The sequence below is a fragment of the Gopherus flavomarginatus genome, chromosome 11 (genome assembly GCF_025201925.1).
Source record: "Gopherus flavomarginatus isolate rGopFla2 chromosome 11, rGopFla2.mat.asm, whole genome shotgun sequence".
NCBI lineage: Eukaryota > Metazoa > Chordata > Testudines > Testudinidae > Gopherus > Gopherus flavomarginatus.
The window spans coordinates 21,084,432-21,202,654 of NC_066627.1; the positions used below are offsets into that span (position 1 = coordinate 21,084,432).

Sequence of the window (118,223 nt, forward strand, 5' to 3'; positions counted from 1 at the left end):
GGACTGTCTTCCTCTGGCCCAATTAATAGGTAAATGTTTAGAGGAGTCAAGTCAGCAGGAGGGATTGCAGGAGCCCTTCCTTGGAATCTCTCTCTCACCTACTGATGTTGTTCCACTTTCATTAAATACAATTTGGGCCAGAGATAATGAGCGCTCGTGCCCTCACCTGAGAGGAGACCCCTGTTCAAACCCGTTCTCTCAGTAGGCAGAGGGGGTCTGGACTACAACCCAGGGCAGTGTCCTAGCCACTGGACTAGGGGTTGTAAGGGCGGCTCCCCCTGCTCTTTTGCATGGAGTTAAGTGGCCTCTGAATACCCACCTGTGTTCCCTGCAGGGCTCAATCCTGGAGAGGTAAATGTCATCTTCCTCCATTTCATAGATCACAGCCAGAGACAGGCACTTGCCTGCAGCCCTGGCTCCGGAGCCTCTCTCTCTGAGGAGTGGGGTTTTTAATACATCCCTCATCATGGTCCCCCGCTGGGTAGCTTAGACATGCTGACTGTGTAAGTCACATGCTAAGGTGCCTCTCTCTCCCCATGAGTTGCACAGGGAGCCTAGTGCTACTCCAGATTTTCTAGGCACTGAAAAGTTAGGCTCAGCATCACAATTCCTAAGTCCCTTTGTGGATCAAGGCTCAGCTGCCTCTTATACGACGCTGTCTTGTATGCTCACCTCATCTTGCTAGTTCTGGAGTTCTTCAGAGGCCAGGTGGGACTTTCCCTTGGTGTCTGGCCATCCTGACAGAAGGGCAGATGTGAGCACTTGTAAATCCTGTATCGGTTTGTCCTCAGATTCTGTCTAGCGATGCTTTGAAATTGGCATATAACACTGGCTTAGTTGCTAAGAACACAGGAACGGCCATACTGGATCAGACCAATGGTCCACCTAGCCCAGTATCCTGCCATGGCCAGTGCCAAATGGTTCAGAGGGAATGAACAGAACAGGTGATCACTGAGTGTTGCTTTCTATCAGGCTGAGGATCTCATATTCACGTCCAGTTGCTATTTTTTCAAGCCGCAGGGCAGATCTGGATAAGCACCCAGCTATGTACATCTCAGTCCCTTTCTTGCAATGTGCATCTAAGCTGCAGTTTCAGCAGCATGTGCTTAAAGGCATATTGGGGCCTCTAGCAGTGACTTTTAAAAACTGCTCTCTAGCAGCTTATGGTCACCTTCTACTTGAATGGTTTCTCATCCTGGAACATCTAGTAACAAACAATATAGACCGTACTTACAAGCTGGGGGACTATATACTAGGTAATGAGCTGAACAGGAGCTCCCAATGCAATCCTGTGGCCATAGGGGCCCTTGTTACAGGGGGCGTTGGGGGTGAGATTCTGTCCTTGTGATGGCACCAGCCCCCTCCTCAGTGAATCTTCTGGGCCAGACACGACTTAGCCCTGAGCCTTTGAAGAACCCATTTTTGCCCTTGAAATGCTCAGACTTGATAGGATTTTTTAAGGGCAGGAGGGGTCAGTTTGATCATCTGCTCTGACCTCCTGTGGAACACAGGCCAGAGACCTGCCCCACGGATTCATGCGGCCAGTCCAGAACGTCTGGCTGAGCCAGAGCTGAGCTTGCAGCAAGAACCCTCTGATTTGGATTTAACCTGATGGAGAATTTACCCCGTTCCTGGGCAATCTGTTCCAATGACTGATTATCCTCACTGCACAAGCGGCATCATATTTCCAGTTTCAATTTTGCTGACTGCAACTTCCAGCTGGTGGATCTCATTGTGCCTTTGTATGCTAGATGGAAGAAATTTCAAGTACCGGAGAGCGTCTTCCTCCACTAGGCAGTTGGTACAGCACCACCTCGCCTTCTCCTCCACATCAGAACAAGTGCCAGGACTCCTTTAGGCCTTGTCTTCAGTAAGGAAATGGTATGTTGTTAACCCACCTTAGCACACACAGAGTTACTCACAGAGGCCATGTCTACACCACAAAACTAAGTCAAACTAAGTTACGTTGACGTACAGCCCACACAGTAATTAATTGTTTTTGCACGTTCAGACTACACTCCTTGTGTCAGTGGTGCGTGTCCTCACTAGCAGTGTTACCACTGATGTAGAGCACAGTGCATTGTGGGTAGCTACCCCTCTGTGCAACTCATCACCTTCTAGCGCAAGGTGTTTTGGGAGGGGTTTGCACTGCCTCCTGGGGGAAACGAGTCCCACAGGGTGAGTGGGAACATGGGTTAAGCATTCCATGAGGCAGTTTTCTCCATCCCATCATTCCATGGGCATTCTGTTACATTTCACGCCTCTTTTCAAAAGCCCCATAAACCTGTGCACTGCTTTGCTGTACTGTGATGTGTTATGAATACAACATGCCTGAACCTGAAGTGTTTCCAGAGCTGCAAGACAGAATATGATGACACCCTGCAGGCTGCCTTGCCGTACACCATGGAAAGAAACAACTCAAGGGTGTTGTTGGCATTCACAGAGCAGCTGCACGCAGTGGACCGCTGTTTCCGGACCCAAGAAACAAGCAGACCGGTGGGATCGCACTATTATGCAGGTGTGGGATGCCAGCAGTGGTGGCAGAAGTTTTGGATGCACAAAGCCACATTCATGGAACTGTGTGCAAAGCTCGCCCTGGCCCTCCAGCGCAGCACCACCAAATGAGAGCTGCACTCACGGTGGAAAAGTGAGTGGTGATCGCTGCGTGGACGCTGGCAACATCAATTGCTACCGATCAGTCGGGAATCAGATGGCTCTTCAGCCTCCTCTTGAAAGCCTCCAATGAAGGAGCTTCCACAACCTCCCAAGGCCTCTGTTCCATTGTCCTCCTGTTCTTACAGATACAAAGTTTTTCCTGATTTTTTTTCGTAAATCTGCTGTGCTGTAGTTTGAACCCATTGCCTCTTGTCCTTCCCTCTGTGGCAAGAAAGAACAACTTTTCTCCATCTTTTTTTATGGCAGCCTTTCAAGTATTTGAAGACCACTATCATATCCCCCTTAATCTCCTCTTTTCCAAACTAAACATGCCCAGTTCCTTCAGCCTTTGTTCATATGGCTTCATTTCATCCTTTTGATCATCTTTATCACTTGCCTCTGGATCCTTTCCACTTTCCCTACATCCTTTCTATATAGTGGACACAATACTCCAGCTGAGGCCTAACCAGTGCCGAGTAGGGTGGTACTATCACCTCCAGTGACTTGCATCCCAAAATTGCATTTGCTTTTTTTGCATTGTTGAGGCTGTGATCCGCTAGAACTCCCAGATCCCTCTCAGCAGTGCTGCTACCCAGCCAGTTATCTCCCATTCTCATGGGTGGCGTGTATAAGAGGTTAGGCCTCCCCAGAAAGAGGCTGGCCATGCAGAGGTCAAGAAATGCTAGATGCGGCCCAGAACTGGCCCGCTGCCTTTGGAGTGCCGCTGCCAGAAGGTCCCTAGAAGTGGGGGGCCACCTCAACAGCAGCAAGGAGCCCTTCAACAACAGGCTTAGCAGGTGCAGAATGACAGCTGAGCTCAACGTGCCTTTGGCTGTTTGAAAGGCTGCTTGTGATGTCTACTCACGAGATTAGACCTCAGAGAAGAAAATATCCCCATGGTCATAGCTACCTGCTGGGTGCTTCATAATATCTGTGATGCAAAGTGGGAGAAGTTTCCGCAGGGGTGGAGGTGAAAAGTCTCTCTGCTGATTTAGAGCAGCCAGATACCAGGGCTATAAGAAGAGCTCAGCGGGGAGCTATATGGCTCAGTGGGGCTTCAAGGATCATTTTAACAATGAGCCACAATGATGTGTGTTGCTGTAGTGTGCTGTGCCTGGCATTGCTTTTTGCCCCAATATGAACCTTGTAATGAGTGCTCTGGGTGTGGTAACAGAACAGTGCAAATCATAGAATCATAGACTTTAAGGTCAGAATGGACCATTATGATCATCTAGTCTGACCTCCTGCACAACACAGGCCACAGAATCTCACCCACCCACTCCTGTATCAAACCTGTGTCTGAGCCATTTCAGTCCTCAAATCATGGTTTAAAGACTTCAAGATGTAGAGAATCTTCCAGCAAATGACCCGTGCCCCATACTGCAGAGGAAGGCAAAAAACCCTCAGGGCCTCTGCCAATCTGCCCTGGAGGAAAATTCCTTCCCGACCCCAAATATGGCGATCAGCTAAACCCTGAGCATGTGGGCAAGACTCACCAGCCAGACACCCAGGAAAGAACTCTCTGTAGAAAGAATTCTCAGATCCCACCCTATCTAACATCCCATCACAAGCCATTGGGCATATTTATCGCTAATAGTCAAAGACCAATTAATTGCCAAAATTAGGCTCTCTCACTATATCATCTCCTCCATAAACTTATCAAGCTTAGTCTTGAAGCCAGATATGTCTTTGCCCCCACTGCTCCCCTTGGAAGGCTATTCCAGAACTTCACTCCTCTGATGGTGTGACGTTATTGATATAATCTGGGACCATACACATGGTCGCAACCAAGGTCCTGTAGTGGCACCAAATCTTATGTAAAGGGGGTCATATAAGGTATCTAAGACCAGGTTATGGGTTGCTGGTTATGATTATGGTGTCTATATGTATGTATCATTTTGTAGTTGAAGTTATAGGTATTGGCTCTGTACTATCTGTATTTCAAATTTGTGCTATGTTTCTGGTGGTGTTAGCTCTGCCTAGCCTGCTTGATGGCCCATTAAGGACCATCAGCTACACAATTGACCCATGGAGAGAAGGCAGATACGCCTTGTAACTCAGCAAAGTATGCAAGGACTTGCCCAGGTGACTCAAGACTTCATTTTGCTGTAAAGCCTATAAAAGGCTGATGCCTCATCTCCATCTTGTCTTCAGTCCTGCTTCTTCCCTCTGGAGGAACTTTGCTACAAACTGAAGCTCTGAACAAAGGACTGAATGACCCATCCCTGCGGGGGATGTTCTCCAGAGACTTGATCTAAACCTGCAGTTTACTTCATCACTGCTACAAACCTGAACTTAGAACTTTGCCGTTACTGTATGTAATTGATTCCATTTAACCAATCCTAGCTCTCATCTCTACCTTTTTCCATTTATGAATAAACCTTTAGATTTTAGATTCTAAAGGATTGGCAACAGCGTGATTTGTGGGTAAGATCTGATGTGTATAATGACCTGGGTTTGAGGCTTGATTCTTTGGAATCGAGAGAACCGTTTTCTTTTATTGGGGTGTTGGTTTTCATAACCATTCATCCCCAGGACGAGTGGGACTGGTGGTGATACTGGGAGACTGGAGTGTCTAAGGAAATTACGTGTGTGACTTGTGATTAGCCAGTGGGGTGAAAACGAAGTCCTTTTTGTCTGGCTGGTTTGGTTTGCCTTAGAGGTGGAAAAGCCCCAGCCTAGGGCTGTATTTGCCCTGTTTAAGCAATTGGTCCTGAACTGGCACTCTCAGTTGGGTCCCGCCAGAACTGCATTTTCACAGATGGTTAAATACCTTCGTCTAATTTCAAGTTTAAACTTCCTGATGGCCAGTTTATGTTCATTTGTTCTTGCGCCCACATTGGTACTGAGCTTAAATAATTCCTCTCCCTCCCTGATATTTATCCCTCTGATATATTTAGAGAGAGCAATCATATCTCCCCTCAGCCTTCTTTTGGTTAGGCTAAACAAGCCAAGCTAAATGCATCTATTGCTGTTATCTGTGAACATCAGCCCCAGCCACCACATGCAGTGGACTAAAAGATGAATTAAGTTTCCATAAACAGACTTTTATTCCAAACCCAGGCAAACAGACATTTAAAACTGAACAAAACCTTATAAATACAGGGAAAGTACCTTTGCAAGGGAAAGAATAGTCATTTCCACTTCACAAACACATACACCACCGTCTCTCTCACAGGTCAGAATGTGTGGCTGTGATTGCGTGTACTATCCCGCCGGCTGGAGTGGTAGGGGTAGTGCTGCTGCCCCAAAGATATGTGGAATGTGGGGGGGAGTTTAGGGAGATCCCATAATGCAGTTCTCTATGGGCTGCAGGAGGAGGCAAGCACAGATCTGTTCAGCCTGAGGTTCAATCAGAGACCACAGCATGTCTGTTTGCTCCCTGAGCAGCACTGTCATCTCATGCTGCCTGTTTCTCCTGACCTCGCTATCCCTCTGCATTCTGTCCTTGAGTGTGACCCTTCAACCCCTGTGCTCAGAATCTGAAGCACCAGAGGCTTGCAGGACCTTCTGGTACATTTCTTTCTGTACTCAATTTTAGTTTGTTGTGTGGTTATGATTAACTAACATATTATATCATAGATCATCATTGTATGTTAAACAGGGTTAAACTGTAGGATTTACTTCTGCTGGGGAGGGTGGCTGGCGGGGCTGGCATGCTCCCTACCTGGCTTCGTGTGGCTCTCCAGAAGCAGCGACATGTCTCTCGGCTCCTAGGCGGAGGTGCAGCCAGGGGGCCTCTGTGCACTGCCCTCACCCTGAGCACCCGCTCTGCAGCTCCCATTGGCCAGGAACCATTAACAAAGGGAGCTGCAAGGGCGCTGCCTACGGGCAGAGGCAGCACGCAGAGCTGCCATGCTGACTTAGCCGTACTAGGCCTTGGAACTAAGAGATGCTGACATAAGCAAGTGACCGAAGACTAACCCGATGCCCTAAGATTATGGGAAAAGATGTACCAATGGGTGAAACTGCGAAAAATTAAAAGTAAAAGTAATTTTTTGCTTACATTTCCTTATCCTCTTCGTTCTCCTCTGTATCTGGCCAAGCTGCTCCACTAGTGTGGAGGGAGAGACCCTCAAGGCCACATTTGCATCTGCTAAAGAAACAATGGACAGAGATATTATTGTGAGTGCATTCACTCCCCTTGAGCTACACAAGTTACAAGTGCAACATTCTCACTTCTTGGGATTCACAGAGCACAGCGGCAGTCCCAGCCATGGTGAGTACGGCACAGGGGAGAGGGGTCGTTCTGCTACAGACTCTGTCCACATGCTGCTAGTCTGTGTGCTGCAATGGTGCCTGCTGAAGTAACTGCTGACTGCATTGGGAAAGTGTCCTACTGCTGTGGTAGAAGGCAGGCAGCCCTCCCCAGAAACCTTTGGCAGAGGATTGCAGACTAGCTGCAGCAAAGTTTCCTTGAGCTCTCTATGGAGTATTCACGGGGCGTCCTGGTGCACATAAACAAACTGTTCCACAGGGCCCCCTCTGCCTAGCTGTACAGAGAATGAGAAGCAGACAGCCACTCTACCTCCACTGTTTATTTCACAACCTCCTATCCTGATTTAAAAAATTGTACCTGAACGCATGTCCCTACAATACTGAAGCAAACTGCATACTTACCAGAGGTCCCCTCCCCTGCATCAGGCTCCCCAGTGCTGGACTACTGGGAGTGGCTCTTCTGCTCAGGAGTCAAGAAGAGGTCCTGGCTTGCTGCTCTACTGGACATTCTCCAGTCGCCTGTCCTCCATACTCTTCTGGGTTCACTTCAGTGGCCTGTGACTCCAGCTCCCCCAAAGTATCCACAAGGGCAGTGGGGGTGGGGTCACTGCCGAGGAAGGCGTGCAGCTCCTTGAAGAAGCGGCACATCAGCAGCTCCGCACCAGAGCGACTGTTTGGCTCCCTTCCCTTCTGGTACACCTGTCACAACTCCTTGATTTTCACACGGCACTGCTACATGTCCCTGTTGTAACCCTTCTCCTCCATGCCCCAAGCGATCTGGCCATAGATATTGAAGTTCCTATGGCTGGATTGGAGCTGTGCCTGCACAGCTTCCTCCCGCCACAGACCCAGGAGATCCACCACCTCCTGTGTACTCTGGGCAGGAGCACGTTTACTGCATGGAGCTGGCATGGTCAGCTGGGCAGTTACTATGTGAGCTCTCCTTGCCAACCAAACAGGAAATGGAATTTCAATAATTCGTGGGGCTTTAAAAGGGCAGGAGAGGAGAGACATGTTCCTGTGTACCTGGTCACCGGGCAGCAGAGTTCAAAACGGTGACCAGATGGGTCACAGTGAGGCATTGTGGGACACCTCCTGGAGGCCACTGAATTTGACATAAGTAACACTTCACTGCCACTGTGTCGACCTAATTACATTGAATTAAGTGCTATGCCTCTCACTGAGGTGGAGTTATTAGGTCAGTGTAGCGGGTGACTTATATCCAGGGGTGGCTCTAGACATTTCACCACCCCAAGCACGGCGTCATGCCATGGGGGGCCCTCTGCTGCTTGCCAGTCCCGCGGCTCCAGTGACCTCTCACAGGCATGCCTGCAGAGGGTCCACTGGTCCCGTGGCTTTGGTGGAGCTGCGGGACCAGCGGAACCTCCGCAGGCACACCTGCGGGAGGTCCACAGGAGCCGTGGGACCAGCGGACCCTCTGCAGGCATGCCGCCAAAGGCTGGCTGCCTGCCTGCCGCCCTCCTGGTGACCGGCAGAGCGCCCCCGGCAGCATGCTGCCCCAAGCACGCGCTTGGCGTGCTGGGGCCTGGAGCCACCCCTGCTTATATCAGTGTAGACACTTACAGAATTGTAGTGTAGACACTTACAGAATGAGGTCTACCTAACTCTGTAGTGTGGACCAGGCCTGAGGATTAGAGACCTTGCTGCACAGTGGCCAAGAGGAACCACAGTGGGAAGGGTCCAGCTGCATTGCTTTGCTGAGCAGGAGCATTCAGGTGCCCCCAATGGCCACAGCTGTACAGGGCTTCCAAACGTGGGGCTCCAGGCTGTCAGGGCCAGAGAACAGCAGGTGCTTTCTGAGACAGAGGCTCAGCTCAGTTCCACTGCAGGCTAGAAACATGCTGTGCCGCTGCATTCCAGCCACTCCCAGGGTCAGCTGTGGGGCACACAGGAGGAGGCCAAATGCATCATCTCCTCCAAACAAGAGTTCATAGCATAACTAGCTGCATTTTAGGTACTTCCTGAGTCAAAGAATGTGAGGCCAGTGTCACAGGACAGGGCTGTCTGGGGAGCAGAATTCAATCCTTAAATGAGAGAAACTAGAACATGCTGTGCAAAGCCCGGCTGGCAAGATCAGATAAACCAGCCTGACTGAAAACCCAGTCTTGGCTCTCACTAACACCGTCTTGTCCTTCACTCGCCGTTAGGGTGACCAGACGCCCCGTTTTTAACAGGACAGTTTGGTATTTAAAGCTTCTTCCAGGTATCCTGACTTGCTGTTATATAAGGGCAAACTGTCCCGTATTTCCTGGGATCGCAGCACAGAGCCAGCAGTGGGGGCAGCCAGCGGCCATGCCCTGCCCCCCTTTGCTCTCCCCAGTGCCTACCCACACCAGAATCTCCCCTGCTGCCTCCTCCAGCAGCAGCAGCATTGCCAGGGATGGGCAGCGAGAGCGTGCCCAGGAGCACTCTGGGCTCCACCACCCCCCAGCTCCTGCTCCTGCCCCACCATCCCACACCTCCCAGGCAGCAGTGCCACGCCATTGTCAGCTCCTGCCTTGCTTGGGTGAGAAGCCAGGGCAGGGTGTGTCCCCCCTCTTCCTGTGCCCCCTGCCCAGAGCCTGGGGCAGCCTGCAGGGAAGGGGGTCCCTACTCACTTCCTCATTTCACCTCACTGCCAACCCTTCCCCTGCATGTGGGACCCCAGTGGGGCACAGAGTGACATGGGGGGGGGAGCAGCAACACCAGCCCTGCCCTGGAGGGAAGGTTAGGGAGAGCAGCTCAGGCTGGCTGGCCCGTCCTGTGAGCAGGGGGACGAGGGGGCCTTGGGCAGCCCTGCACACGGGCATGCAGCTGTGAGGGGGGTCAGACCACCACCCTGCAGGCAGGCATGCAGCAGGGCTTGGAAGACCAGCCCTGCGCGCAGGGGCAGCTCGGACCAGCCCATGCCTGGGGGAGGAGAGGGCTGTGGGGGGGTTGTGGGCAGGTGATGGGGCTCAGATGGGGGATGGGTGTCACAGGCAGGCAGTGTATCTCGGGCCAGCCCTGGTCACCAGTGGGGAGGGAAGACCTCAGGCTGGGCAGGGAGGGCTTGGGCCAGCCACACATGTGGGGGGGGAAGCCCGGGAGTGTCCCATTTTCCTTTGGGGAAAATATGGTCACACCCTACTCGCCGTCCCTTGGGAGTCTGGCATTAGGGAAAGGCAGCTATCCACACTCAGTCACCTTGCCCTTCGCTCACTTGTGTTTGCAGCTTTCACGCTTTGCTCCCCAGCTGGACAAGTAGATTCTCCTCTGGATTCCTTCTCATCTCCCTTCCACATTATCTGGCATGGCTGGGCCTGTCTTCTTTTCCAGAGCAGGAAAGCCCACTCCAATGGTTAAACAGCTACAGCAGTAGTTTAGCTATCAGTGAGAGATGTAGACAGGCAACACAACCTTTAGGTCTTAATTCAGTGAAAGGGAGGGACGGAGTGTGTGTGTTTTGCACGCCAAGGCAGGAGACCCTTTCCATGTATAATTGCCAAGTTATTTAACCAGAGTAGAATACGCCACCTTGGAACTCTGATATGCTGTCTGCTAGACCTTTGAAGCCACTGGAGAACTTTGAGATCCATATAATTAATTACCTAAACATTCTAAAGCTCACTGGGATCCTCAATCACTGTCCAGGTCCAAACAGAAGTGCAAAATAGTATAGTAATATTGCATTCCTTCCTTTGGTACCTTTGCCAGTAGCAAGCATTATAATTAACCATTTCCTTGCAAAGCTTCCCTAGCTCCTCATGTTTCAGGCACTCGGAACTTTGCAAACATTCACCTTTTGGAGTGAAACTTTCTGTGGCTGATCTCTGCCCAAAGATTAATTATTTTGGGGAAGTCTCGAAGAAAGAAGGGATCCATCCGCCCTCCTGAGTTATGGGAAAGGAGGCACATTCATCCAACTGTAAACACATTCAAACTCCTTTAACCTGTTTACAGCAAAAGTGTCTGAACTTTGCAAGCTGGCATGTAGCCAGGCCTCAGTGAGGAATGTGCACTTTCCTAAGCTTGAATAAACTACCTTTCATTTAGCTGCTGAGAACATTTCAAAGCGAGCTACTGAGGATGCTCAGTAAATGGCTTTGGGAGTTACGCCCTACACATATGCCCGCCTGTTTAAGCTTGCAGGTGTGTTCAGAGAATCCGTGGTTTCACGCTTGCTTTCTGAATAGCCTGTTTTCCTTAATCAGAAATTAAATGCAATTAAAAGTAACAGGATGAAGGTTTTACACTAAAAGCTGAAATATTTGCATGTCCCAACTTATTGCAATTTTGGCAATAGTATTTGTAGTACTTTCTAGTCCTGTTTCCTTGTTCAGTGTGTAGCTCAACTTATTAAAGACTACACTGTAAAACATGCACAATGCGTCCTGTATCCAGGCAGCCTTGTGTTAATGTAGCTAGTGTTTTTCACACACAACTCTTGGAGAGTTAATTCAGTAGAGTTTCTCTGGAGTCAAACATGTTTCCTCATGGTCCTGAAGTTCTCAGCTCAAGCAAACATGATGCTGAGTCTTGGCACGACTGAATTCTGTAAGCTGTTGTCTGGACTTCCTAATTTTGGGGCACCACAGTCCATCCTCTGGCTTGTAAGTATTAGCTCATCTCACTTGTTCTTCAGACTGCAGGTAGAAGCATGAGCTGAAGTTTGGCATAAATTCCATGTTCCAACCAATGCTTTTACTAGCCCTTTTGTTTGGGGTGGGCAAGGTGTGCTGAAGTTTTCTGGCTGTCAGTTGCTGTTAAAGTCAGTAGCCAAGAGCAGCATTCATGGAGCCCTCATGATATTTATATATTAAAGCGAAGATTAGCCGGCACGTTCAGCAGAGTGAAGGCACCAGGCAATTTGAATGATTTTGTTCTTTTAGATCCCAGCTGGCTAAGTAAAGCCCTCTGAGAACACAAGACTTTTTAAACTGTAAAATCCTTTTGGCTGTGTGAGATTCTTGGTATTTGCCTTAAGTACCATGAACCAGAAAATTATATAATAAAATAATAATTGGAGATATACCTATCTCCTAGAACTGGAAGGGACCCCTGCAGGGTCATTGAGTCCAGCCCCTTCCCTTCACTAGCAGGACCAAGTACTGATTTTTGCCCCAGATCCCTAAATGGCCCCCTCAAGGACTGAACTCACAACCCTGGGCTCAGCAGGCCAATGCTCAAACCACTGAGCTATCCCTACCCCCAATTCTAACTACTGCTGCTGAGATAAGTGTGTGGAAGTTACTTTGAGCAAATTGAGGTTATCAACTTCCAGTGTGATCAACCAATTGATTATTGAGCAGGGCTTGCCAGTTTCCTTCCACCAACTCCTACAGTGCAGGAAAGTTGGGCGGTATAGATCAGCTGGTGGAACAAAAACATTCCAAAAAGCTCATCTGGTTTGCTCCCCTGGGAGGAAACTATCCTTTGCTCATGAAACTTGAGCAGATTAACAGGTGCTTCAGAGCAGAGGCTGACAGACTTTCCAGTCATGACTAATGCTTTGCCTGAATGGGTGAAGGATTAACTAAGGGTTTGTCTACACTGCAAAGCGTTAAAGTTGGTTTCATAACAAGCTGTTGCTCCTACCCCTCCTCCATTCACATACAAAACCCTCACACACAAGTTTGGTGGTGCTTTCAACCTGGGCTAGCTGGGGTATGGGTAAGAGCCTGGGTGCCACTTTCACTTGGGCTGGTAACCCACCGCATTTGCGGTGATGACACAGGCTAACTCACTTCAGTGCTGTAGTCCTCCAATGCCTTCCCACAATTCCCCTTGTGTGCAGAGGACAGATGAGTTCTCCCACAGTTTGCTGGAGGGAAATCAGAGCAGCTCATTCTACTACAGTGCAAAGAACCATGGGATATGCCCTCTGAAGTCCTAGTCATGCAAAGCACTAGTGAAGACACAGTACCTCTGAGTTCTGTAGCGTGGCTGATCATGGGTGCTTACTTGGGTGCAGATCACATGAGCTAACTCTGCAGTGGAGGCGTAAAGCTTTCCCACTAAAGGTAATAACTGAAAAGGCACCGGCAGAATGAGAAGCAGCACAGAAAGGAACAGGAAATAAGAGCCCACATACAATTATAAAGAAAAGCAGACTCTTTATTTGGAAAACTGAAGGTGGTGAATGTTTGCTGAGCATCAACAAGGCAAAGTTATTTTATTGCCCTTTTGAACTAAACTCTCATCTCTGTTATCTCCAAACATACCCATGGGATTATTCCCATCTTGTAACAGCAAATAAAGCAGGAACATTACTTCCTGGAAATGCAGCCTCCTTCCCTTCTGTGACAGGCACACAGGACTGTCAGAGTTACAGTGCCATCTACTACGAGACAAGTGACCTGGGAAATCCCACCCTCCTGGGCACATCTGTTCTCTACACTTACCTGCTCTCTCTGCTTGTAGTTGTGGAAGCTCTCACTGGAGGGAAAGAGGGACTGACTGAGGCCTATATATAGAATCATAGAACTGGAAGGGACCTCGAGAGGTCGTCCAGTCCCCACCACACAAGCTTTGAGTGAAGGCACCATTGAAGCAATTGTTGTAAATAGATAACCTTATAAAATTACTTCTGCAAAATCTGGTAACTGAAGTTTAAAAAATATATTTGCTTTATGAAGAAAACATAATAGAAAATCACATGGCACTCTACAAAGGCACAACAAAAATTACCTGAGCCATCCAGGCAGCAGGGGGACTTTGATGCAAATCAATATGTGAGGGTTTCTATCAAGTTGACTTGGGAATAGAATAGAAACCCTCTGTCCAGCAATGCATTATCAAAGACATATATTGGCAAACATGATAGCAATTAACTCATATTCCAATAAACTCAGCATGGAAAAATGCTACTTGGTTGTCAGTTTTCTGCAGTTCCATACACCATGTGGGCTTTGAAATCTAGTCATAAGTCAGGATTGTAGTAACTACTGAAGTAACTGATTCATACGTATAAATTCTCAGAATTTGGGAGGCCAGGTTTGCTGTTTTTATTGCCTCTACTTATAATTACATCTACAGCTACATAATACATAACTCCAATCAGGGCTGGCTCTAGGCACCAGGGTTCCAAGCATGTGCTTGGGGAGGCCCTTTTCAAGTGGCAGCATTCCAGCTTTTTTTTTTTTTTTTTTTTGCTGCTTCGGCAGCGGCACTCCACGCCCTCCCCGCTCCTTTTTTTTTTTTTGCGCTTGGGGAGGCAAAAAACCTGGAGTCAGCCCTGACTCCAATTCTTCCACGTAAGAACTGCCAGTAGCTACATTTTTTCTGTGTAGCATCTCTGTAAAGAATGTTTCATTTCTAACATTCAGCAGAAACTAGAGATACATGGTGTGTAAATCAGGGAACTGAGAGTGATCCATTTCGGAGGTGCTGAGCAATAAATGATGTGCGACAGAATCTGAATACGACTGATACATAAGCAGAGATGCTCTTCCTGTTTCTTTGGAGATGTGCACGGCAGCTACCCTCTCCTCTACTCTTGCTTTGCTCCAGGTAGCTTCACAGGAGCCCAGCCCTGCATCTTGTAATAGGACACCAGCTGCTTCGGAACTTCAGCCAGGACTGTCTGGGAAAGAGCCTCCCGAGGAGCCTGCAGGAGACACCAGTGTGAGCAAACCAATGTGACAGTACATAATAAAGGGCCACGTTATCCATCAATTCCCCTCAGACAAGGAAAGACTCAAAGCGATGTCTCTATAGCTTCAGCTCTCGTCCAATAGGGATTATAGGGAATTCTGAGCAATCAGTACAGCACTCTCACTGAAATACATTAAAACACAGTAGAGAGACCAGGTGGGTGAGGTGATGTCTTTTATTGGACCAACTTCTGTTGGTCAGAGAGAAGGTTTGAGTTTACACAGAGCTCTTCCTCAGGTCTGGGAAACGTGCTCAGAGTGCCACAGCTAAATACAAGGTGGAACAGATTGTTTAGCACAAATAATTAACACATATTTCAAGGAACCATTCAACGTGAAGTGGCCCTTGAAATCAACATTGATCCAAGCTTTGACCCACTAAAACCTCAGGTAAGAGTCACTGCACAGGTGGCTCTCAGAACCCACGGCAGAACTTCCCTGTAAATACTGACAGTTTGCTGATGTGTTTGAAAAGAAAAACACAAATATCCTCTCCTGCCCAACAGATCTGCAGCCAGAAGTGCCGTTTCCATTTTGGTGAATCTATGCTAGGTTTTATCAGATTATCTCTAACAGAATCTAACAGGTTCATTCATAAATCACCAATACCGGCTGGAGCACCAATTGTCTTAATTAAGAGAAAGATGGCAGCCTCCAGTTCAGTGCGGATTACCAAGCCTGGAATCAAATCACCATCAGGAATCGATACCTGCTACTCCTAAATTCCTATTGATTGGCCTCCCCCTGCTCCCACCCTGAAGCTTGATACTAATCAACAGAAAAGAGAAACCATGAAACTTGAAACAACATCAGGGAGGGCTTCCACGGGCCCTGGTTGGAAAAACACCAGGAACTCTGATTGGTCAGAGCAGGGCATCCTATTTAAATCTAAAGAGAGGCACAGGAAGTTGTCTGAACAACTGGGCTTTACCTGGCTGCCACACTGGACCCTGCAGACTTATCTGACTCCTGACTCCTGCTTCCTTGCCTTGTTTCTGATCCTTGCCCTCAGTCTCCAACTCCAGCTCCAACCCTTGACTTGACTTCTGATTTTGCCTCCGGCTCTGACCCTTGGCTTGCCTCCCAACTCCAACTCCTGCTCCAATTGCTAGACCCAGCCTTCTACATCCCAGCCCTGACATTGAGGCCTCTTCTATACAAAAAAGTTTTTCTGTATAACCTAAGTTGTGAATTAACTGAACACCACTGTACCAGCAGTCTGTCCTCCCCACAAATGTGGCCACTCTTATTCAGTAGAAAAGTGCCCTTTTCAGTTTAGCATAAACCTTTTCCCAGGCAACAGAAGTTAACCTGAAAAGAGAGACTCTAGGTTTTTAAACTAAATTATATGGAGAACCTCATATTCCCTACTGTGCAGCCAAAGAAATAGCTTATTGCAGACAACAGCAATTCTATGAATCTGAAGAAATTTGGACCCCTTTCTAGATATATTTAGATAAAAAATATTGAGATGCTATAAGAATGCCAGACCTCCATTCCATCTAACCCCTTCACTTCCTCCTCCTGGTGCCTCTTTCCCTCCTTTGCAATATTCATGTATGTTTATTTTACCCCTCACCCTAACATGTTATGCCTATGTGGTATTATCTGGTTTTGCACCTTTGACAAGTTGTAAAGCTGCAAAATTTTATTGCAGACCTTATAAAACAGGAGGTATTTGGACCCACACAAGCTGTAAGTTGTTCACCTTTTTGCACTTTTAATTGCCTGTTTCTTTCTGAAAATCAGTAAGAAATTAATCACAAAAGCAGCAGCCACTCTTACACCACAACAGGAGAGTCCAAACAGGGTGTCATACCAATAGAACTACATGGGTACAACTGGTAAAAATCCCTGTGGGGGCAAGGCCCAAGAGGAGCCAGCCTTCCCAGTAACTGATGGGCTAATCCAGAGGTGGAGGGTGCTCAAAGAACAACAGGCCACGCTACATCAAACAGGGATCTTCCCGAGAGCGGTTTTGGTTTATTATTTGTATTCTTGTACAAGGAGCCAAGGAGCTCCAGCCACAGACCAGGCCCTGCTATGCTCGACTTGGAACTACTCCCTGGGGGTGGCCATCAGACACAGCCCCAGGAGATCTTCTCACAGTACTTTGGGACAGCTCAGCTTCTCACTGTTTCTATGCTCTTTGAAAAACGCTTTGCTATCCATGTTAAAATTAAAACGTCATTGAGAACGCCATTCTGGACAAACTCCATATAGTACAAGTTTAATTTCAACCCAAAACTTGGGGAAAAGGTGAGGCTGAATGACAACCTACAGGCAAATCAATGTGCTCCCATGAATTGTTCAGAGTGCAATCCACCAGGAACCAGGCAGGCAGGGCTAAGGTTGTAACATGCTCCGCCCTGCTGGATGCCTCCCTCCTGTGCCACTAAGGTTATGGAGGCAGAGGTCAGGCCTAGTGAGGTGACAGCAATTTAACTCACATTCCAGAGGAGATACTGCGCTCAGTCTTCTGATCTCCTGGATGCTGAGAACATAGCAGAGGCAACATACTAAGCCCCTGGTTGAATGGAAGTACCTCCACTTAGTCTCTTGTTCCTCAACTCAACAAGCTGGGAGTGCTCAGCTTCTGATGGGCAGGAAACATCTCTCAGTTCTCTTCAGGAACAGTTTCCAGAGCAATTTTGGGCCACACTTCCTCGCAGACAGCTCACTGGCTTCATACACTAATTATATGGTTAACAGATTCTCTACAAAAACACTCCTCTCTCAGATCAAACCTGTGACAATTGTATACAACAGGATCAGGATTAACAGGCTGGGTTTTTTCCTCACGTTAAAATAAAAGATAACTTACATTGAGGAACTGTCTGAAAGGCACAAACTGGACAATGTCTCGTACAGCTGGCTCCCCTGTCAAGGACTTTAATACGCCGTTGTCCCCATCGAGGAATTCCATGGCTTTGAAATCAGCATTGCCAACTCCAACGATAATAACAGACATTGGCAGTTTGGAGGCATTAACAATAGCTTGCCTGGTTTGATCCAGATCAGTGATCTCACCATCTGTGATGATCAGTAGTACAAAGTATTGCTGCAAAACATTAAATCAGGCAACAAGCGAGTTTAATATCAAACCGAATGCAAAAGAAGCCTGCCTTAGCCACTGCTCCTTTGAGGAAGGGAAAGCAGATGGTGTTGTGGATAAGGCACAAGACTGCTCCCAGTTTTGTCACACAATATATATGTGACCCCTGGCTAGTCATTTCTCCCTCTGCAACTCAGATTTTCATAATCTGGATCTAGTTTTAAAGGGGGCAGGGGGATTGAGAGGTTTAGTTCAATTAAGTTTGTAAAGAATTTTAAGATCTTTGGACAGAAAACAGTAGGGAACAACAAAGTACCATTGAAGCAAGCACAGTGGCTGCAGAACCTGCTATTTGATGCTGTTTTCCTTGCTGGTGGTATTGTTACAAAGGATAAAGAAATTAACTTTAAGGTGACTTTACACCCAAGAGAGTACCAGAGTGTGCCAGAGCCGGTCCCCTACGGATACCACTGAGGGGAAAACTTCCAGCCCTGGTGCATGTGGCGAGCGCACACACCAACAATAGAATAATGGACGTGAGCAAGCACTCTAAGAACAAGTAATTTTATCAGGCAACATAAGGCTTTTGTGTTGGTGAGACTTGGTTTTCAAATTGAATAAATGAAACCCTACAAGTTAATGGTCTGATTTTTAAACAAGCTAGGCATACAAATGCAGTGTGTGTGCAACTGTGAGCTGGATTCACATATACAGTAATGTAATTAGCCACTGACATGCACAATTACAAATTGGTGCACACAATCATGCTAACCGAGCAACCCTGCTCATCATCATGGAAGGACACTTGGACATGTCCTTGGTGGTTACACCAGTCTCTTCTCTGTTTGGGAAAGTATAAGAGCATTGGTCTCAAGTTGCAGTGGGTGAGGTCTAGGTTGGATATTAGGAAAAACTACTTCAGTAGGAGGGTGGTGAAGCACTGGAATGGGTTACCTAAGGAGGTGGTGGAATCTCCATCCTTAGAAGTTTTTAAGGCCGAGCTTGACAAAGCCCTGGCTGGGATAATTTACTTGGGGTTGGTCCTGCTTTGACCTCCTGAGGTCTCTTCCTACCCTAATCTTCTATGATTCTATGAAAGTGGTGCACTCGAAGGGGTTGAAAAATTTTAAGGGCCTCCTTACTGCCTCATTTTGTGCATCCCGTGCTGACCTGCATCCCCTCCAGAGAAGATTACTCAATTACTTCAATTCACTGGAACTGCACCAAGAAGGGAGGTAGTTCACACTGACCCCTTGTGACAGGGTGTATAAAGCCAGTAGTAGGAGTAGGGTTAAGGAACAACTCTGGGCGCAGACAACCGCACCCAGCCTCACCTGCAGAGCATGCGCCAGGTGGAAGTGGGGCCTAAAAGGCATCCAGGTAGCTCAGAAGGGAGCTGACCAGGCAGGGAGAAGGACCTGATTCTGGAGCTACTGAGGAAGAACATGGAAACTGCACCTCTGCAAAGAGAGGAACAAATCCACTAGACCCCAGACTGATTTAAGGCACTGTTTGTTCTACATTACCTTGGTTACAGACTGAAAACGCTTGACCTATAGAGTGAAGGGGTAGGAAGTGACCCAGGTAGGGCTGTGTTAAGGTGCTCCTGGGTACCTGATCTTGGTTACCCTCACAAGGCCTGGGCCAGAGTCCAGTGGAGTGGGAAGGCCTGGGCTCCCCTACCGCCCTCTAACAACTAGATGTCACCTCCATGAAGCGCCTACCATTGCACCCCACCCTATTCAGCAGTAAGCACAGAGCCAGTGTTTCACCAAGACATTACCAGGTGGAGTAAAGGTCACCTGGCCACCACAGGCTGAGTGAAATACCAAAGATCTGAGCAAGCTGGGGGAACCAAATTAGAGGAGTCCAAGCAGGGAAGGAGAAATCTCTTTGCGATTCCATTGGATCACATTCAGGGAAAGTGGAAAGGTCGAGAGTGCAGGTCTGTAACCAATAAACATGGACTTACAGCAGCTGTTCCTTGCTGTGCTGAATGAGCTGCAAATCTTGCCACGTGGTTTATAATAGGAGAGAAATTTGTTGGCCCATAGAGTCGGACCTGGGGCAGTGCCTGGCGATAAGCATCCACAATTCCTTGGATTCCTATACAACAAGAAAGTCTGAATTACCAGAAGAATATTAACATTTTACCTATCTTGCTAATTGTTTTATGAGCATTATCCTTCTGGCATGTTACAATAACCAGACACCTTTAAGATGCATATAGAAAATCATACTGGACCGATTACACAGGAGCAGTAAGGGGGCAGTGTTTGCCCAAGGTGGTAGTCAGCGTGGCCAGCGGGAACCTGCAGAGAAGCGGAGGATATACGGCAGACTCCTCCCATCTTGTACTTGCCAAATGATTTTCCAAGAAACAACACTGGTTAGTGCTACTAACATAATGCAGCTGATGTAAGTTTCCTCTACAAAAGGTCGTCTACGGCTGATGGCTGGTGTGTGCTTAGGCTGGTGATCAGCTGCGACTACCAATTTGTGCAAACACATTTATTTCTGCTGTCTCCCTCCCCGCATTTTCCTGCTTACGCATCCACTGCATATTGTCTAAATACTAAATTGTGAAGTCTCTGGGCAAAGATTATGCATTCTTTGCTTGTATAGTGCCTAGTTCAGTGGAACCATGTCCCCATTTAGGGTCCTTAGCCACTACTAGGCTAGAAATACTATTGAAAACCTTGTCTACACACGACACTTGCACTGGTTTAACTAAAACCAAGTTGTAAAAATTGATTTAGTGAAACTGTTACAAACTCTTGTGTGGACACAAACTGGTTTATTGATTTGGCTTCATTTTGCAATTTATGCTACACTCACACTGCCTGTCACACTGGTTTTAATTGCATAACTGCAGGACCAAGGCTTTCCACAAGGCTGGCATAAAGGGACAACCTTGAGGTAGCAAGGAAAGATTCTAGCCATGCAGTGGGCAACCATATTCACTCTGGGAACAAATACTTGGATTCACTCAGGAAAACTCGCAGATTTGCAATTTTCTGCTGGCCCCAGACAAGATAGAAAAACTAAAGTTTCTTAAATTTAATGATCATGTGCTAGGTACTGAATAAAGAGGGAATGAGACAGGCCTAGCTCCAAGGACTTTATAAACCAACTCAAATGAAAGAACAACAATTAAAAAGAGGATCGTAGACAAGCTACTGTTTAACACCACAGCTTTTGAGAACAAAAGAAAAATTTCAATACTTTTAAAAGCCACATTTTCAAAAGGATGAATATTTAGTGAATATTTGGGTGAAGAAATGATACATATGAATCCAGAGTATTTGGAATGAATCATCCACAAACTAAGACCTCTGCTGCCAAAAAGAGCGAACAATTGTTCCATTTCCAATTTCTGTGGGGATAAAAAACTGAATTTAAACCAGCAGTTCTCCTATTCAAGAAACATTAACAAAGACAAAGGTGTGCTTACCCTGACAATAGGGGTTGTTTGGGTTAAAGTTCAAGGCAAATTCATGAGACACCTGGGAGAGAGAACATTTACATCCATTTAGTGAAACACTGACATGCACACAAGAAGTGCTGGCAGAATTCTGAGAAACCTACCTGCCAGTTTGGAGGAACCTGCGCTCCAAACCCAAACGCAGGAAACAGCTTATCTCTGCAGGAGAAAGGGAAACAATAAGAAGCCTGAAAAATTGGGATAGCCACCCCCACACTGCCTCCCCTTATTGCTGCTTCAATTGATGGAAGACGAATGCTGCACAGGACCCAATCCTGTTCCCGCTGACATCAGCAGGAGGTGGTGCAGGTCCTGTGAAACCATGCTGCTGGGGTTCAGTGCTGCAAAGCTTGCTTTGGGTTACTGAAAAGAGGAGCTCAAATCCCCGTTCAGAACACCAAACCCCTCATCAGCAGTTTCTGCTCACATAAGACCTGCCTACAACTTAACAGCAGGGACGCTGCAGGACAGGACTGGTGTTCAGGGACAGAGCTAAGAGCGGACACTTATCCAGAGATAGTCGTTCCTCACCTTCATGAGCACCAAGATGACTCCCAGTTTTGAAAGACAGAGAGAGAGCTGCAGCCCCATGTCATTTCCAAAGTGCAGCTTAGTTGCACAGTATAAAGGAATACAAGTATGCAGCAAAACCAGCCAGTACAGGCAGATCAGCACAGGTGCATGGGATCATCTAGTCCGATGTCCACAAAACACAAGCCAGAAAATATCACTCAGCAATTCCTGTATCAAGCCCAACCACTCTGGTTGAACTAGAGCAAAGCACCTCTTTCAGCTTGGTTTACAGACTTCAAGAGATGGAGAATAAATCACATTCCTTGGTAATGGTTAACTACCCTCACTGCTAAACATTTGCACCTTATCTCCAGTTTCAATTTGTCTAGCTTTAATCTGGCAGGAATTAAAGTTCTCCACATGTAGGTACTTAGATTGATCAGGTCATCTTTTAACCTTCTCCCTGATAAACTGGGCTCCTTTAGTCTCTCACTGTAAGGTGGGTTTTTCAGTCCTTACATCATTCTTGTGCCTTTTCTCTGAACCCACCCTAATTTTCCAATCTCCCTTCTGAAGGGTGGACAACAGAACTGGACAAATATCCACATCCTTGTGGACGTCCAGCCATCAGCTCAAGCTCAACGTGGCTAAAATAGAGCTCTTGATCTTCCCCACCAAGCTCTCTCTGCTACCTCCTTTCTCAATAACTGTGGATACCACTGTCATCTTTCTTGTCACTCAGGCCCATAACTGGGATGCCATCTTCAACTCAAACCTCTCTTTAGGTCCTCACATCCTGGCTGTCTACATCCTGCTAATTTCTTCTGCATAACATCACTAAGATATGGCCTCTCCTATCCATCCGGGAAGCTAAAACTCTTCTCCAGGCTCTCCACAGCTCAATTAATGCCACATCCTTCTCTCTGGCCTGGACAAATGCAATCTTGTCCCACTGATACCCATTCAGAATGCTGCTGCCAAGACCATTGTCCTAGCCCGTTGCTCTATGGAATCTCTCTATTTGCATCCTTCCACTGCTTCCCTCTTTTCTACTGTATCAAAACACAAGCTAGCTGTCTACACTTTCAAGGCCTTTCACAGCCTATCCCCATCCTACCTACCATCTCTAATTCAGTAATGAAAGTTCACACTTCTGTGGCAAGGGGTGCATTTCCCGACCTATGCTGTGGTGCAGAATTGTGGCACACATAATTAGATGATCCAGTAGCCCAGTGATCTCATATCATTAGAGATCAAACTCAATCTTGGTCAGAGAATGGCCTTTGTCTGACCCTACTTAACCAGAGGGATGGTCACAACAACGAAGGGGCTATAGGGACTGCAGAAAGATGGTTGAGAATTCCAGTATCTCTCTCAGGACACACACTGTCCCACTGAAAAAACTAATGATATTTCAAGTTAAGAGAGGACTAAAGCCAGACAGAGCTCATCAAAACTAGAGAGCTGCTAGCAATTGTTTCCCACTGAACTGAGACTTGAACAAGCACGGCATTCAGGCATGAAATGCGTCACCAGCAACAAAAGATTAACACTTGACAGCAGCATTATACATTAACCTATAGCCCTTGACTGTCAGCACATTTTTCAGAAGCCTGTGGATGAATCAGTTAAAGCAGGGTTCTCAAACTGGGGGTCGCGAGGCTATTACATGGGGGGTCGCAAGCTGTCAGCCTCCACCCCAAACCCCGCTTTGCCTCCAGCATTTATAATGGTTTTAAATACATTAAAAAGTGTTTTTAATTGATGGGGGGTGGGGGCCACACTCAGAGGCTTGGTATGTGACAGGTGTCACCAGTACAAATGTTTGAGAACCTTTGAGTTAAAGAACCTCTTACATACGTGTCGTAATCCTGGACCACATTCCCCACACTCCAGATGGCAGTCAGGTATTCATTTATCCCATTTGGACTGATGTAGTGAAGAGAATCTGGTGACTTTGGATCTCCATTGGAGCCAGTGAAGTCTATACCCACCTGATTAAGAAGATAAGAACAGCAGGCTGCTGAAGTGTCACCAGCGTTACATGTAAGCAAGAGAAAGAAAACACTTCTATCCAGAAACTGAAGCTCACGCCTAGCCCAACACTTGTGCACATGCACATTGGCACTAAATCTCCCCAGGACCAATGAACAGTACTGCTCTGGGCCCCCTCCACTCCCTGGAAGTCATAGGCAGGCAGGCACTGGCACCTGTGACATATCCCTAGGGCACAAGTAGGCATTGGAACCCTATTCCTAGGGGATGGACAGACACCAGCTTGTTTACTGCTAGTCTAAACATAAATTACCTGAGAAGGGTTTAAGAAGCTCCCTGCCCATTAGAGTTACTGTGAGATGCAGAGCAACACTAATGACAATCAACCAAAGAAATTACTTTGAGAGATATTAGAGAGGAAAATGTCTATTATATAAAACCTCTGAATTATTATGTTGTCATTCACAAAGACATAAAGCAGGTGAGCAACTCACTGTGAAGTTAATCTGGCAGCCTCCCATGATGTAATCCAGGAAAGAGTATTCAGTTTCAATCTAAAGGAACAAATACTCAGGATTACACCTCCTCTCCTGCAGGGACAGAAAAGCTGGCAGTTTGGAACACAAGCTTACCTTGCAGGATTTTATCCTAACAATTCCAGAGTTTTTGTAGCTCTTTTTCTTTTGTTTCTTCCCAGGGTGAATGCATTCAAATTCCACCTACAGGACGCAATGCACAGAAGAGTCAGATTACTGACATACTCACCTGAAGAAAGCAGAGTTCAGGAGTTTAAACCAGAGCAGTGCAAAGGACGTGATCCAATCCAGCCCTCCCCTCCAAAAATAGTGAAATTAATGGGATTTTTAAACACACACACACAGTAAACAGACATAGATTTTAACCACTCTGCCACATGCTCTGTTTCAACAACCATATTTTAAAAATAGTCAGACTTTCCAAAGAAGTCTATTGCTCTAGAAAACTGGCCTCCTGACGGTAGGGATAAGTCAGCTATGCAGCATGAACACTCCTGGTATGTTTCCTGGGGTCTGCTGTGCTGGAGTGAACAAGAGGGGGAAGCTACTCTGCTTCTGCCCGATTCTCCAGAGACAAAGGAAAATGGAGATGATGAAAGCATGGCACTGGAACTAGACAAAGGGCACCAAAATATCTTCAGGAGGAGGAGATGCAATGGCACCCAGGAGTTACAGATTGGAGTGCTCGGGGTGCAAAATGTATTTAGTTTTCTGGGATGTGTGTTTATGACATTACAACACAAATAAAATTACTTCTGAATGTGGAGCAGAGCTCTACTATCCAACAATCTCTTGCAAACCCTTTGCAGTGAGTTATGGGCCCCTCAGCTAAAAAAAATGGGGAAGAAAAAGAAAAAGCTCACCCGAGAGCTGCCACCTGCTTTCTGCAGCTGAGACAGGTTAGTTTCAAAACTGCCTATCAAGTCATGTGACCCATCACTATCATAATCTGAACAATGTACCTGAAAGGAAAGAAACAGCCGGCAATGGACAAGGGTATTGTATCAGGGAGAATTACAGCTGCTCACCACATGATCTCTCGCTTCCAGCAGCTTTGCAGTGATGCAAGTGAACTCCCCTATTAAATCAGAACTGGTGCTTTCATCCATATCACTAACTGAAACCTGACAGTAAAAGAAACACTCAAAGTGAATCCTGGTTAGAGACAGAGAAATACCGCTACTCAGCTCCTTAGCTAACTGGCAATTAGATGCAACTCACATGCACAGCATAAGTTTTGCTTCAATCAGGATCTCTCCCCAACTAAATTGATCTGCTTTGCTAGACTACTGACTATTGTTTACTTTTATATAGGTTCAGATGTATAAACATGATTTTATTCTGCAGAAGGTACTCAACTGGAATATGGGGAAAGAAGCAGTAAGAATGCTGTACCCAACATCTTCCAAAGTCTTTCAGGTTTGCTTACATAAAAATAGTAACATGGACTGTACTGGAAATTGGCAGTTCCACAGAGCAGAAACCTAGCCTATCTTCTTTTGTATTTTGCATAGTCTCAAGGAGACTATCTATATTTGAATTATTAATCACATTTAGATCAGCCTGGAGACCTGATTCCCAAATGCTAATGCCAATGCAAGGGATCATGGCATTTAGAACATGCTAAGACCTAAATCAGTTATAGCACCACATGACGTTAGCCACTAGAAAGCGGTACGTATGAGGTTTTAATATGCACAAAACACACAGCGCATATTAAAAATCACAGAATGCAAGTACTCCAGTGGAAGCAATTGAGAACCAATGCTTACGAACTGGTGCCTTTCCCCACCTGTTCAAAAACAAACTCCATATGCTCCACAGACTTCAAAACTTACTGACTTTTGGGGATCTGGCTTTATAAAGAAAAAATTACAACAATCACAAGACACAGATCAGCACAAGCCATCTCCTCACAATCAGCTTATCCCAGTGTTCTGCTCTAATAACTGCTCAGTGAACACTCTGTATAAGGGTGTCAAACTCATTCGTTGGAGAGGCCCAAATTACATCTGTAATTATAGCCTACAGGGTTAAATTCAGATCTTACAAATGCCCCTTGATCCACTGCAGCTTTTCCCACTGGTCACAGGGAAATTTGCACAAAAATCAAGGGTGAAATGTGCCTTTACATAATAAATAATAACCAAAAGTTCAATTAAGTGTCTTATAGTCATATTAAACCTCACTCAGTGGGAAAAGCATGCTCCCTTTTATGATCACTGTTATTTCTTCCCTTTACTTCTCTTCCTTCCCCCATCTTCCTTGTTTCCTCCTTTCCTCTGCATTCCCTACTCTGCAGCCACTTTCAGTTTCCATCATGAGCTTCTCTCCCAGCCCTTTCATCACCCCATCTGCTAAAACCATTTGCAATTAAACAGATAATGCTCACATTTCACAGAATCCCAGGGTTGGAAGGGACCTCAGGAGATCATCTAGTCCAACCCCCTGCTCAAAGCAGGGCCAATCTCCAGACAGACTTTTGCCCCAGATCCCTAAATGGCCTCCTCAAGGATTGAACTCACAACCCTGGGTTTAGCAGCCAATGCTCAAAGCACTGAGCTGTCCCTCCCCCCTTAAAGCATTGAGGCTGCAGAAATACCAACCTGATGAGCTAACAGGACAGGGAGTTCTCACCTCAGAACCATATATCCTCTCCACTTAAAGAGCTACTACATTCTCCCTTGTATCTTGGTGGGGAAAGAAGCCCAGTAAGTCATCAGAATCCACTTACTCTTTTCCCAGTAAACTCACACCTGATCACAGGATGGGGTATTTCAGAGATTGAGGCTATCTTTTTTATGCCGATGGAAGAGCTCTCTCCCAATGGCATAGAGCGTCTTCTGTACCAGTACAGCTGCGTCGCTGTAGCGTTGTATGTATAGACATGGGCTACCATTGCTAGACTGTTATGATGCTCAGAAGGAAACAAACATTTCTGAAACGCGCTCTTTTGAGCTATAATGGGCAATCACAGGCTGTCAACACTGACTGCATCAGCGGCCAGCTAGCAATATTGTAGGGAACAGGCCATAACCCAAATGTCAGCAAGTATTTATCCCTGCATTTTGTCCAATATTTTGTGGGACCCAAGAGGTCCTCAAAGTGAATAAAGGATGCTCGGCCTCCTAAAAATGAAACTACCATAATTCACAGAAGGAAGTGGCTTCTGCTCTACCCCTTATGTCATCAGATTGATGGGCAGCTATTTTCTTCTTTAAAATCTTGTTTTACGTTTACACGAAGAACTAATTTCAATGAAAGATGACTTTGATGGAAAGGAATTGCATCAGTTTAAAAAACAAAAAAGAATCAAGGACACCAATTTCTGTCACAAGTTGAACAAGTTACTTATTTTAAAAAACAAAAAAAGCAAGAAAATCCTGTCAAGGTCACTCTCTGCATCACAATGCAGCAGGATAGTAGTGCAGTGTGCAAAAGAATTACTGAAATATTAGTTAGTGTCAGCACTAATTTGAGGAAATCAAACCACACCTGTTTATCCTGAACTTTGGTTAAATACTCTTGACCCAAAATATCCTCACACAAAAGACCTGCAAAGCTGATGTCCAGAAGCCAAACCAAACAAATTAGACTTTGGTGCCCATGTTAAATCATTTGAACAGTTATACTAATGTATCCGGAGCACAGTGTGGAGGCCTGATTCAGTGATTGCTATGCAGCATGTAGTCATGATAATCTATGAGCAGCGTCTACACGAAGCTTAGGAAGCCCCCAAAAGTAGACTGACTGAGGGTTCTGTGACGCAAAAGCTGGACATGATGGCAATGAGTCAAAAAAGGGGCACACATCTTGTCCAATCACTCTCTCACCAGGATGTAATTAGATTAAAATCAGGGGCTGGACAACTTGAGATCGTTAAAGATCCTATGACATTTTCCCCCAGTGCCTCACCAAATTCTGACGTGATATTGTCTTCTTCAGTGCTATTAAACCACGGTTGTCCTTCAATCCAAACTCACCTTTCCACAATCAAAGGACAATCAAAGGACAATACATCCCTTCTTCACAGGCATGTTGTGGAGTTTGTTTAAATGTTTGTGAATGCTTTGAGGTCCTTGACTGAAAGGCACTATGTGGAAGTATATTATTAGCATACAGTTGCCCTGAAGTGACAAATACGGATTCCTACTGTAAAGCACAGCTTTCAGAGCCTAGCACACAAAACAGTAAATAATGAAATGCCCCCACTCTATGCCATGCTTGCAAAGTACCGAGGATTTTAATCTAGCATCAATTTGACAAAGAGGGACAACAAACATTACCAACATGGGCCTAGTCAGTGTGTCTCTCGGGTCTCAAATGTCTTTGGGCCAAGAGGATTCCTCTTTTTTGGATATGGTCAGGTTTTTCCCCAATTATGAAGTACATTAACTTATCACTGAAATCTTTTACCCCATATTCAGCACCCCAAGTCATACTTCACACCCTTTCTCCTTTTTAATAATCTCAGTAATTCTTTGGATTTACCATGCTGCATACACACATTGACTGGCATGCATGCCTTTTGCTAAACCTTTAAGATCTGATTCCCAGCACAAGGCTTCCTCACAGGCACAGTGAGACAGGAAAACCTAGAAAGAAATGTTTTTTGGGTTGACTGACCAGATAAAAGGCTGGTTTAGGAAGAACAGCATGTGGTTTTGAATTCATTTATTGTGGAAAGAGTATATTTTTAGACTGCACCTCTAATCAGAAACTTCAGTGAATTAAGATTAGGTAAACTACATGGGGTGTTTTAGGATACAGCAAACTGTCTTATGAACGTGGAGTATTATGCTGAAGACCTACTCATGACCATGAGTCAGATAGAGCCATTTATTGTATGTAAGAGCTCAAGGAGTTAGAACCTAGACCCAAAACCAGACCCTTTTGAAGGAAAAGCCTCTGCTCAAGCTGGCAATAGGGAAAGCGTCCCCGCTAATATGAATGGATGTGACCAAAGATGGCACTGAGGTTTACATTGTACCATCGCTTTCCTCAGCACCATCTATTTGGTTCAGCCTCTCAGCTACGTTCCAGACAGTGACTGAAAGTCTGGTAATTGTCTATGGAGACCTATTTTAAATTTGACATGTGCTATTTCATTCACATAGATTTTGCATTTAATAAAAATGATCTCTTATTTGCTAATATTGAAATTTTTAAACAACTTTTCTAGATAAGCAAAGATTGAACAGCCTGATAACCACATAGTTAGTTAATGTCAAGCCAGAGGCCGTGACTTACAATTGCAAGGAATAAGAAAGAGAATCTAATCACTTAAGCATTTCCAAAGATCTTACCTTGATTGGTTTATTGAAGTCCCCTCCACAGAACGTTTGCAAGGGAACACTAAACTTCCTCCAACATGGATTTAAATTGTTCTTAATCACCTGCAAGATAGCAGATACAATAAATAATCTTGCATGAGGGATGCCAATGCAAATTTTTAAGAGCTTTAACATTGTCAAAATCAAGAGTTCTGCACCATGCTGAGGATCTGGAGGCATGGTGTTTCAGACTATGTCTACTCTACAGAGCCTATGCAGGCAGTGCTTTGTCCATACAGTCCCCTACAGTCGACATAGCTTATAATGACCTAAGGAGTTTTTCTGCTGGTATAGGAATACCACCTCCCTGAACAACATTAGTTATGTGGACAGAAGCACTGTTCTGTTGACGGACCTGCATCTACGCTGAGGGGTTTGCCAGCAGAGCTACGTGGGTCGGAGATGTGGGGGATTTTCACACCCCTGACTGACACAGCTATGTTGATATCAATTTTAAGTGTAGATCAAGCCTCAGGCTGCGAACCTCTCAGATTTTGCATGCTAAGAACATGTCTACACAACAAATACTACAGTAGCACAGCTGTGGCTACAAGGCTGTAGGCAGATGCTTACTACAGCAACAGAAGGGGTTTTTCCATCACTGTAGTAAATCTACCCCCTCAAGAGGCAGTAGCTACAGTGGGGATTAGGTCAACCTAACTATGTTGCATGGGTCATGAGATTTTTCACAGCCCTGAGTGACGTAGCTAAGGTGGCCTAAATTTTAAGTGCAGACTAAATATATTCAGGGTTGGGCCTGATTAATCCCTGGAGGAGAAATCCTGTAAAACATAGGTAATGCAAAAGGAGCTCACAGCTCAGTAGGGGCCACTCTTTCCCCTAGGTCAGGACTGAACCAATGCTCCAACACCATTAAGGGACACTGCATTTTTTTTTTCAGATTAAACATTAAAAAGGGTCCTAACATATGGCCATTAAGGAGTCTCTACTCTTGTTAAAGTGCCATAGGTCCTAACTCTAGTATGCTGTCAAAAATCCCAGTGTGGCTAACTACATTCTGTCTACTCTTATGAGTTAGCTTGGAAAATACTTTGGAATCCTTTGAAATGAATCACACTTAACGAAGTACCAGTTAGCATTAGTGGCGCAAGAGTTCAGTAGACACTAAAACTAGTTTCTGTGAAATCACAGCTATAGTCTATTCCCCACAGCACAATATGTTCTCCCTTTTCAGGTAATGAATCATAGAATCATAGATTATTAGGGTTGGAAGGGACCTCAGCAGAATCTAATGCCAGAACAGTTTGTGTCAGTGTGGAAACCCTACCTCTGATCTGTAGATCAGCTGCCATTTTCCACCATCACTCGGCTTGTAAAATTCCAGAAACGGATCTGATTTGCCCAAAAAATCCTGTAAAAATAAAAAATAAGAGTAATCAACCCCCCATGTTTTACCCAAATAAATACCAAAACACTTAGCAGTGGATATTTGGGGTAAGGAGTATGTCATGTTTGGGGATGGGAATGATGGAAGGCAGGCATCCCCAGTGGGACAGAAAGCACAGAGAAGTTTGTGTGACAGTGCACATATTACAATGGCACATGTGCATCGCTATAGCTATGGTTGCATTGTGAGAGCTGTTTAAAGGGTCAACCTTCCTAAGTCCTTTAAAATCGACATGCTTAGGCAGATTTGTTGAAATCTGGTGTGCCTCATGGGAGTATGGGGTAGTCTTAGTTATACACATATGGGGTCACTTGATCAAGGGGTTTCCAGGTTACAGGCCCCCACAAAAAACAAGTTTCCTTCTGCTGCCTTGTACTGTTAAACTGAGAAACTAATGACTAGATGAAACAGAGCCCTCTTTGCTGTGAACTCATGCTGCATTAACATAACTAAATAGTTATCACAGCCCTTCTTTATGACAAAAGGAGTTCTGCACTCAGGGGCTTGAGGATGCTGCAATGTGAGAGTTGTATTTTGGAGGGAATGTAATCCACGTCTTTGTGGGGAAAAGGAGGGGATTACAAGTGTAAATGCCTGGGGGGGATATTAGGGGACAGAGAAGTGGGGAAATGGAGAGAGGGGGATTTTGGACTGCAGTGAGGAGGGAGGGGGATAAATAAGGATGGATGATAGGTGAGGCAAGAGAGGCTGGGGACTCAGATGTGGGATGCATGGTTCCCCAAGCTCTGCCAGCACACCCCCACCTCATGTACTCCACAGCTCTGCCAGTGCACCCAATCCTGCACCTGAAACCGCCCCGCACCCTCCAGCACTGCACCCACATCCTGCATCTCAATCCCCCCAGCCCCAATCACAAGAACATAAGAACGGCCATACTGGGTCAGACCAAAGGTCCATCTAGCCCAGTAGCCTATTTACCGACAGTGGCCAATGCCAGGTGCCTCAGAGAGAGTGAACCTAACAGGTAATGATCAAGTGATCTCTTCCCTGCCATCCATCTCCACCCTCTGACAAACAGAGGCTAGGGACACCATTCCTTACCTATCCTGGCTAATAGCCATTAACAGACTCAACCTCCATGAATATATCCAGTTCTCTTTTAAACACTGTTATAGTCCTAGCCTTCACAACCTCCTCAGGTAAGGAGTTCCACAAGTTGACTGTGCACTGTGTGAAGAACTTAATTTTATTTGTTTAAAACCTGCTGCCCATTAATTTCATTTGGTGGCCCCTAGTTCTTGTATTACGAGAATAAGTAAATAACTTTTCCTTATCTACTTTCTCCACATCACTCATGATTTTATATACCTCGATCACATCCCCACTTAGTCTCCTCTTTTCCAAGATGAAAAGTCCTAGCCTCTTTAATCTCTCCTCACGTGGGACCTGTTCCAAACCCCTAATCATTTTAGTTGCCCTTCTCTGAACCTTTTCTAGTGCCAGTATATCTTTTTTGAGATGAGGAGACCACATTTGTATGCAATATTCAAGATGTGGGCGTATCATCGATTTATATAAGGGCAATAATATATTCTCCATCTTCTCTATCCTCTTTTTAATGATTCCTAACATCCTGTTTGCTTTTTTGACCGCCCCTGCACACTGTGTGGACATCTTCAGAGAACTATCCACAATGACTCCGAGGTCTTTTTCCTGATTTGTTGTAGCTAAATTAGCCCCCATCATATTGTATGTATAGTTGAGGTTATTTTTTCCAACGTGCATTACTTTACATTTATCCACATTAAATTTCATTTGCCATTTTGTTGCCCAATCACTTAGTTTTGTAAGACCTTTTTGAAGTTCTTCACAGTATGCTTTGGTCTTAACTACCTTGAGCAGTTTAATATCACCTGCAAACTTTGCCACCTCACTTTTTACCCCTTTCTCCAGATCATTTATGAATAAGTTGAATAGGATTGGTCCTAGGACTGACCCCCGGGGAACAAAAAAGGTTACCCACCTTTAAGTAACTGTTGTTCTTCGAGATGTGTTGTTCATGTCCATTCAAAGTAGGTGTGCGCACGCCGCGTGCACGCCAGCCAGAGATTTTCCCCTTGCAGCGCCCGTAGAGTCGGCCCTGGTGCGCCCTGGAGTGGTGCCACTACAGCACACTATAAAGGGGCCCGCTGACCCTCCACCTCTCAGTTATTCTTGCCGGCACTCCGACAGAGGGGCAGGAGGGTGGGTATTGGAATGGACATGAAAACCACATCTCAATGAACAACAGTTACTAAAAGGTGGTAACCGTTTTTTCTTCTTCAAGTGGTTGTTCATGTTCATTCAAAACAGGTGACTCAAAGGCCTAACCTTAGGTGGTGGGGTCGGAGGTCACTGCCGACTGAAGCACTGTACGACCGAAGGTGGCATCATCCCTAGCCTGGTGCGTGATAGCATAGTGTGACATGAACGTGTGGATGGAGGACCACATGGGAGTTCTACAAATCTCCTGAGTCGGGATCTGAGCCAGGAACGCCACGGAGGAGGCCCATGCCCTGGTAGAGTGGGCCGTAACCAGAGGGCTAGGGGCTGTATCTATACGATAGCACTCCTGTATGCAGGCCGCGATCCAGGAAGAGATCCTCTGAGAGGAGACCGAGAGCCCCTTCATTCTATCCGCCACCGCGATGAAGAGCTGGGTCAACCATCTAAACGGCTTTGTCCGTTCAACATAAAAGGCTAGGGCCCTGTGGACATCCAGGGAATGCAGCCTCTGCTCCTTACTGGAAGAGTGTGGCTTTGGATAAAACACCGGTAGGAAAATATCTTGTCCCATGTGGAATTGGGAGATGACCTTGGGGAGGAAAGACGGGTGAGGTCTAAGTTGGACCTTGTCCTTACAGAAGACAGTGTATGGGGGTTCGGATGTCAGCGTCCTGAGCTCTGATACCCTCCTGGCCGAGGTGATCGCTACAAGGAAAGCGACCTTGTATGACAGGTACAGCAGAGACATGAAGCCAGGGGCTCGAAGGGAGGCCCCATGAGGGCGGAGAGGACCAGGCTGAGGTCCCAGGTAGGAGCTGGTTGACGGACATACAGAAACAGCCTGTTCATGCCCTCGAGGAAACGACCAACCAGCGGGTTTGCGAACACCGAGGTGCCCCTCTCTCCCACGTGGAAAGCCGAAATGGCTGCTAAGTGAACTCGAATCGAGGAGAGAGAAAGGCCCAACTGTCTCAGGTGGAGCGGATAGTCTAAGATAACGGGAATCGGGGCCCGCAACATCTCCTGCCCTTGCTGACCAGACCAGATGGAGAAGCGTTTCCATTTGGTCAGGTAGGTGGCCCTGGTCGAAGGTTTCCTACTACCGAGCAGCACTTGTCTGACCTGTTGGGAGCATTGCATCTCCACCGAGTTCAACCTTGGAGCATCCAGGCAGTGAGGTGGAGTGATTGCAAGTTTGGGTGGCGGAGGCAGCCCTGGTCCTGTGTGATCAGGTCCGGTAGCAGGGGCAGCATCAGGGGCGCTCGGGTGGACATGTGCAGGAGCGACGTGTACCAATATTGGCACGGCCACGCCGGTGCTATCAGGATTACATGGGCATGATCCCTGCAGATCTTGAGAATTACCCTATGTATCAAGGGAATTGGAGGAAAGGCGTAGAGCAGCGCTTCCCTCCATTACAGGAGGAAGGCGTCCGACAGATACCCCGGGCTGTGGCCCCAGAGGAGCAAAACCTCCAACACTTCCTGTTTTCCTTTGAAGCAAACAGGTCTAACTGGGGACGACCCCAGAGCCGGAAGATTGAGCGCACTATGTCCCGACGAAGGGACCACTTGTGACCCCGGAAAGAGCGGCTGAGGGCATCCGCCAGGCCGTTCTGTTCCCCCAGGAGGTAGAACGCCATCAGCTGGGTAGCATTCTGAACGCAAAAGTCCCACAGCATGAGGGCTTCCCTGCACAGGGGAGAAGAGCGTGCACCCCCGTTTGTTGATACAGAAGACCGCTGACGTGTTGTCCATGAGGACTGAAACATCTGCCAGTCAGATGAGATTGGAAGGTAAGACAAGCCAGGCAAACAGCTCTCAGCTCCCTGATGTTGATATGTAACTTGAGGTTCTCCTGAGACCACAAGCCCTGTGTCCTGAGATCCCTCAAGTGCGCTCCCCATCCCCAATCCGAGGCATCTGTCACCAGGGAGAGGGAGGGTTGAGGAGTGGCGAAGGGAACACCCAAGCACACCTTCTGTGGGTCAAGCCACCATCGGAGAGAGCTCAGCACCACCTTGGAAAGAGTCACCACTGAGTCCAGGGGATCCCTGGCTGGGCGGTATACCGTAGCCAACCAGGATTGCAGTGGGTGAAGCCGGAGTCTGGCATGGCTCACCACATAGGTGCACGCCACCATGTGGCCCTACAGCTTGAGGCAGTTTCTTGCTGTGGTGGTCGGGGCGCGTTGCAGACGGAGAATGATTTCAGACATAGACCAGAACCTGGACTCCAGAAGATATGCTCTGGAATGGGTTAAGTCCAGAACTGCCCCTATAAATTCTATCCTTTGGGTAGGAGACAGGGCGGACTTGGCCTCGTTTAAGAGGAGGCCGAGCTTGAGGAAGGTTCACTTGAGGAAAAGCACCTGAGCCTCCTCCTGCTCCCTTTATAAGCCAATCGTCCAAGTAGGGGAATACCTGGATACTCCACCTGCGCAGAAAGGCCGCCACGACTGCCATGCACTTCGTGAAGACCCTTGGTGCCGCTGATAGGCCAAACGGGAGCACTGTGAACTACAGATGGGCGTCGGCCATGACAAACCTGAGGTACCAATGGTGTCGGGGGATTATGGAAATAGGGAAATATGCGTCCTTTAAGTCAAGGGCGGCATACCAATCTCCTGGATCCAAGGAGGGAATGATCGAAGACAGGGAGACCATGCGGAACTTGAGCTTTTTCACAAACTTGTTCAGCCGCTGCAAGTCCAGGATGGGTCTGAGGCCCCTTTTTGCCTTCAGTATTAGAAAATACCAGGAGTAGAAGCCTCTGCCCCTGAGCTCCTGAGGAACTTCCTCCACCACCTCCGCTGTGAGGAGGGACCACACTTCCTGAATTAGAAGTTGCTCATGAGAGGGGTCCCTGAAGAGGGACGGGGAGGGAGGCTGGTGGGGCAGGAGGGACGAGAACTGGATAGACTATCCACTCTCTACTGTGTGAAGCACCCAATTGTCCGATGTGATTCGGGACCAGGCACAGTAGAAGGGGGACAGACATGACTCAAAGGTAGGGAAAGAAGGATCCGGAGTCCTGATCAGTAGGCTGTCCTCGACCGTACCATCAAATAGGGGGCCTAGGCCCCGACGTCAGTCTCGGTTGGCCGGATGCCTGGCCAGAGGGGTGGCGTTGGTGGCGCCTCCTGCCGTTCCTGCCCCGTCTGCGCCCAACGTCTGAACGATTCTGAGGCTGGTAAAGGCGCGGGGCCACTTGCTGCCTAAACTGCCTACGTTGGGTTGCCAGAGTATGCAGGCCCAGCGAGCGAAGCGTAGCCCTCGAGTCCTTTAGGCTATGCAGACGCTTGTCCGTTTTGTCCGAAAACGGCTTCTGCCCTTCGAAGGGGAGGTCCTGGATAGTCTGCTGGACCTCACTGGGAAGGCCCGAGACCTGGAGCCAGGCTCCTCGCCTCATGACCAGGCCTGTTGCCATGGAGCATGAAGCCGAGTCTGCTGCATCCAGGGCAGCCTGAAGAGAAGCTCGGGAGATGAGCTTTCCCTCTTCCACCAAGGCCGAAAACTCTGCCCTCTAATCCTGGGGAAGGAGCTCAGTAAACTTCGACATGGCTGAACATGTGTTATGACCATATCAGCTTACGACAGCCTGTTGGTTGGCTATTCATAGTTGAAGGCCTGCCGTGGAGTACACCTTTCTACCAAAGAGGTCGAGCCTTTTGGCGTCCCTGTTCTTTGGCGTCAACCCTTGAAACCCCTGACGCTCCCTTTGGTTGGCTGCGTCTACCACCAGGGAGTCTGGGGAAGGGTGGGTGTTCAAATGCTCATGGCCCTTAGAGGGCACAAAATAACGCCTCTCTGTTTCCTTGGCAGTACGGGCCAATGAGGCTGGCGTTTGCCATAAGGTGCGGGATGTGTCCTCTATGGTCTTGATCAACGGTATGGCCACCCTGGATGATCCCGATGGAGCCAGGATGTCCATTACTAGACCTACATCCATTTCAATTTCCTTAGCCTGGATTGTGAGGCTCTGAGCTGCTCACCTGAGCAGTTGCTGAAGAATCCTAGTGTCTTCCAGGGCCGGTGCCATGGCCGCGCCCACAACCGCCTCACCCGGGGAAGAAGAGGAGGAAATCACTTGAATCGGCCCGTCCTCTGGCGCTTCCAGCCCTTCGGGGTCCGGTGGCACACGGTACCGAGGTTGCGGGGCCAGTGCCAGTTCCAAATACTGCACCGCGGCCAGTACCGGGGTCGCCAATGAACGGCTTGGCATGTCTGGCGGCACCTGTTGAGCCCGAACCGTGGTCGCCACCAGTGCTGATGCCCGGCTAGGGGGTGCTGAACTTAGATGTGGCACACCTATGCCCAGTGATGGTGCCGGTGGAGGAGGCAACTGCGCCGGTGGAGGAGGCAACTGTGTCGGGGCCGTCGATGCCGAGGAGACCGAGGCTGACCTGGAGCGAGGACCAAACGCCTGGCCCACCAACTGGTGGTAGGCCCAGGGGGTCCAACACAGCCACTGGGAGGGCGGTTGCCATTGCTGCTCCACTGTGGTGGATATCGCTGGCGGCTCACCCCTGAAATCGACCTCCTGCTCTGCGACCGGCTGGAGTGGTAGGAATTCGCCTCTGAGTCTGAGGTCTCTGAATAAGAGGACCTGGGGGGAGCGGCACCTGTCGTCACCGGAGAGCGGCGTGGAGCCTGGGAGCTGTCTCTCTGGTCCGGTGCTGCCCAGGTGGCGCAGGACAGAGAGGGAGGCGACAGCATGACTGGTTTGCCCCTAGACTGTACTGGGGGATGAGCTCTGGCCAGCAACTCCCTGCCACGATGCGGGGAGGCCGGTACCGGGAGTCTCAGCAGGTCTGAGGCCGCCTCGAATGCCTCCGGTGTTAAGGGTGGATGCACGTCTCTGCTAAGGCCAGGGGATGTTGGTCGCTCTGGACTCGACCGCCCTCTCTCCGGTGCAGGAGTCGATGGAGCAGCTGGGGGCTGTAGCCCAGTCTGTCCACTTGTACCGGCGGACGGCGTCGGCCTGTGGAGATCCTGGTGGGGCGATCATTCCTTCACCAACCTCTTCTTCTTAGCGGGCACCAGGGAGGGCGAGCGGTGCCGCATTGAGGCCAACTTCTTATGACCCGACTCCCTTCGGTGCCGGGTTTTGGAGGATTTGGGCTGGGCCCTAAGTCCTGATACTGGTGCCGGGACGCTCCGCACTGACAACGACGTGCTGGGCACATCGGCCGGCTCCGGGTCCGAAGGTGGCCGCATGGCAGCCTCCATCAGAAGAACTCTAAGTCTTTGTGCTCTGTCTTTGAGAGTTCTGGGACGGAAACCGCTGCAAATAGTGCACCGGTCCCTTTGATGGCTCTCCCCAAGGCACCTCAAACAAGCAGAGTGCGGGTCACTCCTTGGCATGAACTTTCTGCAGTTCTTGCAGAGTTTAAACCCGGGAGATTCGGGCATGCCCCGGTGGGGTTACAAGTAGGTGTTGACCCCCCGACAGCAAAGAACTATATACAACTAATCTAGATAGACATACACAAAGTTTATGAACGCTGCTAAACTTGCTATCAGCAAGCGAAGTTCCAGCTAGCCATCACCAGCGGTAAGAAGGAACTGAGGGGGTGGAGGGTCGGCAGGCCCCTTTATAGGGCGCCATAGTGACGCCACTCCAGGGAGCGCCAGGGCCGACCCTATGGGCGCTGCTAGGGGAAAATCTTCCGGCTGGCGTGCACGCGGCGTGCGCACACCTACTTTGAATGGACATGAACAATCACTCAAAGAAGAACCACTAGTTACCCCTCTCTATTCTGAGAATTTACCATTTATTCCTACCCTTTGTTCCCAGTCTCTTAACCAGTTCTCAATCCATGAAAGGACCTTCCCTTTTATCTCATGACAACGCAATTTACATAAGAGCCTTTGGTGAGGGACCTTGTCAAAGGCTTTCTGGAAATCTAAGTATACTATGTCCACTGGATCCCCCTTGTCTGCATGTTTGTTGGCCCCATCAAAGAACTCTAACAGAGTAGTAAGACACAATTTCCCTTTAGAAATTTGCCCAACAATTTATGCCCAGCAATTTATGTTCTTCTAGGTGTCTGACAATTTTATTGTTTACTATTGTTTCAACTAATTTGCCAGGTACCGACGTTAGACTTACCGGTCTCTAACTGCTGGGATCACCTCTAGAGCCCTTAATATTGGTGTTACATTAGCTATCTTCCAATCATTGGGTACAGAAGCCAATTTAAAGGACAGGTTACAAACCATAGTTAATAGTTCCGCAACTTCCATTTGAGTTCTCTCAGAACTCTTGGGTGACTTGTTAATGTTAAGTTTATCAATTAATTCCAGAACCTCCTCTAGTGACACTTCAATCTGTGACAGTTCCTCAGATTTGTCACCTACAAAAGCCGACTCAGGTTTGGGAATCTCCCTAACATCCTTAACTGCGAAGACTGAAGCAAAGAATCCATTGAGTTTCTCCGCAATGACTTCATCGTCTTTAAGCGCTCCTTTTGTATCTCAATCTTCCAGGGGCCCCACTGGCTGTTTAGCAAGCTTCTTGCTTCTGATGTACTTAAAAACTGTTTTGTTATTACCTTTTGAGTTTTTGGCTAGCCGTTCTTCAAACTCCTCTTTGGCTTTTCCTATTACATTTTTACATTTAATTTGGCAGTGTTTATGCTCCTTTCTATTTACCTCACTAGGATTTGACTTCCACTTTTTAAAAGATGCCTTTTTATCTCTCACTGCTTCTTTTACATGGTTGTTAAGCCACGGTGGCTCTTTTTTAGTTCTTTTACTGTGTTTCTTAATTTGGGGTATACATTGAAGTTGGGCCTCCATTATGGCGTCTTTAAAAAACGTCCATGCAGCTTGCAGGGATTTCACTTTAGTCACTGTACCTTTTAATTTCTGCTTAACTAACCTCTTCATTTTGGCATAGTTCCCCTTTTTGAAATTAAATGCCACAGTGATGGGCCGTTGAGATGTTCTTCCCACTACAGAGATGTTAAATGTTATTATATTATGGTCACTATTTCCAAGCAGTCCTGTTATAGTTACCTCTTGGACCAGCTCCTGCGCTCCACTCAGGACTAAATCAAGAGTTGCCTCTCCCCTTGTGGGTTCCCGTACCAGCTGCTCCAAGAAGCAGTCACTTAAAGTATTGAGAAATTTTGCCTCTGCATTTCATCCTGAGGTGACATGTTCCCAGTCAATTGGGGATAACTGAAATCCCCCACTATTATTGAATTCTTAATTTTGATAGCCTCTTTAATTACCCTTAGCATTTCATCATTACCATCACTGTCCTGGTCAGGTGGTCCATAATAGATCCCTACTGTTATATTCTTATTAGAGCATGGAATTACTATTCATAGAGATTCTATGGAACATGTGGATTCACTTAAGATTTTTACTTCATTTGAATCTACATTTTCTTTCACATATAGTGCCACCCTCCCCCCAGCATGACCTGTTCTGTCCTTCCGATATAGTTTGTACCCCAGAACGATTGTGTCCCATTGATTGTCCTCAGTCCACCAGGTTTCTGTGATGCCTATTATATCAATATCCTCCTTTATCACAAGTAACTCTAGTTCACCCATCTTATTATTTAGACTTCTAGCATTTGTGTACAAGCACTTTAAAAACTTGTCACGATTTGTCTGCCCTTTTCTGATGTGTCCAATTCTTTATGTGAATGTTTCTTGTCTGATCTGGCCCTTACGTTATCCTCTTCCATCCTCTGCTCCTGCCTATAATCTAGAGAATCTCTATCAATAGACTCTCCTCTAAGAGAAGTCTCTGTCTGATCCACATGCTCCTCTGCAGCAATCAGCTTTCCCCCATCTCCTAGTTTAAAAGCTGCTCTGCAACCTTTTTAATGTTAAGTGCCAGCAATCTGGTTCCACTTTAGTTTAGGTGGAGCCCATCTCTCCTGTATAGGCTCCCCCCATCTCAAAAGTTTCCCCAGTTCCAAATGAATCTAAACCCCTCCTCTCTACACCATCACCTCATCCAAGCATTGAGACGCTGAAGCTCTGCCTGCCTACCTGGCCCTGCATGTGGAACTGGGAGCATTTCTGAGAATGCCATCCATAGAGGTCCTGGATTTCAGTCTTTTCCCTAGCAGCCTAAATTTGGCCTCCAGCACTCCTAGTGCACCCCAATCCCCATGCATTCCACAGCTCTGCCAGGATACCCCAACCCCCCTGCACCTCAACCTGCTTGCACCCCAGAGCTCTGTCAGTTCACCCCAACTGCACCTTCCAGCTCTGCAGTACACCCCACCCCTCCTGCACCTCATAGAATCATAAAATATCAGGGTTGGAAGGGACCTCAGGAGGTCATCTAGTCCAACCCCCTGCTCAAAGCAGGACCAATCCCCACATTTTTGCCCTAAATCCCTAAATGGCCCCCTCAAGGATTGAACTCACAACCTTGGGTGTAGCAGGCCAATGCCCAAACCACTGAGCTATCCCTCCCCCACTCCAGGTTCCAGCCCAGGGCCCTGTGGACTGCAGCTGTCTAGAGTGCCTCCTGGTACAGTTGCACAACAGCTGCAACTCCCTGTGCTACTTCCCCATGGCCTCCTTCCAACACCTTCTTTGTTCTCATCACCGGACCTTCCTCCTGATGTCTGATAATGGCTTGTACTTCTCAGTCCTCCGGCAGTACACCTACTCACTCTCAGCTTCTTGCATGCCTCTTGCTCCCAGTTCCTCGCACGCACTTCCTCTCCTCTGGCTCCCTGGCTCCCTCTGGCCAGACTAGAGTGAGACCTTTTATAGCATCAGAGGGGCCTTAATTAGAGTCAGGTGTTTAACAGCCTCATCTGACTCTTAGCAGATTAACTGGAGTCAGGTGTTCTCGTTAGCCTGGAGCAGTCCCTGCTCTGGTCACTCAGGGAACAGAAAACTGCTTATCTAGTGGCCAGTATATCTCCCTTCTACTACTCTGCTGTTCCCAACTGGCCTGGGTCTATCACATCACTTATTATTAAATTTTTATAAAACCATACAGACTGCACAACGTCACAATGGGATAATCACTGCCAATGTGACTATACAAAACCTGAGCTTGCAGATGAAGCGATTTAGATGACGGAGGTCAAGGATTGGTCAAAACCTGCCTTTTTTCTTAGGTATCAGTTCCTTGAGACGCCAGGGGGATGTGTTCTTCTGCTTCCTGTTGTAATAAGGAATTCACCTCTTGGGTTAGAATGCTGTTGTGAGAGTGGTCCCTGAAGATGAATTGGGGCAGGGGGGGGAGGGGGTTAGATGAGGTAGGTGTGATGAATTTGGTCATATAGCCATAGTAGATGACAGGCAGCACCCATTTGTCCATTGTTATTGCACTCCAAGTTTGGAAAAAAAGAGTGCTAAATGACCCCAAAGTGGGTAGGGGCCGTGAGGTGGTAGGCAAGGTAGTTGGCAGCTCTCTAGGTGGTAACAGAAATATGTCTTGGATGGAGGTTGCAGCTGTGAGATGGAAGCCTGTAAAGGGGGTCCCAGAAGGCATGATCTCTGGGTTTTCTGTCACTTCCTTGGTGGCTCATAAGGTCTCTGAGGACAGAACTAGGGAGACCTGTAGCATTGAGTAGGTGGCTGTAGTGCAATTTAAGCTTTGGGGCAGGAGTGTAGATGCCCAGAGAGCGACGGGTCACTCTGGAGTCCTTGAGGGTATGTGAGGAATTGTCTGTCTTTTAATTAAAGAGACAGGATTCATCAAAGGGAATGTCTTTGATAGTGTTTTATACCTCCATAGGAAAACCAGAAGTGTGGAGCCAAAACTCCCTATGCATAATTATGGCTATACCCATGGCCCTGGAGGAGCTATCTGTTGTGTCCAGCCTCAACTGGAGTGCTATTCTGGCCACCAGCTCCCCTTCCTCAATAAACACCTGAAAACGAGTCTGGTCCTGCTGTGGGAGGCTATCAGCAAATTCCTCAATTTTGCTGTAATTCAGGAAGTTGTATTTGGCTAGTAAAGTCTGATAGTTCAAAATCTGGAACTGGAGACTGGATGAGGAAAAGACCTTACATCCCCAAAGGTCCAAACACTTGCCCTCGCTGTCAGATGTTATAGAACGAGGATGCTGTTGGCTGGCTTGTTCAGTCACTGCTTGCACAACAATGGAGTTGGGGGGGGGGCGGAGTGAAAGAGGGTGCAAAGAGAGAAACTTGAACCCCTTAGCCAGAATGTACTTATGTCTTTCTGCCCCTTTGGGGGTATGCAAGCAGGTAGCCGGGGTATGCCATAATGTTCTGGCAGGCTCAAGAATGGCATCATTAAAAGCTGGTGCTTGTCACGGAGTTCCCAGGCAATACTCTGGAACTGCTCCCCACAAAGCCAGTCAGGACTTTGGGGAGCCTCCTCGCCCTTGGAGCAGACAGTCTACAGGGCAAGAAGCTCACACGACTTCACCTTCCTAGGTCTGACCTTGGTGCATTCAGCATCCTTTGCCCCTCCATGCACTTCCTACAACAAGTTTGCCCAGGTGGGGTCCTGGGGAAGCCAGAGGGTCCTGCACACACTCCACACTTCGCAGTCAGATGTGACTCTTAGCCAGCCAGTAAAACAGAGATTTATTAGATGACAGGAACACGGTCTAAAACAGAGCTTGTAGGTACAGAGAATGGGACCCCTCAGCCAGGTCCATTCTGGGGCCCAGCGAGCCAGATAACCCCATCTGCCCTCACTTCCTGTCCCCAGCCAGTTCCAAACTGAAAACCCCTCCAGCCTCTCCTTTCTGGCCTTTGTCTCTTTCCCGGGCCAGGAGGTCACCTGATCTCTTTGTTCCCCTTTAGGCATCCCCTTGCAGGGGGGAAGAGCCCCAGCCATTTGTTGCCAGGAGACAAGAGTGTCAGCCATTTATGCACACTGGAGACTTAAGAAATGCAGTATTCAGAGGAAACGTTAAGAACAGTCCCACTTCGTCACAGTGCTGAGGAGCAGAGGATATCCAGGAGTTTATACTGGGTGTCTTGGATTTCCTCCAGGGGAATAGAGAGTTCCCCTGTGACTCTGCGCAGTAGCTCTTGAGCTGTCTGAAGTCATCTGGAGGCAAAGGGGATGCTGTAGTCACTGCCTCATCTGGAAAAGAGGAGCGAAATCTTGCTGATTCCAGCAGCACCCTCAGAGTTAGGCTAAGGGATACCTCCTCCTCTAACAGATCCGAGTGCCTGTTAGAAGGGGCCCTCAATGGGGAGGCAGGTGAAAATTCCTTTCTGGATCAGGCTAGTTCTGAGGGAGGACATTGGGACCAGAGTCCGCAGTATGGCCCGGAGGTTGGATCCAGGGGATGTTGAGGTGATCCCCATGGCATAGGGTACTGGTGGCTCCACGGGCACCAAGACTGGGATGGCCTCCGTGAATGCACGTGCAATGCCAATAATCCCTCTCCAGTGTTCAATTTGTCAGAGGATGAGAAGGCAGAATCCAGTTTCATTGAAAGTACCACTGGAGCCAGTGGAAGAGGGTAGATCATCTGTGTGGAAGGTGAGGGGACCCACACTGAGGGCACATCACAGGAGGGAGAAATAGTCTCCCTAGAGGTAGAATGGTCTGAAAAATGGGGTGATCCCGGTTCTGCTAAAGCAAATATGTTAAGAGGGTCACACAGTTCCTGCTCTCCCTGGCGTCAGAGGTACCCTCTCTTTACTCAGTGCCTTGCATCCCGCATCTTATGGGACACCAAGGCTGTCGATACCAATGGACCAGCATTCGGAACCGCTGGATCCCCCTGCTTGTAGGGCTTCTTGTCATGTCGACCGGGTTCTGTGTGCACACATCTCCGTGGCTCAAACTCATGGAAGGAGTAGTCACATTTTTTGCTTTTGAGGAAGACTTAGTCCCATGCTTCCAAAGGATCAGTCAGGCTCACCCCAACATAGCATGAAAGGAGCAGTCTGGAAACATTAGAAGGAAGAAGGTGGATCACTATTTTGCATGATGATGGGCAGTATTGCATGTGGGGAGGACTCCAAAGTCTGGATAATTGGGGGAAGCTACAGTTAAGAATTCAAAACTCAACTCTGAACCTTTGGAAGTTCTCCAGTTGTAGTCCAATACATTTAATATTTAGCCTAAATCAACTTTCAATTCTATCTCAAGGATGTTTTTTCAGGTAAACTGCCCATTATCAAAGACATATCTCAATTAAATTACCTTGAATGAAAGGCAAGGCCAATCCCAAAAGTGCAGTTTGATAACTTCCTATCTGACATCACATTCAGAACATAAACATGTTTCCGGTTCAAGCATTTAGTAAATGTGAGTACTTCCTCTTCTACACTGTTCTCCCAATTAAAAAAAAAAAATTAGTGAACACACACACACAGCAAGTAGAATTGAATTCCATCTTATTGCAAGTCCTGATTATAGCTACAAAAACATGTGTAACTCCGTAAGTCAATTACCTTTTTGTCCAAGTTCTGTGCTTCAATCTCTAGACTGACAATTCTTGTGTCTTTAATCTCTTCTGCAGAAATCTGTGTCACAAGAATGAAAAGACAAATTAATTTCCAATGGAGCTTAGCAGACACTCAGGCATATGAAAGAGAGTTTGCTTCTGGTTGTAAATATGTTTTCTTGCGCTCACGCATACTCACACATGCAACAAGTAACACAATTTAACACTGCCAAAAAGCAGACAAACTTTGAAATTAATTTACCCAAAGCTAATTAATTTAACCAGCGAATTTTAACGCTACATAAAGTGACAAGCTCATTCATTCTTTTAGGGATATACACAAAGCAGTTACCGTAATGGTGCCTTTTCCTGCTGGCTTTCCTTTCTTCAACTCCAAAGGCCGAGTGAATGTTTTACTGGAAACAATCTAAAGGCAAATGAAGGCATACATAATTATGGAGTTAGATCCAGAAAACATGGTAACTCTTGAAGAGTAAATTTCCCCAAATCACCTAAGTGATTAGGTCCCTAAGTTCCATTTTCAGAAGTAACCTATACCCCCAGGAGCCTAAGCATCACTGAAAGTCAATGGGACTTATGCTCCTAAATCACTACGGTATTTTTTGCAAATTTTACTTATCCTAAAGCTATACATTCTGAGGCTACAGTATTCCAGCTCTGACATCCATTGACACTCCCTGAAATCTAATCCTTGCATTCCTTTCACCTCTAATTTTTGCCTCCCAATGACACCGTGAGACACTGGTATTTTACTGTAAGGATCTAAGAAATTCTAGAAATAGAAAGAGGCCATTCAACAAGCCAGGTCCTGTTTTAATAGATTTGAACCCCACTTTCCTACCTCTAGGCTGAACATCCAACCCTCTGCTCCAGAAATGGAGGAGTAGAAGGGGTCTCCAATCCTCATTCAATCTCTGCTGCAATCACCTTCTCTTTCCACACAAAGGCAACTGACCACAGAGAAGTAGCCCTGCTAGAGTTCTCCAATTACCCCACACTCATTTGCTAGATCATATTCCATGATGTTTGATGCTCCCTCCATTTTGAGCAATTTATAATACGCTGTCACTATTTTCTGAACTTAGAAGTTTTAAGAATTTCTGTTCCAGATATTTGTTTTCCAGGACACATTCTTGTGCGATCATCAGAAATGTATGATTTAATCAGGATGGAAAACATTGTTTCTCCCATTGATTTAAAAGAGGTCTGCAAAAGACATCTAAAAATTAGGGCTGTCGATTAATCACAGTTAACTCACGCAATTAATGCAAAAAAATTAATCAAGATTAATCAGTTTTAATTGCACTGTTAAACAATAGAATACCAATTGAAATTTATTAAATATTTTTGCACGTCCTCCTACATTTTCAAATATATTAATTTATATTAAAGGACAGAATACAAAGTGCATAATGCTCACATTATTTTTATTACAAATATTTGTACTGTAAAAATGATAAACAAAAGAAACTGTAGTTTTCAATTCACCTCATACGAGTACTGTAGTGCAATCTCTATCATGAAAGTGTAACATACAAATGTAGATTTTTTTTTGTTAAGTAACTGCACTCAAAATGTAAAACTTTAGAGCCTACAAGTCCACTCAGTCTTACTTCTTGTTCAACCAATCGCTAAGACAAACAAGTTATGGGAGATACTGCTGCCTGTTTCTTATTTATAATATCACTGAAAGTGGGAACAGGCATTCACATGGAACTTTTGGAACTGGCGTTGCATGGTATTTACGTGCTAGATACGCTAAACATTCGTATGCTCCTTCATGTTTCAGGCACCATTCCAGAGGACATGCTTCCATGCTGATGGCACTTGTTAAACAAATGCGTTAATTAAAATATGTGACTGAACTCCTTGGGAGAGAATTGTATGTCCCCTACTTCGTTTTACCTGCATTCTGCCATATATTTTAATGTTATAGCAATCTCAGATGATGAGCCAGCACGTTTGTTTTAAGAACACTTTCACAGCAGATTTGACAAAATGCAAAGATTTCGAAAAATAGTTACAGCACTCAATTCAAGGCTTAAGAATCTGAAGTGCTGTCCAAAATCTGAGCGGGACAGGGTGTGGTGCATGCTTTCAGAAGTCTTAAAAGAGCAACACTCTGATGTGGAAACTACGGAACCTGAACCCAAAAAGGAAAATCAACACACTGCTGGTGGCATCTGACTCAGATGATGAAAATGAACACGAGTCAGTCCGCTCTGCTTTGGATTGTTACCGAGTGGAACCTGTCATCAGCATGGATGCATGTCCACTGGAATGGTGGTTGAAGCATAAAGGGACATATGAATCTTTAGCGCATCTGGCACGTAAATATCTTGTGACATAGGGTACAACAGTGCCATACGAATTCCTGTTCTTACTTTCGGGTGACATTGTAAACAAGAAACGGGCAGCATTATCTCCTGCAAATTGTAACCAAACTTGTTTGTCTGAGCGATTGGCTGAAGTAGGACTGAGTGGACGTGTAGGCTCTAAAGTTGTACGTGGTTTTATTTTTGAATGCAATTATTTTTTGTATATAATTCTACATTTGTAAGTTCAACTTTCATAATAAAGAAGTTGCACTACAGTACTTGTGTCATAGTATAATTCCCAATTCTGAACCTTAGCGTTCAAAATATGGGTACTAGCATGAATTCCCCTAAGCTTAATTACCAGCTTAGATCCTGTAGTGCTGCCACCAATCAGGACTTAGAGTAGAGTGCCTGATAAACTCTGGTCTCCCCCAAAACCTTCCCTGGGGACCCCCAAGACCCAAATTCCTTGAGTCTCACAACAAAGGGGAATAAACCATTTCCCTTCCCCCTCCTCCCCTCCAGGTGTTCCCTCCCTGGGCTCCTGGAGAGATATACAGATTGAAGCTCCGTGAATTTAAACAAAGGGATTCCCCCTTCTCCTTTCTTCCTTCCAGATCTTTCCCGCCCTGGGTACACTAGGAGATCACCGTGATTCAAACTCCTTGAATCACAACACAGAGAAATCAGGTGGGTTCCCCCCCTTTCTCTCCCTCTCCCTTCTCCTTCCCTGTTAAGTACAGATTCAATTCCTTTGAGCCTCAACAAGGGGAAAAATCAGACAGATCTTAACAGCAAAACTTTTAATAAAAGAAAAAAAGAATAAAGAAAATCACTGTAAATTCAAGATGGAATATTACAGGGTCTGTCAGCTTATAGAAACTGGAGAAAAAGCTTCCTCCAGCAGAAATACAATTTAAAATACTTCCAGCCAAATACACATTAAATCTCTACCAGCCAGATACACATTTGCAAATAAAGGAAAAACAATCAAAAAGACTAAACCGCCTTTCTACCTTTTGTACTTACTAAATTTGAATAGAATATTAGAGAGCCTGTAGGTACGTGTGGTTACTCTCAGAACCCAGAGAGAACAAAGCAAAACCCAAAAACACAAAACAAAGGCTTCCCTCCACCGAGATTTGAACGTATTTTGTCTCCTGATTGGTCCCCTGGTCAGGTGTTTGGTTCCCTGTTTGTTAACCCTTTACAAGTAAAAGAGACATTAACCCTTAACTATCTGTTTATGACAACTTGTATTAGGGGAATTGAAAAATACTATTTTTTTTTACAGTGCAAATATTGTAATAAAAAATAAACAAAGTGAGCACTGTACACCGTATTCTGTGTTGTAATTGAAATCAATATATTTGAAAATTTAAAAAACATCCAAAAATATTAAATAAATGGTATTCAATATTTTTTAAACAGTGCAATTAATCGTGATTCATTTTTTTAATCGCTTTACAGCCTTATTAAAAATATTGGACGTGTGACCTTTATTTTTGCTCTATAATAACATAAAGACAGCCTGAAAGAAGTTGTTTTTTGGGGTTTTAAGATTTTTTTCTGCTTATTCTGTACCTAAGAAAAAAATTAGAAGTATCTTCTCCCCTGGTTTTGCTAGAGGACATGTTGGGGGTCACAGCACATGTACACTGTTAGCTCTCACACTTTAATGGAAAGAGCAGGAAAGTTTGGATTTTTAATTAAAGATTTCCTCTCTTCACAGTGTTAATCACTGAAGCTAAATAGGTGTAAAAAAAATTAAAAAATAGTTTTTCACAGTATGACTTAAAATCTCATCGCCTCTTCAGATGTAATAATTTCACTAGTTTTCCAGTCAGACAGAACATGAATTTCTAATTTAAAAAAAATGCAGAAGACTATACTATAAAAACTTTTAAACTTTACTTAGGCAAAAGCCCAGCTTCCAGCGTACCCCCTTCCATGGTTGGTCATCTTTAAACAAGTCACCAAATGTAAAATATTTTCTGCCAGCAGAGAGAGTGAAGACAATTGTTGCAATTAAAATGTGCATTGACACTCATGTACTGTACATATGAAAATACATAACTAAGCATCTCAGGCTACGTCTATCCTTAAAACACCATAGCTGAGGCCATGCCCCAATCAGGCCACAGCTGACCCAGTAAAAGGGCTGTGAGCCAGGAGCTCGCACACAGAGTCTCTCTCTAGCTGTGGTGAGAGACAGGCCTGGCTGCTTGGGAGCACAGCAGGGTACCTAGAGTGGAGCAGGGCTGGGGAAAGGCCAGAGGAGCTGGGGAGCTTCAGGCTGGAAAATCCCTGCCTGCAGGCCTTGGTAAAGGCTGGGAAGGGTACTGGGTTGCAGAGTTGCAGCCCAGGGATAAGCAAAAGCAGCAGGTCCAAACTCCCTTGCCAATGATGAGTGGATTACAGACTGCAGTCTGTCCCAGTGAGTGGGGGCTAGGCAGTGACTGGCAGTAGCCACTGAGGCAAGGTGGGCGGAGGTTCCCCTGGGAGGGGAGACCCAAAGTGTGAGGACACTGCCATGGAGCAGCACCCCAGGGCAAAGGGGCACCGGGATCCGGGAGAGACATAGGGGCCAGCAACAGGCGAGATGCTCATGAGAAGGGTTCCTGAAGAGCGATGGGGAAGGGGGCTGGGAGAGAGGGAAGGAGCAGAATTGGAGAGAATATCCCATTTCCACCATGCAAAGGACCCAGCTATCTGAATCTATGCCCAAGCATGATAGAAGTGGAACAGACTGTTGAGAAAATGGGGAGAAGGATCCGGTGTGTGTCAAACTGATGAATGAAATTGTTCTTAATTGTTCACTTTATTAATGTAACTTCATAAGCAAAGTTTTATGAATGAAACAATGTTCATTCATAAAACCAGTTACCCTAATAACTGGCTAATTGACGATAAAAATGCTTGTTAAGAGCCATAGCTGTTCAGTCAGCTGCCTTTGTAAGTTTCACTATCAGTCCAATTCCTGCTTAAATCACTGAGACTTGCACTGTTTTAGTATTGTAACGTCTGTTCACCATTTATTACATTTGCCTATATTGTAACTTCTGTTCACTGTTTGCCATATTGTAATTCAAACCCCATTTTAAAAAGCACACTCCATTTTGTAAAAGCTTCCTCCAACCTTCACTTTTGCAAATCCTGCTGTACTCTTATTAGTTTAGTTTAGATGTGTGACTGAGGTATGTATGGATGATGGAATCAACCTCCAGCCCTAGCTTGTCCTGATGAAATAGAGTTTAAACTCCACCGGCTGAAGATGCAGACAAGAGCCCTAACAAAGTAAGAAGAGTCCACCCTAAAAAGAAAAGGTACAATAGAAGGAAGATCGAAGCCAGGTCCGAGGCTGAAAGTCACGTCCACAATTGACGGGTGATCAATCACCAAACCCAGAGGCAGTGTGACACAGTAAGACCTATAGACTCTGGATTCAAACTAAAGCATACAAAAAGGATGGGTGAGATGGAAGACTTTGGAGGATAACATTCTGCTGCCAACATGGAAGGGCATCATTGCATGCCCAACAGAGACCCAGCTTGTCTTTGTGCCCGGCTTTCCTGGCCAGTTAGCCGCCACAAGCTACGAACCCAAGTTGCAAAATCAACTCAAGCTATGTTCAGAACTGGTAACTATGCAGCAGCTGCAGAACATCTGATGGACGTGTGTGTGTCCGCGCGCATGTGTGAATGTGTGTGTATATAGGTATTAGGTATAATGTGTGTATAAGGATTAAAATATTAGTTATTGGTCATAAACCAAATTGTTATCATAATAAATGTGGCATCTTTGTCTTGCCCCCTGAAAAGATCCTGTGTAGTTTTGTCTGTATAACATGTGCAGGTTGCTGCATCGCCCCCAGGCGTGCCTTCAAAAGGCTTGCTCAGAGCCTGACGATGGCCTTGTCAAGCCCTGGTCCTGGCCAGGTGAAGGATGGGGAGGCTTGCGCCTGCCATTCCTGCCTGGGGCAGGGGGTTAGAAATGCTGTAGGGGCTGTGGCTTAAAACGTTTCCATGGGGTGGCAATGGTACGCATGCCCAATGATTTCAGCGTCACCTGCAAATATTTTAGGCTGTGAAGCCTGGAATAAGTTTGCTCTGCAAATAGGCCCATGCTATCAAAGGGCAGGTCCTGGATAGTTTGTTGGACTTCAGGAGGAAGACCGGACTCCTGGAATCAGGAGCTCCTTCTCATGGCTATGCCAGAGGACATGGTCAGCGCGGCCAAATCCACAGCATCCAGTGAGGCCCATAAAGAAGTCCGTGCCATCACCTCGCCCTCATCCACTATTGCCACATACTCTGCTCTAGAGTCCGCTGGCAGAAGCTCCTTGAATTTCATCATGGATTCCCACGAATTAAAATTGTATCTGATGAGAATTGCTTGCTGGTGAGCAATCCTCAGCTGGAGCCCTCTGGTCAAGCAGACCTTCCAGCCAAAGAGGTCCATCTTTTTGGAGTCGGGCCCTGTCTCTCTCTCTCTCGTTTACTGTCACCACAAGTGACCAGGACTGTGGGTGAGAGAATAAGTACTCATAGCCTTTAGCAGGTACGAAATAGTCCCTCTCCACACCCCTGGGTGTTGGGGTGACAGAGGCAGGGATTTGAAACGAGATTTTGTAGTGGCTTGAATGGCCTTTATAAGGGGCAGTGTTATCCTGGATGGCCCTTCAGGGTTTAAAATGTCTACCATTGGGTCCTCTGACTCGACCACCTCCTCAGCTTCGAGTGCCATATTGCAGTCAATACTGCGCAGCAGGTCCCGCTGCACCGTTAGCAATAGGGGGTGGCCTGGAGGAGGAAGACCCTGCCACAGTTTCGTCAGGCGATGGCAACGACAACGACGAAGGTAGAGGCAGCACCGGGCCCTCGTGGCTCTCCGGAGTCATCCTGCTTGGCACCATGACTCTCGATGCTGACTGCAGCCTTGGTGCCAATAGCGGGTGCAGGAGCTGGACCCAGCTCTGCACCGCAAACGGACACTGTCTTGGAGCCCCAAGGTGTGAGGTGGTCCCTGGCTAGCAGAGGTGCACATCCTTCTGAGGCCACAGACTGGGAATGCCTGTAGACTGTGCCCTGGGCCTGATGGTAGGCCCACAGGGTCCAAAATGGCCATTGCGTAGGTCTCTGCCACTGTGCCTGGCACAGCACCATCCTGGTATCCTGCCTGTGCCTGTCCGACCGGTGCCGACTGTCTCTCGAATAGTAGGACTCCGCTTCCAAGTCCGATGATGGAGACCTGGAGTGCAAAGACCACAGCGGTGCTGAGTGGGATGGTGCCGGAGAACGGTGCCATGCAGTTGGTGCCAGAGAGTGGTGCCATGTGGATGGAGTTGGGGAATGGCACCACTGGGCCAGTATCAGGGAACGGTGCTGCAGAGAGCAATGCCTCAGGGAAGGTGGACGCCTCATCACAGCAGGTTTGCCTCTAGACCGTGCCACGCACTGTGGCCCAGGAGGCCCATCCCAGCTGGCGGGGGACTGTGGAGTCGTCATGGCAATCAAGTCCCTTGTGGCTTCAAAAGCGTCCGGGGTGGAAGGGAGTTATAGCTCCTTCAGCTGGCACTCGTGGTCAGGAGAGTCCACTGGCACCAGACTCAACAGCCCATTGCGGGACCCAAAATCAACAGTGCTGGCTCCTGTGTTGACAGTGCTGGGCGCTCCTGTGCAGGATGCACTCCACAGCATTGTCCAAGCCGGCAGCTCTCAATGCCGGCAAGAGCCAGCCCCTGCCTGTTTTCTTACGCTGCTTATGTGGCACCGGGGAGCATGAGTGGTGCTGCGCTGCTTCTACAGGCTTTGGTGCAGTGGAGTGCTGCTGCCAAGGGTCTCTATGGCCAGAGTCCTTCCTCAGCACTGTAACACACATGGAGGCCAGAGCACTCCGCAAGGACATGGTCGGTGCCTGACTGCAGTGAGCCGGTGTGGCTCCCCACCACCCTGGAGGAGGAAGAGCCCATCCGGCGGCCGGAGTGAGCGGAGCTAGGGAGCTCTGAGCCCGGCCCTCAGAAGGTCAGGCGGTGACCCGGAACTACAAAGGCCGGCCCTCAGAGCTCAGTAGGAGCCCAGTCGCCGGAGAGAGCAGACGTTCCCAGTGAAGCCTGCGACTGGGAAGCTCCTGCGGCCCGAGGCGGCTGCCCAGCCTGGCCGGGCCTGCCCTGCGCCCGCTATCCGCAGGAGTTGCCGGACCTGCCGACCAACCCCTGCCCCGACGAACCCATGCTCTTGGATCCCCCAGAGGCCAACAGTAGGACCCAGTTAGGGCCTGAGGGGGAGTGTGGAAGTGGCCTGGGGGCAGCCAACCCCAGTCTGGCTGCAGCAATACCGGAGCCTATGTCGGTGTGTTGTGGCCAGCATCCCCACTGACAAAGTAGCGGATCTTCAGCCGCTGCTAGGGCCCCGGGCTGGGACGCAATGGAGTGGGAGGACCTGCGTTCCCCCTGCCACCTAACTCCTGGTTGGCAGACTCCCAGTCTCCCTGGCCTGAGGAGGTCGGAGCCTGTTGTTACTGCTCAGCCCTGCCAGAGGGCCTGAGCCCCCTGACTTAGCGTTTGTTGCCCTGTCCTGACCTAGGGCCTGGGCTTAAAACTATTGCTACTGCTCAGCCCTGCCTGAGGGCCCGAACCCAGACTTAGCGGTGTAGCCCCCGGACCAGGCTAACCGCAGTTCAGCCGTCTAGAGCAAGGGCTACCAAGGAGAGACCCCCTGGCCGGGCCAATTCCCCAGAACCAACTGGGTGTAGTGAGCCAGTGTGGCTCCTCACCGCCCCGGAGAGGGTCGAGCCCCGGCAAACTCTTGTACACTGATCCTGACAGCCCAGGGCTGGTTGGGGACAATGGTCTGCTTCAGCCTGAAGTCCCGCTCTTTCTTCCTCCTGGGGCAGAACCCGTCACAAATCTTACACCGGTCTGTTTGGTGCACCTCTCCCAGACACTTGAGACAAGAATCATGGGGGTTGCCCATTGCGATGGGCTTGTGGCAGATTCTGCAGTGTTTAAATCCTTTGGATCGAGGCATGCCCTGAAGCCCAAAGGGAGAAAGGATGGATTTGGGGGGGAGAATCCCCCACTCCTACTAACATTAACTAGTTATAACTATAACTACAACTACAGAAGAGGCTATGAAAACTGTGAAACTATGAAGACTAGGGGAAGCACTTGCGAAAGCAAACAACTGCAGTTCTAATGACCCTCACTAGCGGTAAGAAGGAACTGAAGATGCAGCGGGTTGGCAGGGACCTATATTCACTGCCATGAAGGCTCCACTCCAGGGTGCTCGACAGCTGACCTGATGGGTGCTGCTAGGGAAAAACCTTCCAAAGACTGACGGCCCGAACCCAGACACAGTTCGGCCAGCTACAGCAAGGGCTACGGAGGAGAGACCCCCTGGCTGGGCCAATGACATGCATCCGACGAAGTGGGTATTCATCCACAAAAGCTCATGCTCCAATACGTCTGTTAGTCTATAAGGTGCCACAGGACTCTTTGCTGCTTTTACAGATCCAGACTAACACGGCTATCCCTCTGATACTTCCAAAGACTGTGCACACATACCTAATTGGAATTGAAATGAGCAAGCACTCAAAGAAGAACTGATTATTTCTGGTCACCATGCCCTTCAAGGTTTTAGGACTCCAAGCACTTCAGACTTAACTAGTGGCACACACTCTTTTTCTAAGGCCTGCCCTACTTTTAATTAAGTTGACATAGCTACGGCTAAAAAATGCACACCCTGGAATGACTTAGCTATGCTGACCTAAGGCCTGGTGTAGATGCAGCTAGGTGGACAGAAGGTAGGCACCTAGCTACCGCTGCTAGGTAGATTACCTACAGCAACAGAAACCCCCTTTTTGTTACTGTTGGAAACGTCTACACTACTGTGCTACAGCAGCATAGCTACAGTGCCGTAGCTGTGCCACTATAGCACCCATAATGTAGACATGGTCTATATAAGATTAGTTGAAAGGATTTAATTCTTTCACTTCAAGTATGTCAAAGCTTCGGACACCTAAGTTTCTCCTGTTTTCAGATTTAAACCTACATTTATCATGACTCTGCAGAACATTAGAGATGAAATTTCTGCAAGTACCTGTCCCAGTGTACACTCAACCCCTCCAAGGTAATCATCATCATTTAAGTCATAGGACTTGTTATCAATATCATATACGCCAAACTTCAGCTTCTGCACTTTCTCAAAGTAATAATCAATGAGCAGCTTCTTGGAGAATTCAGGCTTCTGGCAGTTCTTTATCTTTTCAGTTCGATCCAACTATGCAAGAAAGAGATGGAGATGATCACTATATATAAACATATTAACCACACTTCCCATAAAACTCTTTATATCCCTCACCCCCAAACACTTCTTCACTGGCCTTTATATGCACCATATCTGAGGGTCCAGGCTGCTAACTCTAGCCACTGACAAAGAGCCTGCTGACAGCTCTGCAACTTTTTAGTCCTCACATGTTAATAAAGAAACTATATAATCAATGTCCATTAAATTTGGCTTAGAGATAATCTGAAATTTGAGGAAAAAAGCCACTGACATACTATGGACAAATTATTCGGTGGCCTCAGAATGCAGCCCACCAACTCTTGATCACATTTTTTCCTAAAATATTTAATTAGTTTTAGGAAAACAAATAAATACGCACAGCCATCTCACTGTAATTTATTTATTGTTAACTGATAAGTCTGCTATGAAAAGCTGATATCAACAAACATACAAGTATCACTTTTCACAGCAGATTTACTCAGCCCCACAAGTCTGGGGACAAATTACGCCCTGGATGAGGGAATCAAGGGAGTAAGCAAGGGCCAGGGACAATGGGAATGGTGGTTTGGCAGCCGGGGACTGGAGCCAGAAGCCCCGCAGGGGACGGAACCCAAAGCCACGTGGCCGGAATCTGAAGCCAGAGCCTGCCTCCCCCGCAACCCCTCAGGCTGAAGCTAAAAGCCTGAACCCCAGCATCCCTGGAAAGGTGGGGGAACTCACCGGCTGCCTGCTCCTCCAGCATTGTGCCTCAGCTGTCTCCAGAAGAGGGCAGGACCCAACCCCTGCTGGAAGCCTCAGCAACCAAACACCAAAGTTGTGCATCTAGGAGCACCAGGGAGAGGGAGGGGCCGCTGCTCCCTCTTCCCTCCCCCATCACAGCCCAAGAGGCTGTGGCCCCAAGAAAAGCCCCTGGTGGCCGCATTTGAGAAACGCTGTACTATGTGCTGATTGCCCACCTCACAGGGGAAAAGCAGCAGCACATGGCACATCCTAACAGAAAAACAAACATTCCTGTTGTTTCTCCAAGTTAATAAGCAAATGATTCTTACTCCATCACACTTGAGAGACATGAACTTTAGAAGTCACAACATTTTTGACCAAATATTAATTTGTAAATATTTGCAGGATTTAATTAAGCAAATTACACAATTACTAGGAAGAATAACAAGTGGAAATATTTACAGTTAGGTCATATTCTGAAAATACATATTTCTGTATGATAATGCAAAACTGGAGATTATAGGCTACTTTTTACCTCTGCCCATTGATCACCTCCCACATTTTGGAGTAAGACACACAGAGGGTCAGATTTTGAACCAACATCTTTGTCAATGAGATTCTCACAGGATATGGACAATTCCACCTTAGTCACACACTGAGCCATCTGCAGAAAAAAGAGTTCAGAAAAGGAATAAATGTAAGTGTTAATAAAGTAAAGTACTTATCAATAAAACCACATCCCTCACATTCATAACAGTGACACATAGCAAGCCACACAGCACAGCAAACAGAACCTAAGTAGGATAAATACACCTCAGCTAGAGGATGCTTGGGAGCATCTCCCAAGAATTTCTCCTATGATTTTAGAAGGGGACAAAGCTCACAAGTTGATTCTCAATTCCAGTGTTTATATTCTGGGTACTTGTAAAACAAGGATTCCATTTCATTCTTGAAAATTGTACACAAGGCTTGAAATACACAATCATTTAGAAAGATTAATTTACAAAGTCCGGGATACACACTTTTAACACACTTAAAACTTCCTTCACCAAATAATGGCACTCCACCAGAGAAGTAAATCGCATCATGGAACAGACCACCCAAATACCCCGAGAGAATCTGCCTGAACTCCCTCATTGCACATCCCACGTTCTCATCTACGACCCCACAGCGAAACCCATACAGGGAATCATCAAACAGTTACAATCCATACTCAATGGAGATTACATCCTGACAGAAATCTTTCCTCAACTCCCTCTTCTGGCCTTCAAACAAACCCCCAACTTCAGCAAGCTCATGATAAGAAGCAAGCTCCCCACAGAGCAGGGTACCCCAACTCAAAGAGGCACCAGACCCTGCCCGAACAGATACAAAACCTCTAGACATATCTCCACTGCTACAATGATCAATACCCCACACAACATACCTTTCAACATTTGTGGGTCCTATACATGACTACCACAACAAGGCCATAGGTGCACAGGTTCAGTGCTCTGAAACCACTCTGAACAGGGTTGCCAACTTTCTCATTAAACAAAACCAAACACACTTGCCCTCCCTCCTGCCCTGAGGCCCCACTCCAGTCCCTCCCCTTCTCTGAGGCCTCACCCACACTCACTCCAGCCCCCCTCCCTCAGTCGCTCGCTCTCCTCTACCCTCACTCACTTTCACTGGGCTGGGGCAGGAGTGAGTGAGGGCTACAGTTAGGGGTGCAGGCTCCGGGGTAGGGCCAGAAATAAGAGGTTCAGGGTGCGGGAGGAGGCTCCAGGTTGGGGCAGGGGGCGACAGTTCTGGCTGGGGGTGAGGCATTTGGGGTGCAGGATGGGGCTCTGGGCTGGGACCCAGGGGTTTGGAGTGTGGGAAGAGGCTCAGGGCTGGGGCAGGGGGTTGGAGTACAGGAGAAGGTGCGAGCTCTGGGAGGGAATCTCGGTGCGGGAGGAGGCTGGGGTAGGGGTGCAGGAGGGGGTTGGCATAGGGGATTGGGTGCGGGCTCTGGAAGGGGGCTCAGGGCTAGGGTAGGGAGTTGGGGTGTGGGACTGGGGTCTGGGAAGACGTTAAGGTGAGGGAGGGGGTTCCGACGTAGGGCAGGGGGTTGAGGTACAGACGGCGGCTGGGCGGCGCTTACCTCAGGCTGCTCTGGGTGGGTGGGATAACGGGGCTAAGGCAGGCTTCCTGCCTGACCTGGCTCCGGGGTGCTCCTGAAAGCGGCCGGCATGTCCGACTCCTAGACACAGGGGCGATCAGGTGGCTCTGCATGGCACGTGCTGCCTGTGCCTGCAAGCGCCACCCCCGCAGCTCCAATTGGCTGCGTTTCCTGGCCAATAGGAGCTGCGGAGCCAGCGCTACACAGAGCTTCCTGATTGCTTTTGTGCCTAGGGGCTGCACATGCCAGCCGCTTCTGGGGAGTGCACAGAGCCAGGGCAAGCAGGGAGCCTGCCTTAGCCCTGCTGTACCGCTGACTAGATTTTTAACGGCCCAGTCAGAAGTTTTGACCGGAGCTGCCAAGATCTCTTTTTGATCGGGCGTTCTGGTTGAAAACTGGATGCCTGGTAACCCTAATTCTGAATGATGTTCAGACAGGACCCTCTTGTAGTGAGACAACGCCTCAGGGCACACTCTCACTAGGGCAAGCCTCCTCTGCTTCAGAGCCTTCTGGGTCTGACCTGATGCTGTGAGCTCCCTGCAGTGAGCCCACCTCAACAGGATACCAGGAGAAGCCTTACGTGCCTCCAAAGAGGCCACGCACCCTCAACCTCCGCAGTCAGCAGTGACTTTCAGCCAGTGTTGCAAACCAGAAGGTTTATTAGTTGTCTGGAATACAGCGTAGAACAGATCTTGTTAGCACAGAAAGCAGAAAAATTCAGCAACGTCCATCGTGGGGAGACCGAGACCCCTAGGCTCCTCCTGCCCCGAGTCCCAACCAGGAGACTGATCAGCATCTAGCAGTGCCTCAGTCATGCCCAGTTGCCCCATCTGCATCCTTTGTCTCTTTCCCAGCAAACTAGTCACCTGGCCTTCACCTCTCTCTTTGTTTTCCTGTGTGTTGCAACTGGCTGGTTTCTTGCAGAGGATCAGCCCCGGCCATCAGTTGCCAGGATACAGACTGTCTGGTCATAGTCTGGGCCCAGGCAGTTAGAGTGCAGTCACAACTGCTCTCTAGGGGTCTCTGCAATGATCACACACCGTTGTCCCACTACCTAGATACCTGTGCAACACACAAGGGAAACTGAGGCACCACAACAGTCATACAAAACAATAAGAAAATTCTCATTTTGTCAGTGGTGTACCTCGTCCAGTACACTAAATGCCCCAACAACCACCATGTGAGTGAAATGAGACAGCCACTATGCTATTAAGTGAATTCACACAGAAAAATGAGACAAACATCATATCGCCCAAGTGTGAACATTTTTCATAAATCACTCCAGACCTGACCTTTCAGTCCTTAGCCTCAAAGGAAACCTGCACAACACCTTCAAAAAGCTGAACTTGTATTCATAACTCAGCTCGACACCAAAAACTATGAACTTAAGACATTGGATTTATAGCTCTGTAAAACTATCTGTAACTCACTAACTCTTCTTTGTCCTATGACTCTAGAGATGTTAATTGCACACTTCATATGAATCATTTCTTGCAACATGTGTTAACTCCTTTTCAGTTCCATCCTTTTATTTAGATGCGACACTGAGGCCTCATCTACACTACATGTAAGCGACCTTACATCGACCAAACTGTGTAAGCATCTACACTAAAATGTCCCTTCCGCCAATGTAAGTCACCCACTATACTGACTTAACTCCACTCTGTGAGCAGTGTAGCGCTTCCATCGATGTAGTTAGGGTGATGCACAGACACTGTGTTACTTACATTGCTTGTTACCGCCCAGAGCCCCACCGCTCTGGGGCTCCGGCTGCTAGTGCCCCACTTAAATGGGTACAAGCACTCTTGGTGAGGACGCGCACCACTGACAGAAAGAGCGTAGTGTGGACACAAAGAGCCAATTTAATTACTGCAGTAGCTGTATGTCAACCTAACTTAAGCCAACTTAATTCTGTAGTGTAGACATGCTCGAGTACCTCTCCTAGACCCAAAGAGCTCTATGTAAGCATGTCTCTCTCACCAACAGAAGATGGCCTAATAAAAAAAAAATTACCTCACCCCCCGCTTGTCTCTCTAATCTATTAATTTGGCAGGAATGAAAATTAACAAGGCAGTGAACAGACCAACAGAGTGGCATTGCAACAGAATATTCTGATATACAAACTTCAGAACAAGAGTTCTCTTACTTGAAAAATTACAGTAAATATAATTTGTATTAACTGATACCTCGTGTCCAGTAACAGACCTTGCAACCACTGCATTCTCTAAGAAAATAAAAGCAACTTTATCAAAGTAAAATTCCAGGTTACTAAATATATTTTCACCACAAGCACTAAAACAGAAATGTCTCAATATTTTATTCAACAAAATATTATTTAGCAAACAAACAAACATTGAATGCAATGGCTAGCCAGGATTAACACCGGCAGATTTTTTTAAATTTGACAATTTCGTGTCTTGTAAATACAGTCTAAAGACAAAGTGAGCCACAGCTAACCTTAAGTTTACAACTAAAATTCTGCTAGCAATCTTTTTAAAATTTCTTATACTGTCACTGATGAAGAAAATCTATAGACAATACAATGTTTAAAGTACAGGAATAAATATAATTTAAAAGCAAATATTCCCTTATCTGAGATTGTTTATTGTAAATTCACATACCAGGCTTATTCCCATTCCTCCTGAGAAAAAGGAGAAAGACGATCCTCTACCTACGGATGCTTATAGTCTAAGAATCTTTTTCCACCCCCGAGTTTACATTTTTTCTGATGTTGCTCTGTTACTAAGAGCTCTCAACTGTGTGTGTCTGGACAAGTTGAATTTCGTTAAAGCTAATCTTTTCCCTTTATATATCAATTGTGTGTGCGTGTATGTCTTTCAAGGTTCTACAAATCAGTGACTGAGATTATGTCCTCGTGCAACAAGTCTTCAGGGTCTTATTCTGGCTCAAAACTGTTTGGAATATTGAACTGATAGCCATGATGTAAAAACAGGGTTGCAGGCTAACCTGGCAATCCATGACTATGTGTGTACAGTTTTACATTGCATTTTACAGCGTTCCAGATCTCTCTTTTAGGAGCTAGAGAACCCTTTGTAGAATATAATCAGTTATCCCCCGTTTGCTCTCCCTGCAGTATTTTGTTGTTTCAGTCCGAGAGTGACCTATGCCAACTGTCCAGCCTGCCAAGTACTCCTTTTGTGACATCGCAAAGCAAAGCCTCAGCTGGCAGAGGCTGAGCCCTCCTGGTGCACGAGAGGTCTGAAGTACAAATAAACTGATGGAAAATCCCGTGCAGACTAGCACAAATTTAACACCAGCCTCTACTAAGCAAACATCGGGCTCGATGAGATCCACTTCTGCAAACAATGAACGCGGCGCTCCGGGACAGCCGGGGCGCACAACCGGGTTACGTAAGGCGGCCCGTGCTCGCGGGATGCTCAGGCCCAGGCAGCGCCGCGCCGGGAGGCGGAGAGGAGCCCGGAGCAGAAAGGGAGGGAGGGAGGCTGGCTGCCTCTCACCCCCTCCTGCGCCCCAGCGCCCCGACACGGAGCCGCAACCACCTCCAGCTATGGCGGCCAGCCCCGGGAGGCCGCTCCCGCCGACACCCGCAACGGGCACAGCCCGCACTCCGCTCTCCCCGGGGCAGCAGGGGGGGCAGACTTGGCCCGCCGCCGTCTGCCCCCAACACCCCGCGCACTGTGGGGCGCCCCGGCCCGGCCCGGCCCGACCCACCTCCGCTCTTCGCGCGCGATCCGCACCCCGCACAGCAGCGACCAAGGCGTGGGGTCTGGGCGGGCCAGCGCGGCTCTGGCGTCTGCCCTCCCAGCTCCTCCCCGGGGCGGGGACGCTGCTCCAGGCGGCCTGGCTCGGGGGAGGAGAACGCTGCCCAGCCCGCCCGGATCGCCGCAGGCGCCGGACCACGAACTCGAGTCTATTCTGCCTGCAGCAGACAACTCCCTCCAGCCCCGGCGAGGGGCACTGCCAGCTCCTTGGGCGGCTCCCAACAGCGACGGGAAGGGGCAGGCTATTGGGAGGCGCAGTCGAGGGGGCAAGGATCCCGGTAACGGCGAAGAGGACCACTGGCAAGGGTGGGCAGGAGTATGCCGAGACGGAGAGCAGAAGCCGGGGAAAACGCCAAGGTTGTAGCTTCCATTGCTGACAGTGAGTGAGCCGCGCCTATTCGCTCCATGCCTGAGCTAACTGACCAGTTTGACTTAAATAAACACTAGTTCGAGGAAAAAGGAGGAGGACTACAAGTGGCCCTTAAAGACTAACATTTATTTGGGTATAAGCTTTCATGGGCTAAAACCCACTTCATCAGATGCATGGTGTGCAAAATACAGTAGGAAGATATATACACACACAGAGAGCACATGAAAAAATGGGTGTTGCCTTACCAACGCTAAGGAAACTAATCAATTAAGATAGGCTAGTATCAGCAGGAGAAAAAACAACTTTCCTAGTGATAAGCCGGATGGCCTGTTTCACACATTTGACAAGGTGGTGTGAGTAACCTTAGGGGAAAAATTAGCATGGGGAAATCCTTTTAATTCTGTGTAATGACCTATCCACGCTCAGTCTTTAGTCAAGCCTAATTTAATGTTGTCCAATTTGCAAATTAATTCCAGGTCTGCAGTTTCTCGTTGGAGTACTGCAACTTTTAGGTCTGTAACTGAGTGACCAGGGAGGCTGAAGTGTTCTCCAACTGGGTTTTTTTTGAATGTCATAGTTCTTGACATCCAATTTATGTCCATTTATTCTTTTGCACAGAGACCGTCCAGTTTGGCCAATGTACACGGCAGAGGGGCATTGCTGGCACATGATGGCATATATCACAGTAGTAGATGTGCAGTTGAACGAGCCTCTGATGGTGTGGTTGATGTGATTAGGTCCTATGATGGTGTCCCTTGAATAGATACGTGGACAGAGTTGGCAACGGGCTTTGTTGCAAGGATAGGTTACTGGGTTAGTGTTTTTGTTCTGTGGTTGCTGGTGAGTTTTGGTTCAGGTTGGGGGGGCTGTCTGTAAGCAAGGACTGGCCTGTCTCCCAGGATCTGTGAGAGTAAGGGATCATCCTTCAGGATAGGTTGTAGATCCTTGATGATGTGTTGGAGAGGTTTTAGTTGGGGGCTGAAGGTGACGGCTAGTGGCGTTCTGTTACTTTCTTTGTTGGGCCTGACCTGGAGTAGGTGACTTCAGGGTATTCTTATGGCTCTGTCAACCTGCTTCTTCACTTCAGCAAGTGGGTATTGTAGTTTTAAGAATGCTTGATAGATTTTGTAGGTGTTTCCAATCTCTCAGACAGAGACAGACAGACAAATCAGAGGCTAAAATGACCCTAGGGCTCGAATCAAGCTAATGGGTGTTCTGGGAATGCAGGTGTTTAGGGAGGAGGGTGATGATGGTGTCAGAGTCATCCAGAAGCCGTGCAGTCCTCCTTACAAATATAGCCCTGGATGAACAAAGCATTTACTAGAGCTCTTTAAGTGCTTGTGATGTCAATGACTGCAGAAAAATCTAGTTGAACTGAAATCTTAAATGAGGTTTTCTTACAGAGCTGGTTTTGGGAGAAGGAAGTTTTCTTGTTTCCTTTCTTCAGCCTTCAAATTCAGATAAGAAAATAGGTTCAGACTAGCGGAGTTGTCTCCAAGGGAATAGAAAATCTCTCCTGCTGAACCCCCACAAAATTTGAGGATTGTGCCTGAAAACTAAATATACATGTTCTGAAACTGTTTGGCCATACAGAGTTCTCTACAGTGCTTAATGCTAGAGTAGATCTCTGAAATATTAACCACAACAAATACTTCATGGTACTTTAAGCAGTTTTCTCCCTTTCTTGAGTCTTTCAATTTGAAGAAATTAGTTAAAATCTTAATCCACCGTTGTGGGTCAGATTGGTGGGTATGAAATATACAAAAAAGAAAATGATCAGGCAAACAAGAAGTTTTCCATTCTAGAGCCCCGTCACATCTGACAAAATTTATGAAGGGATGTGAAATAAGCACCTAAAAGAGAGAGGATAACTACATAATAAAAAGAGCCACTAGGATGCTGAATGTAGACAGATTTTAAGAGATTTCTGAGGCAGTGCAGGTTGTGGCACACTCCTTGCAAATACCACTATCACCACATGGCTGCCTTGTAGGGTTGATAGAGATCTTGTAGGTGTTTCCAATCCCTCAGACAGAGACAAACAGACAGACAAATCAGAGGCTAAAATGATCCTATGGCTCAAATCAAGCTAATGGGTGTTCTGGGAACGCAGGTGTTTAGGGAGAATGCATAAGAGCTTTCTGCCAGTGAAGTGATTAATCCTCACACAGATTAGCCAATAAACCCTTAGCAAAATTGGAACTTCAGCATGCTCTGGTCCAACTCAGAAGATTTCAAGCTTTCTTGTCCTCCTTTCTTGGGTGACAGGACTCTAAACATATCCTGCAGTGCCTTTGTGTATATCCAAAGTGTGCCACTCTTGTGGTATTTCTATTTAAATATATTTCTTCTTAGCTTCTTCTGTGGTGTTCATCACTACATTATCTGAGCATGAGAAAATACACGAGTCCAACACTCCTGTGAGGTATTATTGTTTTATAGATGAGAAACTGAAGTAGAAAAGTTGGTGACTTGCCCAAGTTCACACAGGAAGTCTGTGTCAGAGTCAGGAATCTTACTTAGATCTACTGCTTCCAACTCCAGGCCTTTAATCTCAAGGCCATCCTTCTTAGGGAACTTTTAAGTAGACAGAGAGGAGTTACGTCTACACCAGCACTTAAGCAGCTGTCCTTGCTACTTCAGGGAAAAACACTGCTGAAAAGTGTCAGCGATGATTCAGTTTCTCACTGTAGACAAAGCTTGAACATTTGTTTTAATATTCAGCAGCTCACACAAATGTTCCTTGTGAACTGTTCTTAGACCTACTTGTCTAAGGTGATTTTCTTCCATCTTCTAAATTATTCCACTTGCTTTTGCAATAGAAATCTCTCTGCTGGTATCAAGGAGGCTTGGTCTAGAAATCTGTCCTCTTGCAAAAAGAATGAAAGTCCCATTTATGAGGAATGGAGGATAGCATGGATTTCTTGGGCTTCACAGCTACTTTGGGGAATCCCCTGGACAAAATAGCTGCCAAACAGTTTGTCTTCAGAGTCCTTTGATGCTATTTGGTCTGTATATATGCTTCCAAGGCAGAGCAAAAGGTGTCTGACTACCTTATTACATGCCATGACATAAATAAGGCTTACAGGAAAATCTCTAAAAGCTATCTTTAACCTCTTGTCATTCCAAGACATGGAATAACTAAACTTGTCTATCGAAGCAATCATGTGGAGGGTGAGGCAGAACCAGTGGCTGAGACACACAGCGAAGAGTAAAAGCCTTAGAATTATGTTGAACGAATGACTTCTGTCTGTAATCCTCTGGGAAATGAATAACCACTGGCAGGTGATCACTATGTCTGACAGAGATCAGTTTTGGAAGAGTGACATAGCACTTCTTGTGTCTTGGAACGAAAATCTAGTTAACTTCTGTGGTAAAATTACCAGTTTTTAAATCTGCAATTGCTGTTCTGTTCACGTTCTGTACCCAGAAGAATTATAAAGAGATGCATGCCAGTAACCCAACTGAGCACTGTAACTGTCACTAAGATTTAATAAAATATATTCTTAACAGGTTGCAAAAAGTTGTTGCAAACTATAGTAAACCAAACGTACAGTATTTGTAAATGAGGTTACTACGAGTGCTATAACAATATATATATATATATATATGTTTGTTTATTTAGCATTATCAGAATGGGGGAGAGCCTATTTAATCTTTCTGAGGACTGAGTCAGTACACATATAAAGCTACAGATATTTAATCATTAGTCATCTTATTCAACTCATTGTAGCAAGTCATTTTAACAGAAAATTAATTTGTCTTTTAAGTGTGTTTTATAATTTAATACAGTTATTTCGCCAATCACTCAAGACTGAACATCATTTAACCCATATGTGATGGATATTAGTCGTGTTGCTTAATTCAGTACTGTACAGCACTCAGATCACACAGTGTTGAGAGGGTATAAAAACTGATGTCCACTTTTCCTAATGCTTCACTAAAATCTACAAGACACCTTAGTTTAATTCCCACATGTGAGTAAGCTATTATCCCATATTGCTATTACTGACCTTCCATGTCACATTCTTTGGTAGCATTCAACCACAAATGGGCTGTGCACACAGCCTCAATAGTCTACCATTACCTCTGACAAACTAATCAGTTTCTCTCAAGTCAGGCTAACAACAGAACTCAAGATCCTATTTCCAAATCCACCTATTCACTGTTCCTCCCCAGCCCAGCATAGAGTATAGAACAGATTTAATCTCAAGTCTATGTAGTTCTTTGCAGCCCTAATATATTTACTCCGATTCCCCAGAGCAGACACTTCAGTGCAACTTTCTACAATGTCTGTCATTAGGAAAAAGAGAAGGGTAAAAAGGTCAGTTAGCCCAGGCTTTTTAGCCAGGATTCTGAAACTTTACATATTGCCAGCAGTAAAAATGCTACACAAAAAAGGAAATACTGGAAAGAGTAATTTCCACCTTCAGCCCCATTAGTGCACTCAGAGATACAGGACAAAGTAGAGCCTAATGAAGTAGAAGAAGAGGCTGCTCAGCAAACAGAACCATCTCTGTTTAGGCTTCAATAACAGGCACCCTTTGCAGGAAGACAACCATTACTCCTTGATTTGTGTTTGCACACAGTACAAATCAAATACATAAATGCGTGTTTCAAAATTGTAATAAAAGCGGACAAGCAAATATGAAACTGCCTCATCTCACAAAATGAAGACTTATTTGAATCTTTAAAGAAAAAAAGTGAAACTCAGCCCTACCTCCCAAGTGATCCCTCATCTTCCTACTTTCTCATTAAAATCACCAATATCTTAATTTAAACCACATGAGTTCAGATGCTTCAGTGATGGGCACTTAAAAATGTTATCATAATAGGATGCGGCCGCACCCAAAGTCTCCACCGGGTCCAGCTGTTGCTCACTTTTAGCTATGGTGTGAGGATTTGCCTTGAAAAGTATCTCAGATTGAACCATGTTTATCTGGGAAGTTCCAAAGCAGAAGAGATCTTTCTTTTCAGAGGGTAAGTGGCTTTTCCCATGAGATCATCATCTTCTGGGTCTAATCAAAGTAGAGTACCAAATGTAATGTTAAGTAAACAGGGTCTAGTGGAGAGAGAGCAAGACTTCACACCTAGTCCAGCTGCTCCTGAGGAAAGTAGAGAGGAGCCTTCCCTTGAAGACTATTCTTTCTGAAACAACTCATTTAGTAGTAAGGGGAAAGATTTTATTGCCACTGGAGGCAGCATACAAGAGGACCAACTAGAGGAACAGTAATTCCTTCATAGGTTCAGATAAACATCCACACTTTTATCTAAATTGACAAACCTTGAGGCTCAACATGTGTTTATTTGTTACTGCCCAGCCGAAATCACCGGAGCTCTCATGCTAGTTTCCTCATCTGCTATGGTTCATTTTGGCAGTGACCAAAATCCATCTACATCTCATAGCTATTCAGTGCACTGTATTAAGTTAAATGATACCAGTCTAGTTCCTGAACATGTCTATCAGAAAATCATCATCATAACTTGCAACCTAATTATCAGTTCCAGCAGGAAGACCAAAGATTGCACAGTCCTATTGAGACTGGAGGGCCATATGGGTCAGATTGGAAGCACATGGCTGGAGTAGTTTGAGGAAGCCTGTACTTCTGCTGCCTGTATGTGAATAGAGGGCTCAAGGTCTGATGAAGGTATATTCACTCCAAACAGAAGTGTAAATATACTTCTGCTAGATACCCTACTTGCTCTTTTGCTACTTCATTCAGAATTCTAGAGTAGCCCACAGTAAGTCCTAGAATTCTTAAGTCTTCACTTGTTTTAATAATAGGGTTCATTTTGGGGGAGCAATATGGTTTCCTTGCTTTACCTCCCTAAGCCATATGTTTTTGGAATCTACTCTCCCATTCTTCTTGGTAAAACAGTACAGCAGGGGTAGGCAACCTATGGCACGTGTGCTGAAGGCGGCACACAAGCTGATTTTCAGTGGCACTCACATTGCCCAGGTCCTGGCCACCATCTGGGAGGCTCTGCATTTTAATTTAATTTTAAATGAAGCTTCTTAAACATTTTGAAACCTTATTTACTTTACATACAACAATAGTTTAGTTATATATTATAGACTTATAGAAAGAGACCTTCTAAAAATGTTAAAATGTATTACTGGCACACGAAACCTCAAATTAGAGTGAATAAGTGAAGACTCGGCACATCACTTCTGAAAGGTTGCCGACCCCTGCAGTACAGTATAAGTTAGTTACTGTATTACTTGTATCTTGAGCTTTTGCCATGATAAGTAATGGACTGATACAATATCTCAATATAGCAATCCCTTCAGTTCTTTTTTCTCTCTTCCATAAAGCTTCTTCTCAATATCCTTAAGAGGCCAGTGAAGGAATCCTGAAGGCCTCCAGTTCCTCATGGATCAGCATTTTATTTGTCACTATGCTTTCATCTAACACATTCACCCTTTCTCAAAAACTTGTGGTGGTTTTGCACATCTCTTCCTTTTGTCCCACACAACCCTCTTTCAGTTTTCATTGTTTCTGCTCCCTCAAAACTGCCATTTGACAAAGGAGTCAGACAGCATACTCTCAAGACCACAGTGCTTCACCATCAGCACTAGTCAAACACTAAAATACTGCGGGACTACTTAGTTTCACTCGGATACCTTTTAAAAAGGGCAGGTACTACGAAATAAAGGCTTTAGTCTCTACGATTCTTCCATTCTGAACTTCTAGGCCATGGGTGAAGAGGCAGGAATGCAGTGATACCAGGATGATCATCAAGCCTTATGTACTTAAACTAAAAGGGGCTTTCCATTTTTTGTGTAGCTTTCCTCTTTTATTTTTAAAGTACACATTAATTTAGTAAGAAACCAAGATACTTCAGTTACCTTGCAAACTCAAGCCTACATTTCGTTAGCATAATGTACATAGCCATCTCAGAAATAATCAATAAGTTACCTTTTGGTTAAGGAGGACCACATTCCCACTGATCCTCAATCAGCTGAACTCTTCAAAGTATTAGTGTGCTTCAAAAATTGCACATATATGCAAACTAAATGCAACTCTCAGACTTCTGATAAGTTACAATGCTGCTTTTGGTGCCACAAAGGTTGTACGCTACTGGAATTATTGCTGGATCACTCCCCAAAATTAAAAGAAGTTACTAACCTGCTCCAGGACTGTTGTTCTTAGAGATGCGTACCACATTTCCATTCCACTCCTGGTGTCTGTGTGTTGAGCACACAGCCATCAGAAACCTTTTCCCTCAGTTGTACCCATTGAGGGCTCATGTTCCCCTGCTGCTGGTGCTACTGCATGGAGGTTTAAAGGGTAGAGCCACCCCTAACCCCTCTCTCTGGTCAGAACTCTGATGTAGAAGGGTAGGAGGGTGGGTCATGGAATGGACACATGCAACAAATCTCAAAGAACAGCCATTACGGAACAGGTTAGGAGCTGTTTTTCTCTTCAAGTGATTGTACATATGGATTCCGCTCTTGGTGACTCACTAGCTGTAGAACACGAGGTGGGATCAGAGTCTATTTCAATCAAGATTATAGAACAACTTGACCCACTCTAGCATCGTTTCCGGAGTTCTGAGACACAGCATAGTGGGAGGCAAACGTGAACTGAGGTCCAGGTTGCCACTCTGCAAATGTCTACAATTGGAATTTGTGCCAGAAAGGCCAAAGTCAATTGTGACCTTGTTGAATGAGCTGTGACTCTGTTGGGTGGTGCAACATTAGCCAAATCATAACATGCTTATATAAGATGCAATCCAGGAAAAAATTATTTGAGTGGAGACTGATTGACTTCTTACTCTGTCAGCCACTACTATGAACAACTGGGAAGATTAAAAAAGTGTCTGGTTCTAGCCAGGTAAAATGTCAAGGCTCTTTTGATCCAAGGTATGCAAAACCTCTCTTTGTAGATGGCTTCAGGCAGAAAACAGGCAAATAAATTGCTTGGTTGATGTGAAAGAGGAAACCACCTTAGGGAGGAACTTTGGATGACGGTGCAGGCAAACCTTGTCCTTAAAAAAAAAAAGAGATCATACAGGGAGGTTCTGAAATTAATGCCTGCAGCTCCCCTATTTTCTGGCTGATGGAATGCCCACCAGAAATGCCACCTTCATTGACCAAAACAGTAGCAAGCAGGTCTTGACAATACAAAGTTTAGATCCCATAGGGGAACAGAGTCTGGCACTTGAGATTATAATCTGACTAAGACCTTAAACAACCTTATGGACATGTCATTGGAGAAAATAGAGTGACTGTTCACTTTAGGATGGAACACTGAAATAGCAGCTAGATGTACTTTGATGGCACTACCCATCAAACCTTAGTGCTTCAGGTAGAATAAGTAATCCACAAACAGAACACCTGAACATACACTAGCTGGATCTGCCCATCAAGCTGTGGTAAGAGTGCCCTCACCTCACTAAAGTCCAACTGAAGCCAGCCAGTCCTGCAGAATTCTGAGTTGTAATCTGGTGTACTGAACCACATAGGTGACCCAGAACCCTCAAACAGTTTTGTGCTATTGTGACTGGGCAAGCCTTCAAACCTATGACAATTGAATTGCCTGAAACCTGACACTGGAAGAAAGGCATTGGCTTGAGGAGTCCAGTACAGCCCCCATAAATTCTATCCTCTGGACTAGGGTGAGGACAGATTTTTCTGTGTTGATTATCAGTCCCAGACGGATCATGGCACCACTGCTCTGCACTTGCTGTTTGGTCTGGCCCTTGATAAGCCAGTTGTCTAGGTAAGGGTAAACCTGCACTCCTGATCTTCAGAAGAGTGCAGCTACTACGGCCATGACCTTCGTAAAGACTCTGGAAGTTGCTGACAGGTCAAAAAGTAGTATAGTGAACTAATAAAGATTTTGATTTACCAGAAATCAGAGGTACTTTCTGTGAGCTTGACTGATTGCTACATGGAAGTTCCTCCGCCCAATAAGCACCATATATAATTTACTGTAACTAATTGTTTTGCAGTGTCTCTGAGCCTAATAAGCAAAGTGACACCCCACCAGCGCTCTGCGTAATAAATTCCTGTGCTTGACTCTACACAGTGTGGATTATTGTTCCTTCATCATCTTTCAAGTTGAGGTCAGCGTACCGGTCCCCAAGATCCAGGGAAGGGATGACAGAAGCTAGTGTGACCATGCAAAACTTTATCCTTTTTAAAAATCTGTTGTGTTGATGCAGGTCTAAAATTGATCCGAGATCCCCTTACCCCTTTGCTTTTGGAATTGGGAAATACTGGGAATAAAACCCCTTCCCTCTGAAATCACATGGAACCTCCTCTATGGCTCCCAAGTGAAGGAGTAATTGATTTCCTGGATAAGGAATTTCTTGTGAGATTGGTCCGTAAAGAGGGGCATGGAGGGAAGGGTAGAAGCAAACTGGAGAGTCTGTCCCACTTACACAGTACTCAAGACCCACTGGTCCAAAATTAATCTGAGATCAAGAACTGTGGAAATGGGACAGATGGCTTGCAAAGGTCGGAGGGTTGGGTCTGGAGATATGCTGACCTCAAGTGGTCCATCCAAACTACCTCTTCGGAGTTCCCAGGTGTCTTGAGTGGTCCAGAGCCCAAGTAGCAGGAGGCCTACACCTATAAATCCTGAACCTCTTTTTTGATAGGTCCTGCTGAGGAAAAGGACTTTAGAGTGGCGCTAGACTCCTTAAGTCCATGAAGCTTGCTGTCCATCTGGTCTGAGAATAGAGAAGGACCCTTGAATGGCAAGACCTGGATAGTGCTCAGTATGTCATAGGGGAGACCAGAAGACTGCAACCAGGATGATCTACACATGGCCACTGCAGAAGCCAGGGTTCAAGTTATTGAGTCTGCTACATCCAGCCCTGCCTGCAGTGGTGTTCTCCTGACTAATCTACCCACATTGACTAGGGAACCGAACTCCTGTCTAGTATTCTCTGGAAGCAGCTCTCTGAACTTTTCCATTGAGCCCCATAAATTAAAATTATACTGCCCCAGCAAAGTCTGTTGGTTAGTGAATCACCAAATAAATCTTTCTGCCAAATAAGTCCAGCCTTTTAGCATCCTTTGATTTAGAGTGGGAGCCTTGTGCCCCTTGATGTTTGCTCTAATTAGCCATGGTCTCAACTAAAGAGCCTGGTAGTGGGTGAGTACAGAGGTATTCAAAACCTTGGGAGGGTACATATTTTCTTTCTGCCCTTTTTAAGGTGGGAGGCAGTGATGATGGAGTCTGCTACCGAGTCTTTATAGGCTCTAGTATTGCCTCATTAATTGGTAGAGCTACGCTGCAGGGATCCCACCATTGATAAAATGTCAACCCAGTGATGTGAAGACTCTCTCACCTCTTTGAACCATAAACCTAATCCTGCAGCCACTCTCTTGAGCAATTCCTGATAAAACTTTAAAATCATCAGGAGGAGGTGAAGTGTACTAGATGAAATGGCTTCATCTGGTGAAGGCAAAGAGGAAGACAAGACTGGAGGGGGTATAATCTCCTCTACTGCCTGTTGCTCTGGCACCTCCGCCTGATACTGTACCAGGCCCAGTACCACAATCTGAGGTATGAGCCATTCAGTACATAGACTTGCTCTTCTAGACAATGCACTGATACGCACAGTGTGGGGGAAGATCTGGAAGTGGGGGAAACCCCCCAGGATTACAAAAGGGCCACTGATACAGAGCAGGGCCCCACTATCCTAGTCACATTCCCATGGGAGTGCCCACTGAAGTGTCACAGTGGTCAGCAGGAAGAGAGGATCTGAGCAGAGACTGGGAGGTGCTCCTTCGTGTTTGAGATACATATGATCCCACCTCCAATCCAACTAGGAGGATATCCATACTTCTGACTATGGTGGAGCTGATCCCATTGGTGCCGGGGATGAGTGCTGGGAGCCAGGTAATGCACAGAGTAACCCCATTGTGGCAGGCTTCCCCTGGGAAGCAGGCAAGGGCGGTGCTGGAGATTGAATCTCTGGCAGTGGTGTGAAGGGACTGGACTCTTATAAGGATGGAGACACCGTGCACTGAGAGGCAAAGCAGGTTTCTTGCTGCTGCAAATGCCTCTGGGGTAGTCACACCAAGATAGTCTCTTGTGGTACGGAAGAAGTTGACCCTGCCACTTCTGGCACCAGGCTCAGAGTCCCCTATAGCACCAGGGCCAACTGTGCCAACTTGCACACAGATTTGGAGGAGGAGTGCTCAGGTTTCTACTGTACTCCACTTTACGACTTCTTGACCCAGTTCCCAAAGTTAGAATTCTCTGGAAGGTTTGTATTTTTTCCTGGGTACAGGCAAGAGAGAACGGTACTGGCTTCTGTTAACTCCAGAGGTGTGCTCCTCACAGAAGCTGCAGCACTCGGTACCAAGTCAGATTGGGAGAGCCTTAAGACAGCGCCGACAGTGGCCTGAGCACTGCCTCCATCAGCCTAGCCTCACTAGCATTCTTTGTCCTAGGCTTGAATTCTCTGCCAATCGGGCACTGGTCCTTCATATGTGCCTCTCCCAAGCACCTCAAGCAGCTATTATATGGGTTACTCACTGGCATAAGCCAGGAGCAAGAAGCCTACAGCTTGAAACCCAGTGACTGGGGCATAACTCAGTACCATATCTAGAAAAAACTCCAAATGGGGAAATGTCCAAAAAAAATTTTTTAAATTAACAGGAACTAAAACTTACTATCCTAACAAGACTAAGAACTAGACTAGCTATATACACACACACACTCTGTTCACACAAAGGCTGAGACACAAACTGTTCTGGTATAGAAAAAGAGTTCCAACAACTGTCACGGTAAGAAGGAACTGAGGGGGACTAGGAACAGCTCTGCGCTCATACCTGCATACAGTGGCATGTGGAAGCAGGGAGACTCGAGCTGCCTAACAGGTATCTCTGAGGGAAAATGTTTCCGACGGCTACATGCTTGGTGTGCAGACACCAAGAGTGGAATACACATGTGCAACCACTCGAAGAATGCATTAATTTATCTGTGAACATTTCCCCCTGATGCCATCCTCCCTTGGAAGGAAGATATCCGATTCCAAGGGTGGGGCTACTGTGCACAAGAAGCTTAGTCTCAGTTCATAGATCCAAACCAACTCAATCATACCAAACGATTGCCAAACTGAATTGCACACATACTAGTACCTTGGAAACATTCCAATTGAAATGACTTGGCAATCAAGTTTTATAAAAAACTAACCCTCAAAATGTTTTTGGAAAAGTACAGAGAAGCAACCCTTGAACGTGCATTGCTTAGAAGAGTTGTCTAATGCATTTTGAGTCTGATACAGCATTCCAGAAGATTCTGGATTCTTCAACACTATTTGTATAGAAGTTTCTAAGCAAAATGAATTGATCTCCTTGACATAAAGGGACACTTCATTTATACCACTGCACCTCTGATACTGAAACTTAAATTCAATCAATTTTATGGGTGAAGTTAATTTGTATAATCTATCCAGGGCCCCACACTATTTCATAATTCTGCAACTGCTCCTTACTACCAAATTCTAGCTTTCATTTTTTTAAAAAAAATATTCTTCTAGCCCTTATCATTATGAAAAGAAATTTGATGTTTTAAAGTGTAAACCAATGAAGTTGTGCCCGCCTGTGTCTGCAGAGAGCCTGGAGCTCAGAGATTTGAACTGTCCCACTCAGCTTAGTCAGTAAAAACATTAGCAGCCTTCAATTTTTCCTTCTTCCTTTCTTGTAGTCCAGTATTTTGTAAGTTCATGAAAGAAGAGTCCCACTTCAGAAAAAGGAAATTAATAGCTACCTCTGACCCTCCTCCAATGCCACCATATGTTGTTAAAGGCCTACTCAATTTATACATCTGCAACACCCACACTAGTCCTTTAGACACCCCCAGTAATTACACCCCAAACATTTGAGAACGGCTGGTGTAGCCCTTCAATATAGGATAAATTTTACTGCTCATTTAAGTAGTAACATGTTGACATTTAAAGTTTCATCATTCGCATCCAAGTTAACATCCACTGAAATGAATGGAGCAGTTTGCAACTCAGATATTGTTTCAGGTTCTCTTCTGACTCAGGCAGACTTCATTGGCTCAGTTACACTTCGTTCATGTTTTGAAAGTACTTTTCACAATCATACCAGCCAGAAATTACTTGTGCACAGGCAGCTAAAGTCTTCAAAATTTGGTTATTCTAAAACATGGCTGTCCCAATTTTCAGGATTCAGTTTTATTCTCTCAGTTAAATTAAAGATGTTCCTGTTATGACTGTCTAAAGACTGGTTTTGGACAATTTTTGTCAGTTTTGCCTTTTTATTTTTTTAGTGTGTCTGACTCACTTCATTTTATGTGTTTTGTCTTGGCCTTGCTTTTATATAAATTAAAATGTCTCTGCCATCAGTCAAAACAAAACTGCAACATTTCAAATTCAAGTAAAGATTTTAAAACCTAAATAATATGGATAATGACCAGCTGGTTTGAAATCCGCATCTGATCACGTAGATTAGCACTAGTCTAGTCCTCCACTAGCACAGTCTGCTATTGAGCACTCACTGGGCCTCTCTACACTGCAATTAGACACTCATGGCTGGCTCGTGTCAGCTGACTCTGGCTCATGGATCTCGGGCTAAGCGGTTGTTTAAGTGTGGTGTAGAGGTTCAGGCTTGGGCTGCAGCCCAAACTCTGGGACCCTCACACCATGCAGGCTCCTAGAATAGAGGCTCCAGCCTGAGCCTGAATGTCTACACCTCAGTTAAACAGCCCCTTGGCCCAAGCCCCACAAGCCAGAGTATTCTGGCACAAGTCAGTTGCAGGTGTCTGACAGCAGCATGGACATACAGTCACAGTGGGTATCCGTAAACTGTTTTGTTCCTGGTCATTACCCAATCCTTCAAGCCAACAGAGAATAGCTTTTTAGGGATGAGCAATATCTGCACTTGGGCCATTCATTGGTATCTATAGCAAGCCCTAGCTTATGATTTGCTGCACATAGCAGACTTACTTTGACTAAGCTCATTGTGGAAAACCTTCATTTTATTAGCACAGCCCTGCACAACAGTAGATCCTGATGGTCAGAGTGGCCTGATGGTTAAAAGCTTATATGTGCATACAGTTAAATTTTGATAGTCCAGTAGATTCATACAATCAGGGTTGGAAGGGACCTCAGGAGGTCATCTAGTCCAACCCCCTGCTCAGAGCAAGACCAATTCCCAGACAGTTATTAGCAACCTCTTGGTGGACAGAAAAAAGTTGCCATTATCTGATAGTTGCCAATAAGCTAAAGGCAGGTTTGCCAGACTGCAGCCACAAATGAAGTACTGGGATGTGCCCATACTGGGCCCCAAGGTACACTGTGGGCAGTGGCAGGGAGGGGACCACTACCCAGATGTTGGGGCTTTCCACAGGGGGTGGAGGGAGGGGCTAAAGGAATACAGAGCTGTACCACACCTCTCACAGTGCTCTCTGGGTTGCATCCTACTCTGACACCAGGGACCCAGGCTCTGCATGTCCCAGCAGCCCTGTTCCCCATAGAAAGCCACAGGCAGGTTTGCAGGACTAGATAGGACAGGCAGTGATGGGATGTGCTAAGCACTGGCTCTCAGGCTGGAGAGTGCAGGGAGAGGTACCATGCACCCCCCAGTGCTTCCCTGTCTGCAGCCCCGAAAACCAGGCTGCAGCTGATGCTCAGCCCAGCCCCTCAAATCTACCTGCAGCCCAGGCTTTCCATAAAACAAGTTAGTAGCCAGCATGCCTGTTGCTTATATGCAGATCAATTAACATTATAGTCAATTGGACAGTATCTGTTCCATGCAAAATGCTTTCATTAACTAAAAGTTATCTGGGTTATCAAGCAGAATCCTCTGTATTTTGAATACCTGTAGTTTGCATGTTGCCATAATGGACCCATTCTTTTTAGTAACTAAAAGTGAGTAAAAGCATTGAAACCACATGACTTGTAATTGGTGTAACCTGGGGAATCTGGCATCCATGTGATCAAGGGCAGCTTTAAGCCTCTACATTTAATTTTTCTGCAGCTAAGTGAACAAAGACCCAGAGAAGGTTAGCCCTTATTATTTCTATTACAGTAGCACCACTGTTCTAGGCATGTAGTAAGGGACAGTCCCTTCCCCAAAGAGTTTCAATCTAAATAGACAAAACAGACAAAGGGGGAGAAAAAGGAACTATTATCTCCATTTCACAGATGAGAAAATTAGGCTATGTCTACACTAGCACTTCTGTTGGTAAAACTTTTGTTGGTCAGGAGTGTGGAGGAAAAAAACCCAACTGACTGGAGTTTCACTGACAAAAGCGCCAGTGTGGACAGCACGATGTAAGCAGGAGGTGCTCTCCCGCTGATATAGCTACCGCTGCTCGTTGGGGGTGGTAGGTGATTTCATCTACTGCCATGGGTTCAACTATTACCTTGATGCTAACTACAAATACACTGTTCCATCACAGCTGCTCACCTTCTGTGCAGTCCTGCACCTATAGGTGCATCTCCAATTTCTTCTCCTGGAGAGCATCACTGCCACTTTAAGCTCAATGTCAGAATCAGATTCTTTCTTCTCCCCATTCTCTATTAACATCAACCTTACAGTCACCCAGGTTCATAATCTTGATTTTTCTCCAATCACATTCACACCCATGACAAATCCGATTGGTGGTGGTTCTACATTTCCAGTGTTCTTCCTCTCTGTCTTTTTGGCCATATTAATCCTTCTCTGGCAATTTCCTGCCTTACCCACTACAACTTCCTCTCTTCCCAAATGCAGCTCTTCGTTTGTTTGCACACAAATCTTCCCTATTCCCATCCCCCCTTTTCTAAAATATCTGGTTTGGCTTCCCCTCCTTTCATATGGAACTGACTCTTCATTTACATAACACTTCAAGAACTCTACTCCTACTATCCCTCCCCCACCCTTACCATATTCTCTCTGCCCACAATTCCCAAGTCATGTTTTTCATGCCATTCTTTGTGCCTGGAACAGCCTCAAATAAATGTATGCCAAACATACCCTCTCTCTTTAATAAACCCTTTTTTTAAAAAAGCCATCCTTGTAATGAAGCATTCCAGTTGGTCATACATCATTCTGTTTGGTCTGTATTGTCCATATTCATGGCTTTATACTGTACGTGCTTCAGGGCAGGAACTCTGTTTCATAGTGGAGTATGCTGTATAAACAGCATGAATATCATTTTAGTGATTTCTTACACAAGACAGAGTCTTTCATATGAGGTCCATCAGCAGCACCCCATCTGCAAAAGTTTGTAGTGATGCCAATTAAGACACCAACTGTGGGATTAACCTTGGCAATAACATCAGTGATGAAACGCTATTAAGCCCTAACTGTGGTGTGATATTCTGTCCACATTCTTTTGTCCTGCATTATATTAAAAATGATTGAGATAGGTGACTTTAGAAGTCCAGAATCAATTCCTTTAGAATATTTTGAGATATTCTGGAGTTCTCTAACGACTGCCCAGTCATAGAATTAGTGAGGTTGTCTCACTAATAGCCATCTACATACTCCAATCCCTTGCAGGTTGATCATATTTTCAAAGTGAAAAGCTGACACTATGGAGGTGGAAAGGGTCACGGGGAAGAATTTCGGTGAACAAAAGGTCTTTGGGAAGTTGTCTTCTTCCTTCTCCCCCATTCACAATGAAAAAAAGAGGACACTTTATAGTAAAGGGCAAGATGGGAGAACACAGTATTTACCCTTGTGTCCCCCCTTTGCTGTTCTGTTCTAGTCCCACTCTCTCCCTGACCAGTCTCTCTCTCCTCCCCACATACACCAGTAAACCTACCACCTCATTCACTCCACACCCACACAATCTGCCATCACAACCCACTCCCCTCTTGTTTCAGAATCAGGCTAGCTCAAAGGCTTGTGCTCCCTGTTCTAACTACTCCCTCCTCTACTTACAGCCCACATGCTGCAAGGACTCCAGGGGGTGCATATGTCTGCAGACAGCCCCAATACTCTGCAGCGTATTGTCACGGAAAACCTGTATTTTCGAATGAATTCCTTCCCCCTCAACTGGAGGTGTTTTGCAGGGATAGGAATCCCCCAGCAGTGGCAGGTACTGCACCCTGCAGTACAGCCACCATAGTACTTAGTTGTGACATTGATGGGTCTTAGCTCAATTTGGCCCTAACAAACAGCACGTCACTGCATCTACTTAGACTAATACTAGCTAGTCTCAGAATAAGGTGAAATATCTCCATATAAAATGTTTAATTAATTAGACTGATAACTCCAAGATGGTGAACATACTTCTTTTCATTTGGTGTTCACTGAGGAAGAAAAATCAAGCTAAGTTTGGGTGAGTAAAGTTTAATATTTATAAAGGTACAAAAGATATTTGTTGCACAATATAAAATCTTTGGCTTATTACTGGTATTATAGTAGCAACTAACAAGATCAGAGAGACTTATTGGACTAGACATTAATGAAAAGTATAGGTACAGGAAAGGAGATGTCACACCACATCATAAAAGCCAGGTCAAAACACTGGGCAGGTACTGTATTTTAACATCAATTACTGCTTATGCCCACGCCTTTTCTCCACCAGTATGTCCCTCATATCTGTATTCTTCCATTATACAGGAACATCAAGATTTGGAACAACAACTTTAATGTTTCAAGAAGGTAAAATGTAAATCAACTATTTTCTTTTTGCTCTTAATTATGTATAGTTTTTTTTATTGTTTGAAATATCCAGTCCTCGTTTTGCTTTCATGAACCAAACAGGAGGGAGTCAAAGTCATACTCTCTCAAGTTACATCCCTTCAAGACACTAAACTGAGATACCACTCAGTGGTCTGTGCAGGACTTCCTGATACCATCACCCTATTCTTTTCATGCACTCTGACCACCAGGGAAAGAATTACTGTTGAAACTAAAGTTATCCTTACTTTCAAAATTAACCACTCCACTGAGATGAATGGGGCAGGTTCACATCTTTTGGAGCTCTCTCACATTGCCTGCAAATCAGTATGTTACTGACTTTGTATGAACAAAGGTTAAATAAATTTAAGTTAGTTTCTGCATCAGTTTAATGCAATCAATCGAGTTAAACTGATGCACTTTCTAGTAATGACACAATTCTACTCTCGGTTTAGTTTTGAAGTGGTCTTTGCAGCCATAAGGACTACAGACTTAAATTATTCTAAAATGAAAACTCTGACCTTAGAGCAAAAAAATGACAGCTAACAAAAAAGTACCCAGTCTCCAAAAACCAGCCTCTTTGTTAGGGGAACGAAGAGTGATGTCAAAGTGTCTCTCCCTCCTTAAGAATGAGCATGCCTACCTGCTTCAGTTGTGAGTATAGAGAATTGCTCCTCCGTTTAAACACTTGTGTGACATTCAAATCTGCCAGAGATCATGCCAATGTTCTCCAGCAAATTTCAGGTATTAAACTTAAAAAAAAAAAAAGAGGACATTTCTACGAACTCCAAAAGGTACACTTTTAGGTATATGCTTTAAAGTCTTTTTATTTAAATATAATATTAGTCAATGTGGCCAGTTTACCTAAAGTATTTTTTATACCCAAACTGTGTTTGACCTGGGACAAAATAAAATATGGGGGAAATGATGCTGACTTTATTCTTGGAGAGTAACACATTTGTTCTTAAAAAAAACAAACAAAAAAACACACCCCAGAAAAACAACCCACATCTAGAGCAGGATTTTCAAAAGTGCTCAGCACTGGCTTAACTGCTCCCCCTGAAGTAAATATATTTTATCCTTTACTTAATGGAAGAAGATTTAGGCCAATGATGAACTCATGAAAAATAGACCATGTGGGATTTTCGGAGCTTACCCTTTTACATTTTGGATTATTATGTTAAATAGCACCCATATTAACTAGCCTTTCACTTTTGTTTTGCTTTCTAGTTCTCATTCACTTGCTCAATGCTGCAAAATTTAGATTGTAAAAACTGCAGGGCTATGTTGACCTTTAAAGAAAATTCCATTGTTTTTACAAAAATATATTAACATCTCTACTGATCTTGTTAAAGCTCATATGAAGAAAGCCTAAATTTTGGACTAAATTTGACCAGTGTCCCTTTAACCAATGCCATCAACTTGAAGACAAACGCATTCAATACCCTAATCTGCTACTGACTTGAGAAAGTGTCTCAACAGTTCAGGTCACAGCCTCCTCCACCTGGGTTTATTTTTGAAGCAGACTCATAATACAGTAACTCCTCACTTAGTCATCCCGGTTAAAGTTGTTTTGTTATTAAGTCGCTCTTCTATTAGATAAGATGCATGTTTAAAGCTGCGCAATGTTCTAATGCCCTCCACCACCACCCCCAGCGCCTGCCAGCGAGCCCCCCAGATCAGTGCCTCCCCTCTCTGCACCTCCTGCAATCAGCTGTTTTGTGGTGTGCAGGGAGGTTGGGAGGGAGTGGGGAGGAGCAAGGACATGGCATGCTCAGGGGCAGAACTGGGTGGGAGCAGGTGAGGGCAGAGCCTTGGAGAAAGGGGTGGGGTGAGGGCGGGGCCTGGGGCAGAGCCAGGAGTCAAGCACCCCCTGGCCATTTGAAAAGTCAGCACCTGTGCCCCAGAAGCCTATGGCTGTCTCCAGCTGTGCAGGGATCCAGAGGCCTAGTGCCTCTGCATTGTGTCCCCCGAGCATACCATGCAACCTGGCAGATTGGTTCCCTTAGGAGACAACTGGTCTCCCCAGCACCCCAGTGTGTGTGTGTTCAGTAACTAAATGGAGCAGGCATGTGTTTCAACTGCTGCTCAGAGGCTAGCAGACACATCCCCATTGGGTGCTGGGGAAGTATGCAGCAGTGTCATTTCGTATGTGCTGCCGCTTGCCTGCTCTGCCTGGCTCTCATGTTGAGCCCAAACCCGCAGAGCTTGCATGGGGAGGACTCTGCAGGCCTAGGAGTGAGGGTGTTGTGGGCCCTCACCAGAGCTCTGGGGCCAGAGGATATTCACTTACCTAGTCACAGCTGTAAGTCAAAATTGTCTGGCGAAATTTTCCCTAGAACCTAACCCCTCTATTTACATTAATTCTTATAGGGAAATTGGATTCGCTTAACATTGTTTTGCTTAAAGTCACATTTTTCAGGAACATAACTACAACGTTAAGTGAGGAGTTACTGTACTTACCCAACCTCAGTAAAACATTAAGATCCTCAAATGAAAAGCTCTAAGTAAATGTACAGTGTTATAAGCAAGGCTCCACTTATTCCATGGCAGACTGAACCTAAATTCTGCTGGAATGTTAGTCTGGAAATTCTAGGCCAGCTTTATTTATATTTTAAAGTGGAGATTTTATTAATTATGAAAATAAACTAAATAGGAGCTTTTAAGAAACATTAATGCTGTCCCATCACGACATTCAGCTTTCATTGTACAGCATTTTTTAATTGCCAGTGCATATCTCTGTAGTAATTGTCAGATGGGGGCACAGTTGTGGCTTTTGCCTACCTCAAATGTATAGAATGGAACACACTGGTATCATGAGACACAATACCTGGAGGTTTCTGCCAAAATAATCAGTGAAATAATGAAGACAGTTAGGTTGTCATCTTTACATTTCAGTTAAACCTCCCGCTGAAATGAATATGGGCACTGCACACCCGTCATATGTATTGTTTCAAAGCCGGGAACATTGCTTTAGTTAAACTATCCACAAGAGCTAAAAACATTTCTGAAATAAAAGCTTAGATTCTGGAGCAAATTACCGCAACTATGGAACAGTCCTGATTAAAAGTTAAAAGATCAAGTAACAGATATTATAGCAAGGAGAGCCTTATAAGTACCTGAAAATGAGACAGAAAACTTGACCCAGGTGGCGGGCGGGCGGGCGGGCGTGCGTGTCATAGTTCAAAATTTCACTCAATTAGCCAAAGAAGTTTTGTTTGTCTGGTTTTGTTTTAACTAGTATAGACTTAGATTGTACTTTCAGTTTCCACCCAAAACTGCCTTCAATTTTGGTTGAATATTGGGTTTCTACTGATGTGGAGAACAGCTGTATCACGAAGTTTTCAAGTCACCATTTATATGTATTCTATAGTGATAGGTCCAAAAGGCAAAGAGTGAAAAGCAAGAGTACTTTGCTAGAAGATTCTTGTATTTACTGCATTATGACAGATCCTACACACCTCCCATTGTAGAGACTACAAAGAAATTGTACTTTTCATCCATTGTCTTCCTTACACAGTTCTGTGCTGCACAGCCTTGGAGTCAGCCAGGAGAACACTCATTAAATCCTAATCCCAGAGCTGTAGTAACTCTGTAGTGAACTAATATACAAATGATGAAGTGAGGAAAGGCCACAGTAGTTTATAGGTAATAAGAAATGAGGAAAATACGTTTCCAAAGGGGGAAACATAAAAACATCTTTTCACTTTCAAGTGGGTATTCAACTGGAGGGTTATAAAAATTGAATTGGTGCAAGTCAATCTTCTTTACGGGGCTCCAAAGCTTATTTTAGTACATTTGGGAAACGTCTGGGAACTACATTTGCACTTAAGGACCATTTCATATACAACATGAGGACATGCTACAATTTGAAAGCAGAGAAAACAAGCAAATTTAAAATTCAGATCTATGATGCTGTAACATCCTTAGAAACAGCTACCTTGTTTCATTCCCCTCCCTCCTGCAAAAGAAAAAAAACATACACAAGATTGTCCCACTGGGACTGTGCCCATTTAAAAAAAAAAAAAAAAAAAAAAAGAGGGTAACTACATACAGGAGCCTGCACAGACAACTTTGCAAATGTAGAAAATAAAGGGTGTAGGCTAAACCATCCATTTTGACACACATGAACCATATGTTGAGACACTCTGGAGCAGTGAGAGAGAGAAGTGCATTAAAACAAAGGAGAGGCAAGCTTATAAAACTAGCATTACCAGACAATTCAATATTCAGACTCAACATGACGGAAGACCTGAGCCAAGAACATCCAGACGCAGCAGGTGGGAAGTATTCCCCAGAACATGGAAATGTCAGGCCCTTTTACATTTGGGAAAAAAATAAACCCTTGAGACCTACTGAGCCAGGAAAATCATTTCTATGGAAAGGAGCTACAGCACACTCACCAGAGCAGACACCAGGAACAGTGCAGGAGAAGAGATACAAAACTCATTTATGGAGAGAATACTAGCAACTGAAAGATTTTTCATTTTGAGGGAAAATCTTTAAAGGGAAATAACTTGAAAACTATTTTACAAGTTTTGTGCCTACCTAAAATGGAAAAGTCTTATAACTAGAAATAATTAGAAAAAAGTTTTCAAGTTTCACTTTGTGCATGACACTATTTAGCGTACAGCCACTTTCCCTGTTTTGCTGATGGCTAGTTGTACTCCCTTTTCACACACTACTATGACATCAAGCACTGCTCTGTGCATATGAGGTCCCCTTCAAGGCCCTGCAAGAGTGTTTTCCAGTAGCAGCTAAACAAAATGAAGAGGCAGCCGGCAGGAGCTTGCAAGGGGGTGGAGGAGAAAGAGGGCCTTGTTCTCAGACTTACACACTCTTCCCTTTCTGAAAGCTCCGCCCCAATAAACAAGCAGGAGAGCAGAAAACCCGTTTTTAAATCAGGTACATATTATCTAAAGGGTAAGCAAATACTTTAGAAAAGTCAATTTAAAAAAATAATCTGTTTGACAGCATCTTTTGAGTTTAAATATAAAATGTTTCCCAGATGTTAGTCCAGCTACTGAATCTCACTAAAAATAATTAACTAGAATCAAGCAATCTTACTGCAGGACATATAGACTGCAGACTTCCACCTACACTAAATTCCAGATTTGTATAAAAAAGTGAAGTCTTTTGATTCTGGGATCTGACATGTGCTACAATCATTTACTTTAAGAAATCAGAGAGCAAACTCCAACACAGAACTTAAAACCATATGAATCAGAATTGATATGGAATTAATAAAAGTGTTTATTATGGTAACTGAGATGAACTCGTCCTTTGTTAAGAACTCCATTCCCTATTCTACAAAAAAAATCCCACAGAAATATACATAACAGCTATTGGACAAGATTTATTTTTTTCACATGTTCTTAGGAGAACACAGGTGAGTTCTAAACTGCAGCCAAAAATCAAGCAAAACTCTTGGTCTATTTGTGGAATTCTCTCAAGAGCTCAGTGTAATCTGGCATAAACTCTTGTTGGTTTATCCATATCCCTCCTTGCTCCAAATAAACCCTGAGGATGGACATTTGTGTGTGTAAACTTATTATGAAAAGGATACTCTTGCTCTTATTTTACTGAAAAGGACATAACCTTCAATTTTCTAAACCAACAGAACCCCAATCACTAATATTTAGATTTTTTAAATGACAGTATTCCTTTATTAATAAAGTCTTAGCTTTCCCAAAATATGATTTGTTGTGCAAGGAAACATTCTTTCTTGGAGTATTAAAAGCAGCAGCTTTATTTTTTAACATGTTTATTAAAGACTACTTTAAAAACAGAAAAAAAAACTTAGATTTAATATTATGGTGGCACCTGATCGTAACAATTCTTCCCTGCCAATTATAAGCCTCTTTTTAAATAAAGGTGTTAATAAAAATATTACACACTGTTGAACTTGTTTACTAATAAGCCCAAGATTCATATTTTCTCATTAACTGCCATATTTTTACACATTATAATTTTACAAGTTGAAGGGACACAGATGTTTAGACCCTTCAGACTAATAACTTCTGTTTTTACAGTTTCAAATTAGCCAAGGTAACTGACAAGCAGCACCTATTTTTAATAACCAATGTCTGCTAGGCTGCCACCACCATCTACTAACGTCTTACTGCAGCTAGCTACCTGACACCTGTAAGCTCTGAATTTTTTCTGTATGAAGTTTACATTATGGATAAATGGTATCCTAAATTTTTATTACTTTGATTTTAACAGTTTAGGACAGTTTGTCTAACATGAAAAAGTTGCTGTGGCAACTTGGTGTATGACTGATGTTTTCAACTAATTTTAGCCCAACGCATACTTTACACTAGCTTTAAGAAATTAATATATTTAACTATTGTAAAAGTGCACAACTACAGTGTATATACAAAATATACCTTAAAACTCTCCAGCCAAATAGGATTTCTTAATATTTATGGAGAAATCCACAGATATACTTACAAGTATATATTTTACAGAGATATATTTACTAACCCATTACACTAATGACAATGAGCGTATCAGCCATTTGGCAAGATGCAGAAAAGAAAACTCAAACCCTTCATTAGAAAGTTCCTCTTCCAAATACAACACATTTACATAAATTTTTGAAAACAGAATTAAAGCATTTACAAATGCACAACTTATGAAACAGCTTTACAAATCTTTTAGACCATACAGAAAATTAAAAATAAACAGAAAATGAAAGATTTCCAACACAAACCTGCAACTTGTTAGAAAGTCTGAAGGAACATGTGTACAAGCATGTTTCACAGTGAAAGCAATAGAGTATTTTGAAAGGTATACCAAAAATCCCACACCTAAATACCAAGAGGAACAAGATGCACAGCACTGTATTAAATCTTAGATACACAAGGAATCAAATTCCAGATTGCAGTAGTTTAATTACATTTCACAACAAGAAATGCTTTGTTGTGATTCATTCAAGCTTGAAATACAGTTACCACCAGTTTCTGCAAGCCACATACTAATAAATTCTTAATTCAATTAATTCTGTGAACAATGAAGGCAGGTTTTCCTTTTCAATATTTTTATTCTAGTATGAAATATGAAGAAACAGCACCCAAATAATAACTGCAATATAATATGAAATTTTAATAAAAATGTACTGTTTTAAAAAGAGCAAAATAAAAAAAATAAACCGAAAGACTTGTCTCCTATTTAAATATCCCATCTTTCTGACATCAGTAACAGAACTTTCAGCCTTTCAAAGACGAAAAAAAAATCTGCTGTTGAAACAATATCCCCAAAGACTGTTAAAATGCATAACATGAATTTTCAGAGACAGTTTTATTAACAGGAGGCTTAATTTTAAACAGTATATACAATCACATCACTTTTCCAAAGTCAGAGCACCACCTAGTGATCTGTCAAAAAAAATTTTACTTATGAATTACAAAAGCATCTGTGTAATGCAACCGCCTCTTTATTGTAGTACACCTTTATACAATCCTTCCAAAAATTCCTGTACTGTGAAATCCTCTCAGGATGTAGTGTTGCACAGGCTTTCAAATCTCTCCTATACACCACATGAATAAAACTGTTGCCACTTGCACCTCTAAATTATGCCAGGCTACATACTTCAGTGTTCCATGATATGCAACACTAAAAGGCACCATTTTTCTTCAACCAACAAACAGAATAGTTTATAGACTGCTGTGTTTAAGTACAATGATTTGCAGGGAATAGTGAGATTTTCAGACCAACAGAAGAGTCTGAATTTATTATAAGCTAAGTGTAGACAAACTGAGTTCTACTTTTCACTCTTTTGTAAAATTCCTTTCTGATTCTCTATTCTCCATTAAAGGCTTTACTGCACAGTAAGGAAAATGGCAATTCTTTACAGAATTGGAATTAATCATAACTTTATTGAAAAAATACACAATAACTCAATGAAAATAGATTCAAGATTTTGGGGGGAAAATAAAATTTAGACTCTGAAATGTCTCATAGCAATATTCAGAGTTGCTGGTAATTTCAAAAATTTCTTTCATATGTTTTACACTATTCTTAAAACTTTAACTGGACTCCAATACTCTAGTAATATTAATCCCTTTGGTTCTCTTAAATGCGACATTCCATGTGAGTAGTTCCAGAAACGTGAGAACTAAAACATTAAATATCCAAACTAGTGCTGAAGATCCTATCCCAACTGATTTATGTAATCCTAACAAATCAAGCTACTTAAACAATGATGAGTGTTTTCCAGTTGTTGCTTGTATGGCATCAACTTTATAATTCAATTTTAAGTAAACGGTCAACTCAATATATTTGAGGTTATACCTACACTTATGTGGCAAAAGTCTTATTCTGCACAGTTTTAAATGCAACAATAAAAATAACTAAAGGTTATTCCACAAAGAACAGCTTGAATTTTACAGAACAGTTCTGCTCATATGCATAGGAATTAGTTTGGTAGACACATCAGCAATGTGCATAATTGACTGTTCACATACAGCAAGAACCTTTGAAAAACAATAAAGGTACATACACAAAACAGTTAATCTGTGTACACTGAGAATTCATTCCGTTGCAAAATAAATTCAGGACTTTAAACAAAGCTTTGACCTGTAACAAAGCAAATTCAGCCAGCTTTTAACCAAATCTAGGAATGGCTATCTTGTTTTACAGTGGCTTGCAATAGCACCCACTCACTGACTTCATCTTAATACATAACTACTTCCCTAATCCAAAACTACATAAAACCAATCTAGATTCCTTGATAAGCATTATAGGGCCAATTTAGCTTTAGCAAACTTTTTCTATTGGTGAATAAGAATCTGTCTTTCTCCTCCACACAGCCGTACTGGGAAATTCACTGCACACTTATCCTTGCAGTGATTCTTCTGTAAATGGTTAAACCAGTGCTCTGCCTTCTCAAAACAAGTTTGTTTGCAATTTAAACAATCCACAGGTTCTACCCTGGAAATACTATAAAAACAATCTGGATGAATTAATCACAGCACTATGAATATCTATTCTACAAACATTTTATATGAACGGCTACCCTAAAACAAGTTTGACTTTTCTCGAACCTATAGGTCTGTCATTTAGATCAACAACAGCTGCCATTGCTTCATCACGAGACTCAAATGCAACCATTGCTTCTCCTGTGGGCATACCTTTTTCATTGTATTTTAAGCACACGGAACCTGGGATCACTTGGTAACCATAAAAGAAATCCAAAATTTCATCCACTGATACCGTAAAAGGCATGTTTTGCACTTTAATGACAGTTGGCCCTGGCTTTCCAGAACCTGTTCCAAAACCAGGGGGTCCACTAATATGTAAGTTTCCTGGTCCAGGTCCAAACCCTGGAGGTCCACTTAAATGTCCAAGACCACCTGCAATACCAGGAGGGCCACTACCAAAGCTAGGAGGCCCCCCTAAATTACCAGGCCCATTCCCAAAGTTCTGAGGTCCCCCTCCAAAACCTGATGGTCCGCTCAGATTACTAGGACCACTCCCAAAACCTGGGACATCAATACCAGCACCAGGTAAACCACTAGTTCCAACTGAAGGCATTCCTGGTCTAGAATCACCAAAGCCACCCATTCCTGGCGGTGGAAGAGGGGGACCAAATGTGTTAGACCCACTAAAATTACTGGGAAAATTAAATGGAGGGCCATTATTTGCATCTTTTGAGTTACCACCCATAAAGGAATGCTCATCCCCACCAGCATTTTGCACTCCTGGCATTGCCACATTCCCTTGCATTGGCATTTTCAGCAACTTTTTCCCTTGGGATGGTGGATTTCTCTCAATTTCTCTCATTTCTTCTAGGGTGATTACACGTAAAATAACATCTCTTCCATTCAGCTTTTTACGGTGGAGGCGCTCTGACTTACGCGCATCATCTTCTGTTTTGAACTGAACCAGTGCTTGTCCTAAACCTTGCCCATTGTTATCAACAAGAATTTGTACAGAGTTTTCTTCCACTGACAGTCCCTCTAGAAACTGAAGGATTTCCATTTTTGTAATATTGTATGGAATATTTGATATATGTGCACACAACTTTGGCGGGCCTGTCTCTCCCTCAGTATTCATCATGACCTCTCTTTGGTCATAGCTGAAGTTCTGCAATCTTTTCCGAATCATGTCTATCTTTTCTAACATACCCTTTTTGGTTATGGGATGAACTTGAATGAAACGGTTCCCAATGTACTGTTTATGATGACACAAAGCTGCCTTGTAGTCAGCTTCATTCCTGAACTCCACAAAGCCTTCACCAATTGCTTTCCCATTGGGTCCATAAGCTATATAAATACTGTCTTCAACAATATCTAACTTTTTAAAGAAATCTATCACATGTTTGTTCTCTGATTCAAAGGGAAGACCTTTCAAATAAACACAGAAACCCTGCTCATGAGGAGATCTTGACCGTGACCTTTTCTGTCCACTAGGAGATTTGGACCTAGAAAGCGTCTGCGGAGGATGGGTTTGTCCAGTAGGACCCATGGTTTGCTTGAAAGTTATATGGCCTCCAGCAGACACCCACTGTCTCTCTGTTGCAGGACTAACTTCAACATAGCGCTGAATCATCAGCATTCTGTTTCGCTTCAGTGCTTCAAAAGTATCTTGAGGAGAGAAAAACTTAACTAGTCCATTTCCATTATTTCGGCCTAAGTGATCCTTCAGCATATGTACTGCATCCACACGGAGCCCATGGAAAAAGTCTTTCACATCAGATTCTGTTGCAGAAAAGGGCATTCCATGAACACTGACATACAAGTCATCTGGGTTGACAGAATGGGGTTTCACACCACTTTGAGAATTCATCTGAATAGGATTTACAGGATTCATAGGACCCATAAACAATGGATTCAAGCCACTGTTCATACTCATTGCTGTTCCAGACCCATTCATTCCAGTAGGTAAAGGTGCTATAGGTGGAGGATTCATAGGAGGCATTCCTGACATAGGAGGCATAGGTGTCATTGGTGGTACAGGAGGAACAGGGGGTATTGGTGGTACAGGGGGAACAGGGGGCAGCGTAGGTACAGGAGGCGGGACAGGTATGGGGGGAATAGAAGGCATTGGTGGCAAAGATGGCATAGATGGGATAGGAGGAATTGGTGGGGGTGGTACTGTGTTCATAGGGGATGCTGTGCTAGGTATAGTTGAGCTAAATGTTGGGCTACCAAAGGTAGCTCCAAGATTTGGAGGTGCCGTTCCCATACTGGCAGTTGAGAATGTGGGTATGTTTTTGTTGCTTTCATGCACAGAAGTAGCTGCAGTGACTACACTAGGAGAAGGATTGTTAAAATTAGGTACTGTCGTAGGTAAGTTTACCCTACCACTCATTCCAGAACTAGGTGGTGGTCCGGACCTGCTAGCGTTTGCTGGTGGCATGTCTAAATTAGCAGTTTCAAAACGCCTACGACTAAGTTCTATCATGTTTTGCATTTCAGTTTTACTGCTCAGCAACAGCGTTACTTTTGAGCCTTTAATGGTACCACCTGTGCGCATCATACCAAGCCTTGCATCTTCATCAGTGGCAAAAACGATGAAAGCCTCACCCAGTTCACCCCCTACAATATGCACGCCCCCATCAGGAATGGTCAATCCAGAGAAGAAGTGGCGAATGTCCATGGTCCCCGCCACAATCGGGAGACCTTGCAAGCGGATGACCACAGCCATGCTGCGCTGACACAACACACACCTGCAGATGAGAAAAGGCAACGGCTATGTCAGACTACTGTTTATGATACCACGTATTTACCTACAGACACCATCTACTACATTGTTTACACACTCCTAAAGACATCTTGAAAATTAAAGCATGTTTAAGTTCTAGGCTTTTATTCAAATAAAATATTAAGCATTTGCAACACAAGATTAACTCAAGGTTTGCGCCAAAAAAAATCCAAAATAATCTGTTAAAATCAAGATTTTAAAGAAAAGTCAGCCTGAGACCCAAACAAGTGTCAATACAAAAACTAGGAGTGAGGTTAAATCAGAACTATTACTTCAGATGGTTCAATATTTAGTGGAATGTACAAAAAATTAATGTTTCAGCTAAGCAACTGAACTTCAGTGGTCACATGCAAAAAACATACCACACACCTTGAATCTTGGAAGACTACTGAAACAATAAGACACTTTTGTATACTTAAAATACTCGTGCTCCGACTGAACAGAAAAAGTGCAATTCTACTGAATAAAGTTTAAGACCTTCTCTTTTGCACAGATCTTAAATACAAAATCTTTACAAACAGAGAGGGAAAGGAAATTAGTTGGAATTGATCATAGCCTTAAATTTAGCTTGGTCAAATTTTTAATCACAGTTTTCAATTTCTTTTTACTGTGTTTCTTGACAGCACATTTATCACCCCTTACCCAAAAAACAAGAGGGGAAGGGGAGGTTAAGTTCTTTGGGACATGGACTATCTTCCTCTGTGTTAATGCAGCACCTACCAAAATAGGGTCCCAATCCTAATAGGACCTTTGAGCATTACCCCAGTATGAACATTATGCTTCCAAATACACTTTATTAATGGAATGTGCCCCAGAACTGCAAACTCCAATATTTGAAACTAGTTATAAACAGTATTTTCCCAACTTTCACTTGCTGCCTAAAGGCAAAGCCTGAGCAAGGCCTAATAATCTGTGGATCAGAACCAGGGCATGGGCACAGCTATATGGTATCCCAGGTGACTGTAATTATATAAACCTTAGAGCCAAGATTCTCAAAAATGAGTGTCTAAAGTCAGACCCACTAACTCAATGGCTTTACATTTTCTAAGTTTTCAATAGTTTCCACTGACTTCAATAGGAATACTCTTGTGCTCGCCACTTTTTTAAAAACTAGGTGCCTAACTCTGGATTTAGAGGCCTAACTCATTTGTTAATAAACTTGGCCTAAATCTATAGCCATTTCCATCCTTCCTTCTCCCTTTAGGCCCATCCAGACTAGGGAAATAAAGCATTTTAAAATGGTGCCTAACAATTTAGTCTAGACAGGAAATTCATCTCCTAACCTACACAAGATAAATGGTATTTAAAAACAGTATGAACGTTTTAAAAATATTTTCCTAATCTATTCTGGACCTTAGAGCTAAAGGTCTGTGGCAGTGCAAAGAGAAACAGATTTCTACCTCTCACTGTGGGCCATAACTCATATACCAGCTGGAGAAGGATGGGGCCACAGTGCAGGCTGTGAACCATATTGATAGTGAGGGACAGTCTGAACTGTCACCACTCCTTAGAAGTGGTCACCCTACCCACCCCACTGAGGGTGGTACAGGCTACACAGTGAAATGTAACCCTGTGCTTGGGTTTTTGCCTTGATTAGGAAGAGAGATCAAGGTAAGGTTGGAGTTGGCTAATGCTTATTAGTTAACCCTAACTATTTTGCTACTATAGACAAAAGGCCCTAGGATATATAAAGGTGTGATGTTAACATGCATTATAGGTAGGTTTCCTTGTCTCTGCTCAGTTTTGCAAGTGTAAAAGAGTGTCTTGTCTAAACTAGACTTAGAATGACAGCATATAAGCTAAGACATTCTCACATTTTTACCTTAAATCTCCAGACAAAGGCCACAAGTAAAATATGTTAAGCTCAATTTAACTAGTTGAGGTCAACCACAGAGGAAGTTTAAGTTTGACCTCAGCCTGCTAACTCTAGATAAAAGGAGTTAACCTGTGTATACATCAGGAAAAAGTTTAGGTCAGAATTAGCTAATCTCAAACACCTTCATTTTCCTCAAGTTCTTTCCTAACCTAAACACACACTTAGCAGGAGAATAAGCTTTCAGTGCTTTAGATTTGCCAAGCCTAGCCCAATTCCAATTCAGAAGCCAGTTTCTTGTCCTGGGTAGTTACCAGCATCATCCCTCACCTGATCCTCTCCTCCCCTAGAATCCCATTAGCTCCCTCATTAAGCAATGAAAACCCATTCAATAGTTGAACGAAGACCTCTGAAAACTCCTATATGCCACAGTAAGTGGTGTTAGATATTCATAAGGGAATTAATTACAAACCGGATGGACTACTGCAGTATTAGGAGGCAATGTGCTACCAAAGATGTCATACCAAAGTTGGATGTAAAACTAAAGTCCTGACCAATTGTGATCATAAGATCCCACAGCACTTTCTGCCATCCTAAAAGCATTATTTCTCAGTGTACAAGTAAAATTTAAACTCCGTTACATTTGCTTCCCTAAGTTTCCCCAGCAGTTTTGATGAAGACTTTATTCTCTAACTCCTGTTCTGAACTGTTATTAATATTGCTGTGCACTGTTACAGAAAATTCAAAGATTATCCATACTGACACCTGGTTGAACCAAATATTCAGGTAAAACAGGCAGCTACCACCATTTTGGGAGAAATGAGCAGTCCCGTGTGCATTATGGCCAACCTAACTTTATGCTCTCTAGCAGTCTGTGTTTCACTCTAAATGGAGAAGGAACATTTCTATCCTTTGAAGTATTCTGCAGTCTGCCCTTTTCCTCCCCTAATCATGATCAGCAATGGGTTTTAACATTATGTAGGCTTTGGCCCATTCCTAGTAGGCATTAGAAATGTGGCTGCCCCCTCTGCTTCCTGTCTCCTTAAAAGGCAACAGCAGAAATATCAATTACCTGCAACAAGCAGTGCCCTAGCTACTATACTGGTACACTATCTGCTGTGCTGCTGCTATAGCTTTGGTTACATTTTGCTACCAGAAATTGCTAGATTGAAGGGACTGAAAATGCTATGGCAACAGAAAACCTGATCTAAATAAAGTGGAACACATGAAAACATACTGGTATTTTACCAGCAAGGGAACACTTTCTTCCACAGAAATACCAAGTGTAATTGTAAAGGAAGATATATACACCACCTTTCAAGTGAGCATTTTTTAAAAGTAAATCTCTTTCCAGACTTTTGGTAAAATATATTTTTAAAAGTTTTGGAATGTGTTTAGTTTGGCCATTCTGGTCTCATTTCAATACTTTCTAGAAGTCTTACAATATGTTTTTAAGTTTATAGTAAAAAAAATCTGAAAATTAAATTTGTTTTCTCAACCATTTTTCAAGGGTAATAGTGTAATAATCTTCTGAACAGCAGAAGTGTTTACATCATAGAAGTAAACCATTTGTCAAACCCTGTATTATCCAAAAACTGTTAGGATTTCTACAATAGTTTGTTAGCATTTAACACATTTTTGTTCTCTGTTCTAAAAAGGGAAGTGTTATTTACATAATTTTAAGGAAACATAAATTTGACCAATTCTTAAATAAGGCTACAAATCTCCAAAACTAGTGATTTATAATGAAAATCCTTACAAATTTAAGAAAAGCAGCATTACTGAACTGCTATAAAATAGAGAATTTGTGGGTCACATCACAGGATAATATTCATATTAGAGGGACCTGATGCTTTTAAATACGTGCCAAAATTACAAATATTTAACAGGAAACTATTTTTAAAAAGCTAGGGGTCCAAGAGTGTCCATGTTACAGTACCGATTAGATTTGAAAATCATTTAATACAGCCAACTAAGGTATTCAGGAACTCTAACTTTTAAATGTTAAAATAGAGACATATGTCCTCAGCACTATCTGCTGCATAAAAAGATTAAACTTAGATCTTTGTATTATTTTTACCCATATACCCTCAAATCACACGTTTTTCCACTACTTATTTTATCCTTTGTCAAATGGAAAACATTGACTTTTTGCATAATAACTTCCTCAAGCATACACCAGGAGTGTCACAACAACAGATAAGAGCATTAACTGTAGATAAATAAAAATGTTTACACAAAGAGGTGGTATGGATGGGTTTTCTACTTAAAGTTGTTTAAGTGGTTAGTAATTACATATTTTGGTGCAGTATATATATTTTAATTTCTCCAAAACAGTGGAAGATTTAAGGATGTATTTAGAATCCAAACTAAATTTCTTACTAGATATTTAAAAAAGAGCACAAGAGTGTCAAACTCATTCTGTGGAGAGAGAGCATTTTTATTACACCAAGGGCCACTTCATTATGGTTATAACTATCTGTGATTCATAGAACTACAATTGACATCAGATCATTAATATATATATATATAAAATCACATTTGTGGGGAGTCTCTATTTTCTCATGTGTGTATGCAGTTACTCTAGTTGCATGTTCAAATGCAGTAACCGAATCAGAAAATTAAAAATTTGTTTCGAATGCTCCACTTTTGCATATCTAGTTTATAATCTGGTCCTTAAGTAATCATTCGTAGGTTTCAGAGATCTCAGTCATGTCAATGACATGACTGAGGAGTTCAGACCTCTTAGAATTGTCATTTCAATTTAAGACAGTGCTGTATTCTATTTGGGAGCTTATCACTGCAACTATAAGCCTAAAGCTTTTTTTTTTTTTCTTTAAACTATGGATTCCATTCTGAAGACCTAATATTTTATGGATGTCAGACAATTACATTTATTATCCTGAATCTGGCCCACAGGACAGAATTTGTCTAATTGCCTAATAATCTGTTAATTTAACAAGTTTTACTTTAGCTTGATATTTTCAAAGTCACCTATTTAGTGGGACTGGGATTCAGATTCCCAATTCCCATTAATTTTAATGGGAGTCAGGTATTCCAACCCCTTAGACAGCTGTGAAACCTAAGGATGAAAAGTAAGACTTATGTATTAGAGAATAAACTCTCTAATTTAAAATTAACAATCATAAATGCAGTAGAATGTTTTTTTTTAAATCACTCCTGGTAGGATACCTTATTTGAATTTTACAAAACTGCTATAGGTACCAAATTAAAATATTGAAAATTAAGGTCCTGATCATACAACACTTAACAGGTGATCGAACTTTACTTAAATAGCTAGATGCTTTGAGTCAACAAGACTACTCGTGCTTGAAGTAAAGCATGTCCATAAGTGCCTGCAACATCGGGGTTAAAACTGTATTTTTGATAAAAGCTTATTAAGATGCATAACAGCTGTCATTTCAAAACAAAACGACTTCAACATTTATATTAACGTTTTAGAATTTCACTGTAACAAAATAATAAACTCCTAAAACCACTCTCAGGCCCAAATTCACAAAAAATAGGAGCCTATACTTAAGCTCTTAAGGGTGGGATTTTCAAAAGCACCTAAGTGATTTAGATGCATAAATCCCATTGATTCAAACTACAAAATGTGATGGAGCAGCACAGCCTGGTTAGAGCATTTCTACTTTCCAGGTCAATACTGGAAGGTGATGGTTGCAAATATAGTGTGGGGCTTATCAATTGTGTTCAGGGTTACGTTTTTCTCACTGTAAGGCTGACAATGAACCCATCCCCTCATCCTGACTTTTGCAGCACAAATGGGCATTTTAAGTATGAAGCATCTATGTAAAATCTGAAATTCTACTCAATTAAAAAATATAAAATCCACTTCAGCAATTTATGACTAAAAATGGAAAGTGAATAATTATCCACATGCAAATAAAAATCTAGTTTAAATTAAAATTAAGAAATCATTTCAATTAAAAACCTCCAACGGCTGGTGATGGGACACTACATGGGGAGAGCTCTGAGTTACTCCAGATAATTCTTTCCCAGGTGTCCAACTGGTGGGTCTCACCCACATGCTCAGGGTCTAACTGATCGCCATATTTGGGGTCAGGAAGGAATTTTTCCCTGGGTCAGATTGGCAGAGACCCTGGAGGGTTTTCACCTTTATCTTCTGCATGGGGCACGGGTCGCTTGCAGGTTTAAACTAGTGTAAATGGCGGATTCTCTGTAACTTGAAGTCTTTAAACCAGGACTTGAGGACATCAGTAACTCAGCTAGAGGTTAGGGGTTTATTCCAGGAGTGGGTGGGTGAGGTCCTGCAGCCTGCAGTGTGCAGGAGGTCAGACTAGATGATCACGATGGTCCCTTCTGGCCTTAAAAGTCTATCTTGATAGACAATTACTTCTATTTCCAGTTTCAAAAATAATTGCTATTAAGATAAGTGTGCAACACATAAGAGGACATATTTGTCAGTGTTAGACACTCACAATGTGCAACTTTCAGGAAGATTAACAGAAACTGGGTACATAGAAGATAATAAGTAATTTAAGGCCATATGTAAAAAGTGTTGAACAGAGAAGGTACAGGACTAACCTCTGAATTTACATATAGTTCACAGGTATAAACACAAGTTTGGAAGGCTCTACCTAGTCCCTGCTGAGTGTTAATCTACAATACCATCATCAACACATGCACGTTTGGCAATCCTTGAACAGAGTCTAGAAGGCAGAACAGCATTGATGCTGAAGGAAGGATTGAAGGTATCTAGCTTGAGAAGTGTTAGGGGGACTAATTATAGCTAGAACTGGGCAGCTGGCAGACTTTTTTGCAAGGACTAGCATTCACCTATTAAATTAAGCAAGCCTAAATACCTTCTCAGAAATAAATATATCCAAGCTCTCTAAATACTGCAATTCCTAGTTATAAGAACCGAAATAGTACGTATTTTACACATTGATATTTATAGCTTTTAGGAACATGCAGAACTATTGCCTGCAGCAAATACCTACATTTACAAACAGTGGAGAATGGTTGGAGAGAGTATTCAAAACTACCATATGCTGATAAAACAGCACTACTTCAGAATTTGGCAGAAAAGTCATTTACAAGGACAGCACTGCCATAACAACGATTACCAATGGGAATCAGAGCTAAAAAGCCAAACTGTGTCACGCGCAATTTTTACTGACCAAAATATTTTGATACCAATTCATATATTCCACATAATTGTTAAGAAATATTCTTAACATGTAGTCAATAAGCATAAAAAGAAATCTTCACGTCAAAAATCTCTTACCTGCAGAGACTGCTGTTTTTTTCTTAATAAGTAGCAGAAGCCAAGCCAATCCTGTGGGCAACCAATTAAAACCAACTTTTAGACTGCAATAAAGAATAAATGGAGGCAAAAATCAATTCAGGCAACACAACAGCAGTAACAGTCCACAATGAACTGTATATTAAGAAAGTTCAAGTCTGAGACCACCACAAAGCACTGCATCATATAGCAACCACAAGAATAAGTGTGCAAAAAATTTAAACACTTGTTAATCTCTTACATTTTGATAATTGCACTTGCTTAATTATACTTTGTTACCAAATTTTAACTCATAAGAATACATACAAATTAAAAGCCAGAAGACACTGATTACACAGTATTTAACATCTCCAATTTTTTTTTCCCTTTCCAGATTCCCGAATTAGTCAATGTATCTTCAGAAAGCAAGGGTCACACCCTTGACCCCCAAAACTCACAATGCAGAATCAAATCCTGATACTGAATAATAAAACCTTATCCAAACCATTTGTTACTAACACTATCAAGTCAATTGCTTTTTAATTCAGCACCTTCCTATCCCACCTAAGCAAAACAGTACTTTATGCTGCTACTGAGAAAAACTTAACTGCACATCTCAACATCCTTCCAAGAACCAGCAAAACCTTTTGAGCTAAGACACACATCAAAGTCTCATCTTTGGAAAACGCGTGCTTTCACATACTGTACTATGGGAACCCATGCCTTTTTGTTTGCAGTCTACAGCCCTAATCTAACATGCAATACAAGAGTCAGATCCCAGTCATTCTTTGTACTCAAGATTATTACATTTCTATTCCAGGGATCACAAGAGTGAGCAAAAAGCTATATGGTTTTACTGGAAATGCTTGTGTCTACATCTGAAAAAAAACCAAAACCATGTATTAATTATTCCATTACCTAATAGACCACCTCACACTATACTCTTGGCTCTCTGGAAGGTACCTATAGAAAAATATATTAAGAAAAAATTGAGAAACAGGTCTTTAGAAAAAATATGAATTAGTTGCCCTTTTCTCATGAAGTTGGACCACTGGGGGCATCTGCTGTAAACATTTAGTATTGACATGCATCCACAAACTGGTGTTAAATGTACTGCATATAACCTAGAAGAATTCACTATCAAAAGATTGAAACAAACAGTCACATTCAAAAACCTTCTGGAAACAAGACACCAACAGCAAAATTATAAGTGAGAAAAATATGTAAACTGAAGTCCCGCAAGTTAGACTTTTGATTAAAATGACAAATATACTCATCTCCAAAACAGAACCATGCTTTTTTATTTAAAAAAAAAGAGGACTCAAGACCAGATAACCCCAAATTAGGAATCTGCTATTTGCTCCAAAGAGTAGCCAGTTTCAAAAAGCAATTTCCAATACAAAAAGATATGACATAACCTGAAGGACAGCTTTCACACAAATGTTTATCTATTTAAGTATGGATTTGGAATAGATCTTTCATACAGAAGCAACATTTTACCAAGAAATTCCAGATAATTCAGAACATTTCCACTATACAGACCAAAACGCATTCTAGTTGTGTACACTTATCTAGAAACCTAAATCTAATAAAAATAGACTAAAGTAATACTGCATTAAAGATACATTATCCTACAAAATACCACATTATAGTATGCAAAACCCAAGTGTTCTTCAAATAGTCTACCATATTTGAACTTTCCATTGTACCCATCCAGCATAATTCATTTACCATTAGCCAACATTATGATTTGTTTAGACAAATCTAAGTTATTTTCTAGATCTTGAATCAGAACATTTAAAAGACCACATTACACTGTCACAGAGGCATTCTCTCATGTGAATTTGGTGCTCACAAGGGTGTTACCTACATACACAACCAAATGAAGAAAGAAGCAGATACTGCTTTTCCATACAGAACTGACAATTGTGATCTGAATCACCCCATAATTCTAGATTTATGCCTTTCTTGAAAAAAAAAAAATCAATTCTGCCACATTCCCCACTGGTTTTGCACTGTAGACAAATATCCACTAGAGACTAGGATGAGACCCAATTTAGGTCACAAGTGAAAATAAGCAATGAGGTTCTCTAAAGGTGGAAAAAGATGCACTGACCTACTTCTCTAACCCCAGCAGTGAGAGTTGGGAAGGGAAGCTTGAAGCGATACACAAGTCTAAGGACACAAGATAATACAGCAAGAATCAAGATATTTTCTCCCCCCAAGAAAGAGGAAAATTCAGAGAATAGATTCATGTTTCACAGATTCCAACATCAGAAGGGACAACTGAGATTATCTAATCCAACCGCCTGTATTAACACAGAATCCAGATGCATTCTTCTTAGGACCCATTTTGAAGCATATTTTCCTATAGTCTACAGCACCTAAGAAAAAGCTACAGTAGTTTTGAGTACATCACCAATCTGCAGTTATGATTAAAGTAACACTGGTTTACATAAACACCTTTCATACAGTTACATTCCTTATGTTAGTGATAAGGGCATTTTATCCTATTTAAACTTCACTTTTGCCAACTCCTCCTTCCTACGCTTTTACAGGGGAAAAACTGATACAAACACATTTTATATTTTTTTCCAGCACAGCTTCCTTTTCCATCATGGCCGCATATTCACTTTGGAAAAGAGCAAAAGGCTTCTTGTAAAGCTAAGAGCAAAGAGGCACCCTCCAGGCCCTCTCACTGAAAGATGCCCACAATTGTTCCTGTCCACTATCAACAGTGGATAACTCAACTGTATCTCTAAGAGAGGCTGTAATGAGATTGGCTGTATTTCCTATTATTGAGAAGTGGGTCTATTCAAACCAGAGGGAATTAGAGTGAAGACATGCCAGGATCCTCTGACATACACACCAACTGGTGAAACAACGTGAACCACAAAGGAGAATTTGATTGCCACAAATGCTGCAGTCAGCTCACCAAGTAAGAAGTGTTGTGTTTACACCTTGCGTCCAGATGGCCTATGAGGGTACAAACATCAACATCACAACCTTAATCGTGCCATTGCTTTTATTTCTGCCCCCTCCCAAAGGCACACAAGCTTGACGTTAATTCGTGGTCACTGTCGCAGCACAACACTCGTTGCACACACTGAGGGAGCCATCGCTCGTGTCTGCAAAGCGCCCCGAGACGCTGGCACGTTAAAGGCGAGTCAGTATCCAGCTCACTCCTGTTTCCCATCCTCCGCTCCGAGGCCCCTGGAGCCAAAGCCCCGCGCCGGGGCTCACAGCCAACAGCCCGGAGCACAAAGAGGCGGGAGCCGCCGGGCTGTCTGCGAGAAGAAAACACGGCTCCGCGACCACGGGCACTCCACGCCCACCCGAGCGCGCCGCCTACTCCGCGCAACTCGCACGAGCCGCGCAGGGGCCAGGCTCTGCCCCCGGGGAGCGGGCGCAGCGGGGCGCTCGAGGCCGCAGCCGGGCCGTGAGCGGCGCCGGTATGTAAGGCCCCGGGCGACAACAGAGCCCTGCGAACGAGGGCGGAGACACGGGCACGCTGGGGCCCGCGCCGGTCCGCGCCCCGGGCAGGAGCCGCCCAGGCTCCGGGGCCTCCTCAGCCCAGTCCCTGCCCCTCCCCCCTTTGTGCGGCTCGGAGGACACGCTCCGTGGCGGGCCCGGCCTCCCACCGAGACAGGGCCCAGCCGCGATGGGAGGGGGCCGCTGGGGGGCGGGGCCGGGCCCGGCCCGGACGCTGCCGGTTTCTTACCGAGGAATCTGTACGGAAAAAGGGTTAGAAAGGGGCTAATCGCCGCCCGGGCCCCGCTCCCCGCGCGAGCCCAGCGCCACCGACCGAGCAGCGCCACAAAATGGCCGCCACGGCTGAGGCGCCGCCGCGAGGGAGGGGGCGGGGCCTAGCACGGAGGGGGCGGGGCGGAGCTGTGGTGACGACCTGTCGCGCGCGCCGCCTCCGCCCTGCTGCAGAGTGGGCGGGCCTATGTGGCGCGCGGCGCAGCTGGCTGCTCCTCGGCCCCAGGGAATCTGCTGCCCTGCAGCTGCGCGCGCGGCGCTGGCACTGCTGTTCGTCGCGCGCCTTGCTGCTGCTTTTCCCCGTGCCTGCCGCTTGGGCCTCGTAGCCAACATCCCCGCCCGGCATTTCCGCCTGGCGTGGCTCTCCCGCGCCTGGCGGAACGACCTGCAGCCCTCCTGTCACGGAGCCTGGTGCCCCAAAACTCCACCTGCCGGCTGTGCCCCCTTCCCGCTGTGCAGCCCTGCGAGAGGCGAGCACGGTCCCGTGCCAGGCAGGTGCAGATAGTGTGACCAGGTGTCCAGTGTTCGACAGGGGACCCACTGGAAAAGGGACTCTGGTGGGTCTGGTCAGCACTGCTGACTGGGCCACTGTGTCCAGCTGCCGGTGCTGCATAGCTCCCAGGAAGTAGCACCATGTCCTGCCTCTGGCTTCTATGTGTAGGGGCAGCCAGGGAGCTCCACATGCTACCCCAAGTGCCACCCTACCGACTGTGGGGGTGGCACCTGTGGACGGGGCAGTGTGCAGAGCTGCCTAGCTGTGCCTCTGGGTAGGAACTGGGGGGGTGGACATGCTGCTTCCAGGAGTTCCGTGAGAGAAGCGCTGCCTGGAGCCTGCAACCCTGAGCCGCCACCACCACCCTGATCCCCCTCCTGCCCTCTGAACCTCTCGGTCCCAGCCCGGAGCACCCGCCTATACCTCAAACCCCACAGCCCCACCCTAGAGTCTGCACCCCCAGCCAGAGCCCTCACACAAACCCCAACCCCCTGCCCCACCCCAGAGCCCCCTCCTGCACCCTGACCACCTTATCTCTGGCCCCACCTCGGAACCCGCAGCCCAGAGCCTGCACTTCCTCTCACACCCCAACCCCCTGCCTCAGCCTGGAGCGCTCTCCCATACTCTAAACAACTCAGAGCCCCCTCCAGCACCACAGCCCCCTGAGTCAGCCTGGTGAAAATGAGCGAGTGTGTGAGAGTGGGGAGAGTGAACGACAAAGGGAGGAATGGATGAAGTGAGCAGTAGGCAGGGCCTTGGAGCAGGGGCAGAGCACAGGGCCGGCTCCAGGCCCCAGTGCACCAAGCACGTGCTTGGGGTGGCATGCCGCGGGGGGCGCTCTACCAGTTGCCAGGAGGGTGGCAGGCGGCTCTGGTGGACCTCCCGCAGGCGTCCCTGCGGAGGGTCCGCTGGTCCCGCGGCTCTGGTGGAGCATCCGCAGGCATCTGCGGGAGGTCCATTGGAATGGCAGAGCGCCCCCCCACGGTGTGCTGCCGGGCTTGGGGCTGCAAAATGGCTACAGCCGGCCCTGGCAGGGCAAGGGTATTTGGTTTTGTGCGAGTAGAAAGTTGGCAACCCTACGTGCAGAGCAGTGGGTTAGGTGCACACTGCTCTGCACATAGGGTTGCCAACTTTCTACTTGCACAAAACCGAACACCCTTGCCCTGCCCACTGCTTAGGTGCACAGGAGTGCCAGATAAACTCTTGGGCCTTTTCTTGATTACATTACAACATTAGCCTGGGCTTGGCAAACACAAACTATTTAGCCTAACATACACTTAACTATGTCACCTTTTCCAGACTTTCCAGCTGTTAGCGCCTGCTCATCCTTATCCTGTGCATTCCCTCTAGGACATCCCCTTCGGCTGCTCAGACTGAGCCTTGTGATGCACTGTGGTGTATGCCAACAGCCTGCTAGAACTTTCCAGGGCAACAGTGCAGCACCAGAGCAGGGAGGCTGCCTGGCACTGTGTGAATGCCAGGGCAGAAGTGGAGTTCAGGAGGGCATTTACAGCATGCAGCAGAGCGTAAGAATGGAGAGAAGCACTCTTCTATTCCCATTTCCTGACATATCTAGTGGAGCTGCTACAGAGGGTGGTTGCAGATATTCTAATGACCCTGAAACTCTGCAGTAGTTTTTACAACTCATTCAAACATTCCTCTGTTTTAGAGCCAAGACAGGCCCTTTGGATCATCTGCTCAGACATGCTCCCAGCTCCCTCTAGCTGCAGTTGCACCTGTCCTTGGATCATGGTGGAAGATCTGATAACTTGCTGCAACTAACTGCTGCATCACAACACCTATATATATTGCAGTGGTCAGTGACGGTGTATGAGAGGAATAAGATAAAATTGTGTGGGACACTGAGTGAGGCGGGGTCCTGTGGAAAAAATAGTATGTTATCATATGATTAAAGACTGTATCAAAATACATATGTACAAGGGGGCTGAATTTAGGTTGTACAGGCAATGTTAGTTCTGGCATTTCCTAACTTTTAAGTGCTTAACTTTGCCACCTTAACTTTCTTTTAATATATTTTCATAAGTAATTTCCTAGGTGCCTAAAAAAGCACACTGAAAGCAGAGACTCCCTCAAATGAAACTATATTAAATCTCACATGGTTCAGCACCAGGAGTAGAACCATTAGATCCACAGCCCAGACCTCTTGGTCTTACAGAATAACTGATAGCAGTAGTAGGTTGTCATGCTCTGTGCATCTGGCACTAGAGAGAGAGAGAAAGCATTCAGTTTGCCAGTGGGTTTCACAGCCATGTGCTGACAGCAGAGAAACGTTGAAATTCAGGAATCTTGATTCTATTCTAGGTGTTGAGGGAACTGTACTCTAATGGTTACAGACCCTTCTACCCGTTCCCCCCAAGTCTGATCCTTTCTGCTCCTATGCCCTACTGTCTCTTTGGGCTGGTCCACACTACGGGGGGAGGGAATCGATCTTAGATACGCAACTTCAGCTACGTGAATAACATAGCTGAAGTCGAATATCTAAGATCGGATTACTCACCCGTCCACACTGCGCGGGATCGATGTTCACGGCTCTCCCTGTCGATTCTGGAACTCCGTTGGGGTTGATGGAGTTCCGGAATCGATATAAGTGCGCTCGGGGATCGATATATCGCGTCCAGATTAGACGCGAAATATCGATCCCCGAGCAATCGATTTTAACCCGCCGTATCGGCGGGTAGTCTGGATGTAGCCTTTGTCTCAGTCACCTCCATCTACCCCACGGTACTGTTCTACTTTTCCCCCTTGCTACCTCCCCTTGGCCAAGTCTCCCCACTTGTCACCCCCCTAGAAGACCCAGCTCTTCATCACTGCCTTTGGATCAGTCTGCTTTCTCCTGATTCTTCTCTTCACTGCCCACACACCAGTGGGTGCAAGTACTGAACATACAGGAGACAGTCCCCTTGCTCTCCGTTCACCTCCCCAGTACTGGGAGCATGGGCGGCAAGTTATATACCTATGTGGTGCCTGAGCACCAGCAATATTCACAGCCAAGGAGCCCAGCTCCACCAATGTTTGGGGCCAGGTCTCCCCCCTGGCCCCACCTGCTGCCCCCCGTGCCTCCCCTGAGTGTCCCCTGGCCCCCCCTTGCTGGCCCTGTGCATATCCCTGGGTCCCGAAGGGAGCAAAGCATCCCTGCCTCTTCCGTGCAGCTCCATGCTGCCTCTCTGCAGCTATTGCTGGCGCCGAGTCCTAGTGCCCCCCATATCGACTGCCAGGGCAGACTGACTCTGAGCCTGCCCTTCCTCCTCAGACCCTTCCCTTTTCTGGCAGGACCCTCCACCAGTACAGCCCCGCCCCCAGTCACCACTCCTGCCCCATGCTGGGCAAGGAGGCAGCCCCATCCCCCACCCCCAGTGAGGCTACAGTCAGGGGCAACAGCAGTGGAGGAGGCGCACGCAGCACCCCCTGGCACCCATGGGGGAGGCGAGGGAGATTCCTGGACCTGAGAGGGGCCCTACGAGCACATGCAGTGACAGTGGTGGGAGTGAGTGTGCTGCTGGGGGGGCGGGAAGGGGGGTCCCTACCCCAGAGCTCGCTGCTGCTGGCAGGGAAAGGGCTGGGGTGAGTCCTCCTCTCCGGATCCTATCCTAGAGCAGCCTGCCTACACCCCAAACTCATCCCCAGCCCTGTCCCACCCGAGAGCCCCCAGCCAGAGCTTTCACCCCCCCGCACCCTAACCCTCTGCCCTAGCCCTGAGCCCTCCAGCTCCCCAAACGCCTTATCCCCAGTCCCAGCCAAAGCCCTCATTCCCCTGCATTCTAACTCTCCGCCTTAGCCCTGAGCCCCCTCCAGCACCCCAAACCCATCTCCAGCCCCAGACAGAGCCCTCATACCCCCCTGCACCCCAACCCTCTGCCCTAGCCCTGAGCCTCTCTGACACCTCAAACCTCTCATCCCCGTCCCAGCCAGAGCCCTCACCCACCACACTCCTACTCTCGCCCTGAGCCCCTCCCACACCCCAAACCTCTCATCCCCAGCCCAATCCCTCATCCCCCTGCACCCTGTCTTCTCTCCATTGCTTGCTCTCCCCTGCCCTCGCTCTCATGCTCATTTTCACTGCAAGGCCCAAACAGCATATTTATTGTTTTGACAGATGTATTATGCTAATTTCAGGTTTTATTTGTTACAGGATGCTAGAGCTGGCAGTGAAATAGTCAAAAAGGGTAATTTTAAAAAAATGAAATTTCACAAAGGTTTTCATGATTCTTTCCATTAAAGGCCCACCCCTGAAGCCCAAATACAAATCCATAGAGCACAACCACAGAAATGCACACCTGTCCATATCCCTATATAAATAAATCTGTAGAAACTGACTCCCACACCTACATGCAGATACACACATGTATTCATGTGTACACATCTAGCATGCACTAACACATATACTTCCATAGAGTGTATAACCAGCAATAACACAATTATAATTATTGTTTAATGCCTAGAGACCCCACCTAAGATCAGGGCTCCAGGGTGATAGATGCTGGACATACACATAAAAAGAGAGTCTGCAAGAAAGAGTTTATAATGTAGCTAGACAAAGGTGGGGAGAAATGTATGATACATTGGCTCTTCTGAAATTACTAGTCAACAACCACCACCACTTTTTAAGAAATAATACATTTATCTTAGAGACCCCTCTCTTTTAAAAACTTGTTATGAAATGAATACACATATTTTATGTCATTAATTTTTTTGTGTGCGAGCCACAAAAAGGAATTAAAGTCAAAGAGTTAGGCTACAAATTGTATTCACACAGGTATATACACATGCGGCAATACACACACGCCCCTACACAAAGACATACAGTCTCTTACATACAGTGCATGCATGCACACACTTGCCAACGCAGACACCCCCAGTCGGGAAGGGAGGAGGGGAAAAGATGGGGGGTGTGTGGAGGAGAGAGGATGAGGAGGGAAAGATGTCAAGCACAAGAGCAGGGTGGGGGTGAGAGAGGGCAGTGAAGGAGAGAGGAGGGAGCATGGGGGGTATGTGGCGTGAATGGGGAGGCAGAAGGCTACAGATGCATGAGGATGTGGGAGTGTGACACTGTATGGAATCTGGGGGACATGAGGATATTATGAGTATTAATATTGTAAAATTGTAATGCGTTATGCCAAATATGCCATGTAAGGTATCTTCAAAAATGTTATAACTTGCCAAATATGATAATCTCATTATATGTTTGTATCCCCTTTGTTTGATGAGTTACAGCTTTGTATGTATGTCTCTATTTCAAAGTTGTGCTATGCTTCTGGTCATCCCCAAACAGTTTGGGCTTCAGTTCTACCTAGCCTGATTGATGGCCCATTAAGGACCATCAGCAATACAACTGACCCATTGAGAGAAGGCAGATACATCTACCTCATGACTCAGCAAGGCATGCAGGGGCATGTCTATGGACAGAACTCTAAGGCCTCCAAGCCATGTGCTGGGCAGCTTTTTGTTTGAAACAAAGGAAACACAGGCGGCATGGCAAAAGACTATAAAAGGCAGCTGCATCTTCTCCATTTTGTCTTCAGTCCTGCTTCTTACCTCTGGAGGAACTTTGCTACAAACTGAGGGTATGGCTACACTTGAAATTTCAAAGTGCTGCCGCGGCAGCGCTTTGAAGTGTGAGTGTAGTCAGAGCGCCAGCGCTGGGAAAGAGCTCTCCCAGCGCTGCATGTAAACCACATCCCTTACGGGTGTAGCCTGCAGCGCTGGGAGCCGTGCTCCCAGCGCTGCAGCACTGATTAAACTGAGGCTTTACAGCGCTGTATCTTGCAGCGCTCAGGGGGGTGTTTTTTCACACCCCTGAGCGCAAAAGTTGCAGTGCTGTAAAGTGCCAGTGTAGCCATGACCTGAAGCTCTGAACAATGTACTGAATGACCCATCCAAGCTGTGGATGTACTCCAGAGACTTGACTTAAGCCAGCAGTTTATTCCATCACTGCTACAAGCCTGAGCCAATAACTTTGCCATTACTGTAATTGATTCCTTTAACCAATTTTAACTCTCATCTTTCTTTCTTTCTTTCTATAAATAAACCTTTCGATTGTAGTTAATAAGAATTGGTGGTAGCATCCATTTGGGTAAGATCTGAAACATTCGTTAACCTGGGAGGTAATGTGTCCAATCCTTTGGGATTGGTAGAACCTTTTCTTTTATATGATGAAATAAGATTTACAAAAATGTTCGTCATATTTGACGTTGTTACCTGGATGGAGGCCTGAGGCTGGATCACTTGAAGGGAACTGTGTCGTTTGGACGTCTGAGTAACCAGTAAGGTAATAAAGAAGCTGTTTTATGCTGGCCTGCTGAATCTAGGTATTAGAATATCTACTAGCTTTTGGGGGTTTGGCTGCCCGATCACGGAGTGCACAGGGGTGTACAGGGACACAATGGGAGTGCAGCAGTGTATGGAGATGAATGGGGTGCAGGGCTGTGGGGGGTGAGGGACATGGGGGTGGCAGCTCTGGGAGGCAGAGAGGATGTGTGAGAGAGCGCTATAAGGGGTGCTAGGATGGGTAGGTGGGGATGGGGGAGGGATGCAGTGAGGGGGATGGGGATGGGGAGAAATGCAGCAACGGGGATGTGGGGGGGTTGGGACGGGGAGGGATGCAGTGAGGGGGATGGGGATAGGGAGGAATGCAGCAACGGGGATGTGGGGGGGTTGGGACGAGGAGGGATGCAGTGAGGGGGATGGGGATGCTGCGGGGGTGAGACGGGAAGGGATGCAGGGATGGAGCGCTAGGGGTTGAGACGGGGAGCACAGGGGGTTGAGACAGGGAGGGATGCAGTGAGGGGGATGGGATGTGGGGGGTTGGGATGTGGAAGGATGCAATGATGGGGTTATGGGGGTGCAGCCCCATTCCCAGCACTCGGAGACAGGGATAGATAACTCCAACTTCTGGGTGCCTGCAATGGGGCAACAGACTGCAGTTTACCACAGGGCATATGCCACATCTCGAGCCCAGCTACAGGAAGAGTGCAAGAAGAGGGCCAGCAGCAGCAGGAGAGGCACATGCCATGACCCCTCAACAGCCACCTGGTATGCGTGCTAGTTAGTCCCCTGCCCTGTCCCAGCCAATGGGAGCTGCTCCTGTAGGTGGGGGGTGTTGTCAGATGTCATCGGTGTGGCGCTCTGCTCTATTCACTGTTGATAACAGTCAGCTACGTGTGTGTGTGTTCCCTCAGTGTGCTGCCCCGGCTCTGCGCAGATAGCTGGCACAGCAGACCCCGAGAGAACCCCCAATGACCACAGACTCCAATAAGGTACGAAGGCACCCGGCCAGGATTATTGTCAAACGAAGCACAGTAATAGTTTTCAGCAGACTCTACAGGACGTACTATGAATATGTGCCCCTGACAATGGACTGGCTCAGTCAGGGGCGGGACTCTCCACTGCCCCCTAGGCTGGACAAAGACAACTCCTCGGGTGAATTCTTATACAAACAAGTTACACATCACTCCTGTCGTTTTGAAGTGCAAACCCTCTTAAGTAGCAAGATACAACCCCTCTACGCTGAAAGGTGCCGTCTCTCACCTTGTACACGTTGGTTGGAACAAAACAACGCTATCCATCATATTACCCTTTTGCTCATCTTTAGGATGGGTTAGCCTGTTCCTTGTTATCTGTGTGGAATGTGCAAGTATCCGAGTGTTCAGGTACCTTTTAGGTATGTGTATTTTTGCAACATCATCCCTTTCCTTGCCAGCTTCTGTGAGCAGGGCCTGCCTCTGGTCTCTTTCCATTGGCTGCCCCAAGCACCTGCTTCCTGCACTGGTGCCTGGAGCCAGCCCTGGCCCCAGCACCCTCTCTACTCTTGCCTCAGCCTGCAAATCCCAGCAGCTAGGCAGGAGTTCTTTCTAGCCCCCTTAGTCCCTGATAGTAGCACTGTTCTGTCCAGGGAACTAGCTTTTTTCTTCCTGCCAGGCATCCAGTCTTCCCTTCTTAAGCTCCAGGAGATAACTTACTGGACTCTCCCTGCAGATCTTCTTTTATGGGCCTGCCATGCCCTGCTTGGCTGCTCTGCCCAGACCTTCTCTAATTGGCTGCCTCCTGCACAGCCTCCCTAGGGCTCTAATAACCCCTTAGAGGCCAGTATGTGGGCAATGCCCCATCACAGTGCACATTTACCAAAGAATATAACAATTAGGGAATGCTCTATACAGCACATACAGTATGGGAATAAACAGGTAAAGAGATGACTAAATACTTAATTCATGCAACTTCTGAAATATCTGTATGAATGTAGAAAATTACTTTGCATATCTTAAAATCCGCTACAATGCTGGCCCTGTAGAGCTGCCCAAATTCACAGAACAGGAATATACTAATAACCACCCCAAGTTGAGGCATTAATTGAAATCATTGAAATAAAATGACAATACTGTCCATTCTACACTCTACATTCTACAGCCATACTTAACTCCCTTGTTGGTACATAAATGAGGGATTAAACTGATTTGAATTAGTTACTCCCAGCAATGCAAATACAGAGTAACACATATACTTCAGGTTTCCTGACACTTTCCATTATAAGATCCTGTTTCTAGTTGCTTATAACTTTGCCAAACTTTAATTATTTGGGCTGAAATTTTCCTTGCTGGGTATCTGCCTCAGGCTGGGGTGGGGAGAGTGTTATTTCAGCACAAATCATTTTTTAGATTAGGATAGAAATATGTTACAACCATTCACTTGAGAAGCTTGAATGCCTCCATACTTTGGAGCAGGGGCTTGAATTTTAGCAAGGGGTTGACCTGGTGTTAGGGATGTCTGGCCCCATGAAAATCTGCCCAACATTAGCCAAGTTACAAGCCTTTTAAAATCTTGCACAGGCTCCATAAGGCCATCTTAGAATTTGGTAATTAAATTGAAGTTTCCAGTTGCACTGAGCATGCTCCAGCCCGGGTAGCAGGGGCTAAGGCGCACTTCCCTTGCCCTCAGAGGCAGCTTAAGATTTATTGGGGCCCAGGCTACAAAGAACATTGCCCTCCTGTACACACACACTGTCAACATGGGGCCCCACCCCTGCTCCTCCCTTTCCCCTATGGCCATCCCTCCTCCCTGACCAGAAGTTGGGCTGTGGTAAGAGCTACCCAGGGAGCCCAGGCTGCTGTGGGGAGCCCTGGCCCCTCCACCTGTCCTGGATGGCACACTCTGGGGGGCAGGGACAGGGTCTGGGGGCTGCTCTCGGGCATCCCAGCTCCTAGCCCAGGCGCCCAGGGCAGCTCTTACTACAGTCTAGGGTGACCATATGTCCTGTTCAGGCCAGGACAGTCCCCTTTTTAAGTCCTGCCCCAGACAGCCCGACTTGTTTGGCAAAACTGGGCATTTGTCCATCATCAGTTGGCAAAAGCAAATGGGACAAATGCCCAGTTTTGCCAAAAAGGGCTCAGGATGGGGGCAGCTCCATGCAGGAGGGAGGGGCTCAGGAGGTAGCGGGGAAAGGGGCTCAGGAAGCCCCTAGAAAGGAAGGTCTGTTTACAAGTACAGGGAGCAAAGGAGCAATGTGTATATATTTAAAAGGGGAAAATTTGGCTGTCTACAAGGCCCATTCAAATAGGGACGGAATGAATCTGAGTGAGGGTGAGAGGGGAGAAGAGAAAAGCCTAGATAGCTTATAGATAATGTACTGGGCTGGCTGGAAAAGTCTTTAAAAAAACAGCTCTGGGGCAAAACCAGCAATTTATTGAAGACAACAAAGGAGCCGTGTACAGTTGCCAGGGCTGGCCTTACCATGAGGCAAACTGAGGCGGCCATATCAGGCGTCAGATTGGGTGGAGGGTGCCACTAGGATCCAGAGTGTAGAAAATTGCGTCTGCTGCTGGTGCATATGTATTCTCTCTGCTCTAGATGCACAGAGATGGTGGAGTGCGGTGCTGGAGGAAGGAAGGCACAGGAGACATAACAGGCAGGCAGGAGAAAAGGTGAGAGGGAAGAACAGAAAGTAGCAGGAGCTGCAGGGAGAGAGAGGAGGAGGAGCCTCTTATGTACCTCTCTAGCACCCCTAGGAGCCTGGACTGATTAACACCAGTTTCTCAGGGAGCTCCCTGTTTCCTGCTGCTTCCCTGAACTCACTTGAGGAGAACAGGCAGTCAACTGAAGTAGTAGGAGCCAGTTAGGTCCTCAAGGCACTGGTATCTTCCCTCTCTCAGGCCCTGCTACCAGCCTACTTGTTTGTCCCTTCAACTGAGTGGTGAGAGCCACTATAGCTGGCACAGAACAGCAGTCATGAGTGAAGGAAGAAAACGCCCCTCTGGGGCAGCATTCAGAAAAAGAAAGCAAGCAAAGGAAGCTTTTCTATCTAAGCAGGAAGGCGCTCTCCTGAGATACACAGACACAAATGTTTATGGTGAGCCTTCCTGCCGCAGTGAGGATGTGAGTGGTGAGGAGATGCCTGATCTTCCAGTTAGTCAGACTGAAGGTCACCTGGCAGCTACTGCAGCATCCATACCTCCATCTCAAATAGATGTAACCATGCACATTCCTGAAGAAAAGTGCAGATCAGAGAAGGGTGTGGTGGAGGCGCAAGAAACAGCTGCTGCTGAGTTTAGTTCCTTAAGTCTAGATGATCTAGGACTGTGAACCCACTTGAGCAGTAGCCTGAGGGACTTCCTTGTACTGGATGGGCCACAGCAAGTGAAAAACCTAATGTTCCCCAAAGACAATTAAAACAGAAGTTTCCATCCAACACATTACTGGCGTGAAATCCCCAATGATGACAAAGCAGAGAAGCCACGGCTTATGTACTCAAAACCCCAGAATGCTGCATACTATTTTTGTTGCAAACTCTCCTAGTCTAATGTTCCAGCCACATTGGGTTCTATAGGAACAAACGACTGGAAATATCTGGCTAGAAATCTGGCATGCCATGAGAAAGCAGCAAATCACCAAGGAACATTCCATAGCTGGAAAGAGCTTGAGATGAGACTAAGATTAAAGGCCACCATAGATGACCAGCATCAAGAGAAGATTGCATCAGAGTCTCTTTACTGGCAAAATGTTCTGAAAAGGCTCATTGTCATTGTGAGAATGCTTGCTACCCAAAACCTAGCACTGCGTGACACTTCAGATCAGCTGTATGTGCCATACAATGGAAACTTCCTTAAAATTGTGGAACTGATGGCTGAGTTTGATGCTGTACTCCAAGAGCATCTAGAGGAGAGACATGGGTCTAGGAGCAGAAGTGATGCAGGGCAAGGCACCACCAGAAGCGATAATGGGACAACTAGAATGAAAAAATTGTCAAGTGCAATTTAAAACTATGATGACTTTTAATAACCTGTAACAAGAAGTTTGACCAATTTTCTTCAAACACTGCAGAAAAATTCTTCCTTGCCTTCCTAGGAAATCCAGCAATTTTCAGGACAAATGAATTTTCTAAGACAAACTATAGGTAGATGGCTAAAAAGCATAAAATAGGGTTTTTATAGTGAAACCTGGTGGCAAACTACAGTAAAACAAAGAAGACAGCTAGTTCTTTGAGAAGGAAGAACTTAACAGAAAAACACTGAATTGCTCATGGATCAAACGATTTGGCTGGTGTTGGTGGGGAGGTGATTGTTCGCAGCTGATTCTTTCAGTAACAAGTGTCAAAGTTAAAATTACAAGCAGTGTGTTCTTGAAAAGCCATCTTCCTCCTGTTTGCAGGATCCCAGCAGGGACCATTCCATCACCTAGCATGACATCCTGTATAGCACAGATGATTACATTTTACCATTATCCCAGAATTGAGCCCAATAGCCTGTGTTTGGCTAAAGCACAACTTCTAGAAAGACACCCCATCTTGATATGAAGATATCACACTATGGCAGCAGTTCTCAAACGTGAACAACTCAAGGACCCCCATTTTAATTTAAAAATTTTCATGGACATCCAAGCTGTCTTCTAATTTTCCATGGGGGTGTTCAACCCTTGCTCAGCCCCAGGCTCTGCCCTCACTCCACCCCTTCCGCCAAGGCCCCACCCTGATCCCCGCTCCTCCCTCTCCTTCTCAGTGCCTCCTGCATGCCATGGAACAGTTGTTGAGTGGGGTGCAGAAGGTGCTAGGAGGGAGGGGAAGGAGTTGATCTGTGGGGCTGGTGGCCCCAGACATGACTCACAGACCTCCTGGGGTACCCTCGCGAACCCGTTTGAGAACCACTGCGCTATGGAGAACCCATCACTTCCCCTGGTGTTTTGTTCCAATGGTTGATCACCCACACTGTTAAAACACCTGCCTTATTTCTAATTTTAATTTGTCTGGCTTCAGCTTCTAGGCCTTGGTTCTTGTTCTGCCTTTCCCTGCTAGATTGAAGAGCCCTTTAGTAGTTGGTATGTTCTGAAGATACTTCTACACGGATAGTCACTTCTCAGTCTTCCCTTTGATAAGCTAAACAGATCATGCTCTTCAAATCGTTCCCGATAAATTTTCTGCATTTCACAGCAATCAATATCAATGTGAAGTTATATGCTTCCCCCTTTATCACTTGTATATTGCTTTTATTTACTTCTAATTGCTGCCTTCACTTCGCCACAGAAGCAGGATGGGTTTTTAACCAAACCTGTCCTCTTCCTTGATTTTGGGATAGTAGCTTTTTGGCCATCACATACTCTCTTCTTCCGGGGTTCCCACTTTCATTTGCATTTCTAAGGTTTCCCTCCTAACCCATTATACTCCATTTTCATCAGTGTTGGGAAATTAACCCTTTTGAAGCACCAAGTACAAAACTTGCTAGGAGCGTATTTTATTTGGCCATGATCACGGGTCCCTAAGCACTCATCAGCTTCCAGTCCAGTGATGAATTCATCTTTATCAGTCAGAATAATGTCCAAACCAATTAACAAAATTATTGCTCCTGATGTGAGGTAAATTACCATCTATAATTTTTAGAAACTCTAATGATGATTTACTAGTGGCTGCAAGAGAGCTTTAAGCATTTGTCTCCCAAACTGAAGTCCACACATTATAGACAGGTACTTATGGAATAACTGATCCTGTTCTCTGGTTTGATTCAGTGATCTGTAACAGACCCCTGCCAGCACCTCCCATCTGGGCTTTGTGAATTAGTACACTGATCCACACGCATTCAAGAGTGTGTGGTTTGGAGTTATCAATAACTTTAAAACAGGTAATGGTGTCTAATGTAGAGTGCCATGCTCCCTACCTTTTCTAAACAGGTTATAACTAGTGATTTTAGCATGCAAATCACCCCTCTAGATATCAGTAATGCCAATTCTATCAGATTTCTTCTTGCTTGGCACCCAGACACCTTAGCACTATAAGCAATTGATAGTTTTCCTTTTTTTCACTTTGTCACATTGGTTCAATTTGTTCACAATACACAGCGTTTGAGCGTGTACCTTCTTAGCACTCCCCCTCCCCGTTAGTTTAATGCCTTCCTAGCTACTGCAGCTAGTCTCCAACTAAGCACGTTAGCTCATCTACCTGTGAGATGCAGGCCAGCCCATTCACCTACCCCCCCCAATCTGACTGTAGCCCCATGCACCACAAAACTTTCAGCTTCACCCCAGTTGAGCAGCCAGTGGTTCACCTCCACTACTTTGTTTTCTTTCTTCTTTCACTTGTGTGACTGGAAGGATCACCATAATTTCTTTTTTTCCATCTGGAGTCATATATTGTCATTATTTGCAACAAGGTGGGTGATGTATTGTCTTTTAGCAGACCAACTTCAGGACCTGAAGAATAGCTCTGTGTAAGTTCCAAAGCTTGTCTCTCTCAAACAGAAGTTGGGCCAATAAGAGATAGTGCTTTACCAATCTTGTCTCTCTAATATTCTGGGACCAACATGGCTACCACAACACTGCAAACATTATCATTATTTAACACTTTGAAACATACATCCGTGAATGGAGGGTCTCTTGTTACCCAAACCAGTTCATGCAGTACTAAAGTCTCAATCTTCTTACTTCAGATGTTACTCACGTTCAAGTCGTCAGGGCTCTTTTCAAATGATCAAGGATCCAAATCACACTGTATTAAATCAGAGCAGGTATATTAAGTTTGAGGATGTCTAATCAAACTCTAAGACATCTAGAAAGGAGACAGAGCTCACAGAAGACTTTGGCTAAGCTTTGGGAGTTTTATCATTCTAGATCCTTAATGGCAGAGTAGGTGGTGGTTTACTAACCTCAGTGTCTTTATAAGTCCTCAACCTGCATAACCTGTTCACAATATTGTATGTGGGCTATTTTATGTATGTAATTTTATTGGGAGTGTATTGTTTCTGACTGAAAAATCTAAGGGCAAAGTACAGCAAATACCCATTGTCTATACCATATGCAGAGCTGCACCTGTCACTAGAGTGCCATTCATGGAACAAATGCAGATTATTCCGAGACGTGCAGGGAGTTTCCAAGAGGAGAAATCTGAGCACATCCCCCTCAGAATAGGCTTTTACTCTGTTTTAAGTTATTCTATAGACCTGTGTGGATGAACAATTAACACCCTCATTTTATATCTGTTTTCCTCCAAATGTATAACTGAAAACAATCAAGTTTAAATCTTATTTATATTTACAATGCAGGAAGCAG

The 118,223-nt window shown here is 45.3% G+C and overlaps 1 protein-coding gene across 9 annotated transcripts; it reads right to left on the reverse strand.

Annotated features, from left to right (window-relative positions):
* Positions 1–12,948: 12,948 nt before the first annotated feature.
* Positions 12,949–103,271, reverse strand: CPNE1 (copine 1). 9 transcript variants are annotated; one of them, XM_050918618.1, is made up of 17 exons: positions 103,152–103,271; positions 99,434–99,484; positions 57,311–57,439; positions 55,870–56,049; positions 45,784–45,858; positions 45,439–45,510; positions 30,712–30,795; positions 29,397–29,486; positions 24,954–25,052; positions 24,187–24,273; positions 24,049–24,108; positions 23,420–23,553; positions 21,151–21,205; positions 21,017–21,068; positions 19,535–19,668; positions 17,332–17,568; positions 12,949–14,461 (listed from the first exon to the last, which is right to left on the reverse strand). In XM_050918618.1, exons 3-17 carry the CDS (start codon positions 57,437–57,439, stop codon positions 14,345–14,347), a joined length of 1,605 nt encoding a protein of 534 aa, XP_050774575.1. In that variant the 5' UTR covers positions 99,434–99,484; positions 103,152–103,271; the 3' UTR covers positions 12,949–14,344. The 9 variants fall into 9 exon arrangements, with proteins under 9 accessions (XP_050774575.1, XP_050774574.1, XP_050774573.1 ...); XM_050918617.1 differs by having other exon boundaries at positions 99,434–99,516; XM_050918616.1 differs by lacking the exon at positions 99,434–99,484.
* Positions 103,272–118,223: the final 14,952 nt, after the last annotated feature.

Coding starts and splice junctions, on each gene's coding strand:
- CPNE1 (XM_050918616.1), bottom strand. CDS start 57,439: ATGGCTCAGTGTGTGACTAAGGTGGAATTGTCCATATCCTGTGAGAAT. Junction 24,109..24,186: donor TTAGGATAAAATCCTGCAAG/GTAAGCTTGTGT, acceptor TTGTTCCTTTAG/ATTGAAACTGAATACTCTTT. Junction 19,669..21,016: donor AAACAACCCCTATTGTCAGG/GTAAGCACACCT, acceptor CTTGTTGTATAG/GAATCCAAGGAATTGTGGAT.